The sequence below is a fragment of the Lacerta agilis genome, chromosome 3 (genome assembly GCF_009819535.1).
Source record: "Lacerta agilis isolate rLacAgi1 chromosome 3, rLacAgi1.pri, whole genome shotgun sequence".
Classification (NCBI taxonomy): Eukaryota; Metazoa; Chordata; class Lepidosauria; order Squamata; family Lacertidae; genus Lacerta; species Lacerta agilis.
In genome coordinates this window covers 51,078,253-51,179,565 of record NC_046314.1, presented here as the reverse complement: position 1 = coordinate 51,179,565, position 101,313 = coordinate 51,078,253, and the positions used below count along the sequence as shown (strand labels likewise).

Below are 101,313 nucleotides of genomic sequence, written 5' to 3'. Positions count from 1 at the left end.
GCCGCTTCTGGCGAAACCAGAGCAGCGCACGGAAACGCCATTTACCTTCCTGCCAGAGCAGTACCTATTAATCTACTTGCATTTATTTATAGCGGTTTTCCCCCTGTGTTTAGATCCACCCATAAGCAACAGCCTGCTTAGAAACCACTAAAGCTTTACTTGAGTGTTCAATGCAAACAATTCAAAACCCCAATTTAGCTGCTGCATCCCCTCCTACTATTTCCTCCTTTCTAAAATGCTATCCAGTCTGATATTAACAACCATCAAAACTCACCTTTACAAAATGGAGGAAGGAAGCAATATGATTATTCAAGTGCCCTCAGCTGCTGCTTCCCCTGCTAGTCTCATCTCCTTTCTAAAGGTTTTTTTTTAAAAAAAAAAGCCCAGGAGGCCATGGACTCAGGAGCAGCTTTTCAGGCCCTAGACTAAAAATAGTGCACTGAAAGCATTTCCCCTGAGGGATTATGGGGCTGATAATATAGTGTTATGATCCCAAGCAAGATATATCATTTCACAAGCCCTCTGATGCCAAGGGGAGATGTCACAGAACCTTCCTTGTGTCTGGGATGGGAGTATTTATTTATTTATTTAGGGTGGCTCACAGAGCAAAATCAGCAGTAAAAGTATAATATAAAACAATGGCAATTACTGAAAACTAGGCAAATAGAAATGCAGGCTGCTTGTTCCCCCTGCTTGTTATCCTGCCTGTTCCATGAGTTTTAGTCACTAGCCTGTCAGGTTTCTCAATTGTGAATGGCCTGACATCAAAACCACATTCCATTTCAGGATCTGAGAAGCTGTGTATTGAAAATATGCAACTTCCTGGGAAAGAGATTGACTGAAAAGGAGGTGGATGCTGTTGTGGATCAGTCTACATTTAATAAAATGAAAGCAGATCCCAGGGCAAACTATGGCTCCTTGCCACCAGAGTTAATGGACTACAGCAAAGGACATTTTCTTCGCAAAGGTAGATCAATGTCATGGACTGGCTGGACGCAGAGGAGTGGCGGGAGACACCAGCTGGGGAACCCCTGAGAGAACCCTCAGGAGAAGAAGGCTCAGAGCCAGGGAATTGGTGGTGGGATGACAATGAGCGGTCATAGAGAGAAGAGGGAGCAGACTTGGAGGAAGAGATATTGGAAGCTGAAGAGCTAGTAGGGTTTAGTGAGCAGGAAGAGGCTATGGTAGTCCAGAATCAGAGGCAGAAGCATAGGCCGGGGGGGGGGGCAAGGGGCAGATATCAGGTAGGCTGCTGAAGAAGCCAAGGGGGTTCCCTTCCCTGCTGTGAGCAGTTCCCCTCCCCCCTGATTCCTAGAACCCATAGAGGAATGAAGAGAGCGGAACATAAACAGACAGGGCGACAGTCTGAGATTTCTTGGGAAGGACATGTGGGAGGAGGAGACTTAGAAAGCTGTGGGAAAGTGGGGATCTTCAGTCCTTGCAATTGCCTCATTGGGGCAAGAGCTACCAGGAAGAATTGCTGTGCTCGCTTGGCCTGAGCTATTTTGTTTCTTTAAATAAAGAGTTAACTTCACTGATATTTGTGAGCTATTGCTAATCTGATCCCAACACCCACTCTGACAGTCTGTGGCAGTTGAACCGAGCTGGTGGTGCTTCAAGAATCCTCAACAAATTCACCCAGCAGCTACTCTGACATGCAATAGACAACACATGAAGATGGTTTCATTTTCCCAGTCTTCCCTTAAACTGTCAAATTCTGCCAGTGGCATAGCATGGGTTGCTGGTGCCTGGGGCGGTGCACGTGTTGCACCCCCCTGGTGGACTGGGCAACTGGAGTGGGGGCACGCCTCAGGGAGGTACGTGTGGAGGATGAACAGAGCTTGTCTGCACCCACCTACCTGAGCTCCCAGGGCTCAGTGCAGGGGTCAGCAACCTTTTTCAGCCTTGGGCCGGTCCATCATCCCTCAGACCATGTGGTGGGCTGGACTATATTTTGAAGGGGGAAAATGAACAAATTCCTATGCCCCACAAATAACCCAGAGATGCATTTTAAATAAAAGCACACATTCTACTCATGTAAAAACACGCTGGTTCCCGGACCATCCGTGGGCCAGATTGAGAAGGCGATTGGGCTGCATCCGGCCCATGGGGCTCAGGTTGCCTACTCCTGGCTCAGTGCCTGTCATGGGTGTGTTTGATTGTGCCCCCTCAAAGATGTGCACCCAGGACCACAGCTCCCCTGGTCTCCCCATGCTACACATCTGGATTCTGCTGTTTCCTAATGTTGCTGTTCTATTACGTACTTCCATTGCATTATTTTTGAGTTTGTTTGTAATTGTTTTTATTGAAGGGTGTCATATTTGCCTTTCAACTGAGTAGTATGGAAACCTTTTTCACTTCAGGGCCACATTCTCTCGTGAGGCAGGCATCCAAGGGCCAGATGGCAGTGGCACATGGGGCCAGAGGACCAACAAATAGAGCACCGAATGCTATCCTTGCATTTGTAGAGTAGCCTGCATTCAAGCCACACACAAAACCAGAGGCTTCTACATATACACCTGCACACCTCAATTCGCCTTCCAGGAAGGAACAGACACTCTCACAAGTTTTTCAGGCATTTTCTGAAAATCCAGAGTTATAGATATCTATTTGACCACCACAGTTTGTTTGTTTCCTTTCTTTCTGCATCCTGTGCCAGGCACTGTTGGAGACTGGAAGAACATGATGACAGTCGCACAAAGTGAAAAGTTTGACAGCGTTTTTAAGGAGAGAATGGAAAAGCTGCCCATCAAGTTCTGCTGGGAGATCAATGATGAATTATGAGTCTCCTTCCAGCTTGAGAGAAGAAAATTGTATACAGCGTTGTACACATCTAAGCCATACCTTCTGTCAATGGAGAGGATAAAAAACCTACTTAAAGCATTATTTGTGCATCACAATATGCTCTTAATTCTAAAATATGCTGAATATGTTTATTAAATGTTTTATCCTATTTACATTGGTACCTTCTTTCTTCCACAATGACATGTTGATAATATACTGTTTCTGGGAAAACCCGTTTTTTAGCCCTGAATCAGAGCCAGTGTTAATCCACAGAAAACCCAATGGATGTTTGCTCCAATTCAGCAGTAAAGGACAGGTTTTCCCAGGAGAAAGCAGCCCTGTCTCTTTACTGAGTAAATGGTTTAGGTGGGCATCTTGGATCATGGCTAAATTGGACACTATACTTGAGAATATTTCTAGTGACTTTTTCTCTGTCTTGCATGTGTGTACCAGTTGTGCAGATCTTGAGAATTTTGCACGAGTCCATCTAGAGCTGTGTTGGAACCAAGCAAGATATATTCTGCACAGAGTTGTTTTCTAAGGTCCTTCTCTAGAACAGTGTGTCATCTGTCATAGCATCTGCCAATCCATGTGTTGCAAATAAATGGAGAGCTGTGATTGTTGGAACACATGTTGGTGTTTCAAGTCATTTTGGCTAGACGTTTTCCACAATTTCACCTGGGATGGATCTACACACAGGGGAGAAAATGCTATAAATAAGTCAGAAATTAAATCATTATAGCAAAAGGAAAAAAAGCCGTGATGTAAAATAGCAAAGAACTATTTTTGTTCTCCAGCACCATCTGGTGTTGCATATTTATAATGCACTCAAAGTGCTGTTTGTTTTTTGTTGTTGTTACTAATGTAGCTGATTCTTTGATCTGAAAGAATGATGTGTACAGTGGCGTAGGAAGGGCGGGGCGTAGGGGGCGGGGTGCCCCGCGTTCCAGGGGAGGGGGGATGACACTCGGTGGCCCCTCCCCAAACTGAAACCCACCGCCCAGCACCCTTCTGTACTGCTTTACAGATGGCCAGGGCAGCCCCACAACCCACCGCTCACTCGGCGGCTTGCCCGGTCACCACAGGAGCAGCAGCACCGGCCCGAATGAACTGCGCATGCCCAAATTTCCGGGCATGCCCAGTCCATCCGGGCCAGTGCTGCTGCTCCTGCGGTGACTGAACGAGCTGCTGAGCGAGCGTCGGCTCGTGGGGCTGCCCTGTCTGTGTTGGACACTATACTTGAGAATATTTCTAGTGACTTTTTCTCTGTCTTGCATGTGTGTACCAGTTGTACAGATCTTGAGAATTTGGCACGAGTCCATCTAGAGCTGTGTTGGAACCAAGCAAGATATATTCTGCACAGAGTTGTTTTCTAAGGTCCTTCTCTAAGTTATGGGAATTTGAAAATGATAACATGATATTAATGGGAGACCTAAATGGTGTGACCTCTATTGTACTGGATAGAACTGAAAGAGCAGAGGAAACAAGTTCAGGAAAACTCCCATTGTCCTTTTTTCAACTGATTGAAAACTTAGATCTGTATGATACCTGGAGATTGAAACATCCCACAGAGAGAGATGTCACATACTTTTTGGAAGCAAAAAAATCCGGGGAGAGAATAGATTCTATTTGGATATCTAAAAGACTGACCTTAAAATTGGTAAATGCAGAAATTCTGAACAAATCTGTATCAGATCATAACCCGGTTATGATGAGGATGAAACTCAACAAACAAACTAAAGGGAGATGGAGGCTGAATGACGATATCTATAGAGATGTGCAAAATGTGGAAAGTGTAAAAGGGGAAATGAAAGAATATTTTGAGCTAAATGAAAAAGAAGGTACAGAGGGGGAAATAGTATGGGACGCGAGTAAGGCTTTTCTGAGAGGGATTGGAATGCAATTAATGGGAAAGATAAAGAGGGAAAAGGAAAAAAAGTGTTTCAGAAATTAATAAACAGATTAGGAAGATTGAAAAAGAGATAGTTCAACGCCCAAGAAATGAGGAGTTAGTTCAAAGCCTGAAAATTCTACAATCACATCTGGTGAGTCAAATTAATAAAGAGGTAGAAAATATAATAAAATGGACTAAACAAAAATATTTTGAAGCAGCAAACAAGCCTGGGAAAATGTTATCATGGCTAATTTTGCACCTTCTTGTGATGAATATGTGTCTTTTTAGGCACCAACCCCCTCATAGTTACATTTTTGTACATATTGTTTGGTTGTGGGACCGCACTGCAAAATTCAGACAAGTGCAGATTTTAGGTGTGCTTCGGTTCAGGTATTAGTTCAGGAAGTGTGGATTTGGTTGTTTCTCATTAAAATGCAAAGAAAAACAAATTTCTCCCTGACTCTTATCTGAAACGAACTCCATCCACAAATTCAGTCATAGGACTGAGCCTGTAAGCTAGGGGTGTACAACATACCATTCCAGTCCTATCCCCACATCAGAAATGGGCACAGGGAGTGTTTGCAATGGTGATTCTGCCTGTGCTTTCTCCCCTTCTCCTGGCACAGGGAAAGCTCCTGAGCTCTGGGGTGGCTGGAGGTGACAGCAGGCATTTCAGGGTGGAGCCAAGCAAGGGCCTGTTGCACCTGATTCTGCCTGTGCTTTCTCCCCTTCTCCTCAGTTTATTAAGGGAGAGCCATCAATTTAAATATTGGGACAAAAAGTTTTTACAAGTTAGAGAAAGAATATCTATTAGTCCTCCATCTCTCAGCTACTTGTAGGTGTGTGGGGGTTCGGTGCTGGAGCTTCCCGTGTGTGAGTCTAGGCCACCCACACACGGGATACCAGTTGCAGGGGAAATGCGGCCAGCGTTCCACGTGCGTATTGAGATAATATTTAAAGGGGGGCTCATTTAATTTCACTGCACAAAGGTGGTGTAGTGACAATAAAGGTTTATTATTATATAATTTTTCATCAGCTAACAAAATTCTATAAAATAGCTACCTGGAGAGCCCTGAACTTTAGCCTTGAAAAGCTGGTATATTCCAAGCAACATAAGAGATATCTCTCTTACGCCCACTCTTAAAAAAAAAAAAAAAGATTTCAGAAGGTAAAGTTTTTTTATAAATAAAACTTCCTAGGTTCAAGCAGTCACGAAATTAGAAGACGCCTGCTTCTTGGGAGAAAAGCAATGACAAACCTAGACAGCATCTTAAAAAGCAAAGACATCACCTTGCCGACAAAGGTCCGTATAGTTAAAGCTATGGTTTTCCCAGTAGTAATGTACGGAAGTGAGAGCTGGACCGTAAAGAAGGCTGATCGCCGTAGAATTGATGCTTTTGAATTATGGTGCTGGAGAAGACTCTTGAGAGTCCCATGGACTGCAAGAAGATCAAACCTATCCATTCTCAAAGAAATCAGCCCTGAGTACTCACTAGAAGGACAGATCCTGAAGTTGAGGCTTCAGTACTTTGGCCACCTCATGAGAAGAGAAGAATCCCTGGAAAAGACCCTGATGTTGGGAAAGATGGAGGGCACAAGGAGAAGGGGACGACAGAGGATGAGATGGTTGGACAGTGTTCTCGAAGCTACTAACATGAGTTTGGCCAAACTGCGAGAGGCAGTGAAGGATAGGCGTGCCTGGCGTGCTCTGGTCCATGGGGTCACGAAGAGTCGGACACGACTGAACGACTGAACAACAACAACAAGGTTCAAGCAGGATGAATGAATGGCAAAAGTTTACTTTTTAAAAAGTAATTCTTCAGCAAGGACCCCAGGGTCAATCCCACACCTGCTCCATAAACATGGCTGGATGATTTTGAAAACACTTCACATTAGGTAGCATTATTCTGTAAAGCAGGGCTGACTAATCTTTTTGCCTAAGGCCAACCTTCTATGAACTGCACACCAGCACCAGCACACCAGCATGTGTGTAGCTACAGGCTTGTGGACTCAAAGTGTCCACCCATTCCCACACATATTATGATGCACTCTCTGCCTCTGCTTCATGGGCCAGGTACCATTGGAGCCTGGAAAACACAATGACGGTCACGAATGGTTTTTTTTTTTGGTTTTTTTTTAAATGTGTTTATGGGTATTCTCATTTTCCTACTCATATTGAAATACTGCCCCTTAATGAGGCCAAACTTAGATTCACAAAATGTTTAGGGGTATGCTTACCCTTGCGTCCCCCCAGAAAAAAGCACTGGTGGTCACACAGAGTGAAGGGTTTGAGAGTGTTTACAAAGTGTGGATGGGAAAAGCTGCCTTTCAAGTTCTGCTGGGGCTTTAATAATGAAGTGTGGTTCTACTTACAGCTTGAAAGAAGAAAATATTGTATACTGTACACATCTAAACTAGGCCTCTCCGAAACAGAGTTGACAAAACATGAACAGAGCAGTCCTTGTGTGGATCAACAGCCTTCTAATTCTAAAATTCTAATTCTAAAATATGATACGTGCACGCGTGCGCGCGCACACACACACACACACACGTTGTATTGCCCCTATTATTTGAGGAGATCTGGATAATGTGTTATTGATGCCCATAGCACTTTTCCTCACGGAGCAAATTGGTAACTAATTCTCTTTACTAAGTTAATGGATGTGCTTCTTTCAGCATGACTAAATTGGACGTACTGAAACCTTTTCTCTGGCTTGCATGTGTGTACCAATTGTCCGTATCTTGAAAGATTTGCTGGAGCCCGTCTAAAGCTGTGTAGGAACAAAGAAAGCAAATAGTCCATACACTTAGTTCACGGACCCAGTTTTGTGTTTATTTTTATGGCACTGAGCAATCTCTTTAAAAGCATCATCCCTAAACAAATTTATTAAGAGGGTAAATATTGTTGAACATAGATTAACTTCAGGTAAACATTCATAGGAGTGTGTTGCTTGTCATTTTCTCACCTTTGGCCCCTGAATAATGGTTGTGCAATCAGTGGTGGAGGAACCCTCTCCAGCACCCAGGATGGGGCAGCCTGTATGGAGTGCACATGTGTGGCATCTCGTACAGGCTGTGCACGCGCAGTGACCATATGGGCTGTCACACATGCGCACTCTGTACGGGATGCTGCACATGTGCACTCCGTATGGGCTGCCGCTTGCACAGTGTCCATACAGGCTGCCACATGAGCGGCATCCTGTACGAAGTGCGTATGCCCTTATGGAGTGCGCATGCGTGGCAGCCTGTATGGTTGTGTGGGCAGCGCCCATACAGACTGTGCACACCCTCGGCTGCTCTACAGCTGGGGGGAGGCAGGGGCCATCTTGTCACAGCCCCCCGAGGGCCATGTTTGGCGGCTGCCCCCTCCGTCCCCCACTTTGTATGGCCCTGTGTGTAATTCGAGTGAACTTCTCTGAACTCATATAAAAAAATTGCCTCACAAACATTTTAGATTGATTCCTATTGGAGGTGACAGGCTTTGGGAAGGAAGCATGTAGCTCTGGAAAGGTCCTAGAGCCCTCCAACCTCCTTCCCAGAGCTGGGAAAGCACTAGCTAGGCTTTGGAAAAGAGGAGAGAAGACTCTATGACCCTGTCACAAACCTCCTGCCTCCTGCCCCCCAACCAGCACCTTGCTTACCAGGTTTTGAAAAGGCAGCATGAGGGCTGAGAGGGGGGCATCAAATATTGCTGAGGGCCGCCAAAAAGGCCTTAAGGGCTGCATGTTGGACCACCCTTGTCTGGGAGCCTCCTGCCACAATCCTGCTCTCTGTATGATTAAGCAATACATAATATTCATGTGCAGACTTCATATTTCAAATGTGCTGCAAGCAAAAAGGAAAACATCATATTCTGAGTGAATAATGTGGATGAGATCCCACTGGTCCAACAAGCGCTTGTGGATAAGTATAGCAAAAGGGGAGGGAATGAAAAATACAACATGACCATGAGAAATCCTCCAGTCTATCACAAATACTATACCCCTCTCCCTGCATACGTTCTTTGAGGAGGTATAATCTAAAGGACACCATTGGCAGGAATGGATAGAAGGACAACTATGTTCAGTTGGCTCTACTCATTCCTGGGAGGCAGTGCTGTGAATGACAGTACTTTCTGTTGGACTGTACCCTGTGGGGCTCTGCAGAGCCCTATACTGTACTCCCAACCCCACACACTCTATACTGGCCTTTGGCAGCTATGGTATTTCATTTTGGTGGATCCGTCTCTTTTGCTGAATTTATACTGCATTGTTCCAATTGTAACCATCTGACTTGTTTTAAAATTGTATTGGTTTTATCTGTTTGTAGAACTGTATTCTGTACTGTTGCAATCTACCCATTGTAGTCTGAAAGAGGCAACACGTAGACCGATGAATAATGGGCACAATTATATCTTTATAAGTTGCAGCAGAGTAATAATAGTTGTACAATCTGAGTACAGTAACTGAATACATCCGGTGAGACAGCGTTCCGGATAAATAAACTGTTTTGACGTGGTCTTCTTCAGTACATAGCTATAAAGAATAACAATATATATATATGACTAATTGTATGAAGGACAGTGACCAGTATAAACAAGAGTCCAAATAGTCCAGAATAATATTAAGAGAAATAAGAATATCATACCTTAATGTACATACATCTTCTCTGGAGCAGTGGTCATACCCATATGTAACCACTACTGCCTAACATAGGAAATAAAGAGCCTAATATATAAACACAAACTGAGCCACAGGTGATTCTCTAGTAAATTATGGAGCAATGAGACATTTAAAGCAACAGAACCTCAGAAATGATCCTCAGAATTAAACAAATATAATAGTAAGATCAAATAAAGCAATTCAGATCTAATTCCGAGTTCAACCCTCCTGGGTGAAGAGTCTTAAACAAGAAAATAGACTGTGATTCCTTTTGTCTTAGTCATTTTACACAGTCACATCTGGTATTGACATTCCTCCTATTGATCCACAGAACTGTGAAACGCAAATCTGAATCTGAGTGATTATGAGATAAAAAATGTTCAACCAAGGGTGCTTCCAAGACCGCATTTCTGATCGGTGTTCACCTATGCGTGTACCCACCGACCAAATGGTTGATCCTATATAAAATAAATTGCATGGACACCGAATTAAGTAAACAACCTCTTTTGTTTGACAAGTACTGAAATGATTAATGGTGAACTTAAACCTTGTCTTCTCATTATAGATAAACTTGGCTTGCAAGGCCAGGGGGCAAGAGGGACATTGGCCACATCTGAAATATCCCATGGGGCCAGAAAAAATACGAGTACGTGATGGGTTATTAACATCAGTATGAACCAAGAGGTCCTTAAGGCAATTAGTACATTTAAGTCCTATTAAAGGAAATTCTAGGCACCCTGCACATTCCAAAGAATGTGCCAGTGCTTCCGAATCAATCTAATAATTCTGTCTGTGTATGGTGAATGAGCCTGTAATCCTACCAGGTCTGTTAGGTGAATTTATTCTTTTGGCAATCTACCCATTGGCAGACCAACTCTGTGTTTCAAAGATGCATGCAGGTGGGACAGGAAGGCTTGCAACATCAACCTTCCTGTGTGGAAATCCCTTGCAGATGACTGCAGTGCCTAGAGGCAGACAGGTTGTGCATCCATAGCAGTGACCAGAGGAAGAATGAGCTGTAGGTGGGGTGCAGAGAGACATCTTGTTCTTCAAATTATCTACTTCTAGGCCTTCTCAAAGCCCATGCATACGCTCCGCCTTTCCAATCATGCTTAACAAGTCAATAATGATTTGCTAAGGAAGAGTCATCAGTTTAAATATTGAGAGTGTTTAAACAAATTCTCATCAGCTGACAGAATGCTATAGAAGAGCTGCCTGGAGAGCTCTGAATACCGGCCATAAAAAGCTGAAATACTCCACGCTGCAGAAAATATCTCCTTCTCCTTGTCTCTCTTTGATTCTTAAAAGAAAAGGTAGGTTTGTTGTAAATAAATCTTTCCAGGTTAAACCAGGGCTACTAAATGACAAACAACAAGCCTACTCCTTCTTGCATGAGTTCTGAGGCGGAACAATGTATTTCACCAGTTGCATGAAAACTCTTGTCAGAATTCATTACCTTTTCTGGTGTCACTAGAGATTAATAGCTATTTTGAGGGGACTGAATGTCCAGGTTTCGAGGAAAGAAACTCCTTTAAGATGAACATTGGGTTGTATCCATAGCTGCTCCTCTTTTCAGGCAACCGACTTCTGCTTGGGCACTGGCTGGAGGGCTTTCTAGAGCACAACGTGGAAACAGGGAGGGAAGGGGAAGGTGACCTCCTATTGTGGAAGTGGAATCCTGCTCATTCAGCATTGGATACAACACTTGATTTATTCATAGGAAAAGCAAAAGGCGTTATTTTTCTTGTTTACATTGTACAGTATGTACTATTTTGTACATAGAATGTTTTCTGCCAAATACTTGTTGCATTTCTTAGCAATGCAACCCAAGAAGCATATGGATAATTAATTAGAAGTGATTTTCAGGCTTAATTGCACTTTATTTGTTTATCAATATTAAGTGCTCTCTTTTATTGTTATTTTTTATATACTGAAATACTGTAGTTATAAACCACTCCTTCACCTAATATATCACAAGGTGGTATATCCTGATTTAGTGTGTTAGATGGAGTATGTCCTCCCAATTTCTGGAAGCATTTTCCCCCATACAGAGAGGATTTTTCCTGTTTCTGCCTCATTCCTCTGGTATCTTGGGATTTCTTTATGATTACAGTGGAGAAGTCTAGGGAGCCCAGTCTCAGATAAAAGGGTTGTGTTGCCAATTTTTGTGCTTGGAAAGGACATGAGTGGAGGCACTGACAAGAAGCCTTGTGGGATTGATCAAGAGCTGAGAAGGAATTTGCAAGAGTTCCCAACAGACAACAGTCTTTCATTTCCCCTGGATCCATTTCCAGTGGGAAGTGTTTTGCTTCCTTCCCACCTCCCCTGAGTACAAGAATGAGTGTCAGGATGGCAGCAATGACTATGATGCCAGACAGCATAAAGTGAGGCCAAGGGCTGCTATTTTGCATGCTGCGCACATGCACTCGAGATGCTAGGCATAAATAAGTAAAATAAAATGTACGAAATATGAAAGCTGTACCCCATCCCAGAGCCTATTTGGATGAAGGGCAACTTAAAAATATGTGGAGACAGTCAGGGAACACTTGGGGCCAGGGGGCCGGCTCCACATTGCGGCTGGCCGAACCAGATGTAAACCTTGGTGACTCCACACTCTCCCAATTGCTATGTGAACAAGAGAGATGACAGGACTAGAGGGAAAGGCAGTCAAAGGGGAGGCTGGGGGATGCATCAGAGACCATTAGCCTGGGGTCTCCATGCTCCCACAGCTGCTATATAATCCAGGCAAACAGTGAAGTCAACAAGGGAAGACTAAGGAGAGGGAAACAATGGAGTCATGGTGAGAGAGTTCCCTAGTGCCGACTTATTGTGCAGGTGTGGTGCTGTGGTCTAAACCATAGCTGTCAACTTTCCCTTTTTTTGCAATGGGAAATGACGCTGGAATAAGGGAATTTCCCGCAAAAAAGGGAAAGTTGACAGCTATGGTCTAAACCACTGAGTCTCTTGGGCTTGCCGATCGGAAGGTCAGCAGTTTGAATCCCCATGACGAAGTGGGCTCTGTCCCAGCTCCTGCCAATCTAGCAGTTCAAAAGCACACCAGTGCAAGTAGATAAATAGGTACCGCTGTGGCAGGAAGGCAAATGGTGTTTTCGTGCACTCTGGTTTCCACCACAGTGTTCTGTTGTGCTAGCCACATGACCCGGAAAGCTGTCTGTGGACAAATGCCAGCTCCCTTGGCCTGAAAGCAAGATGAGTGCCACAACCCCATAGTCACCTTTGACTGGATTTAACTGTCCGGGGGGGGGGGGCTTTACCTTACCTTTCCCTTTCCCTTGCTGGGCAGAGTAAGCACAGTAGCAAGGTGGGTTAGAAGCCCCATCCTTGTGTCTGGAGAGAGGCTCTCTCAGGAATGAGGAAAGATCAGATGAAGAAGAATTAAAGGACAGTGGGAGGGCAAAATAGTAAAGGACTGGGGTGAGTTGAAAGCAGCACCATTAAAAAAATGGAATTATAGGAAGGGGGAAAATGTTTTGTTGCATTGATGCTGAGCCAAGTTTCTGTTCCTTAAATGATGGACCTTTATGTCACTCACCTCTAATGGAAGGGAGGCATAGGATTGTGCAGAAAGACTTCACAAAACAACTTCTCTATTTCCTTGTGATTTCCCATTTTAGCGTAACAGTGGGAACTGTGCTCTCCTCTTTATTCTTATACAGGCAACCATTGCAATGGAACCAGCTGAGAAATACGTTTTCAAACACAAAGAATACTATTTCCCTGCAGATGTTACTTCACCAGAGTACATAGATTCCCTGGAAGATTTTGAAATCAGAGACAGTGACGTATTTGTAGTCACTTATCCAAAGTCAGGTAAAAGTGGAAACATTTTCATAAGAAGAACCAGATTTTACCAGACTCCATTAATAGTTTGGTATTAAACTTGGTCACGCTTATTTATTTATTTTTTTTTAATAGACTTTTTTATTACACAATAAAAATACATATTACATATTGCATGTTACATAATATAAGTTACATATTGCCTATTGCATATATTAATATACCAAAAGAGAGAAAAAGAAGGAAAAAAAACAAGATACAAAGGGAAAAGAAAAAGGAAGAAAAAGGGAAAAGAGAAAGAGAGGAGAAAAAAGAAAGATTTTGCTAGGATCTACCACGACCTAAGCAAACAAAATTAAGTTACAATTAAAATTTCAGTAAATGACTTCCACTGCTGAATACAACGTTTCATAGTAATAAAGTCTTAAATTTCATCTGTCATTCTTTACTACCATCAGTTTATATATATCAATTTGTATATTTTCTACTTTTATCTCCATATACATTCTAATACCAACACTTAATTATTCTAAACATAACCAATATCTTTCATTTGCTCCTTGTCTACCTAGATACTTATTAAGACATTTCCATTGTTTTTGAATTGTGTTATTCGATTTTTGTCTTATCACCTCAGTCAATTTTGCAAGTTCCAAATATTCAGACAACTTGCTCTTCCCCACTGCCTCATTTATTCTCATTTATAGGAACAATATGGACTCAAAATATTTTGAGCTTGATTTATCATGAAGGTCATCGAGATGGAACAGAAAAAGTCAACTTACTAGACAGGGTTCCATGGCTGGAGTACAAGGACCCCAATGCAGATTACGTCAATCGACCATCACCTCGTCTCTTTGTTTCCCATCTACCATATTACTTAGTACCAAAGGGATTAAGGAATGGAAGAGCAAAAGTAGGCATTTCATTATCAGATTAAATGTTTGTCTTGCCTTACTTTACACTACAACCTCATTTTCCATTGATATTTCTCAGTTCCATTGACATTTCTTAGTTTCAACAAACCTCAGTTCCTTTGTCAATATGAATGAAAACAGGGCTTGAAACTGATTCCCATGATTCCTAAACAGCATGGACATCTATCTTCTATCTAGGTCCAGTTATTTGGGTTAAAACACCCCTGCAGTGAGTTGAAGAGGTCTGCCCTGAACTAGCATTGCTGCAATGAGATTTCCAGGAGTTATAGATAACTATAATATAATAACTATAGAAGCACAGCGAAACAGACAATAGCAAGCAATAAGACTGGCAATTATAAGCAGCAAATTAGGATGGTTCAAGCTCCAAACTGACAAGATAGGAAAGTAAGGATCATGCCAGCCTCTTTTTAGGACGCAGTGTCCCTTCAAAGGCCCTTTCCTTGGTTTAGCTCACAGTCCTCTAGACTTGGTTGGACTTCAACTCCCACCAAAGTTAGCCAGGAATCATGACAGTTGTAGTCCAGCAACAGTTAGTGTGCCAAAATTTCCCAAAAGGATGATGTGCATAACAGAAAAAAACCAGAGAATATTGCGAGAATAGCCAGGTATGAGAGAACAATCTCATTGCTAGCAATATCTATCTCATCATTGGGAGAGTTAAGTCAAATAGAATTTGTTATTATTCCTGCAGGTTGTTTATGTGGCCAGAAACCCAAAGGATGTTTTGGTTTCTTATTATCATTTTGCCAAAGCTGCATGCTCACTAGAAAAAGTAGAAGACTTTGGGATTTTCATGGAGAGGTTTTTGGCTGGAAAGGGTAAGAATTATTTGCCACTCTAAATGTTGCGTATTAAATAACATATTCTGTCAGCCAGGTAAAGTAATGTTATTGGTCAATTTGAAGAGTACAATCACAATCCACAGCCTGATTGGGTCCCGCCGGAAAGTTTGAATATTATTGGTTCCCGCTAAAATGTATCTTTTCCCCCTGTCCCAATGTGTCTATAAATAGAGCTTTCCCTACACCCTATTCCCCAGTCTTGTCTTATCCCTTATAATAAAGAGCTGTTCACTAAGAAGTGTTGCTGGACTTATTGCTACCAGAACCCACGACACAACACTAAAACAATTCATTTTTGTCCCTTCAACTCTGTCCCCCTTTGAAAACAGATAAAACAATCTGTATGTATGGTAAGGAATGTCTGATGCTGTTAGTTGCTCTGAGTCATAACTGATTTCCCACATGCCTCAGTAATACAGAATGTCTCTAACTAAATAAACTACAGCAAACAAGTTTACACCACTGTGAATTTTTATTATGATTTAATGGTTTATACCACTGCTGGTTCTTAAACTGGTTCCTTTAAATTGTTTTAATTGAATTTCTATGACTGTTACGATGTTTTCAGAAAATAATCTGCTCTACATTTATGACAGATTAATTTCTCTCCTATCAGTATTTGCAAGTTCATGGCTGGACCACCTGGAAGGCTGGTATGCTCACAGAGATGATTTCAATATTCTATTTCTTACCTATGAGGAAATGAAGAAGGTAAGGTGTCAAAATGTTATTCAAACTGTTACTAAACAACCATCAAAACCCACCTTTACAAAACAGAGGAAGAAAGCAATGTGAATATTCAAATGCCCTGGCTGAAGGAGATTCTGTGTCTCCCTTATATCTGGCCAATTATTAGCACGCACTCTGAGTGAGCTGATCATGTGGCACTGAAACCTTCATGAATTCATACAATCAATTTTAAACAGCTCCAGAAATCAAAATGCCCCGCATTATTATTAACTGATTTCAAAACAGAGCTTAGTCCTGGTTGAAACAGATTCACAAATCAAGCACTGCCATGCCGCTGTCAGTCAGGAATGTCTAGAGTGAGGAATTTACTCTTCATTGGCAAAAATGCGTTTACAAGTTAGGCAAAGAATATCTATCAGTCCTCCATCTCTCAGCTACTTGTAGGTGTGCACTGGATGAAGCATTTGCCCCCAACCTCGGTTTATGTACCTCCCCTATCCAAGCAGGCAATGACTCAGCTTGCATGTAACCTTCTGCTCCTCCCACTTCAATCCTCTTCTGGACCTGGAAATTGGAAGAACACAATAAGTGGGAGCAGCAGGAGGAGGAGGCATGAAAGCCCTTAACATTCCAGCAGCTTGACCTGCCTCTCCCTCCTCCTGCGCCTGGTCTTCCCTCTCCAATCCTGCCTCTCACTCTTGTCTCCCAGCTGTTGCAGATTCCCCCAGTTCAGTCCCCAACCCACCTTCTCCTGGTGCCCACTCATCAGAATCCAGCCACCGCTCCTCAGTGTCCAGTCAAGCCTCTGACAAGCACCAAATAAAATAAATGACAGCACGGGGCTCTTCAAGCCAGGCACCCTTTTAAAAGGCACACAATCTTTGTATGCAATGGTTTTTCCAACCAAAGTTAATTTTTGACACAGTCTTTCTTCAGGGAAAAACAATGTCTTCTGACTTCGGTAGAGACTTAGGACTCAACTACATTAGTAAAGAAACAACAAATTGAATGTATTTTAAACATGCAATACCAGGTGGCGCCAGAGAGCAGGAATTGTTTAAAATGACATTTCCCATAGGATCCCCCCCCCCTTCAGTTAAAAAGGTAAAGGTAAAGGACCCCTGACCGTTGAGTCCAGTTGCGGACGACTCTGGGGTTGCGGCGTTCATCTCGCTTTACTGGCTGAGGGAGCCGGCATTTGTCCGCAGACAGTTTTTCCGGGTCATGTGGCCAGCATGACTAAGCCGCTTCTGGCGAAACCAGAGCAGCGCACGGAAACGCCATTTACCTTCCTGCCAGAGCAGTACCTATTAATCTACTTGCATTTATTTATAGCGGTTTCCCCCCTGTGTTTAGATCCACCCATAAGCAACAGCCTGCTTAGAAACCACTAAAGCTTTACTTGAGTGTTCAATGCAAACAGTTCAAAACCCCAATTTAGCTGCTGCATCCCCTCCTCCTATCTCCTCCTTTCTAAAATGCTATCCAGTCTGATATTAACAACCATCAAAACTCACCTTTACAAAATGGAGGAAGGAAGCAATATGATTATTCAAGTGCCCTCAGCTGCTGCTTCCCCTGCTAGTCTCATCCCCTTTCTAAAGGTTTTTTAAAAAGCCCAGGAGGCCATGGACTCAGGAGCAGCTTTTCAGGCTCTAGACTGAAAACAATGCACTGAAAGCATTTCCCCTGAGGGATTATGGGGCTGATAATATAGTGTTATGATCCCAAGCAAGATATATCATTTCACAAGCCCTCTGATGCCAAGGGGAGATGTCACAGAACCTTCCTTGTGTCTGGGATGGGAGTATTTATTTATTTATTTATTTAGGGTGGCTCACAGAGCAAAATCAGCAATAAAAGTACAATATAAAACAATGGCAATTACTGAAAACTAGGCAAATAGAAATGCAGGCTGCTTGTTCCCCCTGCTTATTATCCTGCCTGTTCCATGATTTTTAGTCACTAGCCTGTCAGGTTTCTCAATTGTGGATGGCCTGACATCAAAACCACATTCCATTTCAGGATCTGAGAAGCTGTGTATTGAAAATATGCAACTTCCTGGGAAAGAGATTGACTGAAAAGGAGGTGGATGCTGTTGTGGATCAGTCTACATTTAATAAAATGAAAGCAGATCCCAGGGCAAACTATGGCTCCTTGCCACCAGAGTTAATGGACTACAGCAAAGGACATTTTCTTCGCAAAGGTAGATCAATGTCATGGACTGGCTGGACGCAGAGGAGTGGCGGGAGACACCAGCTGGGGAACCCCTGAGAGAACCCTCAGGAGAAGAAGGCTCAGAGCCAGGGAATTGGTGGTGGGATGACAATGAGTGGTCATAGAGAGAAGAGGGAGCAGACTTGGAGGAAGAGATATTGGAAGCTGAAGAGCTAGTAGGGTTTAGTGAGCAGGAAGAGGCTATGGTAGTCCAGAATCAGAGGCAGAAGCATAGGCTGGGGGGGGGGCAAGGGGCAGATAAGCCAAGGGGGTTCCCTTCCCTGCTGTGAGCAGTTCCCCTCCCCCCTGATTTCTAGAACCCATAGAGGAATGAAGAGAGCGGAACACAGACAGACAGGGCAACAGTCTGAGATTTCTTGGGAAGGACATGTGGGAGGAGGAGACTTAGAAAGCTGTGGGAAAGTGGGGATCTTTAGTCCTTGCAATTGCCTCATTGGGGCAAGAGCTACCAGGAAGAATTGCTGTGCTCGCTTGGCCTGAGCTATTTTGTTTCTTTAAATAAAGAGTTAACTTCACTGATATTTGTGAGCTATTGCTAATCTGATCCCAACACCCACTCTGACAGTCTGTGGCAGTTGAACCGAGCTGGTGGTGCTTCAAGAATCTTCAACAAATTCACCCAGCAGCTACTCTGACATGCAATGGGCAACACATGAAGATGGTTTCATTTTCTCAGTCTTCCCTTAAACTGTCATATTCTGCCAGTGGCATAGCATGGGTTGCTGGTGCCTGGGCCGGTGCACGTGTTGCACCCCCCTGGTGGACTGGGCAACTGGAGTGGGGGCACGCCTCAGGGAGGTACGTGTGGAGGATGAACAGAGCTTGTCTGCACCCACCTACCTGAGCTCCCAGGGCTCAGTGCAGGGGTCAGCAACCTTTTTCAGCCTTGGGCCGGTCCATCGTCCCTCAGACCATGTGGTGGGCTAGACTATATTTTGAAGGGAAAAAATGAACGAATTCCTATGCCCCACAAATAACCCAGAGATGCATTTTAAATAAAAGCACACATTCTACTCATTTAAAAACACGCTGGTTCCCGGACCATCCGTGGGCCGGATTGAGAAGGCGATTGGGCTGCATCCGGCCCATGGGGCTCAGGTTGCCTACTCCTGGCTCAGTGCCTGTCATGGGTGTGTTTGATTGTGCCCCCTCAAAGATGTGCACCCAGGACCACAGTTCCCCTGGTCTCCCCATGCTACACATCTGGATTCTGCTGTTTCCTAATGTTGCTGTTCTATTACGTACTTCCATCAGTAGTATGGAAACCTTTTTCACTTCAGGGCCACATTCTCTCGTGAGGCAGGCATCCAAGGGCCAGATGGCAGTGGCACATGGGGCCAGAGGACCAACAAATAGAGCACCGAATGCTATCCTTGCATTTGTAGAGTAGCCTGCATTCAAGCCACACACAAAACTAGAGGCTTCTACATATACACCTGCACACCTCAATTCGCCTTCCAGGAAGGAACAGACACTCTCACAAGTTTTTCAGGCATTTTCTGAAAATCCAGAGTTATAGATATCTATTTGACCACCACAGTTTGTTTGTTTCCTTTCTTTCTGCATCCTGTGCCAGGCACTGTTGGAGACTGGAAGAACATGATGACAGTCGCACAAAGTGAAAGGTTTGACAGCGTTTTTAAGGAGCGAATGGAAAAGCTGCCCATCAAGTTCTGCTGGGAGATCAATGATGAATTATGAGTCTCCTTCCAGCTTGAGAGAAGAAAATTGTATACAGCGTTGTACACATCTAAGCCATACCTTCTGTCAATGGAGAGGATAAAAAACCTACTTAAAGCATTCTTTGTGCATCACAATATGCTCTTAATTCTAAAATATGCTGTATATGTTTATTAAAAAAAATTCCTATTTACATTGGTACCTCTTTCTTCCACAATGACATGTTGATAATATACTGTTTCTGGGAAAACCCGTTTTTTAGCCCTGAATCAGAGCCAGTGTTAATCCACAGAAAACCCAATGGATGTTTGCTCCAATTCAGCAGTAAAGGTCAGGTTTTCCCAGGAGAAAGCAGCCCTGTCTCTTTACTGAGTAAATGGTTTAGGTGGGCATCTTGGATCATGGCTAAATTGGACACTATACTTGAGAATATTTCTAGTGACTTTTTCTCTGTCTTGCATGTGTGTACCAGTTGTACAGATCTTGAGAATTTTGCACGAGTCCATCTAGAGCTGTGTTGGAACCAAGCAAGATATATTCTGCACAGAGTTGTTTTCTAAGGTCCTTCTCTAGAACAGTGTGTCATCTGTCATAGCATCTGCCAATCCATGTGTTGCAAATAAATGGAGAGCTGTGATTGTTGGAAGACATGTTGGTGTTTCAAGTCATTTTGGCTAGACTTTTTCCACAATTTCACCTGGGATGGATCTACACACAGGGGAGAAAATGCTATAAATAAGTCAGAAATTAAATCATTATAGCAAAAGGAAAAAAAGCCGTGATGTAAAATAGCAAAGAACTATTTTTGTTCTCCAGCACCATCTGGTGTTGCATATTTATAATGCACTCAAAGTGCTGTTTGTTTTTTGTTGTTGTTACTAATGTAGCTGAGTCCTTGATCTGAAAGAATGATGTGTGCAGTGGCGTAGGAAGGGCGGGGCGTAGGGGGCGGGGTGCCCCGCGTTCCAGGGGAGGGGGGATGACACTCGGTGGCCCCTCCCCAAACTGAAACCCACCGCCCAGCACCCTTCTGTACTGCTTTACAGATGGCCAGGGCAGCCCCACAACCCACCGCTCACTCGGCGGCTTGCCCGGTCACCACAGGAGCAGCAGCACCGGCCCGAATGAACTGCGCATGCCCAAATTTCCGGGCATGCCCAGTCCATCCGGGCCAGTGCTGCTGCTCCCGCAGTGACTGAACGAGCTGCTGAGCGAGCGTCGGCTCGTGGTGCTGCCCTGTCTGTGTTGCTTTATGAACAGGGCAGCCCCACGACCCGCCGCTCGCTTGGCAGCTCGCCCGGTCACTGCGGGAGCAGCAGCGCCGGCCCAGATGGACTGGGCATGCACGGCATTTCCGCGCATGCGCAGTCGGTCCGATGTTGTGATGTCACGACGCCCCCATCCCCAGGGGGGTGCCTCCGCACTGCTGCCCCGGGCAGCCAAAAGGCTGCCTCCGCTGCTGGATGTGTGGCCCATACTTTGAGATGAGCAGTGCTTTGTTGTTGTTGTTCAGTCGTTCAGTCGTGTCCGACTCTTCGTGACCCCATGGACCAGAGCACGCCAGGCACACCTATCCTTCACTGCCTCTCGCAGTTTGGCCAAACTCATGTTAGTAGCTTCGAGAACACTGTCCAACCATCTCATCCTCTGTCGTCCCCTTCTCCTTGTGCCCTCCATCTTTCCCAACATCAGGGTCTTTTCCAGGGAGTCTTCTCTTCTCATGAGGTGGCCAAAGTACTGGAGCCTCAACTTCAGGATCTGTCCTTCTAGTGAGCACTCAGGGCTGATTTCTTTGAGAATGGATAGGTTTGATCTTCTTGCAGTCCATGGGACTCTCAAGAGTCTCCTCCAGCACCATAATTCAAAAGCATCAATTCTTCGGCGATCAGCCTTCTTTATGGTCCAGCTCTCACTTCCGTACATTACTACTGGGAAAACCATAGCTTTAACTATACGGACCTTTGTCGGCAAGGTGATGTCTTTGCTTTTTAAGATGCTGTCTAGGTTTGTCATTGCTTTTCTCCCAAGAAGCAGGCGTCTTCTAATTTCGTGACTGCTGTCACCATCTGCAGTGATCGTGGAACCCAAAAAAGTGAAATCTCTCACTGCCTCCATTTCTTCCCCTTCTATTTGCCAGGAGGTGATGGGACCAGTGGCCATGATCTTAGTTTTTTTGATGTTGAGCTTCAGACCATATTTTGCGCTCTCCTCTTTCACCCTCATTAAAAGGTTCTTTAATTCCTCCTCACTTTCTGCCATCAAGGTAGTGTCATCAGCATATCTGAGGTTGTTGATATTTTTTCCGGCAATCTTAATTCCGGTTTGGGATTCATCCAGTCCAGCCTTTCGCATGATGAATTCTGCATATAAGTTAAATAAGCAGGGAGACAATATACAGCCTTGTCGTACTCCTTTCCCAATTTTGAACCAATCAGTTGTTCCATATCCAGTTCTAACTGTAGCTTCTTGTCCCACATAGAGATTTCTCAGGAGACAAATGAGGTGATCCGGCACTCCCATTTCTTTAAGAACTTGCCATAGTTTGTTGTGGTCGACACAGTCAAATGCTTTTGTGTAGTCAATGAAGCAGAAGTAGATGTTTTTCTGGAACTCTCTAGCTTTCTCCATAATCCAGCGCATGTTTGCAATTTGGTCTCTGGTTCCTCTGCCCCTTCGAAATCCAGCTTGCACTTCTGGGAGTTCTCGGTCCACATACTGCTTAAGCCTGCCTTGTAGAATTTTAAGCATAACCTTGCTAGCGTGTGAAATGAGTGCAATTGTGCGGTAGTTGGAGCATTCTTTGGCACTGCCCTTCTTTGGGATTGGGATGTAGACTGATCTTCTCCAATCCTCTGGCCACTGCTGAGTTTTCCAAACTTGCTGGCATATTGAGTGTAGCACCTTAACAGCATCATCTTTTAAAATTTTAAATAGTTCAGCTGGAATATCATCACTTCCACTGGCCTTGTTGTTAGCCAGGCTTTCTAAGGCCCATTTGACTTCACTCTCCAGGATGTCTGGCTCAAGGTCAGCAACCACATTTCCTGGGGTGTATGAGACCTCCATATCTTTCTGGTATAATTCCTCTGTGTATTCTTGCCACCTCTTCTTGATGTCTTCTGCTTCTGTTAGGTCCTTTCCACTTTTGTCCTTAATTGTGGTAATCTTTGTACTAAATCTTCCTTTCATATCTCCAATTTTCTTGAACAAATCTCTGGTTTTCCCCATTCTGTTATTTTCCTCTATTTCTTTGCATTGCTCGTTTAGAAAGGCCCTCTTGTCTCTCCTTGCTATTCTTTGGAAATCTGCATTCAATTTCCTGTATCTTTCACGATCTCCCTCGCATTTTGCTTGCCTTCTCTCCCCCGCTATTTGTAAGGCCTCATTGGACAGCCACTTTGCTTTCTTGCATTTCTTTTTCATTGGGATGGTTTTCGTTGCTGTCTCCTGTATAATGTTACGAGCCTCCATCCACAGTTCTTCAGGCACTCTATCCACCAAATCTAAATCCTTAAACCTGTTCTTCACTTCAACTGTGTATTCATAAGGGATTTGATTTAGATTGAATCTTACTGGCCCAGTGGTTTTTCCTACTTTCTTCAGTTTAAGCTGGAATTTTGCTATAAGAAGCTGGTGATCTGAGCCACAGTCAGCTCCAGGTCTTGTTTTTGCTGAGTGTATAGAGCTTCTCCATCTTTGGCTGCAGAGAATATAATCAATCTGATTTCGATGTTGCCCATCTGGTGAAGTCCATGTGTAGAGTCGTCTCTTGTGTTGTTGGAAAAGAGTGTTTGTGATGACCAGCTTGTTCTCTTGACAGAACTCTATTAGCCTTTGCCCTGCTTCATTTTGAACTCCAAGGCCAAACTTGCCAGTTGTTCCTTTTATCTCTTGACTCCCTACTTTAGCATTCCAATCCCCTATAATGAGAAGAACATCCTTCTTTGGTGTCATTTCTATAAGATGTTGTAAGTCTTCATAGAACTGATCAATTTCAGTTTCTTCAGCACTGGTAGTTGGTGCATAAACTTGGATTACTGTGATGTTAAAAGGTCTGCCCTGGATTCGTATCGAGATCATTCTATCATTTTTGAAATTGCATCCCAGTACAGCTTTCGCCACTCTTTTGTTGACTATGAGGGCCACTCCATTTCTTTTACGGGATTCCTGCCCACAGTAGTAGATATGATAGTCATCCGAACTGAATTCGCCCATTCCTGTCCATTTTAGTTCACTGATGCCTAGGATGTCAATGTTTATTCTTGCCATCTCATTTTTTACCACATCCAGCTTTCCAAGGTTCATGGTTCTTACATTCCAGGTTCCTATGCAATACTTTTCTTTACAGCATTGGACTTTCCTTTCACTTCCAGGCATATCAGCAACTGAACGTCCTTTCGGCTTTGGCCCAGCCGCTTCATCAGCTCTGGATCTACTTGTACTTGTCCTCCGCTCTTCCCCAGTAGCATGTTGGACGCCTTCTGACCTGAGGGGCTCATCTTCCAGCGTCATATCTTTTATATGCCTGTTGTCTTTGTCCATGGAGTTTTCTTGGCAGGGATACTGGAGTGGCTTGCCAGTTCCTTCTCCAGGTGGATCACGTTTGGTCCAAACTCTCCACTATGACCTGTCCTTCTTGACCTGTCCATAGCTTCCCTGAGTAATTCAAGCCCCTTCGCCACGACAAGGCAGTGATCCATGAAGGGGTGAGCAGTGCTTATTTTCTTTTAAAAAAATGTTTAGGGGTATTCTCATTTTGACTCAAGCAAATCACCATTTTATAGTTCAAATTGGGGAAAATAAATACAGTAAACGGACAAAAGTACAATGATTCACAAAATGTTTGGGGGTTTATGTACCCTTGTGTCCCCCCAGAAAAAAACACACTAGAGATGAGGAACTTGTGACGCACATAGTCCATAATATGCAGTAACCCTGTTTTGTGTTTAATGACACTGAACAATCACTTTAAAAGCTTCATTCATAAACAAATTTATTAAGAGGGTAAGTCTTCATAAATACAGTTTGATTTACTTCAGGTAAACATTCAGAGGACTATGCTGCTTGTCGCTTTCTCACCTTTGGCCCCTGAAGAATGGTTATGTAATTGGAGTGACAAAGTCTGATTCCACAGGAACTCGTCTGACCCCAAGCCCCAAGGATGATAAACTTTGCAAGGGGCCCAAAACTTTGACCTGAGTGGATTTGAAAAAGTAGTTCGATAGGAGAACTTATTTGAACTCCAATACAAAATTGCCTCACAAACATTTTACATGGAGAAAGCATTTGATTCCTACTGAATGGCAACGATTAATCAACATTCAAGCCCCTGCCAACCTACTGGAAAAAAACTGCACCTTCATACTGCATGACAGTTCAAGGCAGCAAAGTTTGATAAGAGACAAGTGCACCCAGATATTCCTTGCACTGTTTGACACCCATTCTCCCCCCTGTAGTTCACTCAGCAAACATGATCACATGAAAAAGCACAGATTCCATCATTTATAGCTTATAAAATATGTGAATAAAAATGGTTCTTTGTACTCTTCCAAGAGTTTAGCAGCACACACATTCACTGGATCTCACACTTTAGCCAGACTCTGGTATTTATAAACTGCCATAATATGATTTAGTACAGGTTGAGCCATCCTCTGCTTCAAAGTCTTTAGAGTAGGAATGAGTGAATCTTATCTCTTTTGTTTCCTCTCACTTTCTCACATTTCCACTGTTCTTTTTGGTTCACCATATTTCTGCACCAGCCTGTGCTTTTTAGAAGAAAAAAAGTTCATGAAAATTTCTAGTGTCAGCATTTTAATTTGCATTTCTCTTGATATACAAATTTATAGACAAACATGTTTAATACACACGCAACGGTTTTTCTTAATATAACACTTTCTGTAGCATATTGGACTTAGGGAAGTTAAACTGGAACAAAGTTTTTATTTTACAGAACAAAGCTGGTCAAACAAAAGACGTGTCTTTCAAGGAACAGTAAATTTATTTATATTAAATTCAGTGGACATTACAGGCTTCTAAACAGGACTCACAGCTGCTTTTCAGTTCATTCACTTTCAGTTCATTCACTTCAGACACTTATTTGCATAGGTATCACAGCTTAATTCTTTGGTTCTTAAACAAGGTACTACTTTAAGTTTCCTAAACTTCTATAAATCACGCTCTTGAGGCTCCTCTCGCAGTATAACAGACCCAGGGGATCACCACACCTTTGGTTTGGGATTATTCTCTTTCCAGAAGATCTCTCCCCTTCTGACTGAAATGGGACCCAAGTAGAGTGTTTCCTCACACCTCTACTTCTCCTGTCCCCAATTTAGTTTCCCACTTATCTCTTCTGTACATACTCTTTAAAGACATTAACCACAGCCTTTCAATCTGAGCTCAGAGTCTTCCTTCTCTGGTTGTAAATATTTATCCTCAGAGTGGATTTTACACACACACAGCTCAGGAGCTACACTCCTTGCCAGCTGAACCCCAGAACCAAACTCTCCCATCTGCCCTCTCTAACTCTCTCTATTGCTTTTTCTCTTGATGTCCAAATTGCTGACTCTGCCCACCTCTGCCTAGCTGTGCCCACAGCCAGGGACACCAAGTGTATGGGGTGGAGCCCCCTCAATATTTGGGGGCGAAGGGCTCAGGCCCACCTGAGGAGGAGATGTGCATGGTGCAGCCCAGCCCAGTTGAGGAGAGTGGCAGTCTTGGCAGCTCCTTCACATGCTGGAGCAAGGCTCCGATGGGAGCCTGTTGGGGGGGGGGGCTGGTCACCCCATCCAGAAAATGTGTCTGGTGGATAGCAAACTGAGTGGGTCTGGCTGTATTGGGAGGGGTGTCATGCATGTGACATCATGACCACGTGGTGCACTCCCCCAATGTTGGGCGCAACGTGGCGCACCTGCCCACAGCCTATGAGAAGGAGGTTACAGCTCAGTACTCTGGTGGAATTCCGAGGCATTGCATACTCTGGTCTTTCTGAACTTTCCGTCAGAGATGACTTGTAAGGGAACTTAAACATCTATCAGTCCAACATATTTGGGGTGGAGTGTATGGCATAAAATATTTGGAGGAGTAAGACATAAAGGTTGCTACTTTTCTTGGATAGCTTTCTCAAACAACCAATGCTAATTCTTTAGTAAGTTTTATTAAAACAAATAGGGAATATTTTGGAGTTAAATTTGGTGCTATTGGGGTGTAAGTCAGTGCAGGCATGTGTGTACAAATAGACATTCACAGACTCTTACCATTTGAGTCCATTTTCTACTAGTGGACCTGAGCAGACGTAATACTGCATTTATTTCTTAAACGGACGAAGACCACTGTTGATATTGGCTGTCGCTTGTGCAAAGAAACAGGTTCTCCCTCTGTTGTTGTTTACATTATCAGCCTCTATGCACCTGTGTTATCTTTCTCTTCTTGCATAACATGCCAGGAATGATTTACTAAGGAGGAGCCATTGGCTTAATCAAACTCTTATTAGCTAGCAGAATTCTATAAAGCAGTTTCCTGGAGAGCTCTGAACTAGAGCCTTGAAAAGCCAAAATACTCCAAGCTGCAGAAGAGATTTCTCTTTCCCACACTTTTTGACTCTAAAAACAAAAGGTAGGTAAGTTTTGTTGTAAATTGAACTTTCCAGGTTAAAGCAGGACTACTAAATGACAAACAACTCTTTCTTGCATGAGTTCTGAGGGGCAACAACGTACTTCATCAAATGCATGAAAACTCTTGTCACAATTCATATTCTTTTCTGGTGTTGCACAGAGTTCAACATTTGTGCTACCAGAGATTAATAGTTATATTGAGGGGACTGAATGTGAACTGCTATTGTGCAAGTGGAACCCTGCTCATTCGGCATGGGATACAATCCTTGTTACTATTTTGTACATACAATGTTTTCCGCTGAACAATTGTTGCATTTCTTAGCGATGAAACACAAGACGTATATCGAGAATTAAAGTGATTTTCCTGCTTGATGGCACTGTATTTCGTAGGGGGATTGGAAAAGAAATAAATCTCTCCAACGATGCTTGGAACAGCCAGAGGCTAACACTGAAAGGAAAACTAGTTTGGCCCCTTATTATTATTATTATTATTATTATTATTATTACCCCACCCATTGAGTTCCATTTCCAAGGGGCAGTGTTCTGCTCCTTTCCCACCACTGACAAGAATGAGTGTCAGGATGGCAGCACTGACCAAACTATGATGCCAGGCAGCATAAAATGAGGCCAAGGGCTGCTATTTTGCATGCTGCACATGTGCACTTGAGAAACAACCAAGTCAGGGTGAAAGAGAAAAACATCATTGTGCAAGGCAAAGCCAGCGCAGTAGCAAGGTGGGTTGTCTCTGGAGAGAGGCTCTCTCAGTAATGAGGAAGGGTCAGATGAAGAAGAATTAAAGGGCAGCAGGAGAGAACATCGGTCTAACAAAACAAAACAAAAAGGGTGAAAGGGCTAGGTGAGTTGCCTCAATGATGAGCCAAGTCTCTGTTCTTCAAATGATGTACCTTTATGTTGCTCACCTGTGATGGAAAGAGAAGCATGGGATTCTGCAAGAGAAGTAGGAATCACTATTTCTTTGTGATTTCCTGCTGTCACATAATAGAGGGAACTGTTCTCTTCTCTTTATTCTTATGCAGGCAATGCAACCAGACGAGAAATACCTTTTCACATACAAAGGATTTTATTTCCAGCCAGACATGGCTTCAGAGGAGTACTTAAATACCCTAGAGGATTTTGAAATAAGAGACAGTGATGTATTTTTAATCACTTATCCAAAGTCAGGTAAGAGTGTATTTTCATAGGAAGAACCATGACTGCTATTCAACCATGATGGATACCCACATATATCTAAATAGTATCTATATTATCCTAATGCAAGTTTAAAACCACATGCAAAATTTAGGTCAATATGAGTAGTATGGGACTTGCCTGGTTACATACAGGTGAACTGTGCCATTTTTTAATTTTATTTTAAAGATGCATTAATGTGTTTTCCACTGGTGACAACATGTTTGAGGTTCTGAAAAAGCATAAATACACATCAAAAACATTCAAATTTGGTTTGTAGAAGTTTGTTATATTCATTGACTTTCAGGATTTAGTATTTGTCTGTAAAATGGTGTTTGTAAAATTCTATTCTTAAAAAACTTTCATACTGTCTCTTTATTTCATCATTTATCTGCCACAGTTTTGCCAATAATAACAGGGGTCCATATCCAATGCAGTTGCGCCCCACATACAATAACTTCCACTTCCACACCAGAACATCCTTCATTCTTCACTCCCCTTGTGTCCCCAGTGTTCCCCAAATCTGCTTTGGAGGGTCGACAGGGTGGGGAGGACACAATAACAGGGAGTAGGAGAGGGGGGGGAGTTCTGCATTGTATAGGCATTTAGGACTTAGGCGACATGAAGAAAGGCTTCTGCAACTGCCTTTTGCCTATTATGTTTGTCCCACTGGCCATTTGTCAACATTCTTGTTCCTAGAATACATTGATAAACGTTCATAGTTTGAATCCACTGAATCAAAGTACTTTGGAAAACCAGACAGCCTTTTTTTATTCCCTGGACATTGGCTATCATTTGCATAATGTTCTGGGAAGAATCTGGAATAGAGTTTTTCTTAGCTTTCTGAGCAATAAAGGAACTTATTAGCAAATATTGTTCTATCTTCCCAAATCCTCCATTCAGAGACATGTTGCTTTCAATTATGTTGCTCTGTAAAGTCCTATGTGCATTCATGACAATGAATGAATTAAGTAAGCTTATTCTCATTTATAGGAACAATATGGACTCAAAATATTTTGAGCTTGATTTATCATGAAGGTCACCGAAATGGAACTGAAAAAGTGGATTTACTAGACAGAGTTCCATGGCTGGAGTACAAGCTTCGCGATGTAGATTATGTCAGTCTTCCATCACCTCGCCTCTTTGCTTCCCATCTACCCTACTATTTAGTACCCAAGGGATTAAGGAACAGAAGAGCAAAAGTAGGTCATGCCACATTTATTATTTGATCAAATTAAATGTTTGTCTTGCCTTTTTTTAAATTAACATCTCGGTTTCTGTTTACATTTCTCAGTTGCTGAGAGCAGTTTATACAGTTGAAATTCCTTTGTCCATATGAATGAATAATGCTCTGTGCACCCTGAGCGTGGAATAACTCCCATAACTCCTAAACAGCAAAGATTTTATCTTCTACCATAGTAAAAGTCTTGGAGGGTGCCACCTGACACACTTAATAAGAATAAACTCATTCGTCACCATAGGATTGCACTGTATGTGTGACATGCATGTTGCAAAAGAGTGTGAGGCTGCCAGGGCTATAAAGCAACTGGGAAGCACCAAGAATCCACAAGAAGAGATATCTGAGATCCATCCATTTATTATTTTATGCTTATACAGTACTATACCCCACAACTTGGTTTCTGGCACATTTCAGAACCAGAAAAATAACTACAGAAGCAAAACAAAAGAGACAGTAGAAACAATAAGATCAGGAATAGAAAGAATTTGTTGTTATTCCTGCAGGTTGTTTATGTGGCCAGAAACCCAAAGGATGTCTTGGTTTCCTATTACCATTTTTCTAAAACTTCACTCAAATTAGAAGAAGTAGAAGATTTTGGAATCTTCATGGAGAGGTTTTTGGCTGGAAAGGGTAAGGAAGATTTGCTATTCTAAAATGAATTACTTTTGTCCTTAATCAAGTATAGAGATGTGTATCAAGTTGTAACTCAGAAACCCAGACCGTGTCTCCTAAATGTTGCAAGTATTACCTGCCACACCATATAAGTAAAATGCCAGAGTGGGAAGGAAGGGAGCTGGAGGAAGGCTAGACTGATCTCAATGCACCCATTACTCTCCCATCACATTGGGATGAGAAGCAGAACTTTAATGCAGAACTTTAATGCAGAACTCTTCTGCAAATTCTTTCTCCCAGAAAGTGATTGGTGAGGTTGGGTGGTATTAGTTCAGCTTCTGTTTAATGGTTTGCACCACTGCTGGTAAGGATGCGGGTGGCACTGTGGGTTAAACCACAGAGCCTAGGGCTTGCTGATCAGAAGGTCAGCGGTTCGAATCTCTGTGACAGGGTGAGCTCCCATTGCTCAGTCCCAGCTCCTGCCAACCTAGCAGTTTGAAAGCACGTCAAAGTGCAAGTAGATAAATAGGTACTGCTCCAGCGGGAAGGTAAACAGCATTTCCGTGTGCTGCTCTGGTTCGCCAGAAGCGGCTTAGTCATGCTGGCCACATGACCCGGAAGTTGTACGCCAGCTCCCTCGGCCAGTAACGTGAGATGAGCGCCGCAACCCCAGAGTCGGACACGACTGGACCTAATGGTGAGGGGTCCATTTACCTTTACCATTTACCACTGCTGGTTCTTAAATTGATTCCTCTAAATTGTGTTAATGGAGTTTATATGTTTGTACTGCTCCTCTCGGAATGTTTTTCAAAAAAATAATCAGATATACATTTTGTGCCAATTCAACTTTTCTCCCATCAGTACTTGCAAGTTTATGGCTGGACCACCTGGAAGGCTGGTACTCTCACAAGGATGACTTCAATATTCTGTTTCTTACCTATGAGGAAATGAAGAAGGTAAGTTATCAAAATGCAATCCAGTCTGATATTAAACATCCATCAAAACTCACCTTTACAAAATGGAGGAAGGAAGCAATTTGATTATTCAAGTGCCCTCAGCTGCTGCCAGGGGCGTAGCAAGCCACTTGGCTGCCAGGGGCCACTGGCTGGCTTTCGCCACTGGCTGGCCCACCCCTCTCCATGCCCCGGCTCCGCCCAGGGAGCCCAGCGGCAAAAAAAGCCGCTGAAAGGGGGAAAGCAAGTTGAGAGGTTGCTATTTGCCAAGAGAAAATGCATATTGGTGGGGTGGGGTGGGGAGGACATATTCCACATCCACATAGCCAATGAATACATTTGATAAAATGAACTGGACATTCTTCCACTCCATTTCCAATATTGGGTACGGGCAGCAGCTGCTCTTGCTGTGGAAAATTGAGAACATCAGGACTCAGGTCCATACAGAATGGAGTAGATGTGGATTCCTTCCCCCCAATGTGCTTTGCTGGGAAAAATTTCCAATGGGCAATTCCCATTTGTAGAAACCTTAGCTGTCCAGCCACCATTGCTGTTATGACAAGGAGCAGCTCTCTGGAGCTCTCCTGGATACATTTCATGAAAGAGACTGAGGCTTCTGTCTGAGACAAGTTGCTTCAAAATGTGCTAAGTTCTCCAGAAAACAAGACCACACATTCGGGTAATATGCATTTCCCTGGAACCAACAACACTTTCAAATGGATGTGTTTAGTCGTTGAAGCATGCCAGACATCCATCCATCCATCCATCCATCCATCTCCATCTCTCTCTCTCTCTCTCTCTCTCTCTCTCTCTCTCTCTCTCTCTCTCTCTCTCTCTCTCTCTTGGCAGGCCTGGGCAGGCCGGGTCGTCCTCTTATATACCTGCTGGGATTGACAATGCATCTTACCTTCACCTGAATCTCATAGCTCTCCTGTAGCTATCATTTAACTCTTAGGGGAAATAATTAGCATCACAAATCACATGCATGAAAGTTGCCAAATCAATTAACCAACTAGAAGGATTACCATTAATAGGGTTTACACCAGCGTAATAGAGTTGGCCTGGATGCCTGAAGGGATACAATTTATGAGCTTTCTCCATTATCTGCACAGCAGAGGGTGTTCAATCAACAGTGCAAAGGCTGAGCTGAAGCATTCCCTTCTGGTTACCTGCTTTCAGCAATAGGGGTCGCTATTTGGTAGTATCTGTCAGGATACCCCAGGGGGTTGCTCACAAGTAACGACAGAGTCTTCTTACTCTAAAGACTACTTTATTGGGCATACTTATTTACAGTGCAGAGCTAGCTAAAAGCATGACTGCTCAGTCACTTGCAGAATCTGGAAGTGCTCCTCTCCAGTTTCCTGCCCAGCACCAAAGCCTCGGCACCCTGAAACGATGTCTTCTGGGTCTCATAGCCCCCTGACGCTGTGCCTGTGCCGGAAGCTGCGACTCTCCCTCCGATTGCGTCTGGCTGGTGGTGCTGGGTCTCTCCCTTGCACCCCTAACTGTCTGCTCCTCCTCCTCCTCCTCCTCTTCCGTGGGAGAAAGCTCTGGTGACAGGCTTTGAGATGAGTTAGATGACAGTAGTGGTTGGGGTTCCCTGTACCTAAACAAGACCTTCTCTCTAGGGAGTTCCCTGCCCTGATTTTCCCCCTTCATGGGACTTCTCTCCTCTCTCTCCTCGCGAGGAGAGCTCCTGCCCTGGCTCTCCTCATGAGTAGGACCTCCGCCCAGGCTCTCCTCATGAGGAGAAGGCAAATCCCTGACAGTATCCAATAGGTTATCTGTCAGATTCTAGAGCTCCCTATTGGTGGCTCTTAGGTAATTCAAAAAATACAGAGTCGACTCATAGCTGTGAGGCGTTTGCGAGCTTCTTTGCAGAGAAAGTCCTGTTGCTCTGCCATGACCTAATTGCCAATTTGGATACAGTAACAGAACTGGAGGCCCCTCGACTGTCCTCGGGTCCAGTATTGGACCACTTCGATCAGATACTCCCTGCCGATGTAGACAGATTCCTTCGAGCTGGAAGGCCCACCACTTGCCCCCTTGACCCGTGCCCGTCTTGGCTGATTAGAGCGTTCCAGATGAGGTGCGGGCCCCCCTGGGTGACATCATCAACTTGTCCCTTGGCACGGGGAATTTCCCACGGGAGCTGACGGAGGCAGTGGTGCGGCCACTCTTAAAGAAAACATCACTAGATCCTTTAGATCTATCCAATTACTGCCCGATTTCGAATCTTCCATACCTGAGTAAGGTAATTGAGAGAGCGGTTGCTGAACAGCTTAGTGGATTTCTGGATGAAACATTGGCTCTGGATCCATTCCAGTCTGGCTTCCGCCCTGGTTATGGGACTGAGACAGCTTTGGTAGCGCTAGTGGATTATCTCCGTAGACAGCTGATCCTTTTAGATTTATCAGCAGCCTTTGATATGGTCGACCACAATCTTTTGGACCACCGCCTTGCCAACGTGGGGATTCAGGGCACAGTCTGACTATGGCTTTGCTCCTTTATCTCAGGTCGGGGACAGAGAGTGGTGCTAGGGAGGCAGTTACAGGTGGGTAGCCGTGTTGGTCTGCCATAGTCAAAACAAAATCGAAAATTCTTTCTAGTAGCACCTTAGAGACCAACTGAGTTTGTTCCTGGTATGAGCTTTCGTGTGGTATGAGCTTTCGTGGTATGAGCTTTCCTGGTATCTGAAGAAGTGTGCATGCACACGAAAGCTCATACCAGGAACAAACTCAGTTGGTCTCTAAGGTGCTACTAGAAAGAATTTTCGATTTTGTTTTGACTAGGGAGGCAGTTGTCGCTGTGACACTCCTTGGTGTGTGGAATTCCGCAGGGCGCAATCCTTTCCCCAATGCTTTTAAATATCTTTATGTACCCTCTCGCCCGGATTGTCTGGAGTTTTGGCCTGGGTTGTCATCAATATGCTGATGACACCCAGCTTTATCTATTGATGGAAGGCTGCCCTGACTCGGTCCCAGACACACTGACCAGGTGCTTGGAGGCTGTAGCTGTATGGATGTATGGGAGCCGGTTGAAGTTAAATCCTTCGAAGACAGAGGTCCTGTGGCTGGGTCGAGATGACATGGGGTTGGGGGGCCAACTCCCATCTCTTGCTGGGGCGCAATTAGTGCCAGCGCCTTCTGTCAGGAGTTTGGGTATAACTTTTGACGCCTCACTTTCCATGGAGGCGCAGGTTACAGCCACAGCAAAGGTGGCATTTTTCCATCTCCGCCGTATTAGGCAGTTGGCCCCCTACCTTTCTCGCCCTGATCTGGCCAAAGTGATCCATGTGACGGTCACCTCCAGACTTGATTATTGTAACTCGCTCTACGCGGGACTGCCCCTGAAACTAACCCAGAAACTCCAGCGGGTGCAGAATGCCGCGATGAGGCTCCTCACGGGGTCTTTGCTGTGGGACCACATTCATCCAGTGCTCTACCAGCTGCACTGGCTCCGGGTGGAGTACAGGGTCAGGTTTAAGCTGCTGGTTTTGACCTTTAAAGCCCTATGCGGCTTAGGACCCTCATACCTAAGGGACCGCCTCTCCTGATATGTCCCGGGTAGGACCTTAAGGTCCTCAAATAATAACTTTTTGGAGGTCTCGAGCCACAAGGATGCTAGGTTGGCTTCAACTAGGGCCAGGACCTTCTCAGTACTGGCCCCGACTTGGTGGAACAGTCTGTCACAAGAGACCAGGGCCCTGTGGGATTTGGCATCTTTCTGCAGGGCCTGCAAGATGGAGCTGTTCCACCTGGCCTTTGGGTTGGTTTCAGTTTAACCCTGATGTTTCATTCTTTTGGTGTGATTGGTGGGCTACTTAAAAATGAGGCTGCAGTCTAAATTAAATTTTAAATTGTATTTTAATCTGTATTTTAATGAATTGTTTTATTTTTTTGTTGTGATTTTATTGGTGTTAGCCGCCCTCAGCCCGGTTTGGTGGGGAACGGCGGGATATAAATAAAAATTATTATTATTATTATTATTATTATTATTATTATTATTAAACATCTGAAGGCAGCCCTGTTTAGGGAAGCTTTTAATGTTTGATTAATTATTGTATTTTAATATTTTGTTGGAAGCCGCCCAGAGTGGCTGGGGAAACCCAACCAGATGAGCAGGGTATAAAGTTGTTTATTATTATTATTATTATTATTATTATTATTATTATTATTATTATTCTGCCTGTTCAATGAGATTTAGTCACTAGGCTGTCAGCTATCTCAGTTGTGGATGGCCTGACATTAAAAACACGTTCCATTACAGGATCTAAGAAGCTCTGTATTGAAATTATGCAACTTCCTGGGAAAGAGACTGACGGAAAAGGAGGTGGATTCTGTTGTGGATCAGGCTACATTTAATAAAATGAAAGCAGATCCCAGGGCAAACTATGAGTTCTTGCCACCTGATCTCTTAGACCACAGCAGAGGACATTTTCTTCGCAAAGGTAAGTTATTGGTAGATCGAACTGACTTGGCCCTGCTTGCAGAATCACCAACAGATTCACCTGATAATTACACTGACATGTGATATAGCTACCAAGTGATGGTGATTTCATTTTTCCAGTCTTCATGAAACTCTCTGTTTCTGTTATTTCCTCATTTTACAGTTGTTCTGTTATGTACTTTCTCTGTTGTTTTTTCCTTGTTTTAATATGTATATTTAAGAGAGGCATAGTTGTCTTTCCAATCTGGAGTGTGGAAACTTTCTTACACGGAGGGCCATATTACCAACTAGGGATGGAATATATCTGGAGTTATGGATATTTATTTGACCACCACAATGCACTTTCATTCTGTCTGCTTCCTGGGCCAGGCACTGTTGGAGACTGGAAGAACATGATGACAGTTGCACAAAGTGAAAGGTTTGACAGTGTTTTCAAGGAAAGAATGGAAAAGCTGCCCATCAAGTTCTGCTGGGACATCAATGAGGAAACCTGAGTCTGCCATCAGCTTGGAAGGTTGAAATAAAGTGCATTGTATGCATCTAATCCAGGCCTATTTGCAAGAGTTAGTAAAAACAACAACTACTACTACTACTACTACTACTCTCATGTGGCTTAATACTTCCTAATGCTTGAATATGTGTAATATTTTTATTAAAATAACCCACAATACAATTACATTTGTACTGTAAACCTCTTCTGTTTCTACATTCCAACATGTCTTAATTTCTGATTCCATGTGCAATAGTCAAGGAGTCCCAAACTAACTATTGGGATTAGTAATTGTATTTTAATTTGGCACTGTTATAATGAGGCTACCACTGGATTATTGTAATTGAAAATTAATAAAGATTATTGTTAAAAAAACAAAACAACTAACTATTGGTGTTGCAGATGGCGATGTAAATCATCCAACTCATTCAAGTCATTTATTTATTTATTTATTGTTGGTGGAATTCCACTTCACACTCTTCCAGTTGTTCCGTCAGGATAAACATTTCAGTCTGCCAGATGGCACCCCCACACACACACACCTTCATTCCCTCTGCACTGTTCTTGGGGTTCTGCTGATTCCCGCAGAGTCATTTTTCATGGTGCATTGGGAATATGCAGGGAGGAGAAGTGGGCGAAATGGACAGTGTATGTTTGATGCCCATAGCAATCTCCTTCATGGGTCAGATTGTAAAGGGGGAATTTCCATTGGGATCATGGAGCAGAGAGAAGGGGTTAAAACAAATTTTGGATGCCATAGTCAGAACCTGGATCAGGAGTTCCCACTGCTACTCTTTAAACCTATTGAAATGATGTCATGATTCCCATGGAGATGTCACAGGGGAGGGGATGGCTGGATCCTGAAGATCAATGGGAGGAGCTCAGGAAGGTGGGACTGAATAACCCTGGGGAGGGTCTTGGTGGGATGCAGGACGTGATGTAGTTATCTCTTGTGTAAATATTCTTTAATGACACTAACCACTAACTGAGCTGAACCCCAGAACCAAACTCTCTGAACATCACCCCCCTCCCACCGTGCTTCCAATTCCTTGCAGGCCGTAGCTTCTCTGCATCCCTCAGGTCAGGCTTGAGCGGAGATGGAGCAGCCACATTTGGCAACCTCTTTCCGCTGTGCATGGTGCAGCCTAGTTGAGGAGAGGGGCAGCAGTTCTCTGCCTCCAACTCTCCACTCCACTGGAACCAGGCTCTGATGGGAGCTGGGGAGTGGGGAGCTGGTCGCTTCCTCCAGGAAATGTGGCTGCTGGATGGCAGGCTGAGCAGATGTGGCTGGGTTGGGGGGCGTCATGCATGTGACATCATGAACATGTGATGGGCCCTCCCCCAATCAATGTTGGGCACAACTTGGCACGCCTGCCCACAGCCTATGAGAAGGAGGTTACAGCTCAGCACTCTGGTGGAATTCTGAGGCATTGCATACTGTGTCCTTTCTGAGCTTTCCCTCAGATATGGCTTCTTGTTGTTCAGTCGTTCAGTCGTGTCCGACTCTTCGTGACCCCATGGACCAGAGCACGCCAGGCACGCCTATCCTTCACTGCCTCTCGCAGTTTGGCCAAACTCATGTTAGTAGCTTCGAGAACACTGTCCAACCATCTCATCCTCTGTCGTCCCCTTCTCCTTGTGCCCTCCATCTTTCCCAACATCAGGGTCTTTTCTAGGGAGTCTTCTCTTCTCATGAGGTGGCCAAAGTACTGGAGCCTCAACTTCAGGATCTGTCCTTCTAGTGAGCACTCAGGGCTGATTTCTTTGAGAATGGATAGGTTTGATCTTCTTGCAGTCCATGGGACTCTCAAGAGTCTCCTCCAGCACCATAATTCAAAAGCATCAATTCTTCGGCGATCAGCCTTCTTGATGGCTTGTAAGGGCACTTAAACATCTATCAGTCCAATATATTTGGGATGGAGTGTAAGGCATCAAGTATTTTTTTGGCGGGGGGAGGTAAGTCATAAACCTGTGATTTTGTGGGGGGAAAGCTGAGGTATGGGGAGATAGACACAGTTCCGTAGCCCCTTGTGTTCAAGAAGTTAAAAGTTGTTTGCAGTATATATTTGGACAGTTTAGCAAGGAGAACACAGGAAGCCATCAAGGGGTTTTTTTTCTATGCAAAGGTATTCCTGAAAAACATTAGCTTTACATGGTAAGCAAAAACAAAACGAGCTATTCCTGAATATGGCACCATTCACTGGGAAATAGATTTCATGTAATTCTGACTATAATTACTGGAAGCTGTCCAGCAACTCCCAGAAGTAATAGTCTAGAACAGGGCAGCACAACTTTTCATACCAAGTGGGCCTCAAGAGGATTTCGACATGGAACACATGAGTGGCACACTGCCTTCTTGCATGGGAGAGGAGAGAGTGAGGCCAAAATGTGACACCATACCCAGCCGCCACACTGCCTTTCCAAAGACAGCTAACCAAAGTTCTGGGTTTTAGGAACAAGGTTTCAGGCTCTGGCACAGTCCTAGAACCCTCCTCACTTCCTTCCTGAAGTTGGAAAAATGCTAACTATGCTTTGGAAAGGAGCCATGAGAATTCTAGACCTGCTTTTTCCAACTTTCCCAGGTACATCAGCTATAACTTGTCCTGATAAATTAGAAGCTTGCCACAGTCATTCAAGCACAGAAATGCTTTTGAAGCGGACTTCAAAAATCCATTGCAATATCTGAAGGGTGGAACATATTGGTGCCAAACGATTCGATGTGATGGGCTTATTAGTAAATATTTGATTTACTCTTTCTTTTCTTGCATAACATGCTAGGAATGATTTACTAAGGAGGAGCCATTGGATTAATTCAACTCTTATCAGCTGACAGAATTCTATAAAGACTCCAAGCTGCAGAAGAGATCGCTCTCTCCCTATCTCTCCCACACTTTTGGTCGCTAAAAACGAAAGGTATGTAAGTTTTGTTGTAAATAAAACTTTCCAAGTTAAAGCAGTACAACTAAAAGACAAACAAGAAATCTACCCTTGCTCGCATGAGTTCCAAGGGGCAACAATGTACCGTATTTTTCGCTTCATAGGGCGCACCGGACCATAGGGCGCGCCTCGTTTTTAGAGGAGGAAACAAGAGAGACTTCTTATGACTTCTTGTTGCATGCCACCCCAATCTTCGAGCAGTGTGTTCCAGGGGTTCCAGGAGCTCTTTCTCTCAAAAAGGGTATGTGACAATCCCAAGTTTGGGAGACATTACACTAAAATAACGTGCAAGTTGATCTTGGAACCTCCCAATAAAGGTGCCGGAATCTGCTGCAGCCACTAGGGATGGCATTTTGTGACAACCTGGTGTTACAACTATCTTTTTGACCACCACAGTGCCGGACACTGTTGGAGACTGGGAAAACATGATGGCCATTGCAAAAAAAATGGAAGCTTTGACAGTATTTTTCAGGAACAGATGGAAAGGATCTTCTTCAGGTTCTGCTGGAACATTAATGGTGAACTGAGTCTGCTTCCAGCCTGAGAATATTTATAGAAACTTTTTCTCTGTCTTGCATGTGTGTACCATTTGTCCAGATCTTGAGAGATTTCCTGCAATCCCTCTAAAGCTGTGTTTTACCCAAGCAAGCATTATTCTGAATAGAGTTGCTTGCTTAGGTCCTTCCATTTGTATTAGTCTATAAATAGTGTTCAGTGCCATTGTTATTGGCCATTGTGTTGTGCTATATTGTTCAGCTTGACAATAAATATAGGACAGATGGAGCCTGGGTTTTACTTTCTCTTTCTATCTCACTTCCTTCAGCTGTGGAGTGTCTGTACATAGGATGCTTAGGGTGTGCATGTGTTATAGTATCTTTCAATCCATGTATTGCACATAATTGGTCAAGAGCTGTGATTGTGGGAACAGATTTTTGTGATTATTTGAAGCCATTTTGAGCAGAAGTACTACAGGCAAGAAGTAATTTCCTTGTAATGGTCTTACAAAATCAATACGGATACTTCATCATTTCCCAGGTGAAGATAAGTCACTTTGCTGGGTTATATCAAATTGTTGGGTATGCATAGCTGTGTAATATAGTATAATTTTGGAAACTGTAGAAAAAGTAACGTAAGAATTACAATAGAAATTTTTATTAAGATTTAGTGTCAGGAATAACGTAGTCCTGGACACAGCAGAGTGAACGCAGGTTTTCTGGAAGCTTCTGGCTGTAGAGCATTGACTGAACAGCACGACGCAGGAACTCACAACTTCACTTGGATAACTGTATACAGTATTTATTGGAGCAAGAAGTATCCATAAGTTACTATGTACAGACTTAGGAAAATAAAAGAAACAAAAGAAAAACCTCTCTTCAATCTCTCTCTCTCTCTCTCTCTCTCTCTCTCTCTCTCTCTCTCTCGCAACCTTCATTAGCCAAACCACACTACACTATACCACACACAGAGCTCATCTCTTTAGGAACTTCTTAACCAATCACAGGGTCGTTACTAAGGGTCTAGAGAGAGAGTAGATCTTGGCTTTCAGCCAACAGTTAATTGTCAGAGGTGGATAGCTGACTTTCTGCACTTAGGCATTTTGAAATCTCTAACAATTTTATTGTATGCTTCTTGTCGTTTACTCACCTTTGGCCCCTGAAGAATGCTTGTACAATTAGCAATCCATGTGTTGCACATACTTGGTGGAGATCTTTGACTGCATAAACAGATATTTATTTTTATGGTACTGAATAATCTCTTTGAAAGTTTCATTCCTAAACAAATTTATTATGAGGGAAAGTCTTATTTAACACATTTGTCTTTACTCCAGAGGACAGGACTGCTTGTCACTCCCCCACCTTACTCCCCTGAAGAATGGTTGTGCAAGAAGAGTGACAATGTCTGATTCCAGAGGAACTCATCTGACCCCAAGGATGATAAGCTTTGCAAGAGGGCAAAAACTCTGACCTGAGTGGATTTGAAAAAGTAGTTTAATAGGAGAACTTATGTGAACTCCAATAAAAATTACCTCACAAACATTTTAGACGGAGAAAGCATTTGATACCTACTGAATGGCAATGATAAATCAACATTCAAGCCCCTGCCAACCTATAGGAAAAAACTCCACCTTCATACTGCATGCCAGTTCAAGGCAGCAAAGTTTGATAAGAGACAAGTGCACTCAGAGTGTATTTCTTGCATTGTTTGACACCCATTCTGCCCCCTGTAGTTCACTCAGCAAACATGATCACATGAAAAGGAAGAGATAAAATTAATTATATTTTATAAGAAGACCTAAATACACGGTTCTTTTTGCTCTTCCAAGAGTTTAGGAGCACCCATTCTCTGATATTTATAAACCATCTCAATATAATTTAGTACAGGTTGAGTCATCCAGTCCTATTCTCAGCAAATAGTAGGTGTGCCAGGATCCATCTCTGCTTTCAAAATAAAAACTGCCTCTGCCTCTTCTAAGTCCTAGGGGTATGAATGAGTGGGAAGGTGTATTGCGAAATTTGAAGATGTGTGAATTTTGATGGATGAACTGAAGCTGTCTTTCTGTTCAAATACTGTTTCAGGAAGTTGAATTTAGGTGGACTTGCATTAAAATATTAACCAGATTTCTCTCCATCCCTGCTCTGGAGTATTATTACTGTGTGCCTGGCAACTAAAGCTGATGGATAAAAGACCCCAGGAAACCAACATCTACCTGCCATGAACGGGTTGTAAGGGCACTGAAACATCTATCACTCCAACATATGAAGTCAGTATCATTTATTAGGAAACACAACTGAAATTTGCCATCATTTGAAATAAAAAACCCTGCAACCCTAAAATAAACTGTGCTTTCACAATCTCAGGGGTGTGTATATATATATATATATATATAAATCCTGTGATTTTGTGAGGGAAGAGCTGAGGTACGGGGAGGTAGGCAATGTTGTGGAGCTGCCCAAGCCCAAGATGTTGAAAGTGGTTTGCAGGATAAATTTGGACAGTTTAGCAAGGAGAACACAGGAGGCATTCAAGGGCATTTTCAATGCTAAGGTATTCCTATAAACATTAGCTTTAGATGATAAAAACAAAATGAGCCATTCCTGCATGTGGTATTGTTTACTGGGAAATAGCTTTCATGTAATTCTGACTATAATGACTGGGAGCTATCCATCTTGATGTGGACTCTGAAAATCCTTCAAAATCTTTGAAGGGTGGGAAAGAATGCTCCCAATCTGTTGGATCTGAAAGTTTATTCTTGGGCATGAGTCATATTTGATCTCATATAAGCTGTGTGCAAATGAAAAAGGTTGCTACTTTTCTTGGATAGATTTCTCAAACAACCAATGCTAATTATTTAGTAAGTTTTATTCAAACAAATAGGGACTATTTTGGAGTTAAAGTTGGTGTTATTGGCGTGTAAGTCAATGCAGGCATGTGTGTACAAATAGTCATCCACAGATCTCTCTTACCATTAGAGCCCATTTTCTAAGACTGGACCTGAGCAGACGTAATACTGCATTTATTTCTTAAATGGACGAAGACGACTGTTGATATTGGCTGTTGCTTGCACAAAGAAACAAGTTCTCCCTCTGTTGTTCTTTACATTATCAGCCTCTATGCACCTGTATCACCTTTCTTTTCTTGCATAACATGCCAGGAATGATTTACTAAGGAGGAGCCATCAGCATAATCCAACTCCTATCAGCTGAGAGAATTCTATAAAGCAGTTTCCTGGAGAGCTCTGAACTTTGACCCTTGAAAAGCTGAAATACTCCAAGCTGTAGAAGAGATCACTCTCTCCCCCACACTTTTTGACTCTAAAAACGAAAGGTAGGTAGGTTTTGTTATAAATTAAATTTCCCAGGGAAATGCAGGACTACTGAATGACAAACAACAGATCTCCTCTTTCATGCAAAAGTTCTGAGGGGCAACAAGTTATTTCATCAGATGCATGAAAACTCTTATCACAGTTCATATTCTTTTTTGGTGTCACACAGAGTGAAACATTTGCGCTACCAGAGATTAATAATTATTTTGTGGGGACTGAATATGAACTGCTATTGTGCAAGTGGAACACTCTTCATTAGGCATGGGATATAACCCTTAATTTTTATATTGGAAAATCAAATGGAGTATTTTTCTTGTTACAGTTTTGTACATACAATGTTTTCTACTAAATGATTGTTGCATTTCTTAGCGATGAAGCAAAAGACTTATATACAGAATTAAAGTGATTTTCAGTCTTCATGGCATTTTTTTCCTTTATCAGTTATAAGCAATAGATTTTATGGTCATTGGGTTTTTTGTTGTTTTTTTGTTTAAATGTTTATAAAACACCCATTCATCTAAAAATCACAAGGTGGTATATTTCAGTTTGGTGCATTATATTATATATTATGGCCTGAAATATCCCAACAGGTATAAAAGAGAAGCAACACACTGGAGACAACTATGGCTTCCTCAGCACCCAATGGAGCCTTGAACTTTCTCCCATAACAATTGCCCACCTCCTCAAATCATGCACTGAGCCCACCCTTGCAAGTGCCTTCCTTGTCAGATGCTACAGTGGAGAAGATAATTTGGCCCAGGGGGTAGACAAAAAAGAAAGAAAGAAAGGGCTATTTTGACTGTGGTGTCTCAGTACTGGAGCGCCTGCCCCAACAGGGCCCATTGTATGTGTAGTCAACTCTCTGTATTTTCACAGATGAAGCTGAGGGCAGCATTCCCTCCAGGGAACGTGCTTGGGCACCACATTTCAGCAGCAGTTTCTGTCAGAGCTGGCAATGGGAGTCAAATGGGCATTGAGCAATACCTTTCTCTTTACCACCCTGTCTCTCTTTCACCTCATCCACATCCATTCCTCCTCAAACATAAACAGAGCCATGTGTCCCATTCATCCAGCATCCACTCATTTTGCAAATGGGCATGCATGTGCTGTCTGTCGTAGGGGGAGCAGAAGAGAAATAGATCTCTACAATGACCCCAGGAATAGTCAGAGGTGAAAGGAACTGAACACTGAAAGGAAAAGTGGTTTGGCCCAGGCAGGCAAGAAACAAACGTCATCCCAATTTCTGTAGTAGTAGTAGTAGTAGAAGTAATAATAATAATAATAATAATAATAATAATAATAATTTTGAATATGACCCCCATGAAGTTGATCAAGCACCCAGGAGAAATTGGCAAGACTTCCCAACACACATCAGTCTTTCATTTCCCCTGGATCCATTTCCAGGGGGCAGTTTTTTGCTTCCTTCATACCCCCCCCCCCGAGTACAAGAATGAATGTCACTCAAGCTGGCAGCACTGACCAAACTATGATGCCAGGCAGCATATAGTGAGGCCAATGGCTGCAATTTTGCATGCTGCACACATGCACTTGAGAAACAACCATGTCAGGCTGAAACAGCTGGCTAGAAAAAGCCTTATTGTGCAGGGTAAAGCAAGCACAGTGGCAAGGTGGGTTGTCTCTGGAGAGAGGCTCTCTCAGGAATGAGGAAGGGTCAGATGAAGAAGCAAGAGGAGTAGAAATCACCATTTCTTTGTCACATAATAGAGGGAACTGTTCTCTTCTCTTTATTCTTATGCAGGCAATGCAACCAGACGAGAAATACCTTTTCACATACAAAGGATGTTATTTCCAGCCTGATTTGACTTCAGTGGAGTACTTAGATTCCCTGGAGGATTTTGAAATAAGAGACAGTGATGTATTTTTAGTCACTTATCCAAAGTCAGGTAAGAGTCCATTTTCATAGGAAGAACCATGATTGTTATTCAACCATGATGGACATATACCTACATAATATCTGTATTATCCTAATGCAAATTTAAAACCACATGCAGAATTCAGGTCAATATGGGTTGTATGGAACGTGCCTGGTTACATAAAGGTGAACTGGGCCATTTTATTTTTTTATATGGAATAATGTGTTTCCCACCAGTGTCAACCTGTTTGAGGATTGAAAACAACATAAATACACATCAAAAACATTCAAATTTGGTTGTAGGGATTTATTGTATTCACTGACTTTCAGGATTTTGTATGTGGTCATAAAATTGTGTTTTTATAATTCTACAGTGGTACATCTGGTTACGAACAGGATCCGTTCCAGAGCCCCATTCGTAACCTGTGACATGCGTAACCTCAAATGCCGCATCTGTGCATGTGCGCAATGTGATTTGGCGCTTCTGTGCATGCGCGTGACGTCATTTAACGTGTCTGCACATGCACGAACCACCGAACCCGGAAGTAATGCGTTCCGTTATTTTCGGGTTCGGCGCATTCGTAATCCGTGTTGTACGCATCCTGAAGCATTTGTAACAAGAGGTACGACTGTATTCTTAAAAACTTTCATACTGTGTCTCTTTATTTCAGCATTTATCTGCCATAGCTTTGCCAGTAACAGCGGGACCGTATCCAATGCAGTTGTGCCCCACATGCAATAACTTCCACTTCCGCACCTAAATCTGCCTCTGCTTGCTCTATTTCCAATGACTCCCTTCCTCTCCCTCATTTCTTGTCTTTAACAGTGTTGCAATTCAGACAGTAAGATCCTCAGTGCAGAGACATGTTCTCAGTTATTTCACTCTGTAAAGTACTAAGTACATTCCTGACAATGAATGAATGAAATAGGCTTATTCTCGTTTATAGGCACTGTATGGACTGAAAATATTTTGAGCTTGATTTATCATGAAGGTCATCGAGATGGAAGCGAAAAACTCACCTTACTAGACAGGGTTATGTCGCTGGAGTACAATATCGGCAATGTGGATTATGCCAGTCGTCCATCACCTCGCCTCTTTGCTTCCCACGTACCCTACTATTTAGTACCCAAGGGATTACGGAACAGAAGAGCAAAAGTAGGAAATGGCACATTTATTTTTTGATCAAATTTAATGTTTGTCTTGCCTTGCTCCCTACGCCAGTGTGTGTGGCATGCATGTTGCAAAAGAATGTGAGGCTGCCAGGGCTACAAAGCAACTTGGAAGCACCAAGAATCTACAAGAAGAGATATCTGAGATCCATCCATTTATTATTTTATGCATACATATCCCACATTTCACAGCCACAGAAATAACTACAAAAGCAAAACAAAAGAGGCAATAGAAACAATTACACCAGGAATCAAAATAATTTGTTCTTATTCCTGCAGGTTGTTTATGTGGTCAGAAACCCAAAGGATGTCTTGGTTTCCTATTACCATTTTTCCAAAACTTCACTCAAATTAGAAGAAGTAGAAGATTTTGGAATTTTCATGGAGAGGTTTTTGGCTGGAAAGGGTAAGGAAGATTTGCTACTCTAAAATGAATCACTTTTGTCCCTTCATCTTTATCCTCCTTTGACAACAGATCAAAGAAATGCTCTGTGTGGTGAGGAATGTTTTCACAATGCCACGTCTGATTCTGTAGGTTACTCTGAGGAAATCCTAACTGATTTTCCATATCCACCCTGACAGAGCCTGTAATCCAGCTTCTCCTGGGGAGGAAAAATTTAAACATGTCGCACATGGATAGACAAACTAAGGCCCGGGTGCCAGATCCGGCCCAATCGCCTTCTGAATCTGACCTGTTGATGGTCCAGGATTCAGCCTGTTTTTACATGAGTAGAATGTGTCCTTTTATTTAAAATACATATCTGGGTTATTTGTGGGGCATAAGAATTTGTTCTTTTTTGGACATCTGGTGAAGCGCCATTCCGTTCAGTCGGGAGCTCTCTCAGCTCCGAGGGGGCCCCGGTGTTTTCGGGCTAGGAGTTACCGCAACCGCGCTGCGGGCTCCGTTAAAACTTCAGGAGGAGCGTCCTGAAGACCTGGGATCCAGCGGGTACCAGACGTGCCGTCCTTGCTCTTGAGTAGACGGTCATCCTCATGGGCGGTGTCTGATGCCTGACTTCGCCACCAAGCAGCTCTCTCCCATTGATCGTGGTCACCGTAAGGGGAAAATCCAAAGGCAACAAATGGATCTGGTGTGCCTTGGCAAAGCTGTCTGACATGAAGTTCGCCGAGCTCCCAGAATTCAGAAGCGCTTCTACCTCCAGTGGGTATCCATTTGGCAATTCTAGCCGTACCTTGAGCACAATTCCGGAGGGCGTGGAACCACTGCGCTCTGTTGCTTTGGGGACTTCACTTGCGCTCCACCTGGCTGGGCATCCCCTCTTCGTTTCCCAACCAGGCGCTGGCTTTTCCCGTCTCCTTTTCTGCCCCTCCTTCCTCTTGCACCAACGTGGCCGCCATCCCTTTCTGCGGTCAGTGCTTGGCCATGTGTCCAGGTCGGTCGCACGCAAAGCACTTGCGCGTTTCCTTCTCTCCGCTCCTCAGCAATTTCTTGCTAGGGGCTGTTTTTAGAAAACCCCTCATGTGCACTCCCCCGATTTCCATTGGCTCCCCTGCCTGCTGCCTTTGCAGACTGCCCTGGTCTGGCGGAATGCTTGGCAGGACCCTCTGATAGCGGCTGTGCATCTGTTGTCCTGTTGCGTTGCTCCTCTCCCAGGCCCTCTGCTTGCAACGTACTGCCACCGCTAATGCCAATTTAAAGTACTGATCAGTGTTTTGTGGGCATGGCCCTCAGCTCATTTCATCCAGGACTTCTGGGTTAAGCCCCTGTTGGAACAAGGCTTCCGTCTGTGGCACCAGGATGTCCCACCCCAGCTTGTGACACAGCAAGGTAAATTTTGCCACATAGTCTCTTACAGTCCCTTGTCCTTGCCTCAGCCTTAAAATTTCCTGCTTTGTCACTTCATTTTCTACATCACTCGTGTAGTGGGCTGACATAGCAGCAAGGAAATCCTGCAGATTATCCAAAGCCTTGTTCTGACTGGCTAACAGCGGCCTCACCCATTCTTTAGCCCCTCCTCGTAAGTGAGAAATCACAAACGCCACTTTTTCTGAATCATACCGAAACTCCTGTTCTCTCATTTTCAAAGCATACTCAATCTCAGTCCTGAATCCCATATACTCTCTAGAATCGCCATGGAAACTGCTTACCAAAGTTGGCATCATTCGGCTGGCATGTGGTTGAGCTTCGGCCCCTCTGCTGCTGTTCTTTCAGCTTTCATCCAGCCTTATCTCGAGATGTCATAAATCTTCTTCCAACTTTGCAGTTCTCTGGGTCTCCTACTCAGCCTTTTTCTGCAGTTCCTGAATTCTTTTCTGCGCCGCCTCCTGAACTTTTTCAATAGCTGCCTTTGCCGAAGCTTCCAGCCTAATTCTCTGTTCCTCCAGACGCTATTCAAGCTCCAACATTATCAGCTGATTTATCTCTCACAAGCAACGAACAGTAGACTCCAAGATAGCTGTCATGGGTCAGCACCCCCTTTAGATGTTGCTCATGAGTAACGACAGGCTCTCTGGTAAACTAAAACTATTTATTTTCATTATTTAGTTACAGAGTCTCTGACATACGTCTGGTCAGTTACTTTCAGTTTCTCGGAGTGGCGGGCTCTGTCTAGCCCGCCAACACAGGAAACGGCTAGGAACCTTGAATCGGCGTCTGCGTCGCCTCCCCCCCCCCCCATTGTCTCCTCCTCCTGTCTGAGATTTACTGCTCTTGGTCTTTGTCCTTCCCTCCCATAGCCTGGCACCTCTCCCTCTTCCGGTGACAACTCCTGACGTGGGCTTGAGCTGGAAGATGTATCAGTGGAAATTATCGCCGACTGCTCTCTGTAGCCCAACGACCCCCCTTCTCTGGAGGAAACACTATCCTGCTCCTCTCTCTCTCCCTGTTCCTCCTGAGTAGCCCCTCTTTCCCTGACAGTGGAGCACCTAACACTGAATCAAATGTAGAGATTTGTGTACACAATCAGATTAAGAAAAGATCTAAACACATCAGATCAATACTGTCTGCACTAAGAAATGCAAACTGACACATCCATCACAAAGAGTCTCCAACTGAGACTCCAACTACACCATTTTATGCCACTGATGGCTGGTGCCCATTGACGCAGAAGGTAGGGTATAGATCTGGCCAACTCCCAAGGGAAATCAGGTAGATTTATATTCTGTCTGCATCAGGATGCAGCAGCTACAAATCATTACAAGGTGGAGCACCTAATCCTTAATCAAGTGTAGAGATTTGTGTCAAGTTATAACTCAGAAACCCAGACTGTGTCTCCTAAATGTTGCAAGTATTAACTGCCACAACATATAAGGAAATTGCCAGAGTGGGAAGGAAGGGAGTTGGAGGAAGGCTAGACTGATCTCAGCCCACCCATCACTCTCTCATCACATTGCTAGGAAGCACTGTGGGGAGCCTTACAATGCAGAACCCTTCTGCAAATTCTTTCTCCCAGAAAGTGTTTGGTGAGGTTGGGTGGTATTAGTTCAGCTTCTGTTTAATAGTTTGTACCACTGCTGGTTCTTAAGTTGATTCCTTTAAATTGTTTTAATAGAGTTTATATGTTTGTACAGTGGTACCTCCGGTTAAGAACTTAATTAGTTCTGGAGATCCATTCTTAACCGGAAACTGTTCTTAACCTGAAGCACCACTTTATCTAATGGGGCCCCCTGCTGCTGCTGTGCCGCTGCCCTGCTATTTCTGTTCTCACGCTGAAACAAAGTTCTTAACCCGAGGTACTATTTCTGGGTTAACGGACTTTGTAACCTGAAGTGTCTGTAACCCGAGGTACCACTGTACTGCTCTTCTCTGAATGTTTTTTTTAAAAAAATAATCAGATCTACATTCTATGCCAAATCAACTTCTCTCCCATCAGTACTTGCAAGTTTATGGCTTGACCATGTGGAAGGGTGGTACTCTCACAGGGATGACTTCAATATTCTGTTTCTTACCTATGAAGAAATGAAGAAGGTAAGCTATCAAAATGCTACCCAGTCTGATATTAACAACCATCAAAACTTACATTTTCAAAATGGAGGAAGGAAGCAATACGATCATTCAAGTGCCCTCAGCTGCTGCTTCCCCAGCTAGTTTGGCCTCCTTTCTAAATGATTTTCAAAGCCTAGCATGCTTTTCAGACCCCAGACTGCAAATAGTGCACTATAACCATTTCCTCTGAGGGATTACAGGGCTATAAATAAAGTGCCATGATCCCAAACAGGATATGTCATTTCTAGGCCCTCTGATGCTGAGGAGAGATGACAAATGAACCTTGCTTGTGTCTGCAACAGGAACATTTATTTACCATATTTACTTGTGGACTCAGTTGAAAGAGCTGCCCCGTAATATAATGTGTTCTGTATGACTCATGGAATAAAAGCAACAATGAAAGTATAATATAATGCAATGGCAATTATTACAAACTAGGCAAATAAAATGCAGGCTGCCTGTTTCCCCTGCATGTTATCCTGCCTATTCCATGAGTTTTAGTCACTAGGCTCTCAGGTTTCTCTATTATGGATGGCCTGACATTAATAGCACATTCCATTTCAGGATCTAAGAAGCTCTGTATTGAAATTATGCAACTTTCTGGGAAGGAGACTGACGGAAAAGGAGGTGGATGCTGTTGTGGATCAGGCTACATTTAATAAAATGAAAGCAGATCCCAGGGCAAACTATGAGTTCATGCCACCAGAGTTCATGGACTACAGCAAAGGACATTTTCTTCGCAAAGGTAAGTTAATTGTAGAAAAAACTGACTTGGTGCTGCTTGCAGAATCACCAACAGATTCACCTGATAATTACACTGACATGTGATATAGCTACCAAGTGATGGTGATTTCATTTTTCCAGTCTTCATGAAACTCTCTGTTTCTGTTATTTCCTAATTTTAGAGTTGTTCTATTATGTACTTTCCCTGTTGTTTTTTCCTTGTTTTAATATGTATATTTAAGAGAGGCATAGTGGTCTTTCCAATCTGGAGTGTGGAAACTTTCTTACACGGAGGGCCATATTACCAACTAGGGATGGAATATATCTGGAGTTATGGATATTTATTTGACCACCACAATGCACTTTCTTTCTGTCTGCTTCCTGGGCCAGGCACTGTTGGAGACTGGAAGAACATGATGACAGTCGCACAAAATGAAAGGTTTGACAGTGTTTTCAAGGAGAGAATAGAAAAGCTCCCCATCAAGTTCTGCTGGGATATCAATGAGGAATCATGAGTCTGCCTTCAGCTTGGAAGGATGAAATAAAGTGCACTGAATGCATCTAATCCAGGCCTATTTGTAAGATTCAGCAAAAAACTCTCATGTGGCTTAATGGCATCCTAATGTTCGAATATGTGTAATAATATTTTTTAAAACACCACAATACAATTACATTTGTACTGTAAACCTCTTCTGTTTCTACATTCCAGCATGTCTTAATTTCTGACTCCATGTGCAATAGACAAGGAGTCCCAAACTAACTATTGGGATTAGTAATTGTATTTTAATTTGGCACTGTTATAATGAGGCTACCATTGGATTATTGCAACTGAAAATTAATAAAAATCATTGTCAAAAAAAAAACCTAACTAACTAACTAACTAACTACTGGTGTACCAGATGGCAGTGTAAATCATCTGACTCATTCACTTCATTCATTCATTCATTCATTCATTCATTCATTTATTGTGGGTGGAATTCAACTTCACACTTTTCCAATTGTTTCATCAGGGCAGATATTTCTGTCTGCCAGATGGCACTATCCCCCCTTACCTTCCTTCCCCTCTGCACCATTTTGGGGTTCTCCTGACCCCCATAGAGTCAATTTTGAGGGTGTGTGGGAATATGCAGGGAGGAAAAGTGGGAAAACTGGACAGTGTTTGCTTGATGCCCATAGCAATCTCCTTCAAGCATTAGATTGAAAGGGGGGGATTTCCACAGGGATGATGGAGCAGAGGTAAAGGGTTAAAACAAATTTTGGTGGGTGGAGGAGGTGAAATGAGGATCCCAAGAAGGATCTGAGCCCATTGAGAAAGCCAGTAGTAGAGAAATGTTCTGCCCTGTAACATTGTACACCTCAAGCCAGACACCGCCAGTCAACAAGGAGCCTTCTCCTCCAAAGGAGAGGACTAAAATAAATTCAGTGCTAAGCCATTGCCAACACTGCCGCTATCTCCTCCAAAGACACACAGAAGCCAGTGCCAGTGCAAAAAATCCTTGTAGACCCAACCCACTTGAAGGGGTGCCTGTTTGCTTGATTGTCTCATTAGAGAGTGTAAGGTCCTCGGTTAGTTGCTCATGAGTAAGCAGGCGAAACTCCAAGTTTCCTTTAATAGTTTTATTGTGCAAGCTATGTGCAGTGCAGAGCTAATAAGTTCATGTCTGTATCAAGCATTGTCAGAATCCGGGAATGGCCCCTTCCGGTTCTGAACGCAACAAAAGAGCTTCAGTATACAGAAACCATGCCTCCCATCCTTTTGTTTCACCCCTCAATGCCTTTGGGGCACCGGAAGCTGCACGTCTCCTTCATCGCCCTTTGAGCTAGAGGAGTGCAGGGTCTCTCCAGCATCCTCAGAGCCTCTTCCCTCCATACCCTGAAATGCATGCTCCTCCCTGCTGGAAGCCTCGCTGATCCCTCCACTGCCAGAGGAGGTGCTGCTGGTCAGGTGGGGCTGGGGCTCTCTGTAGCATCCCAAGAGTCCTTCCACCACCTTGCGCTGCACCGGGGACAGTTCCCTGACAGAAAGCTTTGGGCCCAAGTGTTCTTGGAACAGGGCCGAAGCATGGGACATATGAAGGTGGAAGGCTGCAATTTGCCACTTTCTGAAGGTCTAGGAAAATTTAGCCCAGGGTCCAACCTAGGCCTGACAGCAGCGAACAAACACATGAGGCCCTGGGCAGCGTCGCAGGATCTCAGAGGGGCACATCACTAGTCCCAGCCTAACTACACTGCCCATCTCTAGGTTACTTGGCAGGAGTTGACAGCAAAACAGCAAAACAGTGAATAAGGGCTCTGCATCCTATCCCCGCAATCTATTGTCAAGAAGACTTCTTATGACTTGTTGTTGCATGCCACCCCAATCTTTGAGCAGTGCTTTCCAGGAGCTTTTTCTCTCAAAAAGGTTATGTGACAATCCCAAGTTTGGGAGACATTACACTAAAAGAACATGCAAGTTAGAATCATAGAATCATATTGTTGGAAGAGACCACAAGGGCCATCCAGTCCAACCTCCTGCCAAGCAGGAAACACAATTGGAACCTCCCAATAAAGGTGCCGGAATCTGCTGCAGCCACTAGGGATGGCATTTTGTGACAACCTGGAGTTACAACTATCTTTTTGACCACCACAGTGCCAGCACTGTTGGAGACTGGGAAAACAAGATGGCCATTGCAAAAAATAATAATGGAAGCTTTGACAGTATTTTTCAGGAGCAGATGGAAAGGATCTTCTTCAGGTTCTGTTGGAACATTAATGGTGAACTGAGTCTGCCTCCAGCTTGAGAATATTTAAAGAAACATTTTCTCTGTCTTGAGAGATTTGCTGCAATCCACCTAAAGCTGTGTTGGAACCAAGCAAGCAGAATTTTCAATAGAGTTGCTTCTGACGTCCTTCTCTAGAAAAGGGTGTGCATGTGTTATAGTATCTTGCAAATAACTGGTGGAGAACTTTGATTTGCTGGAACATATATTTATTTTATTGGTACTGAACAATCTCTTTGAAAGTTTCATTCCTAAAATAATTTATTATGAAGGAAAGTCTTATTGAATACATTTGGCTTTGCTTCAGAGGACAGAGCTGCTTGTCACTCCCCCACCTTACTCCCATGGAGAATGGTTGTGCAAGAAGAGTGACAAAGTCTGATTCCAGAGGAACTCATCTGACCCCAAGGATGATAAGCTTTGCAAGAGGGCCAGAACTTTGACCTGAGTGGATTTGAAAAAAGTAGTTTGATAGGAGAACTTATTTGAACTGCAATAAAAATTGCCTCACAAACATTTTAGATGAAGAAAGCACTCAATTCCTACTGAATGGCCATGATTAATCAACATTCAAGCCCCTGCCAAGCTATAGGAAAAAGCTGCACCTTCATACTGCATGCCAGTTCAAGGCAGCAAAGTTTGATAAGAGACAAGTGCACCCAGAATGTATTCCTTGCATTGTTTGACACCCATTCTTCCTCCTGTAGTTCACTCAGCAAACACGATCACATGACAAAGCACAGATTCCATCATTTACTGCTTTTAAGAATACTAGACGTGAATAAAAATTGTTCTTTGTGCTCTTTCAAGAGTTTAGAAGCACCCATTCTTTGGCTCTCAAACTGTAACTAGACTCTGATATTTATAAACCATCTCAATATGATTTAATACAGGTTGAGTCACCCAACACTATTCTCAGCAAACAGTAGGTGTGCCAGGATCCATCTCTGCTTTCAAAATAAAAACTGCCCCAGCCTCTTCTAAGTCATGGGTATGGATGAATGGGAAGGTGTATTGCAAAATTTAAAGATGTGTGAATTTTGATGGATGAATTGAATCTGTCTTTCTGTTCACATACTGTTTCAGAAAGTTGAAATTAGGTGGACTTGCATTAAAATATTATCCAGATTTCTCCCCTCCCTGCTCTGGAGTATTATTAGTGTGTGCATGCACACAAAAGCTCATACCAAGAACAAACTTAGTTGGTCTCTAAGGTGCTACTGGAAGGATTTTTTTATTTTCTATTTTTTATTTTGTTTTGCTTGGCAACTAAAACGGATGGATAAAAGACCCCAGGAAACCAACATCTATCTGCCAGGAACACCATGTAAAGGCACTGAAACATCTATCACTCCAACATATGAAGACAGTATCATTTATTAGGAAACACAAAGCCACTTCCATCCTTAGAAGGAGGTGGTGTTTCAGGCTGTCACGGCCTCCCCACGTGTGCAGGGGGTGGGTGCCCTGCCCCTGAGCAACAGGGGGAAACCCGACTTTGTCACTCACCAGGCCAACCAAACCAGTCAGCCTGGGAGTGTAGCTTGCCCCCATTTAAGAATGTCTCAGCCGGGAATTACTCCTGTTCCCTGAAGGGTATTCCGTTAGATGATTCCGGGGGTGTGGCCCTGTCCAAAGCCTAGGGAGGTTAGGGCCTAAGGCACACCCCCTATCGGTGACCCCAGGGGGAGCTCCTAGTTGATGTGCATCAGCAGGACTCCCCCTACTGGTAGTTAACCCTTCCTGGACTCCCAGCAGGTGGGCTGGAGTCAGATATAGTCAATCAGATCCAATGCCTAAGCCAATACCGCTCATCATCTGTAACCAGTGAAGTTGTGACCTTTTTCTGACCATTAACCTTATATATTTTGTCATGTGTCATTTATTTCCCCATGGGGAGTTGGGACATCGAAACGCAACTGAGATTTGCCATCATTTGAAATATAAATCCCTGCAACCCTAAAATAAACTGTGCTTTCACAATCTCAGGGGTGCTGTATATTAAAAAAAAAAAACACCTGTGATTTTGTGGGGGAAGAGCTGAGGTATGGGGAGGTAGGCAAAGTTGTGGAGCTGCCCAAGCCCAAGATGTTGAAAGTGGTTTTCAGGATAAATTTGGACAGTTTAGCAAGGAGAACCGAGGAAGCATTTGAGGGCATTTTCTATGCTAAGGTATTCCTATAAACATTAGCTTTAGATGATAAACAAAAACAAAATGAGCCATTCCTGCATGCTGTATTGTTTACTGGGAAATAGCTTTCATGTAATTCTGACTATAATGACTGGGAGCTATCCATCTTGATGTGGACTCTGAAAATCCTTCAAAATCTTTGAAGGGTGGAAAAGAATGCTGCCAATCTGTTGGATCTGAAAGTTTATTCTTGGACATGAGTCATATTTGATCTCATATAAGCTGTGTGCAAATGAAAAAGGTTGCTACTTTTCTTGGACAGATTTCTCAGACAACCATTGCTAATTATTTAGTAAGTTTTATTCAAACAAATAGGGACTATTTTGGAGTTAAAGTTGGTGTTATTGGGTTGGAAGTCAGTGCATACATGTGTGTACAAATAGTCATCCACAGGTGAATCTCAGGTCTCTCTTACCATTAGAGCCCATTTTCTACGACTGGACCGGAGTCGACGTAATACTGCATTTATTTCTTAAATGGACGAAGACCACTGTTGTTGTTGGAGGTACAGCCTCCAAGAGAGACAAGAAAAGGCTCCAACGAGCTGTAAGAATTGCAGAAAGGGTAATTGGTGTTAGCTTGCCTTCAATAGAGACAATTTATGCTACCCGAGTTAGGAAGAGAGCAGAGAGAATTGTAGCAGATCCTTTACATCCCGGTCATCATCTGCTTGATTTACTTCCATCTGGACGTCGCTACAGGACTTCATATACAAAATCGCCAGGCACAAGAATAGTTTTTTCCCTTGTGCCATTAAATTGTTAAATTCATAGTTGTATAGCTTAAGGGGAGGTAAAATATGGGTGGGGTTTCTTTGCTTCTTTGTATTGTGAGAGGAACAGTGTCTGTATGTTTACATTGCAATGTAGCCGAAACAAATTCCAAGTATGTTGGAAAATGTACTTGGCCAATAATAAATTATTCCTATTCCTATTATTATTATATTGGCTGTTGCTTGCGCAAAGAAACAAGTTCTCCCTCTGTTGTTCTTTACGTTATCAGCCTCTATGCACCTGTGTTACCTTTCTTTTCTTGCATTACATGCCAGGAATGATTTACTAAGGAGGAGCCATTGGCTTAATCAAACTCCTATCAGCTGATAGAATTCTATAAAGCAGTTTCCTGGAGAGCTCTGAACTTTGAACCTTGAAAAGCTGAAATACTCCAAGCTGTAGAAGAGATCGCTCTCTCCCTCTCTCTCCCACACTTTTTGACTCTAAAAACGAAAGGTAGGTAGGTTTTGTTATAAATTAAATTTTCCAGGGAAAAGCAGGACTACTGAATGACAAACAACAGATCTCCTCTTTCATGCAAAATTTCTGAGGGGCAACAAGTTATTTCATCAGATGCATCAAAACTCTTATCACAGTTCATATTCTTTTTTGGTGTCACACAGAGTGAAACATTTGCGCTACCAGAGATTAATAATTATTTTGTGGGGACTGAATATGAACTGCTATTGTGCAAGTGGAACACTCTTCATTAGGCATGGGATATAACCCTTAATTTTTATATTGGAAAATCAAATGGAGCATTTTTTTTGTTACTATTTTGTGCATACAATGTTTTCTACTAAATGATTGTTGCATTTCTTAGCGATGAAACAAAAGACTTATATTCAGAATTAAAGTGATTTTCCGTCTTCATGGCATTTTTTTCCTTTATCAGTTATAAGAAATAGATTTTATGGTCATTGTTTTTTGTTGCTGTTGTTGTTTTTTTGTTTAAATGTTTATAAAACACCAATTCATCTAAAAATCACAAAGTGGTATATTTCAGTTTGGTGCGTTATATTATATATTATGGCCTGAAATATCCCAACAGGTATAAAAGAGAAGCAAAACACTGGAGACAACTATGGCTTCCTCAGCACCCAATGGAGCCTTGAACTTTCTCCCATAACAATTGCCCACCTCCTCATATCATGCACTGAGCCCACCCTTGCAATTGCCTTCCTTGTCAGATGCTACAGTGGAGAAGAGAATTTGGCCCAGGGGGGAGACAAAAAAAGAAAGGGCTATTTTGACTGTGGTGTCTCAGTACTGGAGCGCCTGCCCCAACAGGGCCCATTGTATGTGTAGTCAACTCTCTGTTTTATCATAGATGAAGTTGGGGGCAGCATTCCCTCCATGGAACGTGCTTGGGCACCACATTTCAGCAGCAGTTTCTGTCAGAGCTGGCAATGGAAGTCAAATGGGCATGGAGCAATACCTTTCTCTTTACCACCCTGTCTCTCTTTCGCCGCATCTACATCCATTCTTCCTCAAACATACACAGAGCCATGTGTCCCATTCATCCAGCATCCACTCATTTTGCAAACGCACACGCATGCACTGTCTGTCGTAGAGGGAGTAGAAGAGAAATAAATCTCTCCAATGACCCCAGAAACAGTCAGAAGCTAACACTAAAAGGAAAACTGGTTTGGCCCCTGGCAGGCAAGAAAATATGTCATCCGAATTTCTGGAAGCGGATCAAGCACCCAGGGGGAATTGGCAACAGTTCCCAACATACATCAGTCTTTCATTTCCCCTGGATGCATTTCCAGGGGGCAGTTTTTTGCTTCCTTCCCACTCCCCCTGAGTACAAGAATGAATGTCACTCAAGCTGGCAGCACTGACCAAACTATGGTGCCAGGCAGCACATAGTGAGGCCAACGGCTGCTGTTTTTTATGCTGCACACATGCACTTGGGAAACAACAGTGTCAGGGTGAAATAGCTGGCTAGAAAAGCCTAAGTGTGCAGGGCAAAGCCAGCTTTGAGTTGAAAGCAGCACCACTGGGGAACAAGACAGACATAAGGTAGGAGGAAATGAATGCTTTGTTGTCTCAATGATGAGCCAAGTCTCTGTTCTTTAAATGATAGACCTTTATGTTGCTTACCTGTGATGGAAGAGAAGCATAGGATTCTGCTATGAAATCTGCAAAAGGAGTAGGATTTCAGAAATTGACACCTCTATTTCTTTGTGATTTCCCGTTGTTGCATAATAGAGGGAACTGTTCTCTCCTCTTTATTTTTATGCAGGCAATGCAACCAGATGAGAAATATGTTTTCCCATACAAAGGATTTTATTTCCAGGCAGACATGACTTCAGTGGAGTACTTAGATACCCTAGAGGATTTTGAAATAAGAGACAGTGATGTATTTTTAGTCACTTATCCAAAGTCAGGTAAGAGTGCTTTTTCACAGGAAGAACTAAGATTGCTATTCAATCATGATGTATACCCACATTATGTAAATAGTATATATATTATCCTAATGCAAGTTCATGCAAAATTGAGGTCAATATGGGTAGTATGGAAATCACCTGGTTACATAAAGGTGAACTGGGCCATGTTTGTTTGTTTGTTTGTTTGTTTGTTTGTTTGTTTGTTTTAAAAAAGATGGAATAATATGTTTTCCACCAGTGTCAACCTGTTTGAGGTTTTGAAAAAAACATAAATACACATCAAAAACATTCAAATTTGGTTGCAGGAGTTTATTTTATTCACTGACTTTCAGGAATTTGTATGTGGTTGTAAAATGGTGTTTGTAAAATTCTATTCTTAAAAAACTTTCATCCCATGACTCTTTATTTCAGCATTTATCTCCCACATTTTTGTCAGTAACTGGGGGGCCGTATCCAATGCAATTGTGCCCCACATGCAATAACTTCCACTTCCACACCAGAACTTACTTCACTTTTCTTTGGAGTATTTTGGAGAACAGACAATTTTTATATTACCTGGACTTTGACTATCATTTGTATAATGTGCTGTGAAGAATGGAATAGAGCTTTTGGTAGTTTTCTGAAAATTAAAGGAACTTATTTGCAAATTTTGTTCTGTCTTCCAAAATCCTCAAATTCTATGAAGCCCTTAGGTGAACTTCTCATTTCTCATCCACAATGGAAAGGAAGCCTTGGTCAATCTTCCCCATTCACCCATTGCTTCCCCTATTGCAGTGGTGGTTTGTGTGATACCCAAATTTAGTGCCCTCCACCTCCCACCTGCTATTTTACATTATAGTGGTGGCAACCCATGCAGCCAGATCCCTAAATCTGCCTCTGCTTGCTGTGTTTCCCGTGACTCCCTTCCTTTCCCTCATTTCTTGTCTTTAACGGTGTTGCAATTCAGACAGTAAGATCCTCGAGGCAGAGACATGTTGTTCTGTTATTTCACTCTGTAAAGTACCACGTACATTCATGACAATGAATGAATGAATGAATGAATGAATGAATGAATGAAATATGCTTATTCTCATTTATAGGCACAATATGGACTCAAAATATTTTGAGTTTGATTTATCATGAAGGTCATCGAGATGGAACCGAAAAAGTCGACTTACTAGACAGGGTTCCATGGCTGGAGTACAATATCCGCAATATGGATTATGTCAGTCGTCCATCACCTCGTCTCTTTGCTTCCCATCTACCCTACTATTTAGTACCCAAGGGATTAAGGAACAGAAGTGCAAAAGTAGGAAATGGCACATTTATTTTTTGATCAAATTAAATGTTTGTCTTGTCTTATTTAAATTAACATCTCAGTTTCCTTTAACATTTCTCAGCTTTTGAGGGCAGTTCATCCAGCTGCAATTCCTTTGTCCATTTGAATGAATAATGCTCTGTGCATCCTGAGTTTACAATAATTCCCATGACTCCTGAACAGCAAAGATTTTATGCTGCACCATAGTAAAAGTCTTGGAGGGTGCCATCCGACACACTTAATAAGAATAAGCTCATTCGACACCATAGGATTGCACTGTGTGTGTGACATGCATGTTGCAAAAGAGTGTGAGGATGCCAAGGATATAAAGCAACTTGGAAGCACCAAGAATCCACAAGAAGAGATATCTGAGATCCACCCATTTATTATTTTATGCATACATATCCCACTTTAACAACTTGGTTCCGGGCACATTTCACAACTAGAAAAATAACTACAGAAGCAAAACAAAAGATACAGTGGAAAAAATAAAATCAGCAATAGAATGGGATTGGTTGTTATTCCTGCAGGTTGTTTATGTGGCCAGAAATCCAAAGGATGTCTTGGTTTCCTTTTACCATTTTTCCAAAGTTGCAAACCATTTTGAAGAAGTAGAAGACTTTGGAATCTTCATGGAGAGGTTTTTGGCTGGAAAGGGTAAGGAAGATTTGCTATTCTAAAATGAATCACCTTTGTCCCTTCATCTTTATCCTCCTTTGACAACAGATTAAATAAATTCTCTGTGCAGCAAGGAATATTTTCACAATGCCATCTTTCGTGCTATAGGCTACTCTTAGGAAATTCCACATCCATCCATCACAAAGAGTCTCCAACTGAGACTCAAACTACACCATATTATGCCACTGATGACTGGTGCCCATTGATGCAGAAGGTAGGGTACAGATCTGGCCAACCCCCAAGGTAAATCAGGGAGATTTATATTCTGTCTGCATAAGGATGTAGCAGCTACAAATCATTACAAGGTGGAGCACCTAATCCTTAATAAAGTGTACAGATTTGTGTCAAGTTAAGTCAGAAACCCGGACAGGGACTCCTAAATGTTGCAAGTATTAACTGCCACACCATATAAGGAAAATGCCAGAGTGGGAAGGAAGGGAGTTGGAGCAAGGCTAAACTGATCGCAGCCCACCCATCACTCTCTCATCACATTGTTTGGAAGCACTGCAGGCAGCCTTAAAATGTAGAACTCTTCTGCAAATTCTTTCTCTCAGAAAGTGCTTGGTGAGATTGGGTGGTATTAGTTCAGCTTGTGTTTATTTTATTTTATTTTTTTTAAAAGATTTTTTATTATTTTGCAATTAAACAAAACAAAAACAACATTAAACATACATAAACACATTAAAACATAATACACAATCAACAATATAACACACCGCAATAACATACAAAAAAGAAAAACATATACAAACCTTACCAAATACCTATCTTTGTTTTTCAACTTATTTTTTAACTTCTTAGGGGGACTTCCCCTGGTCCCTCCACTGTCTTCAAAAACATATCTACTCTTAAGGTAGCTTCATTTCTTTTCCCATTAACTTATACTCAATTTCTTAATGCTCTTTAAATTTGCTTAAACCAACATATGTCTTAACTTATACTCTATAACCTGTAACCTTCTTGTACATATAAATCTATCACATCAAAACTTTCTTCTACACCATTATAACAAACCTTAAGCTTCTAAAGCCGGTTCTTCTAGATATTTCTGCACAAATATTCAAACATTCAATTTAACATACTTAAGTAAATAGTCCTTAAATTTCTTCCAATCTTGCGACACCTTCTCCTCCCTCTGGTCTCGGATTCTGGCGGTCAGGTCTGTGAGCTCCATATACTCCATCAACTTCATCTGCCATTCTTCAATTGTCGGTATCTCTTCACCCTTCCAGGTTCTTGCCAATAAAATTCTAGCCGCTGTCGTGGCATACATAAAGAATACTCTATCCTGACTGGGTATCTCTTCATTGGTCATGCTCAAAAGAAATGCCTCTGGTTTCTTGCAAAAGGTAATTTTCATTACCTTTTTAAGCTCGTTATAAATCTTGTCCCAGAAGGCCTTTACCCCTGAACATGACCACCACATATGATAAAAGGTACCTTTCGACGATTTGCATTTCCAACACACATCCGACATTTTAGAGTTCATCTTAGCTATCTTAACTGGTGTCAGATACCATCTATATATCATTTTCATTACATTTTCTCTTAAACTATTACATGCAGTAAAGTTGATACCTTTCTGCCACAATCTCTCCCAGTCATCCATCATAATATTATGGCCCACATCTTTCGCCCAATCTATCATTGTTGATTTAACCAATTCATCTTTCGTATGCCACTCTAGCAACAAGTTATACATCTTGGAAAGGTTTTTAGAGTTCGATTCGATCAGTTCTGTTTCCAGTTTAGATTTTTCCGTTTGAAAACCAATTTTCTTATCCAGTTTAAATGTTTCATAAACCTGGTGATATTGTAGCCAGTCGGGGACTTGACTTTTGACTTGATCATAGCTTTTCAGCTTAAATGAGTCCCCTTCCTGCTGCAATATGTCCATATATCGTAACCAACTTGCAGACATATTCGGTCTCTTATAGGCCTTGGCCTCCACTGGCGAAATCCATCTAGGAGTCTTTCTCTCCAATAAATCTTTATACCTAATCCAGACCTGATACAAAGATTTCCTGACTATGTGACTCTTAAAAGTTCTGTGGATTTTAACTTTGTCATACCAAAGGTATGCATGCCAACCAAACATATTATCGTGTCCTTCCAAGTCCAACACATCTACATTCTCTAATTTAAACCAATCTCTCAACCAGCAAAAGGCTGCTGCTTCAAAATAAAGTCTTAAATCCGGCAGGGCAAAGCCTCCTCTCTCTTTAGAATCTGTCAAGATCTTAAACTTAATTCTAGGCTTTTTGCCCTGCCATATAAACTTCGATAAGTCCCTTTGCCATATCTTGAAACAATCCATTTTATCCAAAATTGGTATGGCTTGGAATAAAAACAGCATCCTTGGTAGGACATTCATTTTAATCGCTGCTATTCTTCCCATTAACGACAGTTTCAATCTTGTCCATATCTCTAGATCTTTCTTTATCTCTATCCACAATTTTTCGTAGTTGTCTTTGTACAGGTTCACATTTTTTGCTGTGAGATTGATACCCAGATATTTTACAGATTTAACAAAATTGAGGCCTGTGCCATCTTGTAGTCTTTGTATCTGTTCTGCACTCATATTTTTACTTAAAACTTTGGTTTTCTGTTTATTTAATTTGAAGCCAGCTACACGTCCAAATTGTTTGATTAATTCCAAGGCTTTGGGAACACTGCTTTCCGGTTCTTGTAGGGATAACATCAAATCGTCTGCGAAGGCGCGTAATTTATATTCTTTCTCTCCCACCCTGATTCCTTTTATCTGTTTCTCTTTTCATAACATATTTAGAAGGACCTCCAGAACCGTAATAAATAATAAAGGGGAGATAGGGCACCCTTGTCTTGTTCCTTTCTCAACTTCAATTTCCTCCGATATCACACTGTTTACTATTATTTTTGCTCTTTGTTCTGTGTAGATGGCCTTAATGCCATTTAAAAATCTTTCTCCAACTCCCATCTTTTCCAGGTTCTTTTTCATAAATGTCCAAGATACCTTGTCAAAGGCTTTCTCCGCATCAATAAACAATAGTGCTGCATCTGTATTTATGTTTCTTTCCAGTTTTTCTAAAATGTCCACAATAATTCTTGTATTATTATTTATTTGTCTTTCTGGAAGAAAACCTGCTTGATCTTTATGTATATAGTCTTTCAGCACTCTTTTCAGTCTTGTAGCCAAAACATTTGCAAAGATTTTATAGTCCACATTCAAAAGGGAAATTGGTCTATAATTTTTCATTAAAGTTTTGTCTGTATCTAGTTTCGGAATCAGTGTGATAAAGGCTTCTTTCCAAGTCTCTGGTGCCCTACCTCCTTCCAGTATTTTATTGCAAATTTCTTTCAAAGGCTGCGATAGCCAATCTTTCAAAGTCTTATAGAATTTTGCTGTTAAACCGTCTGGTCCTGGGGCCTTTCCTAGTTGCATATTCTTAATTGCATCTTCTATCTCTTGGGTCGAAATTGGGTGGTTGAGGGTTACTAATTTTTCTTCTGGGACTTTTTGCAAACCATTTTTTTCCAGAAATCGGTCTATCTCTTCTTCTTTTATCTTCTCCTCCTTGTACAGTTGCTTATAGAATTTTTGAAAACACCACCTGATTTCTTCTGGATTCTCCACTATTTTTCCATTTACTACCAAATTACTGATGACATTTGCCTTCTGTCTTTTCTTCAGCTGCCAAGCTAGTAGTTTTCCACATTTATTCGCAGATTCAAATGCTCTTTGTTTCATCATTTTGATTTTCCATTCAATGTCTTGATTCACGATTTTTGCATACTGGGATTGCAAGTATTTAATTTCTTTTTGAATCTTCAGTGATTTGGGATGTCCTCTTAATTCTTTTTCTTTCACTTTTATTAATTTCAGCAACCTTTCCATTTCCGCATTTTGCATTTTTTTCTTTTTTGCTTTTTCACTTATGAGGAATCCTCTCATTACTGCTTTACTTGCATCCCAAGCAGTCCTCTTTTCCACTTCCGAATTCCAATTGATTTGAAAATATTCCTTCATCTTTTTCACGGCTCTTTCTACCAGCTTGGTATCTCTCATCAAAGCGTCATCCATTCTCCACCTAAAAGAACCCTTGGAAACCATTTTGAGAGTTAGCTGTACAGGATTGTGGTCCGAATATGTCTTTGGACCGATTTCCGCTTTTTGTATTTTAGGTGCCAATTCATTCGATATCCAAATATAATCTATCCTCGACCATGACTGCTGAGATTCGCTGAAGTAAGTTGCCTCTGTATCAGTGGGATTTTTTAGCCTCCAAGCATCCTCCAGATTCAAGTTATCCACCATTTCGAAGAAAGTCTTTGGTAGTTTCCCATCGTTCGTTAATTTAGTTCTTTGAGATCTATCCATTAATGTGGAAACTGCCCCATTAAAGTCTCCAAGGCAAACTAGTTTATAGTCCAAATAGTCCAACAGCAGATCATGTATTTTCTTATAAAAAATTGACTTTCCAACATTTGGTGCATAAAGTCCCAGAATCAGGAATTTTTCGCCTTGTATTTTAATTTCAATTGCGATGTATCTCCCTTCTTCATCTTTAAATAGCTGTCTTGGGCTATATTTCTCCTTTGCATATATTACTACTCCTCTCTTTTTGACCTTATCCGATGATATGAACTCTTGGCCTAGTTTTTTATTTTGTAATAATCTTCTATGTCGCCGAACTATGTGGGTCTCCTGCAAACATATAATGTCCAAATTTTTCTTTTCCAAACTATAAAATACTCTGCGTCTCTTTGGTCTCTGGTTCAATCCCCGAACATTCCATGTCATTAGTTTGAGCGCCATTTTCCTTTGTTTTAATCTTCTCCTCCAGTTGCTTCTGGTTTCTTACTTTCTTCTGGGTCTTTATCACTTGGACCTGGTACCCCCGGCGGTGGGAATGAGCCTGAAAGTCTGTACAGAAGTGCTGGGTCAAGTGGTGTACCTTTAAACTCTTCCAGATGTTTATCCAAAAAATTTTGCTTTTCAGCCGGGGATCTAATTCTTATCTTTTTCCCCTCAAACACAAATGCAAGGCCTTCTGGAAATTCCCAACTGAAGGAGATGTTTCTTCTTCTTAGCTCAGCAACCAAATCGTTGTAGGAAATTCTTTTGTCCAGGAAAAATCTGGGGATATCCTTATAAAAAATGACTTTATTCTGCTGTACCACCAGGTTGTTTTTGTAATGCAGGTCCAGAAAGAAGTCCCTGTCGTTTCTATCGTGCAACACAACCAAACAGTCACTGACTGTTTTGGTATTCTTCTTCCCTCTGGATCCTCTTGGCCCAAATCTGAAGGCCTTCACTATGCGTGCTGAGACGTTTACTTCCTCCAAATGCCAATATGATGAAAATTGTTCCACAATATAGGCTTTCAAGTCCTCACCTTCCAATTCTGGAAGACCTCTCAAACGGATGTTCCCCTCTCTCTGGTGGAGTTGAAGAAAGGCAAGAGATTCTTCTACAGTTCTCTGTCGTGTTCCGATTCTCTCTATATTCTCCAAATCTATGTTGTCCAGTTTCTCCTCCACCTTTTTTATTTTTTCTCTGACCACTTTAAATTCCTCAGAGTCCTTTTTCAAGGTTGTCACCTCCTGGGCTATTTTATTTATTTCATCTCTGTTTTTCCTTACATTTTCCTCAATCTGGCCAATTGATCTCTCCAATGTATCAGTGGAGTTTTTTATGTCAGCTTTTATATCAACTTGGAGTTTTTCTATTGCAGAGTTGACTGTAGCATTAACTGATGCACTAATTGTATTAACTGAGGCCTGCGTTTGCTTCAACCCCTCAGTCACGCTTTTAAGTCCTTCTGCTATTTCTGCAACACTAGCAGTTAATTTCTCCATCTGTTATTGTAAAGATAGGGAAAAAGAGCCTTTTCTTTGTGAAGAGCTAGATGTTTTAAATCTAGTGCTCTCATGCATTTCCTGTGGGCTCTTCAATTGTAGTCTCAAGGTCACTCCAGTTGCTGTGGTAACCATCTCAGACATTCACAGCAGAAAGCCAACAGTCTTAAAAATAAACACCAGGTGGCCAGCAGTTCACTCCTGAGAACAAAGAGACTGCTGAGCCAGGAGTCCCACACAAGTCCAATAGTCAAACTTATAGGCAAAGAACTCACAATTTTAAAGTCCCAAACTATTTTACAGTCAAAAAGAAGTTAGTTTTTAAATAGCCCAAGTCAGTAGTTATATTCCACTTGCAGTGTTACCAGCCAAGTCTCTATATTAAGCTGTAACTGGCCACAAAGTAACTAAAATATCTCCACTGGTAAACAGTCCCTGACACAGTAGCAAGAAAGAAGAAAAAATGGCAACAATTTATTGCAGCCCGCTACTGACCCGGAATCCTAATCCAGAGGGCGAGCGGTGTCTTCTTTTGCCATATCTCCTGTTTTTAAGTCTTTAAACAACCTTTAAACAACTTTTAATCCACTTTTTAAAAGTTTGGCAGAGTTCGCAAAACTTTTCCGTTAGTCGCGGCTTTGATCTTTTAGCGCTACCAAGCTCCGGCAAACAGTTCAAAGGGAGCAGGCTTCCTTTTAAATTTTCTCTGCAGACTAATACTCTTCAAAATCCCAAATCAGTTCGAAAGTTTACTTACAGAGTTTCCTTGTAAGTTTCTAGGTAGGAAGTGCCGGGTGCTCGAGTCTGGCGGGATCGCTGCTTTGTCCTCCGAAGGCAGCCGCCTCTTCAGTCCCGTACCGGGGCTCCGCTCGCCTGATTTTCCCCCTTACAAGGGTCGATCAGGAGCGGAGACGGCACGTCTGGGACCCACAAGGCAAACGGTCCACGGGACGCTCTTCCCGTGGCTTTAAGGGACCCGCGGCGCAGGCACGGTAATCCCTAAAGCCTTACGGAGGACGGAGCCATCGGACTCCCGTCCGCCATTGACCGGCACCAAACCGGAAGTCCTAGTTCAGCTTGTGTTTAATGGTTTGTACCACTGCTGGTTCTTAAACTGATTCCTCCTAATTGTTTTAATGGAGTTTATATGTTTGTACTGCTCCTCTCTGAATGTTTTTCAAAATATCATCAGATCTACATTTTATGCCAAATCAACTTCTCTCCCATCAGTACTTGCAAGTTTATGGCTGGACCATATGGAAGGCTGGTACTCTCACAGGGATGACTTCAATATTCTGTTTCTTACCTATGAAGAAATGAAGCAGGTAAGTTATCAAAATGCTACCCAGTCTGATATTAACAACCATCAAAACTTACCTTTTCAAAATAGAAGAAGGAAGCAATATGATCATTCAAGTGCCCTCAGCTGCTTCTTTCCCTGCTAGTCTGGCCTTCTTTTTAACAGATTTTTCAAAGCCTAGCAGGCTATGGACTCAGAAGCAGCTTTTCAAGCCCTAGACTGCAAATAGTACACTATAACAATTTCCTCTGAGGGATTACAGGGCTATAAATAAAGTGCCATGATCCCAAGCAAGATATGTCATTTCACATGCCCTCTGATGCTGAGGAAAGATATCACAGAACCTCGTTTGTGTCTGCCACAGGGACGTTTGCTTATTTACTTGTGGACTCAATTAAAAGAGCTGCCCCAATGCATTGTGTGTGGCTCATGGAATAAAAGCAACAATGAAAGTATAATATGATGCAATGGCAATTATTACAAACTAGGCAAATAAAGATGCAGGCTGCCTCTTTTCCCTGCTTGTTATCCTGCCTGTTCCATGAGTTTTAGTCACGAGGCTGTCGGGTTTCTCTATTCTGGATGGCCTGACATTAAAACCACGTTCCATTTCAGGATCTAAGAAGCTCTGTATTGAAATTATGCAACTTTCTGGGAAGGAGACTGACGGAAAAGGAGGTGGATGCTGTTGTGGATCAGGCTACATTTAATAAAATGAAAGCCGATCCCAGAGCAAACTATAAGTTCATGCCAACAGATATTATCGACCACAACAAAGGGGACTTTCTTCGCAAAGGTAAGTTATTGGTAGATCAAACTGACTTGGTGTTGCTTGCCGAATCCCCAGCAGATTCACTTGGCACCTATTTTGAAATGCAATAGTCACCAAGAGAAGATGGTTTCATTTCCCCATTCTTTCATGAAACTCTCAGGTTCTGTTGTTTCAATAACCTGTTCCAGGTAAGCTATGGAGGAATGCAAGGAAGGCCAGTGAAGCTGTGGCTTGGGGAACGCATGGCCTTGGGAGAGTCCTGGGAGTCAGGTAGAAAGGCTGGTGATGGATTTAAAACAGCACCTGTTCCCTTGAACCGTTTTTCAATTTCACCATAATGCGCTTTCTTTCTCTCTGCTTCCTGTTCCAGGAACTGTTGGAGACTGGAAAAACATAATGACAGTCGCACAAAGTGAAAGGTTTGACAGTGTTTTTAAGGAGAGGATGGAAAAGCTGCCAATCAAGTTCTGCTGGGACATGAGTGATGTATTATGAGAGCCTGAAAGTAAAAAAATAGTGTGCATGGTATGTATCTAATCCAGGCCTATTTGTAAGATTTAGCAAAATTCAAATATGTGCAATTTTTCTAAAAAACAAAAACAAAAAACCACAATAAAATTACATTTGTATTGTCTACTTCTCTTTCTGCATTCCAGCATTTCCTGATCTCTGACTCCATGTGCAAAAGTCAAGGAATCCCAAACGAACTATTGGGATTAGTAATTGTATTATAACTTGGCACTGTTATAATGAGGGTACTATTGGATTATTGTAATTGAAAATTAATAAAAAATATTGTTTTTTTAAAAAACTCACTAACTAATGGTATTCCAGATGGCAATATAAATGTCTGACTTATTCACCTTATTTATTTATTTATTTATTTATTTATTTATTGTGGGTGGGATTCAACTTCATAATCTTCCAGTTGTTCCACCAGGGCAAAGATTTCAGTCTGCCAGATGGCACTATCACCTCTCACCTTCCTTCCCCTCTGCACTGTCCTTGGGGTTCTCCTGACCCTCGCACAGTCAATTTTGAGGATGTGGGGGGAATATGCAGGGAGGAAAGGTGGGAAAACTGGACAGTGTATGCTTGATGCCCATATCAATCTCCATCAAGGGTCGGATTGTAAAGGGAGGTTTTCCACCGGGTTGATGGAGCAGAGGGAAAGGGTTAAAACAAATTTTGGGAGATGGAGGAGGTGAAATGAGGATCCCAGGAAGCATCTGAATCCAGGGAGAAGGCCAGTAGTCTAGAGAATAGAGAGGCACCAAGCAGGTTGGTAGAGAAATGTTCTGCCCTGTAACATTGGACACCTCAAGCCAGACACCGCCTACTGTGGAACAATCTAGGTGACTCTACCAGTCAGCAAGAAGACTTCTCCTTCAGGGGAGGGGACTAGAGTCAATTGAATGCTAAGCCATTGCCAACACTGCCACCATCTCCTCCAAGGACACACGGATGCCAGCACCAGTGCAAAAAATCCTTGCAGACCCAACCCACTTGAAGGGGTGCCTGTTTGCTTACTTGTCTCCTTAGAGAGCTTATGGTCCAGGTATTCTTTGATCAGTACCCAAGCATGGGACAGGAGAAGGGAGAAGGCTGCACTTTGCCATGTCCTGAAGGTCCAGGAAAATTTAGCCCAGGGTCCAACCTAGGCCTGACAGCAGCAAACAAACACATCAGGCCCTGGGCAAGGTCTCAGGAGCTCAGAGGGGCACATCACTAGTCCCAGGCTGACCCCACTGCCCATCTCTGGTTGACTGGGTTGGAGCTGACAGCAAAGCTGTGAATAAGGGCTCTGCATGTTACCCAGCACAATCTATTGTCAAGAAAGACTTCTTATGACTTCTTGTTGCATGCCACCGCAATCTTCGAGCAGTGTGTTCCGGGGGTTCCAGGAGCTCTTTCTCTCAAAAAGGGCATGTCACAATCCTAAGTTTGGGAGACATTACACTGAAAGAACGTGTGAGTTGATCTTGGAACCTCCCAATAAAGGTGCTGGATTCTGCTGCAGAAACTAGGGATGGCATTTTGTGACAACCTGGTGTTACAACTACCTATTTGACCACCGCAGTGCCAGGCACTGTTGGGGACTGGGAAAACATGATGGCCATTGCAAAAAATGAAAGCTTTGACAGTGTTTTTCAGGAGCAGGTGGAAAGGCTCTTCTTCAGGTTCTGCTGGAACATTGATGGTGAACTGAGTCTGCTATCAGCTTGAGAATATTTATAGAAATTTTTCTTTGTCTTGCATGTTTGTACCACTTGTCCAGATCTTGAGAGATTTGCTGCAATTCATGTAAAGCTGCGTTGGAACCAAGCAGGCAGTATTCTGAATAGAGTTCCTTTCTTAGGTCCTTCTCTAGAACAGGGTGTGCATGTGTTATAATATCTTTCAGTCCACGTGTTGCACAGAATTGGTCAAGAGCTGTGATTGTTGGAACAGATATTTGTGTTTATTTGAGTATTACAGGCAAGAATTTCTTGTTAATGGTCCTACAAAATCAATATGGATACTTGATCATTTCCCAGGTGAAGATAAGTCACTTTGGTGAATTACACCAAATTGCTGGGTATGCCTAACTGTGTGATATAGTATGATTTCAGAACTGTAGAAAAAGTAACATAAGAATTACAATAGAAATTTTATTTTATGCTGCTTGTCATTTACTCACCTTTGGCCCCTGAAGAATGTTTGTGCAATTAGCAATAAATGTGTTGCAAATGCTTGGTGGAGATCTTTGATTGCATAAACATATATTTATTTTTATGGTACTGAATAATGTTTTTGAAAGCTTCATTCCTAAACAAGTTTATTATGAGGGAAAGTCTTATTGAACACATTTGGCTTTACTTCAGAGGACAGGGCTGCTTGTCACTCCCCCACCTTACTCCCCTGAAGAATGGTTGTGTAAGAAGAGTGACAAAGTCTGATTCTAGAGGAACTCATCTGACACCAAGGATGATAAGCTTTGCAAGAGGGCAAAAACTCTGACCTGAGTGGATTTGAAAAAGTAGTTCGATAGGAGAACTTATTTGAACTCCAATATAAAATTGCCTCACAAACATTTTAGATGGAGAAAGCATTTGATTCCTACTGAATGGTAATGATTAATCAACATTCAAGCCCCTGCCAACCTATAGAAAAAAAGCTGCACCTTCATACTGCCTGCCAGTTCAAGGCAGCAAAGTTTGATAAGAGACAAGTGCACCTAGAGTGTATTCCTTGCATTCTTTGACACCCATTCTGCCCCCTGTAGTTCACTCAGCAAACACGATCACATGAAAAGGAAGAGATAAAATTAATTATATTTTATAAGAAGACCTAAATACACGGTTCTTTGTGCTCTTCCAAGAGTTTAGGAGCACCCATTCTTTGGATCTCAAACTGTGACCAGACTCTGATATATATAAAGCATCACAATATAATTTAGTACAGGTTGAGTCACCCAGTCCTATTCTCAGCAAATTGTAGGTGTGCCAGGATCCATCTCTGCTTGATGTGCATCAGCAGGATTCCCGGTACTGGTGGTTAACCCTTCCTGGACTCCCAGCGGACGGGCTGGAGTCAGATATAGTCAATCAGATCCAAAGCCTAAACCAATGCCACTCATCATCAGTAACCTGTAAAGTTGTGACCTTTTCCTGCCGATTAACCTTATATATTGTGTCATGTGTCATTTATATCCTCATGGGGGGTCAGGACATTGCCACACAACTGAGATTTGCCATCATTTGAAATAAAAAAAAACCTGCAACCCTAAAATAAACTGCGCTTTCACAATCTCAGGGGTGCTGTATATATATATATTTTAAAAAAACTGTGATTTTGTGGGGGAAGAGCTGAGGTATGGGGAGGTAGGCAAAGTTGTGGAGCTGCCCAAGCCCAAGGCGTTGAAAATGGTTTTCAGGATAAATTTTGACAGTTTAGCAAGGAGAACACAGGAAGCCATCAAGTGCATGTTCTATGCAAAGGCATTCCTGAAAACATTAGCTTTAGACTATAAACAAAAACAAAATGAGCCATTCCTGCATGCTGTATTGTTTACTGGGAAATAACTTTCATGGAATTCTGACTATAATGACTGGGAGCTATCCATCTTGATATGCACTCTGAAAATCCTTCAAAATCTTGGAAGGGTGGGAAAGATTGCTGCCAATCTGTTGGATCTGAAAGTTTATTCTTGGGCATGAGTCATATTTGATATCAGATAAGCTGTGTGCAAATGAAAAAGGTTGCTACTTTTCTTGGATAGATTTCTCAAACAACCACGGCTAATTATTTAGTAAATTTTATTCAAACAAATAGGGACTATTTTGGAGTTAAGGTTGGTGTTATTGGGTTGGAAGTAAGTGCAGGCATGTGTGTACAAATAGACATTCACAGGTGAATCTCAGGTCTTTCTTACCATTGGAGCCCATTTTCTACTAGTGGACCTGAGCAGACCTAATACTGCATTTATTTCTTAAACGGAGGAAGACCACTGTTGATATTGGTGTCGCTTGTGCAAAGAAACAAGTTCTCCCTCTGTTGTTCTTTACATTATCAGCCTCTATGCACCTGTGTTACCTTTCTCTTCTTGCATAACATGCCAGGAATGATTTACCAAGGAGGAGTATTCGGTTTAAACAAACTCTTATTAGCTAAAAAATTCTATAAAGCAGTTTCCTGGAGTGCTCTGAACTTGAGCCTTGAAAAGCTGAAATACTCCAAGCTGTAGAAGAGATCATTCTCTCCCTATCTCTCCCACACTTTTTGACTCTAAAAACAAAAGGTAGGTAAGTTTTGTTGTAAATAAAACTTTCCAGGGAAAAGCAGGACTACTAAATGACAAACAAGTAATCTACTCTTTCTTGCATTTGTCTGAAGGGGCAACAAGATATTTCATCAGATGCTTGAAAACTCTAGTCACAGTTCATATTCTTTTATCGTGTCACAGAGTGCAACATTTGTGCTACCAGAGATTAATAGTTATTTTGAGGGGACTGAATGTGAACTCCAATTGTGCAAGTGGAACCCTCCTCATTCGGCATGGGATACAACCCTTAATTTATATATTGGAAAATCAAACAGAGTATTTTTCTTGTTACTATTTTATATACACAATGTTTTCCACTAAACAATTGTTGCATTTCTTAGCAATGAGGCACAAGACTTATATAGAGAATTAAAGTGATTTTCAGGCTTCATGGCATATTATTTCTTTATCCATTATAAGCAATGGATTTTATGGTTATTTTTATTAATTTATTTAAATGTTTATAAAGCACCAATTCATCAAAAAGATCACAAGGTGGTATATCTCGATTTGGTGCGTTATATTATATATTATGGCTTGAAATATCGCAACAGAAATAAAAGACAAGCAACACACTGGAGACAACTATGGTTTCCTCAGCACCCAATGGAGCCTTGAACTTTCTCCCATAACAATTGCCCACCTTCTCATATCATGCACTGCAAGTGCCTTCCTTGTCAGATGCTACAGTGGAGAAGAGAATTTGGCGCAGGGGGGAGACAAAAAAAGAAAGGGCTATGTGGTGTCTCAGTACTGGAGCGCCTGCCCCAACAGGGCCCATTGTATGTGTAGTCAACTCTCTGTATTATCATAGATGAAGCTGAGGGCAGTATTCCCTCTATGGAACGTGCTTGGGCACCACATTTCAGCAGCAGTTTCTGTCAGAGCTGGCAATGGAAGCCAAGTGGGCATTGAGCATTACCTTTCTCTTTAGCACCCTGTCTCTCTTTCACCTCATCCACATCCATTCTTCCTCAAACATACACAGAGCCATGTTTCCCATTCATCCAGCGTCCACTCATTTTGCAAATGGATATGCATGCACTTTCCGTCATAGGGGGAGTAGAAGAGAAAAAGATCTCTACAATGACCCCAGGAACAGTCAGAGTTGAAGGGAACTGAACACTGAAAGGAAAAGTGGTTTGGCCCAGGCAGGCAAGAAACACATATCATCCCAATTTCTGTAGTAGTAGTTGTAGTAGTAGTAGTAGTAGAAGTAGTAGTAGTAATTTATTAATACGACCCCCATGAAGTTGATCAAGCACCCAGGAGAAATTGCCAAGACTTCCCAACAGACACCAGTCTTTCATTTCCCCTGGATCCATTTCCAGGGGGCAGTTTTTTGCTTCCTTCATACCCCCCCCCCGAGTACAAGAATGAATGTCACTCAAGCTGGCAGCACTTACCAAACTATGGTGCCAGGCAGCATATAGTGAGGCCAACGGCTGCTATTTTGCGTGCTGTATACATGCACTTGAGAAACAACCAAGTCAGGGTGAAAGAGCTGGCTAGAAAAAGCCTTATTGTGCAGGGCGAAGCAAGCACAGTGGCAAGGTGGGTTGTCTCTGGAGAGAGGCTCTCTCAGGAATGAGGAAGGGTCAGATGAAGAAGCAAGAGGAGTAGAAATCACCATTTCTTTGTCATTTCCTGCTGTCACATAATAGAGGGAACTGTTCTCTTCTCTTTATTCTTATGCAGGCAATGGAACCAGATAAGAAATACCTTTTCACACACAAAGGATTTTATTTCGAGCCTGATTTGACTTCAGTGGAGTACTTAGATTCCCTGGAGGATTTTGAAATAAGAGACAGTGATGTATTTTTAGTCACTTATCCAAAGTCAGGTAAGAGTGTATTTTCATAGGAAGAACCATCATTGCTATTCAACCTGTGTTTTGAAAACAACATAAATATACATCAAATACATTCAAATTTGGTTGCTATGGGTTTATTGTATTCACTGTCTTTCAGGATTTTGTATGTTGTTGTAAAATGGTGTTTGTAAAATTCTGTTCTTAAAAAACTTTCATACTGTGTCTCTTTATTTCAGCATTTATCTGCCACAACTTTGCCAATAGTAACAGGGGTCTGTATCCAATGCAGTTGTGCCCCACATGCAATAACTTCCACTTTCGCACCAGAACATCCTTCATTCTTCTCTCCCTTTGTGTCCTCAGCGTTCCCCGAATCTGCTTTGGAGGGTTGACAGGGTGGGGAAGACCCAATAACAGGGAGTGGGAGAGGAGAGAGAGGCCGGGGGGATGTTCTGCATTGTATAGGCATTTAGGACTTGCGTGACGTGAAGAAAGGCTTCTGCAACTGCCTTTTGCCTATTATGTTTGTCTCACTGGCCATTTGTCAACATTCTTGTTCCTAGAATACATTGATAAAAAAATCATAGTTTGAAAGTGCTGAATCAAAATACTATGGAGAAGCAGACAACCTTTTTTATTATTCCCTGAACTTTGACTATCATTTGCATAATGTTCTGGGAAGAATCTGGAATGGAGTTTTTCTTAGCTTTCTGAGCAATATAGGAACTTATTAGCAAATATTGTTCTGTCTTCCCAAATCCTCAATGCAGAGACATGTTGCTTTCAACCATTTTGCTCTGTAAAGTCCTGTGTGCATTCATGACAATGAATGAATTAACTAAGCTTATTCTCATTTATAGGAACAATATGGACTCAAAATATTTTGAGCTTGATTTATCATGAAGGTCACCGAAATGGAACTGAAAAAGTGGATTTACTAGACAGAGTTCCATTCCTGGAGTACAATATCCGAAATATGGATTATGTCAGTCGTCCATCACCTCGCCTCTTTGCTTCCCATCTGCCCTACTATTTAGTACCCAAGGGATTAAGGAACAGAAGAGCAAAAGTAGGAAACAGCACATTTATTATTTTATCACATTAAATGTTTGTCTTGCCTTATTTAAATTAACATCTCAGTTTCTGTTAACATTTCTCCGTTTCTGAGGGCAGTTTATCTAGCTGAAATTCCTTTGTCCATTTAATGAATAATTCCCTGTGCACCCTGAGCTTGGAATAATTCCGATGACTCCTAAAGAAGCAAAGATTTTATGTTCCATCTCAGATCCATCCATTTATTATTTTATGCATACATATCCCACATTTCACAGCCACAGAAATAACTACAGAAGCCAAACAAGAAAGACAGTAGAAACAGTAAGATCAGCAATAGAAAAGAATTTATTGTTATTCCTGCAGGTTGTTTATGTGGTCAGAAACCCAAAGGATGTCTTGGTTTCCTATTACCATTTTTCCAAAACTGCAGTCAAATTAGAAGAAGTAGAAGATTTTGGAATTTTCATGGAGAGGTTTTTGGCTGGAAAGGGTAAGGAAGATTTGCTACTCTAAAATGAATCACTTTTGTCCCTTCATCTTTATCCTCCTTTGACAACAGATCAAAGAAATTCTCTGTGTGGTAAGGAATTTTTCACAATGCCACGTCTGATGCTGAAGCTTACTCTGAGGAACTCCTAGCTGATTTTCCACATCCGTCCTGACTGTGCCTGTAACCCAGCTTCTCCTGGGGAGGAAAAAATTTAAACTTGTAGTGCATGGATAGGCAAACTAAGGCCCGGGTGCCTGATACGGCCCAATCGCCTTCTGAATCTGACCTGTGGATGGTCCAGGATTCAGTGTGTTTTTACATGAGTAGAATGTGTCATTTTATTTAAAATACATCTCTGGGTTATTTGTGGGGCATAGGAATTTGTTCTCCCCCCCCCAAGGTATATTCCGCCCCCCCCAAGGTCTGAGGGACAGTGGACCGGGCCCCTGCTGAACAAGTTTGCTGACCCCTGTGTAGTGGAATTAAGCAAAGTATAGACCAGAGGCAATATTTCATGCAGCAGAGCTTTTATTTGTGCTGAAGGCAAATGAGTATAATGGTCATTAAATCCAATACATTCAGGATTGGCACAATCCATTAAAAATCCAGTTGCAGCACTTACAAAAACTTATAAACTTATAACAAGACTAAAACTTAACATTAATCATCCTATGTACAGGCACTCCACACCTGAAGGAAGAGAGACAGAAACATAAAGTAAAACCCAAGCTCCTGTTATGTTTGAAATTATACCTAAGCCGGTCTGATGTCAGTACTGTTTGTTTAAGAAATAGAAGAAACAGGTGCCGGTGTTTTGTTCTTAACTGGCTGAAGCATGGGTGTTACTCTGTGTATATAAGGCTCTGTTGCAAAGCGTTTAGTGCTGAGACTCCAACTACACCATTTTATGCCACTGATGATTGAGGCTGAAGGTAGGGAATAGATCTGGCCAACTCCCAAAGGAAATCAGGTGGATTTATATTCTCTTTGCATCAGAATGCAGCAGCTACAAATCATTACAAGGTGGAGCACCTAATCCTTAATAAAGTGTACAGATTTGTGTCAAGTTATAACTCAGAAACCCAGACTGTGTCTCCTAAATGTTGCAAGTATTAACTGCCACACCATATAAGGAAATTGCCAGAGTGGGAAGGTAGGGAGCTGGAGGAAGGCTAGACCGGGGGTCGGCAGCCCGCGGCTCTGGAGCCGCATGCGGCTCTTTGACAGCTCTGCCGCGGCTCCGGGGCGGCTGCCTAGGGCGCGGAAATGGCGCGGAATGGTGGGGGCGCTGCGCTGCGCTCCTGGCCCGCCTCAGCTGCGCCAGCCGCGCCGTCCTCCTGGCCCGCCCGCCCGCGCCCGCCCACTTCTGCAGCTGGCCGGCGGCCTGCCCTCGGGAGGCTGAGGCAGGCGCTGCTGCTGCTCATGCGTCCTCCCTCCTTAAAGTGTCGGGCCCGGCAGGCAGCTGGAATGTCCTTGCAGGGCTTGGCTCAGGCCGCCTCCCTCGTCGTCGCGCCTTCCCCGCTCCCGGAGAGGCAGGCAGGCAGGGGACCTTCCCAGTGCCGGGCGTCGGTCGCCAGATGGCACTGCTGCCGCCTCCGCCTGGCTTTGCCGCTCCGCCTCACCGTCCGAACGCCTCTTTAGCAGCGAGACCCAGGAAGCGCCCGGAAGCCCAGCCGGGACTCGGAGCCTTCCTGCACCACCATGCCTGCGCCGCCTTGACCCGGGTGGGCGGGCAGGCGCGGCAAGAAGCTGGAGGCATGCTTTGGGGAGCCCCGCGGACTGACCTGCCGCGCGCCAGGGACAGGCTCTGCGTGCTGCAAAGCGAAGTGGGGACGGAGAGGCGGCGCTGAACGTCTAGCTCCGCAGAAAAGCAGCCTCGGCGGTCTTCGCGAAAACCAGCAGCCCTCCCATCGCCACCTCCCCCGGGTTTGCTTCAAGGGGGGTGGGGAGAATTTCGGGGAGCTCTTTCTGTGAGAGCCGTTTGCTACCTCGCAAATACCGAGCACGGGAGAGGACGCTTTCCATTTGCAGCTTGCGTGCTTCTTGTTGTCCTTTTTCTTTGCCTTGCAACTCCCCCCCCCCCCCGTGCTCAGCTTGGCTTGTCAGCCTTTCCAGGCAGCTTAAACAAGGCTTTGCCCTGAAGCCAGATAGTACTTGCAGGCTCCCTGCTGCTTTAAATGTGCACAAAATAAGATTTAACGTCGTCCTAATAATAATAAATATAATACTTCCTTTTCTATTCTTTGCATTGGCTCCTAATAATAATAATAATAATAATAATAATAATAATAATAATAAGGGTTTTTCCTCTGCAGTGTTATATTTGTTTTAAATCTCGCAATGGTTTTGCGGCTCCCAGATGTTGTTTTCTCCTTCGGAAACAGGTCCAAGTGGCTCTTTTTGTCTTAAAGGTTGCAGACCCCTGGGCTAGACTGATCTCAGCCCACCCATCACTGTCTCATCACATTGCTAGGAAGCACTGCAGGCAGCCTTAAAATGTACAACTCTTCTGCAAATTCTTTCTCTCGGAAAGTGTTTGGTGAGGTTGGGTGGTATTAGTTCAGCTTGTGTTTAATGGTTTGTACCACTGCTGGTTCTTATAATGATTCCTTTAAATTGTTTTAATGGAGTTTATATGTTTGTACTGCTCCTCTCTGAATGTTTTTCAAAAAATCATCTGATCTACATTTTATGCCAAATCAACTTCTCTCCCATCAGTACTTGCAAGTTTATGGCTGGACCATGTGGAAGGCTGGTACTCTCACAGGGATGACTTCAATATTCTGTTTCTTACCTATGAAGAAAATAAGAAGGTAATGCTATCCAGTCTGATATTAACAACCATCAAAACTCACCTTTACAAAATGGAGGAAGGAAGCAATATGATTATTCAAGTGCCCTCAGCTGCGTTTTCCCTTTCTAGTTTCATCTCCTTTCTAAAGATTTTTTAAAAAGACTAGCAGGCCATGGACTCAGGAGCAGCTTTTCAGACCCCAGACTGCAAATATTGCACTGTAACCATTTCCCCTGAGGGATTACGGGGTATAAATAAAGTGTCATGATCCCAAGCAATATGTGTCATTTCAGAAGCCCTCCGATGCTGAGGAAAGATGTCACAGAACCTTGCTTGTGTCTGCAACAGGGACATTTGTTTATTTATTTACTTGTGGACTCCGTTGAAAGAGCTGCCCCATAATATAATGTGTTCTGCATGACTCATGGAATAAAAGCAACAATGAAAGTATAATATAATGCAATGGCAATTATTAAAAACTGGCAAATAGAAATGCAGGCTGCTTGTTTCTCCTCCTTGTTATACTGCCTATTCCATGAGTTTTAGTCACGAGGCTGTCAGGTTTCTCTATTTTGGGTGGCCCTGACATTAAAACCACGTTCCATTTCAGGATCTAAGAAGCTCTGTATTGAAATTATGCAACTTCCTGGGAAAGAGACTGACAGAAAAGGAGGTGGATGCTGTTGTGGATCAGGCTACATTTAATAAAATGAAAGCAGATCCCAGGGCAAACTATGAGTTCTTGCCACCGGATATAATGGACCACAGCAAGGGATGTTTTCTTCGCAAAGGTAAGTTAGTGGTAGATCAAACTCACTTGGTGCTGCTTGTAAAATCACTGACAGATTCACCTGACAATTGCATCTAGGGGTGGAATATATCTGGTCTTATGGATATTTATTTGACCACCACAATGCACTTTCTTTCTGTTTGCTTCCTGGGCCAGGCACTGTTGGAGACTGGAAGAACATGATGACAGTAGCACAAAGTGAAAGGTTTGACAGTGTTTTCAAGGAGAGAATGGAAAAGCTGCCCATCAAGTTCTGCTGGAACATCAATGAAGAATCATGAGTCTACCTTCAGCTTGGAAGGTTGAAATAAAGTGCACTGTATGCATTTAATCCAAGCCTATTTGTAAGATTCAGCAAAAACCTCTCATGTGACTTAATAGCTTTCTAATGTTCAAATATGTGCACTATTTTTTTAAAAAAACACCAAAGTAAAATTACATTTGTACTGTCCACTTCTTCTCTTTCTACATTCCAGCATGTCCTAACATCTGACTCCATGTGCAAAAGTTAAGGAATCCCAAACTAACTATTGGGATTAGTAATTGTATTTTACTTTGGCACTGTTATATTGAGGCTACCATTGTATTAATGTAATTGAAAATTAATAAAAATTATTGTTAATGAAACCCAAACTAACTATTGGTGTCCCAGATGGCAATGAAAATCATCCAACTCATTCATGTTATCTATTTATATATTGCGGGTGGAATTCAACTTCACACTCTTCCAATTATTCCATCAAGACAAACATTTCAGCCTGCGGGTTGGCACAATCCCCCCAATCTTCATTCCCTCTGCACTGTTCTTTGGGTTCTCCTGACTCCCGCAGAGTCAATTTTGAGGGTGTGTACGGAATATGTGTTGAGGAGAAGTGGGGGAAATGGACAGTGTACATTTGATGCCCATAGCAATCTCCTTCATGGGTCACAAGGAGGCTTGGAACAAGCTGATGAAATGCCTGAAAGAGCCTGAAAGGGCGATCTGAACAGGCGCAGAACTAGGCTTTCTTTCAAAGACTAGGTCAGCAGCAACCCACCAGACCGGGCCCCTCATGCACAAACACCCCTCAACACATTTGTTTTCGGGGTGGGGGGAGAAAAACAGCTGCCCTAGTCAGTGAGCCCTGGAGGGACAGAAGCCACTTGTTGCCAAGGGGTGCAGAGGCACATGAGGAAGGGAGAGGTTGGTGTTACAGCCTGACTCAGCTGTCCTGGGCACCCCTCAGGCATAGAGGGGGCTCTTCCCTTTGGAACAGGCAAGGTGGAAAATAGTGAAGGTGTTGGAAATGGTGGAAAATATTGCTGCCAATCTATTGGATCTGAAAGTTCATTCTTGGGCGTGAGTAAATTTTGATTTTGGATAAGCTGCATGCAAATGAAAAAAGTCACTACCTTACTTGGATAGATTTCTTTTTCCCCCTTTTTAAAATCATTTTTATTAATTTACCAATAAAAACAGCCAATTAACAAATCCATCAAATCATAATCCAATTAAAAACAATAAAATTACATTTCAAAATAGCCAAATTACAATCCAAATTATTAATTGTTAATTTTTCTGGGCTTCCCATAGTCTGGACCTCTGAAGTATATCTCCAATATTTTTTATTTCTGCCTTCTTGTTGTTCTCATATTTTCCACATTTCGATCTTAACGCTTTAAAGTTCCCCATCCCTGGCTATGCGATTCTCAATCATGTCAAAAATCACGTATCCTTTCATCCATCGGGTACAGCTTTATTTGTGTATATATATTTTTTCAACTGTCTATTTGCCAGCACAGCTTTTCCTGACTTCATTCCAATCTTCCAATCCGGGCTGTTGTCCAAGCCTGTTGTTTGAAGTTTAATGACGCAGTAACTCCCAAGTTGTTAAATTGTTGCTGTTCACGATAATTTCCCATTGTTAAATTGTTGAGCATACTGTTTGCAATATTGCAATGTAAATGAACTGTATTCCACAGATATGTCATTTGGCGATCGATCAGCTTTCCCAATGACCACACAAATCCCTCCTCTGGGCCCTAGAAGGGGGGTTGCTAGACATCCATTTAGCCTTTACTCTCACTCATAATGAAGAAATTCTGCAAACAGATGCACTGTATGTTGTCCCAAATTGTTATCTCAAGTCATTATAAAGTCAGCTAGCAAGTATTTCCCACTTCCTTCGAAAAAGGAAGGAATTCTCATTTTTCCATGCTGCATCATATTAACAAGCGCCATCTTGTTTCTTCTTTCATCTTTATCAAGTCTAAGTAAAGCTGTGCAGTTGAATACTTAATTATAAGTCCATCTGTACTCTATTTTTTTCTTTCAAAAAAAATAGGTTTATTAATGAGGCTTGGCATAGAAAAACAATTGTAGGCATAGAGAAGGAAAAAAAGAACGTACCAATCACCTCCGTAAATCCAAACACCATGATGAGAATGTCTTTGAAGTCTGAGCTTAAACACCAGGGACTGTGCAGTTCTGCAGATTTTTTCTCAGTCTTCTTTGGTCCAGACTATGTCTGTTTATTGTCCAAATCTAATCATTTTATCAAACAGATATTTCCGGCTTGTGAGAGTGACTTTGGAGAGTGCCAGCTGTACCGTGCCGTGCTCTGGGACCCAGCGTCCTGCTGCTTACACCTTGATGCCAGCTGACAATCTTGGATGATCTGCTGGTCTACGAGACAGTCCTCCCCCATCCTGGGGAGTCTGCCAGGGCTAATTACCCCCATATCAACCCTGAATTACCGGCATGGCTGAGGTCCGATTGTGTGGGAGTCAGCCATTTCTCACCGCCGGAAACAGGAAGCCCCTTTTGGATAGATTTCTAAACCAAGCAATGCTAATTTATTTAGTACGTTTTATTGAAACCAATGGGGCTTATTTTGGAGTTCAAAGTTGTTGAGATTGGAATGCAAGTCATGTGTGTACAAAGAGACACATACGATACTCCAAATTTTCCTGACGCAGCACATGTAGAAAGTGTTGAGGCATCACTCCTGCCTCCTGGCATTGACCTCACTTGCATAAAGCAGAGTGTTCAATTCGCAAGCCTGGTAGACCTTCATCTTGGTACTGGACCTTAGTAAAACATTCTCCCATACCCTTTTGGATGGCGGTGTCTCAGTTCTGGAAAAAACTACCCCAACAGGGATCCCCTTGGTATTCACCCAGCACCCTCACTATGAAAACACACATGTATCCGCTGTATGTGGGATGTGGGGAGCAGAACAGAAATAAATACCTCCGACTCCACCAGGAATACATAGAAGCTAGCACCAAGAGAGAAACTGATTTGGCCCCAGGCAGGCAAGAAAATATGCTCTACCGAATTCTCGAAGCTTTTCTTCCCACGCACAGACGATTTTCCCTGTCTCTGTCTTGCCTCGTTCTTGTGGGATTTCTTTATGATGACAGTGGGGAAGCCTCGGATGGAAGGGCTTCGTCGCCCATTGCTGTGCCTGGAAGGGACGGGAGTGGAGCCACTGAGAGAAGAAGCCTTGTGGGGCAGAACAAGAGCTGAGAAGGATTTTGCGAGAGTGCCCAACTAAATAGAGGGAAACGATGGAGGCGGGTTGCGGGATCTGGCAAAAGGTGCCTTACTGGGCTGGGCCGAACAAGCGCAGTTGCAAGCTGGGTTAGAGACCAGCCTTGCCTCTAGAAGGAAGTTCTCTCAGCAGGGGCCGGTTTAAGGCAGCGCGGTGCCAGAGCCCGGTAAGCGCTTGCCCGGGTTCGGGGAGAAGGCGTGAGGGCCTCGGCAGGGTTCTGGATTCCTCCTTTCTCCTTCCCAATCGGGGGCAAGCGCTTACCGGGCTTTGGGAAGGAGAGGGGAGTTTCCCGAAGCCCGGCTTAAGCCAGCGCCGCGAGGGCGGGCGTCGGCTCTCAGGAATGAGGAAGCAGCGAGAGGACCGTGGCAAGGACGCAAGCGGAAACGTGGAAGGCTGCGGTGAGTTGGAAGCAGCGCCGATTTAGAAAATAAAATAAAAGGAAGGGGGGAAATGCTTCGTTGCTTCAATGCTGAGCCACGTTTCTGTTCCTTAAGGAACAGGGGATACATTGGAGCTTTATGTCGCTCACCTCCGATGGAGGGGAAGCCTGGGTTTGTGCTTTGAGCTCTGCAAAAGTACAGTAGGATTTCACAAAGCGACAACTCTCTTTCTTTGTGATTTCCTGTTGTTGTTCAGTCGTTCAGTCGTGTCCGACTCTTCGTGACCTCATGGACCAGAGCACGCCAGGCACGCCTATCTTTCACTGCCTCCCGCACTTTGGCCAAACTCATGCCAGTTGCTTCGAGAACACTGTCCAACCATCTCATCCTCTGTCGTCCCCTTCTCCTTGTGCCCTCCATCTTTCCCAAAATCAGGGTCTTTTCTAGGGAGTCTTCTCTTCTCATGAGGTGGCCAAAGTACTGGAGCCTCAACTTCAGGATCTGTCCTTCCATTGATTTCCCATTGCAGCGTAATAGCGGGAACTGTTCTCTGCTTTTTTGCTCTTTATTCTTATACATACAGGCAATGCAACCAGCCGAGAAATACGCTGTCAAGTACAAAGGATTTTATTTCCAGCCAGATTTGGTTTCACCGGAGTACCTAGATTCCCTGGGGGATTTTGAAATCAGGGACAGTGATGTGCTTCTAGATACTTACCCAAAGTCAGGTAAGATTAGAAACATGTGTGCCTTTTGCATGTGGTTGTAAAATGGTATTGGTAAAGTTCCATTGCTAAAAGACTCTCATACCTATATCTCTTTATTTCATTAGTTTTTTTCTACAGCTGTTCAGTAACAGGGGACTGTGTCCATGCGTAGGGGGTTTGACAGTAATTTTACTGGTTATATAGGCACTGAGGAACTGAGTGACAAGAAGGCAATATACAATGAGCATTTCTCAAAAAAATCCTGGGAAGAATAATAATGGTTTGACTAAGCTGAATCAAAGTACTTTGGAGGACTGACAACTGTTTTTATTCCCTGGACTTTGACTGATCATTTGCATTTCCATCTATAGGGAGACTAGAGCAGAGTTTGTGGTAGTTTCTGAAAAAGAAAGGAACATCTTAGCAAATATTTTTCTGTCCTCCCAAATCCGCAGATTCCATGAAGGCTTCCTATTTCTCATCCACAATGGAAAGGAAGCCTTGGCGAATTTTCACATTCTCTGCCCTTGCTGTGTTTCCTTTGACTCCCTTCTTCTTCATCCTTCCTTGTCTTTACCAGTTTGCAATTTAAATAGCAAACTCCATGATTGAGAGGCATGTTGTTTGTAATTATTTTACTCTGTAAACTAGTATGTATATTTATGGCACTGAATGAATGAAATAACTTATCCTCATTTGTAGGAACCGTATGGACTCAAAATATTTTGAGCTTGATTTTGCACGAAGGTCATCGAGATGGAACTGAACACATAGACTTACTAGATAGAGCTCCATGGCTGGAGGCCAATGTCCGCAATATGGATTACGTCAATCGACCATCACCTCGACTCTTTACTTCCCATCTACCCTACTATTTAGTACCAAAGGGATTAAGGAACAGAAGAGGAAAAGTAGGTCCTGCTGTATTTATTATTTGATCAAATCAAATGTTTGTCTCACCTTATTTTAAGCCCAGATAGAACGCATCCCATTTCTCACATGAAACAGAACAATTGTGAATTATGCTTTTTCAGATCATTAATATTCTTTAAAAAGTGGAAAATCCACTGTTTACACATCTTACTCATATCTTCATGTAAAATAATTAGCATACAAGGATAGTATTAGCATACCAAACCCTTCCTCCCTGGTGGGCCAGCTCTCCAAGGATCAGCATCTTTCCCCTGAATTTCCTGCCTCAATCTTGTGGTACAGTTTGGTCAGCACAAAAAGGAGCCATGTCATTTCTCTCACCTACTTCATTCCTAAAGCATATGTCACTGGATCAGAATGAAAAAAAAAAACACAGAAGAATGGCTGTTTTGCTGTTCTGGGAGTGTCAACTTTGTCAGTGGGTGAGATGATGGGAATTCAGAAGATCCTTTATTTGTGGGGAGGAGTATAAGAGAAGTGTCAAAGTAATCTTATGAGCTGACCAGGAGAGGAAGAACCAGCGTAGGATATGTTGCTGCAATGAGATTTCCAGGAGATTTGAAGGGAGAATGAGACAATGAAGACCAAAGTCATATAACTGATGGGAGGGTGTGTCAAAAATGCATCTCCAGGGGGGCTTCTGGCTGAGAAAATTGCGTGCTAAGCAATCTTTATTAGTGGCTCACTAATAGGCAGACTTATAAATGATGAAAGATGATCAGATATAATTCTGATTACCCAAATAACTCACCTTTGAATCAAGTGGGGGTGGGGTCAAAGGGCAAGCCTCCCAGCTCTGAAGAATATATTTCGTCATTGTTCCAGGGGAATATAAAAAACTCCAGGGAGGCGAGGAAAAATCCAAGAGCGAGGCAGGTACACCGAGCTTAAGCACTGTATAAAAGCTCTAATGTTAGAGCATCAAGTACACATTCTCTTCTGTCTTAGTTACTATTACCAGTACAGTGGATGCTCGGGTTGCGAACATGATCCATGCGGGAGGCATGTTTGCAACCCACAGCGTTCGCAGCCCACAGCACCATGTCTGCACATGCGTGGGTTGCATTTTGGCGCTTTGCAAAGCACAGTTTAGCACTTCTGTGCATGTGTGAGCACTGAAACCTTGAAGTAACCCGTTCTGGTACTTCTGGGTTCAGCGTGGTGCGCAACCCAAAAACACGCAACCTGAAGTGGCCATAACCCGAGATATGACTGTACAGTCATACATCTTGTTGCATTTGCTTCACGTTGCGGCTTTTTGGGTTGCGAATGCGGCAAACCCGGAAGTGTATACTTCCAGGTTTCGTTGCATGCACAGAAGCGTTCTACATGCTTCACACACGCGCAGAAGCGCTCTATCGCGCTCTGTGCTTGCACAGAAGCGCCGCTCTAATTGCAGACTTTTGGGGTGCAAATGGCACCCCGGAACAGATTTGTGTCTGCAACTAGAGGTACCACTGTACTGGAAAGAAGGAAATTAAAAACCACGCAGAAGAAATAAAGCTGGAGACGGTTAACAATTTTATTATTAGATACAGGCAAAGAGACCTCTCAAAAAGTGTTAAATAAAATTTATGACTTGGAAAGATACCACAGACTGTAGCTTGAGATTCCCTATGATTTATTTCTGGTGCCTTTTCTAAATTCCTGTCTTCTTATACTGGACTGATGAAAAACGAAAGTAAGAATATTTTTTTATTCTTTTTTATTTTATTGATATAACAAAAAAAGAAAACACAGATACAGAATTACACACAAGAATAACAATAAACACAAAATTTTCTTACCAAACAATAAAACATAAGTTGGTCTTAACACTATAGACCCGACCTCCTGTCTATTCCTTATTTCAATTTCGTATTACTTATTGCCAATACACACTTTTATAATAATTTAAGTTTTTCTTACTATATCTTAACTCTTATGTCTAACTTGCAGCTATTACTGAAGTTCCTCGAATGCTGCAACAGAGTTTAAACTACTATAATTGTATTTCAAATATTCTTTGAAAACCTCCCATTTTGAAACAAATTCCTGTTTTGGTTTATTCTTTATTTTTTTCTGATAGACCGTCTAATTCGGCATATTCTGTCAGCTTTTGGGTCCATTCATGTATAGAGGAAATTTCAATACTCTTCCATTTTGCCGCGATGAGAACTCTTGCTGCCGCTGTAGCGTATAAAAAGATACCCTTTGTTTTTTGCGGAATATCCGAATCTGTAATTCCCAGGAGGTAGGCCTCTGGTTTTTTATTAAAGGAGATCTTTAGCATTTTTTTGCGGTTCTGAGTAGAGAGTATTGCGAGAATAGCCAGGTTTGAGAGAACAATCTCATTGCTGGCAATATCTAACATCATTGGAAGAGTCCAATTCCAACATCATTGGAAGAGTCAAGCCAAAAAGAATTTGTTGTTATTCCTGCAGGTTGTTTATGTGGCCAGAAACCCAAAGGATGTTCTGGTTTCCTATTATCATTTTACCAAAGCTGCACGCACACTAGAAAAAGTAGACGACTTTGAGATTTACATGGAGAGGTTTCTGTCTGGAAAAGGTAAGGATGATTTGCCACTCTAAAACAAGTCACTTTTGTCCCTTCATTCCCTATCCTCCTTTGAAAACAAATAAAAGAAATTCAGTGTGCGGTAAGGAATTATTCCAGAGTGCCACGTCTGATGCTGTTGGTTGCTCTGAGGAAGTTCAAACTTATTTTCCATGTGCATCCATAACTAAATAAATTATAGCACACAGGTTTATGCCATGGATGGCTGCTGCCCATTGAGGCAGAAGGTAGGGTGTAGATTTGGCCAACTCCCAAAGCAAATCAGGCAGATTTGTATATTGCCTTCAATGGGCTGAAGGAGCTACAAATCATTACAGGGTGGATCACCTAACCCTGAACCAAGTGTAGAGATTTGCTGGAGTGGGAAGGGAGCTGGAGAAAGGCTCAGCCCACCCATCACTCTCCCATCACATTGGGATGGGAAGCACTGCAGGGAGCCTTAAAATGCAGAACTCTTCTGCAGGTTCTTTCTCTGAGAAAGTGTCTGGTGAGGTTGGGTGCTATTCATTCAGCCTGTGTTTGCTTTCTTTCCCTTCCCAATCCATCAAATTCTGACTTCAAGCTGCTTGGTTTCATTGAAAGGTTGGGCTGAATTGTTATTGTCTAATGGTTTACACCAGGCACGTCCAACAGGTAGATCGTGATCTACCAGTAGATCACTGGACGTCTGTGGTAGATCACTGGTAGATCACTGACTCCCCCAAAGAAGCTCAGTAAGTTTGTCTCTGCTAAGAAAATCTCAACATTTTTGCCCTGTACCCCTAAAAAACTGGGCTTTCCTCCTCCCAAAAAACCTCAACAAATTTGACCTGAACCCCCCAACACAGGGGGTAGATGACTGCCAGTTTTTAACTCTGGGAATAGATCACAGTCTTTTGGGAGTTGGCCACCCCTGGTTTACACCATTGCTGGTTCATAATTGGTTCCTTTAAAATGTTTTAATTCATTTTATCTGAGTGTTATTCATGCTCTCAAAAAAATATCTCCTCTACATTTACGCCAAATCAACTTCTCTCCTATCAGTAATTGCAAGTTTATGGTTGGACCATGTGGAAGGCTGGTACTCTCACAAGGATGACTTCAATATTCTGTTTCTTACCTATGAGGAAATGAAGAAGGTAAGGTGTCAAAATGTTACCAAGTCTGATATTAAACAAGCATCAAAACTCACCTTTACAAAATGGAGGAAGGAAGCAATATGATGATTCAAGTGCCCTGACTGAAGGAGATTCTGCATCTCCCTACCATCAATTTAATACAGCATATGGTCTCAATCTGAGTGAGTTTATCATGTTGCATTGAAACCATTGTGAGTTCATATAAGCAATTTCAAACACCCCCAGGAATCAAAATGTTCCCCTTTACAGTGGTGCCCCACAAGACGATATTAATTCGTTCCGCGAGTGCCGTCGTATAGCGGAAATTTCGTCTTGCGAAGCACAGTCGGAGGAAGCGCGGTTTTACGAAAAAACCGCAAAATGTTTTCGTTTTGTGAGTCTCAGCCATAGGGAAATTTTTCTTGCGGGTCACCCTTTCGTTAGAGAATGCCTTTCGTCTAGCGAGTTTTTCATCTAGCGAGGCATTCGTCTAGCGAGGTACCACTGTATTATTATTTTGAAGCAGTCTTGGTTGAAGCATATTCCCCCATCAACTATAAATAAATAAATAAATTACAGCATGGGGGGGGGGGCCCTCTTTGCAATCATCTTCCAGCAAGGCAGCATTTTCAAAGGCACACAATACCTGAATATCCAATAATGCAATGATTTTTACCAACATAATTACTGGAAACAATGAATTCTGACACAATCTATCTTCAGAAGAGACATAAGCACTCCGACTCCCTGCTTGGAAACTGTGAACGTTTTACTGAGTGTTCAGTACAAACAGTTCAAAACCCCAATTCAGCTGCTGCTTTCCTTGCTAGTCTCCCCTCCTTTCTAAAAGATAAAAAAAAGCCCAGGCAGGAGGCCATGGACTCAGGAGCAGCTTTTTAGGCTGCACAGTAACCATTTACCCTGAGAGATTATAGGGCTGAAAATATAGGCCTGTCTGGAGTGGTGGCATTTATTTTTTAATTTACTTGTGGATTCAGTTTAAATAGTTGTCCCATAGGTGGCTGACAGAACAAAAGCAACAGTTAAAGTATAATATACTGTAACGCAATGGCAATTACTGAAAACTAGGCAAATAGAAATGCAGGCTGCTTGTCCCCCCCTGCTTGTTATCCTGCCTGTTCCATGAGTTTTAGTCACGTGGCTGTCAGGTTTCTCTATTGTGGATGGCCTGACATTAAAACCACATTCCATTTCAGGATCTAAGAAGCTCTGTACTGAAATTATGCAACTTCCTTGGAAAGAGACTGACTGAAAAGGAGGTGGATGCTGTTGTGGATCAGGCTACATTTAATAAAATGAAAGCAGATCCCAGGGCAAACTATGACTTCTTGCCACCAGAGTTCATGGACTACAGCAAAGGACATTATCTTCGCAAAGGTAAGTTAATGGTAGAAAAAACTGACATGGTGCCGTTTGCAGAATCCCCGACAGATTCACCTGAAAATTGCTCTGACACCAAGGAGATATCATTTTCCCAATCTTTCATAAAACTCTTCAGTTTCCATTGTTTCCTAATTTTAGAGTTGTTCTATTATGTACTTTCCCTGCTGTTGTTTCCTTCAAAATATGTATATTTAAGGGTGGCATATAGGTCTTTCCAATCTGGAGTGTGGAGACCTAGCCAGATGGGCAGAGTATATTATATTTATTATTATTATTATTATTATTATTATTATTATTATTATTATCCCAACTAGGGACATATTCCCAACTAGGGATGGAATATATTTGGTGTTATATCTATCTATTTTACCACCACAATGCACTTTCTTTCTGTCTGCTTCCTGGGCCAGGCACTGTTGGAGACTGGAAGAACACCATGACAGTAGCACAAAATGAAAGGTTTGACAGTGTTTTCAAGGAGAGAATGGAAAAGCTGCCCATCAAGTTCTGCTGGAACATCAATGAAGAATCATGAGTCTACCTTCAGCTTGGAAGGATGAAATAAAGTGCACTGTATGCATTTAATCCAGGCGTATTTGTAAGAGTTAGTAAGGAAAACTCTCATGTGGCTTAATAGCCTCCTAATACTGTAATATGTGCAAGATTTTTTAAAAACAGCACAATAAAATTACATTTGTACTGTCCACTTATTCTGTTTCTACACTCCTGAGCACTTCCTAATTTCTGACTCTTTGTTGCTCCTGTTTTATTCTAGTAAATTTCTTCTTTGCAATAAGGAGAAATAGTTTCTTGTAAGGGGAAAATGTTTTCCTTTCTGTATTACAGTGGTACCTCGGGTTAAGTACTTAATTCATTCCGGAGGTCTGTTCTTAACCTGAAACTGTTCTTAACCTGAAGCACCACTTTAGCTAATGGGGCCTCCCGCTGCCGCTGCGCCACCAGAGCACAATTTCTGTTCCTATCCTGAAACAAAGTTCTTAACCTGAAGCGTTATTTCTGGGTTAGCAGAGTCTGTAACCTGAAGCGTATGTAACCCGAGGTACTACTGTACTTTTGTTTGAATAAATACTGTTGAGTAAAAAAAAAGACCTTTAAATTCCCTATAGAATTCCCTATAAAAAGAAATAAATCTAGCAGATTACTAAAACAAACAGGGGGAATGGTACTATTAATGTTACAAGTGATTCATAGAAGGAAAAGAGAGTATCTTATTGGAAGTTCAAAACTGGCAGAAGTCATTTTTGCCTGATCAGAGGAAGTGAATAAAAAAGAAAGGGGTAGCTATTTTTCTTGCTGAAACATCATCACTCCCATTTCCCCCCTGAATAGATTACAGACCTAGATAAGAGATTTATTTTTGGAATATGGGGATGGGCTGTGAAAGAATATTTACTAGGATGCATTTATGCACCCAACAGTAATAAAATAATTATGTTCAGAAAATAAATGAAATTATTAATGTCAGCACAGATAAGGGGATTCTTCTCAGTGGAGCATTTGATGGGGTATCATACCCCAAAACAGATCATACAATTTCTAAAGATAACAAAGGTGTTTTACCTAAAATGTTGAAATGGTAATGTTATGGAGAAACTGTCACACAACCAAAAGGAATTATACCTGTTACTCTATTCCACATAATTTTTATTTGGAATTGCATTTTTTCCCCTAGCATCTCCTCCTCTGATTAGACCTTAACATGGAAACTGGAAGTCCAAGTATATATGTGGACCATGCGCCATTTGTTAACAGATCATAAGGAAGTAAATGTCATTGGTCAATCTTATATCACATTGGGGGGGGGGGCTTTACAGCAGGGGTGACTAAGCTGTAGCTCTCCAACTGTTGAATTACAGCCCCCATCATTTCCACCTGTGCTTCTTCCCACATTGCCCTAATGTCGTGGCTGCCTCGCCCCCAAATGTTCTGATAAGCTGTGATGCCACACACACTGCCAGCCACTACAGGGAATTTGTGTTTAACATTTGGAGGGCCACAGGTTCCCGACCCCTGCTTTAGAGCCAAACACTGAATACACTTCCTAAAGCAAATGTGTACATCTTGCCCTTTCTCTCCATATCATTATTAAGATGAATACCTCCACTGTACTTCCATAATCTTTGGGTGCTGTGAAAGTGAGAGTTCTAAGAAGCAACTTCTTTTCAGAACAACTGGTTCTAAGAAATTTTGGGACTGAAGATAATATGAGAATGCTTCTCGTTCCATGTTTTGCTTTGCACACAACACATTCATTTCAAACCCAAGGCCTTCGTGATACAGCAAGATTAGCGTTTCAAGTGCATTTTAAACTTCAACACATGGTACAGCTTCTTCAAAAACGCAAGAGATTCAAGAACGCGAATGTCAAACACCTGAAGTCAATTTATTATCTGTGATGAAAGATGTCAGAGAAGGTGGCCTCTTGAAATTAAAATACTTTTGTCTTAAGTAAAAGGGGAACCAAAACATATGCGGGTGTCTCTCTGTACAAATGTTCACACAGGTTGATCAGTAAAGCCAGTACAACAATTTCCATCTAGTCACTCTCCAGATGGGCAGGGTTATAGTCAGGATCATCTTCTTCATCCTCCAACTCCAAATCATCCATTTCCTGGAACAGGGATTCATCTACTTCCACACTGTTTCCAGCTTTGGGGAGAGAAGAGAGATAAAACTCATTCCAGAATACAAAAGGCCAATACCAGATGGGCTCCCTGCTATACTTGCTTGGAATCTTTAGCAAAATGCTCTGAAGAGTCAACACCCAATGACAGACAGAAGCAATCTACTGCTCTACATAGTTATATTAAACAGATTATATAAAGCAAGCCAGATGGAGAGGTCTGGTGGGCTGCATTGTGTCTGAGGTTTCTCTTCCTCTGAACTAAAATGCAGTTTAGATCTACACTGTGTGCCATCAGTTGCTGTGAACAGCATGCATTATGGGTTTGCTATGTGGAGTATCCCAATTCTTTCTCTGCCTTTTAAACATTTTTAAACCCAACACAGCCTGAAGCAGTGTCTGAGTGCAACAAATTATGGGGAAGAGGCCCTCAAAACAATAATCTTGAAGTTTTCCCAGTTGCCTACATTATAGGGACTCTGGCCAAAAATCAGCTTTTGGGAAAGGGTTTTATGCTGAGGAGGGAAGGATTAAGCCTCTGCTCTCCTCACTCTCGCTTGTTCCGTTCTGAGCTTCCACAAGCTGCTTTGGATTTAAAACAAAAGAAATATAGGGAAGAATAATTGGATTTTATGTAACCTGCAGCTTGAGTCTAAAAGGCAAAATGGAACAACAGTGACATCTTCTGGACAGTTACAGGTAGGCAGCCGTGTTGGTCTGCCATAGTCAAAACAAAATAAAATAAAAAATTCCTTCCAGTAGCACCTTAGAGACCAACTAAGTTTGTTCTTGGTATGAGCTTTCGTGTGCAGTGTGCATGCACACGAAAGCTCATACCAAGAACAAACTTAGTTGGTCTCTAAGGTGCTACTGGAAGGAATTTTTTATTTTATTTTATCTTCTGGATAGTAAAGTGGCTTCTATTTTTGACATGTTCTTTGTTACCTTTGTCCCTTTATATTGAGGCTACAATCTCATGTAGTAAACCCCATGACCGCCTCCTTCCATATGAGCCTACCCAGACCCCGAGATCACCTTCTGGGGCCCTTCTTCGTGTGTCTCCTCAAGAGGCCCGGAGGGTGGCAACACGAGAACGGGCCTTCTCCGCAGTGGCTCCCCATCTGTGGAATGCTCTCCCCAGGGAAGTTCGCCTGGCACCTTCATTATACACCTCCAGGCACCAGGAAAAACGTTCCTTTTGAACATTTCCTTACGTTTAACATTCCTTTTTTTAAACCAGGCCTGTGGTTGATTTGATTGACATCCCATGCCCTTCAAAAATGTGGCTGGGGGGAATTATTGGGTTGTTGTTGTTTTTATAATACATTTTTACAATATATTTTGATTTTGTTTTGTGAACCGCCCTGAGACCTCTGGGTATAAGGTGGTATATAAACGCAATAAAAAATAATAATAGTAATCTGCCTACGTTATTAAGGCTGCATTATGTCTCTGCTTCTCTGGGGAATAAGGTGCATTCTTTTTACTTTCAATCATTACCTTTCTGTTTTGTCTTTACGCCAAGCAGCCAAGGTGATGAACCTGGGCCTCCCAGACACCCAAACTAGGCACTACCCAGGGTGAGACGTGATAAGCTTATGCCTGTCTTTGACATCCCCCCTCCCTCCACAGGCGAAGAGCTTTGCCACCCTCCAGCTTCCATCAGCGCACTGGCCACATTTGGGGGGGGGGGGTGAATGAGGATGACGGGCCAGGCAGGGACACATCCTGCGCTTCACACCGGGTGCTTATAGCACTGAACTTGCAAGCAAAATATTTAAACTTTTATCCCCTTCCAAAGGTGCCAGAGGCAGCATTTAGGCCACTACCAGGGGCAGATTTTGTTCTCGGTATGAATAAGTACAATTTGTAGCAACGGAAACAGGAATCGCAAGTTACCTTCTTCCAAGAACTGAATATCAGATGTGTCAAGATTATGATCTGTTTCAAACAGCTGTTTCCCTGTAAGAAATAAGAACGTAATAAAGTAAGAACAGCCCTGCAGGATGCTAGGCCCATCTAGCCTAGCATCCTCTTTCCCACAGTGGCCTCCTAGATGGCTTTTGGAAGTCCATTTTGGGGCCCTCCACCCGCTCTGGCCTACAAATCCCATCAGCACCAGCCAGCACAGCTCCTAGGGAAGGGCTGACCTAAGGCAACTGATACCTCTTACCTGTTAGCTTATTTTTGCCAGACTGTTCTTCCTCTTTCACTTTCTTTCTTTTAAATTCTAGCATCTCTAAATCAAATTTTGCTTTCCAGCTTAGAAAAGTTTCAATGGTGACTGGGGTGCCATGGAAACATTGCTACGCAGAAAGGCCAAAACAAACAAACAAACAAACAATATTAATATACAATTCAGAAAACAAAACAATCAAGAACACACAAGTTTACTCCAGCTGTCTGGTACTCTTGGACTGCAGGACGAATGAGAAACACTCTGTCCCCATTCATCCTCTAAAGGACTAAAGGCTGCAGTACACATTGGGGGGGTGGGGGGTGTAGTGTGCTCGTGAGCTAACTTCTTCTTATTTTATTAATTTATAAATCACATTTCACATTGAGCATTAAGGCAATTTTTCAAACATACCCTAAAACCAACTAAAAATAGTTTAAACCATTGCCAACCCTGCCCTCCACGATTGTTTTAAAAACAATACAAAAAATAACACCTAGGGAAGAAACCTTTTCACCCAGCAGGAAAGCTTATCGGAACAAAAAAAGTCTTCAGTTGTTTCCTGAAGCTACAAATAACGGGTGCCTGTCATATCTCTGCAGAGATTTTGTAATAGAAAACTGGGGCAGCTGCAATGAAATCCCTGTTCTAAGTTATTGTGGCGTGGGTTTCTGACATTTTAAGGACTTCAGGGACAAACGCTTCTGCAAAATGCGGTGACCTGCTGGCTCAGTCTCTCAAGCAGGGCTTTTTTTCAGCTGGAGCTCACCGGAACTCAGTTCTGGCACCTCTCATGTGGGCGGCATTGCCATTTGAAGAGAACAAGGGAGGTGCTCATTGTGAGTTCTAGAAAAATAGCTCTGCTCTCAAGTAACCTGGTCTTGAGCTGTGATAAGCCTTTACATATTGGTACCAAAACCTTGAATTTTATCCCATAGCTTTGGGAATCATTCAGTTGAAAAGATGGATTACAGATATTTAACAAGAAGAAGAACAACACTTAGACTAGGCAAAGTGAGTTTAACAGTCCTCCTTAGTTACCACAAAGTGTATTGAAGTAAAGCTACACTTAGCCAGGCTAGGGAACCCACTAAGATTTCTTGTATTCAGCAGATAAGAAAAACAATTTCAACTAAACTTTCACCTTTTCTGCTTCCTCTGCCTCTTTCTCCTTCTGTTTATTTTCCTCTTCCCTCCTTGTTTTTATCTGATCTACTATTTCATTTAATTTCTCTTGCACAGCCGATACTAGTGTGAAGATCATTACCATGCCCAGGTTCTCGTCTGCCTGAAATACAGAAAAGTGTTTAGCAGGAAATGAAGTCACATCATGGCACAGCAAGTACGAAATCTGTGGGAGGAATGTTGCCAAGCAGGCAGAAAATGGGGCAGAAATATAGATATACTGAATGCAAAATCCACATGCAGCAACAGCTTCAAGATAAATCACTCCCATTTATTATTTGTATTTAGCAAGACTCATATTGTCTCAGACCTGCAATTCCCAACTAGTACAAAAACAGCACAAAGGCCATCTTTGCACTTTCCAATGCGCTGTGGGATAGAATATCCTACAATAGGTTACTGTTACGTTGGCCCATCTAGTTCTGATGCCACAATTAAAAAAGCAGACAAAAATCACATCAAAACCTGCAGATATGCCTTCGTAAAAAATTTTAATCATTTCATACAAGGGAAAAATGGATGGTCTATTATAACAAGAAAGAACTAATAAAATGCTACACTGAAATGTTTCCAAAGCCACCTGCAGACCCTGGAATTCATGTAATCATACACAATATAACTTAATGCAGGCTAAATTACAATCCTACTTTGATTAAGTCCCACTGAGCTCAATGGTAAGTTCATATAAATATTGCAGCCTTAAATTATCCTTAACACCCTGCCATATTGCCAATGGTGGTGCATAACAGATTCCTCACCACCACTTCAATGCAAACTTGCTTTTTTAAGGTGTTGTGGCACAAAGCCAGGAGTTTAATAATAATAGTAATAATAATACAAATTTAAAAAATAGTGATTAGCTAAAGCATGTTATTACTGGTACTGTGCAAGATATTTTCAAGTGCTCTGTCAGCTAATGGAGAGGGACCAACATTAGCTGAATTGTTTGTTTTTGAAGTAGATTTATATTTATCCATTAAGTATTTTATCGACTTTACCTATCTGCAGAACCCATTATCCTTGAGCTTGAAAAAACAACTACACCCTTTATTCCCTTCTTTGTAAAGAATTTGTATTGCTAAGCATTGGGTAGTAGTTGAACTTGCTGCATCTTGATGTTATTAAACGTTATTAAAGAGGATGCTGCTTACCTGTTCCCGCAGTAATTTCAGTATGTCTGTGATGTCAATGTCCTCAAGATTCTCTTGAGAGAGTAGTTCATAGAGGGGGGCTTCATCAGGATAGCGCTCTGCATATGTGAATTTGAGGGTTGCCTGGACAGCTACAGTGCAACAGAAAGCATTAGAAATCGTTGCTTCATGCTGCCAACAGCACCTGCTGACATTCATTATATTAGAAGCAATTTACACAACCTAGTTGTGACGAAGGCCCAACACACAAACACACTAGTGTGCAACCTGCAACCAAATTGATGGTTGCTGTTTTAAATGCAATAAGGATTCTCGTGCTAAGCCCTCTAATGGGAGTGTAGCTCAGTTTTCCCTACTGCATTACACTCATCCTTTCCCATGGTGAAAATATAAAAACGCTTCACTGACAACATGCAGCTACAACAAAAGAAGCTACTACTAGGCTTGTTGTTGTGTAGTGGGCCTAACAATCTACATTTTTGTTTGTTTTACTACATTTAAATCCTGCACCTTATTCTGTCATAGAACCCTATGCAACACAGGTTTCCAGGCTGTATCCAATCTAGACCCCGACCAGACCTAAACTTGGTCTGTTTCAGCTAAGTGGTCGCCCCTTCAGACCATACATGGCTTGGGACCAGTTTACTTGCAGTACTGCCTTACCCCATATGTGCCCACTTGACTGTGTCAATCTGCAGACCTGGCACTGTTACACTGTTATCAACGCACCACCTCCTATCAATTTAGAAACAAGTCTTTTAAGCATTTTATGCCAAACGTCTTTTCTTTGTGGGAGATCTCTTTCCATATGAAAGTTCAACAGCAGTCAACTTACTTTCGTCATTTTCTCCTGCTTCAGATGTCACAGTGATAGTGAAACTTATTGGCTTTTCTGATAACACTGTTGAAGAAAGAAGTCATAAATGAAGACAATAAAGGTTTTCTCCCTCCACCACCCAGAGGCTGGCTAGTTTTGTCTTCATCAGCCATAACACAATAGCCTCTGCTCTTTTCTTTAAATTGTTTTATATAGGAAATTGGATTGAAATTCAAAGACCAATTAGATATCAGCTCACCAAGATCCCAAAATCAGCTGGAAAGGAATAACCTCTATTAACTCAAGAGCCTTTCCCCTTTGAGGAAGGGACATAGCTTAGGGTCCCTTCCAACTCTACAAGTCTATGATTCAATGAAACCGTATTGCCCTGGTGAGCAACCTGGTTACTGAATTCCACACCAGCTGAAGTTTCCAAACCATCTTCAGATGCAGCCCCACATATAACACGCTGCCTCTTATCTGCAATAACAGGGATAATACTACTCATCTACAGCATAGGCTTGCCGCACAGAACTTCCTGGTTTATTTAGTGCTACACAGCCAGTTTCATTGAATGTACCGGTATATGAAGGATGTGTCCCATACAGAGCTGTAGTAGTTTTCATTTGTGTCAGTGTAAAGTCAAAACAGTGATTGATAACCTTTTTGGCAAGCGTGACACATAAAAATGTAGGGCAAAATCCAAGCTAAGTCATACCCTGAGTATACCCGTTAAAATAAATGGGGTTAAGCAATTTATGTTCACTCATTTCAGTAGGTCCACTCCAAGTATACTTAAATTTTCTCATCCTTTACTTCTAGTAGCACAGCATGGAACAGGCAAGCAGGTGTGCAAGCCTGATTTTAAGCCTTGGCCCTCATGCTAGTTCAGAAGTACTACAAACACCCATTGAAAGTTGCCCATCTGTGATCCAAAGTGATCTGGTATTACAGACTTAATAACTATCTGCCACAGAGGCTTCTTACAGCACAAGAGACCAAAAACTAAGCCTAAAACCAAGAGATGTTTTGATCCAATCCCAGAATGTTGTTGTTGTTGTTCAGTCGTTCAGTCGTGTCCGACTCTTCGTGACCCCATGGACCAGAGCACGCCACGCACCCCTATCCTTCACTGCCTCTCGCAGTTTGGCCAATCCCAGAATAATGTGAAGCAAAGTTTGGAAAATGAAAGCACACATTTGGATCTCTGGAATAAAAGCAAGATCTGCCTCCAGCCTTTTCATAATATGGCTCCAACTGCACTCCAGGACACTTACGACTTTAGCAGAATGTGGTTCCACACCATATTGTTATGTCTTGGCTTGTTTTAACATGGTCCGTAATTTATTTGCTAAACCATCTTGGGAGCTCTTTTATTAAGATCAAAAGGCAGGATATGATTTTTTTAAATTAATAAGTATTTTACAGTTGTGGTATTAAGAGGTTTAATGACTGAATGAGGGCCAGGTTTTCACGGGACTACTTCAGCCTGCGTGATTTGTTCTGCCTTGCTCTTCATGGGCCACCAGCAAGGCACAGGGGGGCACCTCATGAGAAGCTGTGAAGACCCTAAGAAAAGCCCTGCTTGGATCAGGCCAGGCCCAGGGGCACATCTGGCTTATGGGGAGCCTGAGAGCCGAGGACACAGGCGCGAGAGCACCGTCCCCTCCACTATCCGGAGGGAGCTGTCCCTGCTGCAAAGAGGGGAGCGCAAATCCACACCACCCAGGATCCCGAGGCAAAAGTTTGGCAACTTCTCCAGTTAGGATCGGGGGTGGGGTGGGGGGACCTTGGAGGGAGGTTTCCCACTTCGAAAGCCGGGAGTTGGGAGCTGGACTGGTGACAATGCGGGCAATCGCCGCGCCGCGAGGCAGAAGTGCGGAAAGATCAGCTGCAGCGCATGCCGGAAACTTGCCGCCGCCGCCGCCCTGCCCGCGCCCACCTGGCTCCGCAGCACGCGGAGGTTCCTGCAGCAGGCGCCGCTTACCTGTAAAGGAGTCCGGGTAAATGGACTCGAGCGCCTCGAGCTCGTTGCGCTGCTCCTCCGCGTAGTCCGTCATGGCCCCCCGCGGCCGGCCATGGAACCCTCCGGCCCGCAAGCGCCTCCGCCGGCAGAGCAGGAGGAGAAAGGAAGTCGGCAGGCGCAGGAGAGAGCCAAGGGAGGCCGCCGGGACGCACGCGCAACGCAGCGCGCAGAGCAGCGCCGCCCACTCGGCCTCTCGACTCCTCGGCCTGGCAGGGAAATCCGTGGCTCTGGCCGACGATTGGTCGCGCCTGCTGCCGGCGCGCGCAGGCCCGGTGCTTTCCCCACGGCTGCCTCTTCGCCTTTCAAAGCAGTCGCGTTGCTTCCCGAGACGCTTCCTAGCCGACAGCGGCGCTGCCTTGCTTCTTCTTTCCGCTTCGAAGCGCTTATGTGTTGCGGAGAAACTTGGAATCTGGGGTCTCCACGGGT

At 42.6% G+C, this 101,313-nt stretch overlaps 7 protein-coding genes and 1 long non-coding RNA gene across 9 annotated transcripts; 7 read left to right on the top strand and 1 right to left on the bottom strand.

The window, feature by feature from the left end:
- Window positions 1-771: 771 nt before the first annotated feature.
- On the top strand, window positions 772-2,762 carry LOC117044703. Its single transcript, XR_004426311.1, has 2 exons — window positions 772-967; window positions 2,660-2,762. It is a non-coding gene; the product is annotated as an uncharacterized LOC117044703 (long non-coding RNA).
- A 10,245-nt stretch (window positions 2,763-13,007) lies between these two features.
- Window positions 13,008-19,675, top strand: LOC117043699 (amine sulfotransferase-like). The gene is made up of 6 exons (XM_033143658.1): window positions 13,008-13,149; window positions 13,827-14,035; window positions 14,752-14,878; window positions 15,519-15,613; window positions 17,618-17,798; window positions 19,407-19,675. Exons 1-6 carry the CDS (start codon window positions 13,008-13,010, stop codon window positions 19,529-19,531), a joined length of 879 nt encoding a protein of 292 aa, XP_032999549.1. The 3' UTR covers window positions 19,532-19,675.
- A 7,384-nt stretch (window positions 19,676-27,059) lies between these two features.
- LOC117043697 (amine sulfotransferase-like) lies at window positions 27,060-36,136 on the top strand. 2 transcript variants are annotated; one of them, XM_033143655.1, is made up of 7 exons: window positions 27,060-27,121; window positions 28,158-28,302; window positions 29,302-29,510; window positions 30,052-30,178; window positions 31,022-31,116; window positions 35,383-35,563; window positions 35,932-36,136. In XM_033143655.1, exons 2-7 carry the CDS (start codon window positions 28,161-28,163, stop codon window positions 36,054-36,056), a joined length of 879 nt encoding a protein of 292 aa, XP_032999546.1. In that variant the 5' UTR covers window positions 27,060-27,121; window positions 28,158-28,160; the 3' UTR covers window positions 36,057-36,136. The 2 variants fall into 2 exon arrangements, with proteins under 2 accessions (XP_032999546.1, XP_032999547.1); XM_033143656.1 differs by having other exon boundaries at window positions 27,081-27,125.
- A 6,619-nt stretch (window positions 36,137-42,755) lies between these two features.
- LOC117043696 (amine sulfotransferase-like) lies at window positions 42,756-51,348 on the top strand. The gene is made up of 7 exons (XM_033143654.1): window positions 42,756-42,814; window positions 44,572-44,716; window positions 45,633-45,841; window positions 46,135-46,261; window positions 49,689-49,783; window positions 50,366-50,546; window positions 50,915-51,348. Exons 2-7 carry the CDS (start codon window positions 44,575-44,577, stop codon window positions 51,037-51,039), a joined length of 879 nt encoding a protein of 292 aa, XP_032999545.1. The 5' UTR covers window positions 42,756-42,814; window positions 44,572-44,574; the 3' UTR covers window positions 51,040-51,348.
- A 5,251-nt stretch (window positions 51,349-56,599) lies between these two features.
- On the top strand, window positions 56,600-69,020 carry LOC117043698 (amine sulfotransferase-like). Its single transcript, XM_033143657.1, has 7 exons — window positions 56,600-56,703; window positions 58,496-58,640; window positions 59,720-59,928; window positions 60,468-60,594; window positions 67,684-67,778; window positions 68,369-68,549; window positions 68,896-69,020. Exons 2-7 carry the CDS (start codon window positions 58,499-58,501, stop codon window positions 69,018-69,020), a joined length of 879 nt encoding a protein of 292 aa, XP_032999548.1. The 5' UTR covers window positions 56,600-56,703; window positions 58,496-58,498.
- A 5,995-nt stretch (window positions 69,021-75,015) lies between these two features.
- Window positions 75,016-80,857, top strand: LOC117043695 (amine sulfotransferase-like). Its single transcript, XM_033143653.1, has 6 exons — window positions 75,016-75,172; window positions 76,003-76,211; window positions 76,562-76,688; window positions 79,407-79,501; window positions 80,093-80,273; window positions 80,429-80,857. Exons 1-6 carry the CDS (start codon window positions 75,022-75,024, stop codon window positions 80,551-80,553), a joined length of 888 nt encoding a protein of 295 aa, XP_032999544.1. The 5' UTR covers window positions 75,016-75,021; the 3' UTR covers window positions 80,554-80,857.
- A 3,236-nt stretch (window positions 80,858-84,093) lies between these two features.
- LOC117043700 (amine sulfotransferase-like) lies at window positions 84,094-91,592 on the top strand. Its single transcript, XM_033143659.1, has 7 exons — window positions 84,094-84,206; window positions 84,772-84,916; window positions 85,598-85,806; window positions 88,252-88,378; window positions 89,411-89,505; window positions 90,702-90,882; window positions 91,299-91,592. Exons 2-7 carry the CDS (start codon window positions 84,775-84,777, stop codon window positions 91,421-91,423), a joined length of 879 nt encoding a protein of 292 aa, XP_032999550.1. The 5' UTR covers window positions 84,094-84,206; window positions 84,772-84,774; the 3' UTR covers window positions 91,424-91,592.
- Window positions 91,593-93,273: 1,681 nt separating this feature from the next.
- Window positions 93,274-101,026, bottom strand: RWDD1 (RWD domain containing 1). Its single transcript, XM_033143650.1, has 7 exons — window positions 100,849-101,026; window positions 98,880-98,945; window positions 98,045-98,175; window positions 96,853-96,996; window positions 95,706-95,838; window positions 95,432-95,494; window positions 93,274-93,558 (listed from the first exon to the last, which is right to left on the bottom strand). The coding sequence occupies exons 1-7, from the start codon at window positions 100,919-100,921 to the stop codon at window positions 93,446-93,448; spliced, it is 723 nt and encodes a 240-aa protein (XP_032999541.1). The 5' UTR covers window positions 100,922-101,026; the 3' UTR covers window positions 93,274-93,445.
- Between the last annotated feature and the right edge of the window lie 287 nt (window positions 101,027-101,313).

Excerpts from the sequence above, each read along its gene's own strand:
- LOC117043698 (XM_033143657.1), top strand. The coding sequence starts at position 58,499 with ATGCAACCAGATGAGAAATATGTTTTCCCATACAAAGGATTTTATTTC. Across the intron at positions 58,641-59,719 it reads AGTCACTTATCCAAAGTCAG|GCACAATATGGACTCAAAAT; the intron begins GTAAGAGTGCTT and ends TCTCATTTATAG. Across the intron at positions 67,779-68,368 it reads CCTATGAAGAAATGAAGCAG|GATCTAAGAAGCTCTGTATT; the intron begins GTAAGTTATCAA and ends GTTCCATTTCAG.
- LOC117043700 (XM_033143659.1), top strand. The coding sequence starts at position 84,775 with ATGCAACCAGCCGAGAAATACGCTGTCAAGTACAAAGGATTTTATTTC. Across the intron at positions 84,917-85,597 it reads AGATACTTACCCAAAGTCAG|GAACCGTATGGACTCAAAAT; the intron begins GTAAGATTAGAA and ends CCTCATTTGTAG. Across the intron at positions 90,883-91,298 it reads AGGACATTATCTTCGCAAAG|GCACTGTTGGAGACTGGAAG; the intron begins GTAAGTTAATGG and ends TTCCTGGGCCAG.
- RWDD1 (XM_033143650.1), bottom strand. The coding sequence starts at position 100,921 with ATGACGGACTACGCGGAGGAGCAGCGCAACGAGCTCGAGGCGCTCGAG. Across the intron at positions 98,176-98,879 it reads AGCAGGAGAAAATGACGAAA|CTGTCCAGGCAACCCTCAAA; the intron begins GTAAGTTGACTG and ends GTTGCACTGTAG. Across the intron at positions 93,559-95,431 it reads TATTCAGTTCTTGGAAGAAG|CTGGAAACAGTGTGGAAGTA; the intron begins GTAACTTGCGAT and ends CTCTCCCCAAAG.
- LOC117043697 (XM_033143655.1), top strand. The coding sequence starts at position 28,161 with ATGCAACCAGACGAGAAATACCTTTTCACATACAAAGGATTTTATTTC. Across the intron at positions 28,303-29,301 it reads AATCACTTATCCAAAGTCAG|GAACAATATGGACTCAAAAT; the intron begins GTAAGAGTGTAT and ends TCTCATTTATAG. Across the intron at positions 30,179-31,021 it reads GAGGTTTTTGGCTGGAAAGG|TACTTGCAAGTTTATGGCTG; the intron begins GTAAGGAAGATT and ends TTCTCCCATCAG.
- LOC117043696 (XM_033143654.1), top strand. The coding sequence starts at position 44,575 with ATGCAACCAGACGAGAAATACCTTTTCACATACAAAGGATGTTATTTC. Across the intron at positions 45,842-46,134 it reads TACGGAACAGAAGAGCAAAA|GTTGTTTATGTGGTCAGAAA; the intron begins GTAGGAAATGGC and ends TTATTCCTGCAG. Across the intron at positions 49,784-50,365 it reads CCTATGAAGAAATGAAGAAG|GATCTAAGAAGCTCTGTATT; the intron begins GTAAGCTATCAA and ends ATTCCATTTCAG.
- LOC117043699 (XM_033143658.1), top strand. The coding sequence starts at position 13,008 with ATGGAACCAGCTGAGAAATACGTTTTCAAACACAAAGAATACTATTTC. Across the intron at positions 14,879-15,518 it reads GAGGTTTTTGGCTGGAAAGG|TATTTGCAAGTTCATGGCTG; the intron begins GTAAGAATTATT and ends CTCTCCTATCAG. Across the intron at positions 15,614-17,617 it reads CCTATGAGGAAATGAAGAAG|GATCTGAGAAGCTGTGTATT; the intron begins GTAAGGTGTCAA and ends ATTCCATTTCAG.
- LOC117043695 (XM_033143653.1), top strand. The coding sequence starts at position 75,022 with ATGCAGGCAATGGAACCAGATAAGAAATACCTTTTCACACACAAAGGA. Across the intron at positions 76,689-79,406 it reads GAGGTTTTTGGCTGGAAAGG|TACTTGCAAGTTTATGGCTG; the intron begins GTAAGGAAGATT and ends CTCTCCCATCAG. Across the intron at positions 80,274-80,428 it reads GGGATGTTTTCTTCGCAAAG|GCACTGTTGGAGACTGGAAG; the intron begins GTAAGTTAGTGG and ends TTCCTGGGCCAG.